Source organism: Petaurus breviceps, unplaced genomic scaffold, assembly GCF_028583685.1.
Source record: "Petaurus breviceps papuanus isolate PSGF00001 unplaced genomic scaffold, PetGlider_PUasm1.0 89262, whole genome shotgun sequence".
Classification (NCBI taxonomy): domain Eukaryota; kingdom Metazoa; phylum Chordata; class Mammalia; order Diprotodontia; family Petauridae; genus Petaurus; species Petaurus breviceps.
Genome location: NW_027187032.1, coordinates 4,393 through 131,510, shown reverse-complemented (window position 1 = coordinate 131,510; position 127,118 = coordinate 4,393). Strand labels below are relative to the sequence as shown.

Here is a 127,118-nt window from a genome sequence, read left to right as displayed (position 1 = left end):
ACACACACACACACACACACACACACACACACACACACACACACACATCTTGTCTCCCTAATTATAATGTAAATTCCTTGAGGGCAGGTACTTCTTTGTATCCCCAGCACTTAACACAGTGCTTATCATATAACAAGCATTTAATGTTTATCAAATGAATGGAGGAATTGAATGAATGAATGACAGTGCCACCAAAGGTAGTATTTATCCTCTATGACTATTGGTTCTAAGGGCACACCTGCAATCCCAAAATCCCATCATTCCTTTAAAAACCACCAGAGATCTACCATCATCATTTATCTATAGCTTTCTAGAATCTGTTCATTCTTCACCCTGAGTTTCCTAGGGGTGACAATTTCTTTATTCTATTGGGTTAAATGACTTTTATTGACTCTAAAGCTCTCCCTTTCAAGTTTCCAGGGATCACCTAATTCTGGCACTCAAGAACCCCAGTTAATCTCCCAGTGTTCTATCCAGAGCTACAATGGGCTGTCAGCCTACTGTGGTAGAAAAGCCACTTGACTAGAAGTTGCAGGTCCTAAGTCTGAGTTGTATTTTAGCCATTGACTCAGTCATTATATTTCTCTGGGTCTTAATTTCCTCTTCTGTAAAATAAACATGATAGCAGACATGCCTCCTTCATGGAACCTGTGAGGGTCATTTGAGAGAATGGATGTGATGGACTGTGGAGGTCCACGGAGGAGTCAAGGCCATCCATTGGCCCAACCTCCGCCCCCAAAAATTATCCCAGGGACTTCAAGTTAAAATACATACAAACAGTAATTTGGAAAGGGAAAAAGTTGTGCCCCAAAAGGCAGAAGATGGTGAAGGAATGGGAGGAAGAGAAAACTTACCCTGGATGTCTTTGAGACGTTTGGCATCAGCTGGGGTGTAGCTGCTTCCTCAGACCTGCTGGATCCCTCCCTCCCTTCCCAGTAGCAGCTCAAGATCTCAAAGTGTTTGTACTCTGACCCTCTGAACCCCAAGGAAATGCTTTGTCTAGGGCTGGGGTTAGCGGAGCTGAAACAGTGGGGACCGTGTGGCTAAACCTATCCCTTCACATAAGCAATCTGTGGCATTTCTGGGATGGATCCAAAGATGACCCACTCCCCTTCGATCCCATGGCCTTCCCCAAGGACTTACATCAAAGTCAGCAGTATAGGAAGAAGCCAGCTGGGCACTGAGCCTGCGGGAATGAAGAGAGATATTGATGGGTTATGGATAAGACAGGGGAGAGCTGGTAAAGCAGAAGGCCCGCCGGCTTCCTCCAAACTCACAAATTTCTCTAAAATGTTATTCTTATAAGAGACATTAGAGATCATCTGGCCCAAACCTTTCATTTTGTAGATTAAAAAACTAAAGCTCAGAGAAGAAAGGAAAGAAGCCTGCAATGTCCCAGGACAGCCCTCTATCATCTCATCTGATCTTCACAACAATGCCGGGAGGCAGGTGGTGTTATTATTCCCACCTTACACTTGAGGGAACTGAGACAGACAGGTGAAATGATTTGACCCAGAGTCGAGCAGCCAGCTGGTCAGTGTCTGAAGCTGTATTTGAACTCGGGGCAGGGATTATCTTTCTTTTCATTGATTGCATCCCTAACATTTAGCACAGTACCTGGCTCAGAGTAGGCACTTCATAAATGTGTATTGGATTGGGTCGGACTCCAAGCCCAGCAGACAATAACTTGCTTGAGATCACATAGCTAGGAAATGATAGAGTATTTCCATTATACTAAGCTGACCTCCACAACCCAGAGAAGTAAGGAAGGACCAGGAGAAAGAAAAGAGAGGAGAGGGCAGTCCTAGACCACTGACCACAATGGCTAGCTTGGATTGCTGTGCTTTTGTTGGGGCCTAGAGAGGGACAAATCCTCTTGTTATGAACAAAGGGAGAAAAAGAAAAGGAAGGACCAGGGAAACTGTGACTGGTTCAGACACAGAGAGGCTACGGATTTAAGTTCTCTTAGAATGTCTCCCCCTATGCCCTTGTCCCTGCCGCTAGAAGAGATAGTTATGCCTTTAATTCACGGAATGTCCTTGGGCAAGTTTCTGGGTCACAGGCTTCTCCTCTGTAAAATGAAGGGAATGTACTACCAGGTTTCTTAAATATGTGTGTATGTGTATATACACACACATATATGCAGTTTACTGAAGCCTATAGATTCACATAATAATACCTTTAAATGCATACAACTAAAATACATAGGACAAGGAAAGAAACCAATTACATAGAAATATAGTTATAAAAAAAACACTTTTTTAAACACATACAAGTTCAAGGACCCCAGGTTAAGAACTTCTAGACTAAATGATCTCTGATTTCAGCTCAAACAGAAAGTAAGTCTCCTACTTGCTAAGGGTTAAGGTATTAAATGCCTCTGGAGGGAAATAGCTGATTATCTGAGAACACATTAGTAGGGATTAGTTTATCATCTAAACCACTACCTTGGGGCACAGGAGATTTGGTAAGGGATAGAAAAAGGGGCGGTGTCAACTAACAATTATAACTTTCTAACAAGGAGTTTAAAGAGAGGAAGCCTGACATCCATACACTTTCGATTAGAGTTGAGGTGTAAACAAGACCCTCACTCAAGAATAGGCCAATTGTTCTTCTCTGCAGCTTAACATTAACCTGCCTCTTTGCACTACCTGGTCAGACAATTTTCTCAGCCAGTGGAAAGGTCAAATGTGACAGGGACAGGCTGTCTGAGGTTAGTCTAAGAGAAGAAATCTGGAGAGAGGGATTTGAGTGTTAGCCAATGAGAGCTGAGAGGGGAAGTGGGGAGAGGGGACCCTCAGTAGTCAGAGGCCGGTGTGAAGAAAGGAGGGAGGGAGGGAAGAAAAGAGGAAGGAAGGAAAGAAGGGATGAAGGGAGGAAGGAAGGAAGCAAGCAAGCATTTATTAAATACCTACCGGGTGCCACATACTCTGCTAAGTAGTTGCAAATATCATCTCATTTGATCCTCACAACAATCTGGCAAATAGATGCTATTATTATCCTCATTTCACAAATCAGGAAATTGAGGCAAACAGAGGTTAAGTGAATTGACCAGGGTCATACAACTAGTAAGTGTCTAAGGCTAGATTTGAATTCCAGGCCCAGGACTCTATCCACTGCCCCCACTTAACTGCCTCAAAGCTGGCAGAGATAGCCAAAGTCCTAGAATAAAAGATACAAGGGGTCTCATCTAGTCAGGTCTAGTCCTGTTCTAACAATCATACCAAACTGCCTTCTTTTATGAAATAAAGGAAACAAGAACTAGAGAGATAAATACTTACCCAGGCTTTGGGGCCTCTTTGCCAGCTTGACTAAGGGGGTCAAGTATATTCCTGGGCATTTAATGTCTTTGTAGCAGACTTAAAGAATAACAGAATCTCCGGGCTTTCTAAGGCATTGAGTCCAACCTGTACTTCCCCAATTCCAGGACCTCCCTTGGCTATTACCATAAGCCTTTCCTCTTTTGAACAATTCTGATTAGAACTGAGGCCAGAGAAGTCTGCCCAAAGCACATCCAGGTTCAGATTCTCAGGGCTAGTCATAGAACCAAGAACCATAGAAGGTAGCATGACCAATGCACATGACCGGCACACTGGACTGAGACTCAAGAGACCCAGCCTCTAGCCTGAACTCTGCCATTAGCTTACTATGAAACTTGGGCAGTCACTTCTCTTCTCGACTTTAATTTCCCTCTCTATAAAATGAGTGAGTTAGACTAGATGGTCTGTAGGGCCCCTCCCATCCCCAACATTGTTGATTATTATGTATTAAAGAACCTTTCAGCTCTAAATTCTGTATTCTTGGGATGTTCTAGCTCTGATATGGTACATTCTAAAATCCCTTTCAGATATTATATTTTCTGTTCTAAGGTCATCTGGCCTTCTATATTCTAAGGTCCCTCTAATTCTGCCAGTCTATGTTTCTCAGTCTTGAGGTTGGATTCTGCTTAGGAAAGAGCAATGAACAAATTGCAGAGTAATAGATCCAACAGTCCCAACCACTTAAATAGCTGAACCATGGCTATGCCTTAACACATAAAAGGTCAATCAGTTCAGTCATTATGGTAAATATATATGTATATATATTATAGAAACTATAATATATTTTATAGACAGACTGATATGTACATTACATATACATATCATATATGCATGTAATATATACAATATAATATCTATACATATAATGTACATATCACTCTATCTGGAGAAGGTACTAAATTTTCAGGCTCAGATGTCATATCTTAAAGACATAAGGAAGGACACTAGATATCCCAGTGGATAGAATACACTTGGCATCAGGAAGACCTGAGTTCTAAAATCTGGCCTCAGATACTTTTTAGCTGTTTGACCCTGGGCAGGTCTGTAATGCCTCAGTTTCCACATCTGTAAAATGCAGATAATAATAGCACCTATCACCCAAGGTTTTTGTGAGAATAAAATGAGCTAATTTTTGGAAAGAAAAAGAGACATAATCAGCAATTGTATTAACTGTGTTCAATCTGACCTGCTGTCTCAGCAACATTTGAGAAATATGTAATAGACTGTAGAAACACCAATATTTTTATACTAGAAAAAAGGATTAAAAGTGGGTACTAAAACTATGTAAAAGAAAAAGTCTACTATCAATACCAACATCGATGGAATATAGGCTGGTGGAACAGAAGAACCAATTGAGTTTAAGTCAGAAGACATGGGTTTAAGTCCTAACACTTCCCAGATATGTGATCATGACCCAGTTACTTCCTTCTTTGGGTCTTAGTTTTCCAATCTGCAAAATGGGGGTAATATTACCTACCTACATGAAGAAGTTATGAACAACAACAGGTAAAAATGAGTGAACATAAAGTATTCTGCAATCATAGCCCCAGAAAAGTATTTCCTGATGATTGTTTCTGAAAAGCTTAATTCAATTACAATAAATAAACACTGTTTAAGCCTTTAGTATGAGGAAGCAGAAAAAGCACTGGTCCCTCTAGCTCTGAAGGACCCACTCCAGCAAGGGTCCTCTCTCTGATCCACCCTCCTTCCAGGTCTTTTGACCTGGTTTTGAATCCTGGCTTTCACTTTCTGTGACTTTAGCCAATTGACTTAACCTCCCTGGGCCTCAGTTTCCTCATCTGTACAATAAAAGGTTTGGAAGAGATGATCTCTAAGTTCCTTTTCACTTCTATTTAAAAGGCACTGTGAGTGGATACTGCAAATCCATCTGTATCCAACAGCACACCAATGAAAAAATAAAGTCTGCCCCATTACCGTTCCAGAGAGAGGGACACGTGGAGTTTAGTTGCTGAGGTAGCTAGCTGAGCACTCAGTGTCAGGACCTGGGTGAAGAAAATATATAACCAACATTAATCTGATCCTCTGTCAAGTTTTCAGTGCACTGAAATTGAATGGAAAAAAGTAGAATAGGCATCCTTCATTTATAGAATATATACATAAAACTTGTTTCTCTCTAAATGATCTTTTAGTCTCTATTTTTGTTGATAAGTTTTGTTTTTATACAAACTTCATTTCTAAATGTCTCCTTCTTTTCCCTATCTAGCAAGCCATTCTTCGTTTTAAAAACAATTATAATTTTCTTAAAGAGAAAAATAGTTGTTCAACAAAAGCAACCAACACATCAACTTTGTGTAATTGAATGTGTGACATCCACACCCATAGTCCTTCACTTCTAACAAAGAAAGGTGGAAAATGCACTTCTTCCTCTCTGGGATCAAGTTTGATTTACACAGCCTTGAGTTTCTTCCTTTCTTCCTTTGTTCTTTTCTTTCTTCCTTCCTTCCTTTTTTTCTTTCCATTTACATTATTTTGGCCATTGAGTAATTGTCTTCTTGATTCTACTTACCTCCCTCTGCATCAGTTCTCTGAACAATCTTAATTAAGCAAATCCTTCCTGCCATCCATCCAGTCCCACAATAATTTCCCAGGTGAAAGAAAAAAAAATCCTCATATGTAAAAAAAATGTTTAGTACAAAGGGGTTTAGATAGTGACCAGGCTATAAATTCCAGTATTGTGATAGAACGGAAAAAGTCCTGAGCTGAAATCAGGAGAACCTAGCTCTGATACTAATTTACTGGGAAGTTATTTAATTTCCTAGTAAGGAAGGCAATTAGGTGGCTTGGTGGATAAAACACCCGTCCTGAAGAAAGGAAGACCTGAGTGCAAATCTGAACTTAGCTACTTCCCAGCTATGTAATTCTGGGCAAATCACATAACCTCTGTCTGTTTCATTTTTCCCCATCTGTAAAATAGGGATAATAATTGCAACTACCTCCAAGTCGTTGTAAGAGTCAAATGAGATAATATTTGTAAAATGCTTGGCAAACCTTAAAGATACATAGGTGCTAGCTGTTATTATGCCTTGGGGTTTTGTTTTGCCCATCCTCAAAATAAAGGGGTTCAATTACATGGTCTCTAAGATTACTTTCAGCTCTAACTTTCTATGTACTAAGGTCTCTTTCAGCTCTGACATTTTAAAATTCTGTTTCTATAGCCCTTTTCTGACCCTCAGTCATCCCTCTGCTCCCTCACGGCACATTTCCCCAGTGGGTTCCAGTGTCCAATACATATTCCTGCCTGAACAGTCCTACAGTGTAAGAGGCTCCATAACTGGGCTTGGAGCCCTGATTCCTGGGCATCCTTAAGTTGACCCTGAAGGCCATTCTCAAAGGAGGAATCCAGACACACTGTGGTGAGCCTTGCCGGCATCAGTGTTTGATCTCTCAAGTGGAATATGCTGCCATTATTATTACTATTAATATTGTTATTGTCATTATTTTTCAGTAACAACAATTATTCGGCAGTAGTAACAATAACACACATATAAGAGAAATTTAAGGTTTGCAATAAGCTTTTATCACAAAAACCTATGATGGAGGATAGTGCAATAAACATTATCCTCATGAGGAAATTAAGGCTCAGAGAGGTTAAATTACTTTCCCAAGGTCACACAGATAATAAATCACAATGATGAAACAAAATTCAAACTGAGATCCTCTGACTCCCAATCCAGCGGTAGTAGGGGCAATGGTAGTGGCAACTATACTAAGAAGGCTAGTCAGGACTTGAACCCAAATCCTCAGACTGTAAATTCTATGACTTTTCCACCTTTGTCATTGTAAGCTCAGCTCATGTTTCCTAGTTGTGATTCCAGAAAAGTAAAAAAGGACAGATGCTCACCGCATTCAGTGAAAACAGGGAATCAGAGGTCCCATGGGAGTGGTAAACTAACACCTCCATAGACGCAGGGAGGGTCACAGAGGCTTTCCCACTCTTCAGCACAAATGTTGGAGTCTCCCTTACTCTCAGTGTGATCATCAAAGCTTGGTCTGGGGGAAGAGCTCCCAGGGTCTGTGAGAGAAATGCAAGATAAGCTTCCATAGCAAAGGCTAAGAAGCAAAATAATAAAAGAACCAGAAGAACTTAAAATCAGAAAAAGTTCTAGAGCTAAAAGCACAGCAGACTCGGAAGATGAAATAGTGAGAGCAGGAGAGCATCCCAACCCTCCAGGACTGCAAGAACAGCTGTAACTAGGCCCAGGCAATCAGGGCTTTTCCCAAGGGCACCAAAATTAGGAGCTGTCACTGTTCACTCCATTGGCTATAATCCTTCTTTACAATTTGACTAAAGTTTAATGTGAAGGTATTTGTAGATCCTATATTTGATTGCATGCCGCCATGGGGTGGGGAGAGAGGGAGGGGGAGAAAATGTGAAATTCAAGGGATTATGGAACTGAATGTAGTAAACTAAAAGTAAATGAATAATTAAAAAAAAAAACAATTAGGAGCTGTACTAACAGTACTTGTATTCCTTTAGCAGCAGGCATAGAAACAATCAAACTTTAGCTCATAATTATCAAGAATAATTAATTAACATAGAAAACCATCAGAGTTCCACCCCCTCCTCCCTTCCCCCCCTTTTCCCCACCTATCAGAGGCTTTAAGGTGATTCAGGCATTTTCTATCTCCCTTTACTGCCTCATTGTCCCAGGGCCTCTCCCACACCTAAGAGTTTTGCCTCAAAGTCCAAGGTCCCCCTCCCCCTACAAAATCCCTGAATGTCTTTTTTTTTTTAAGCAGTTGGGGTTAAGTAGCTTGCTCAAGGTTACACAGCCAGTTATTTCTGGGTGTGGTGCTGAGTATCTGAGCCCAGATTTGATCCCTAGGTCATCCCGACACTGGAGCCGGTGCTCTTACTCGCTGAGACACCTGGCCGCCCCTCTAAATATGTCTTTAAAAGTTGTTTGAGGGTTAGATTTCCTCACCGCAGGTAACCAAATTGCTGGTTGCAACTTTTGGTGGAAGGGCATTTCAGAATTCCCCTGGGTGATGCAGGGTTGCATTGATGCCCTTTAGGAAAGGAAACTGCCTGCCCAAACTTTCAGGAACTTCCTAGCTTAACTCAGACTCTACACTGTTGTATCCTGGCTGACTTCATACCAGGCTACACAGCACATAATAACCTAACCCTTTTCCATCTCTTGCTCTGGAAACCATAATGAAAGCAACAGAACCATACCAAGAAAAGACATGTCAAATAATAGGTGTGCATCCACTCATCATCCCTGTGACCTCCCTGTCCAAAACATTTTTTTCCTGACCACTCTATGTAATGTCTTCTCTTAAGCTCATTGAGGAAAGGGATTAGCTTCACTTTTTGTTTTGTATCCACAGTACTTATCATAGTGTCTGGAATACAGAAAGCGAATCATGAATGCTTTTTACTTCATTCATTCAGGTCCTGAAACATCACTTGGACATCTGGATCTATCCCACTTATCCTTTCTTCTGATCAGAAAGTCCTTCCTATCATCTAACCCAAATCTCTCTAATGTCCACTTTCTCTGATCAGGTGACCCTAAAATCAGTTAGGCCATGGAAACATCCTTTCACTCATATATATAACAGTACTATATAACACATAAGACCATTTTGCCCATCTCTCCCTCTACTACTGGGAAAAATCTAATGTATTTTTTAATTACATCATACTCACTGCCACAGCCCAAGGGAATCCTACCTTGTGACAAAGAAAAATGCTTTATAATTCTAATAGACCTTAAGACCACTCACTGCTAGATAGATAGCCTGCTTTTGGGGAGGGGGATGGATCCTTAATGGTTTCTGTGTTTAACTATTTTTGCCAACTAGGATTATTAGCACAGCTCCCCATTTTGGTGCCCTTGGAGAAAGCCCTGATCGCCTGTTCCTAGTTACAGCTATTCTTCCATCCCAGGGCTAGGATCCTCTCCCCTGCTCCCCTTATTTCATCTTCAGATCTCTGCTGTGCTTTCCAGGGCTAAAGTTAGTAACTAAAAGACATTTTACTCTGTCACTGGGCAGGATTCAATATGGGGGCAGGGAGGAGGGACTATGAGGAAATAAAAAATATATTTTCAAAAAATTTTTTAAAACAAGAAGAAAAGTTGTTATAAACAGCAACATAATTAAATATGCAACTGATAAACCTTCAGAGGCAGTGAGATGGTACAGCAGATAGTATGCCAGGCCTAGAGTCAGGAAGACCTGAGTTTTAATATGGTTTCAGGGATTTCCTAGCTATGTGACCCTGGGAAAGTCACTTAATTTCTGTCTACCTCGGTTCTCTCACCTATAAAATAATAATAATATGCACCACTCAGGGTTGTTGTGAGGTTCAAATATTTGTAAAATACTTGGAACATAGTAGGCACTTGTTTCCTCCTTTATCATCTCTCAAATAAAACATAAATTCCTAACTGCTGCCCTATGCAATTCGGCTTCATACTGTTTCCCTTCAGATATTTTATATTCCAGACAAATTGTACCCTTCTCCATTGTTTTTTACTTGCTTTCTCCTGTCTCTCTGCCTTTGTTCAAACTATCCTCCCTGACGAAAAAAAAAATCCTTCCTTTCACTCAAGGGAGAAGTGACCGCCTTCCTTCATGAAGCCTTCCTTGTTCTCCACTGTCCCCAATCCATTTTACAATCCAGCTAATTCTGTCCCCATAGCACTCCCACACCTATCCTCTTCTCCTCCCTCCCATGGCCACCACACTCGTTAAAGCCCTTACCCCTTGCCACAACTCTCCTGCTTAAAGACTTCCATTGGCTCCCTATTCCTCTAGAATCAAATACAAAAGCCTCATCCTGAGAGTTCAGGCCCCTGTACTTAGCACCTTTCCTGGCCCATAATATTTCCATTACTTTGTAAGCTCCTTAAGTACAAGAGCTATTGCAACCTTTCCTTGTATCCCCAGTGTCTTGGCACAGTGCTGAGAACAAACCAGGTGTTTAATAAATGTTGGCTTGTTGACTTGACATAGTAAACCCCTAATAAATGCTTGATGACTAACTGGAAGACATTCCATCTCCAGCCTACTTGGGCAGCCTTGTTTCACATTACTCACCACCATGACTTCTAATTGCAACCACATTGAACTAGCTTCTGTTCCTTAAAATACAAACTTCCATGTCACCCTCTGCACAGACCATCCCTCAAGCCTACAATATACTCCCTGCACAGTTCCACTTCTCAGAATAATTATCTCCTTCCAAGATTTAGCTCAGGGACTGGGAAGCTGATCCCTCCAGCTGACAGAACTTTCTCTTCTCAGGCCTTCCTATATCATTTTGTCACATCTCCCATTCTCAAACTCTAGTGCCCAGCCAAACTGGCCTTCTCCTACATAATATTCCATTTCCTCTCTCTATACTTTTGTACTAGCTGTGCCCAATGCCTGGCCTGCCCTCCCTTCTTAAATCAGGTCTCTTGGAAACCCTACTTTCCTTTAAAATTTAGCTCAAACACTCCCTTCTATGTGAAACACTTCCTGATTCAACCACCTACGCTCTCCCTCCTAAATATCTTATATTTATTATGTGTGTATTCTGTATATATCTATATATGTAAATAGACTACCAGGTCTATTTCATTATTGTCTTTGTATCTCCAGTTGCTGGCATACAGTTGGGGCAGCCAGAAGAATTACTGGATATAGTACTGGACCTGGAGTCAGGAAGTAATTGATTTTCAGTCATATCTAACTCCTCATGTCCCCATTTGGGATTTTCTTAGCAAGGATACTGGAGTGGTTTGCCATTTCCCTCTCTAGCTCATTTTACAGATGAGGAAACTGAGACAAGCAAGGTTAAGTGACTTGTCCAGGGTCACATAACTAATAAGTGTCTGAGGCCAGATTTTGAACTCCGGAAGATGAGTCTTCCTGACTCCAGGCCCAGTGCTCTATCTACTGCTCCATCTAGATATCCCTAGAGTCAGGAGTACCGAGTTCAAATCCAGCCTCAGATACTTAATAGTTGTATGATCCTAGGCAAATCACTTAGCCCTGTTTGCCTCAGTTTCTTCATCTGTAAAAAGAGCTGGAAAAGGAAATGACTAACCCCTCCAGTACTTTGCCAAGAAAACCCCATGGACAGTATTGGCATGCTGTGGTCTACAGGGTCATAAGGAATTGTACAAGACTGAACAATAATAACAGTAGGCGATTAATAAATGTTTGTTGACTGTATTCCTCCCCAATCATACTCTACCTTGTAGCATATTTGTCTGTGTATGTATCATTACCTGATGAATGTAATCAGCTCCTCGAAGACAGGACTTTCACATGAGATTGCATGAAATTCCCTATTTGAGGAGTTTGCCAACTTTAAAGCTCTGTGTAAATGCTGACCCTTCTTGCTGTTATCCTTGGGCTGATCCCCAGTGGCTACTAGCACTGTTCTCTTCACAGCACTTAACGCTTGGTGGAACTAAATGAATTGAATGTGATGGGCTCGAATATGAAAAATCTCCCAGCCCTTTGCCTGGACTTTCTCTCACTTTCTACTTTGCTCTGAACTCACACTTCCCTGAAGCACAGTTATTTCTATCTCTCACCTTCTTCCTCTCCCACCCACTCTTCAGTTTGTAAGATCCTGAAGAAGGGTCTCTATGTTCCATCTGTCTTTGCATCCCTAGCACCAAGCACAGGGCCCTGTGTAGTAAATATACCACATCAGTTTGCTAAATGATTTAATCAATCTTAGTGCCCTCATTCTTCCCCCAAGCCCCCTTCAAGCCAACTGTGACCTCAGACTTTCCCTCCATTAAAATTTGTTCTCAAGAAAGGATATGATATTGGCCAGATATATTTGAATATGAATTTTGAATAGTATCAATAAAGGAAGTCTTGGAGATGATCTGGTCCAGGTGTGGGGAACCTGCGGCCTCAAGGCCACATGTGACTCTCTATAACCTCTTTTGACTGTCAAAGAGACACACTTGAGGACCTAGAGGGCTGTGTGTGGCCTCCAGGCTGTATGTTCCCCACCCCTGACTAGTCAAACTCCCTCATTGTACAAAAGAAGAAACTGAGGCCTAAAGATAAGAGATGACTTGTCCAAGATCACATAGCTAATTAATGGCAAAAGCGGAATTAGAAATCAGGTCTCTGGCTTTCCTTGGATCCAGGTCAGAACCTTAACTATAAATCCTAGTACCAGGGGCAAATTGAAGTGAGGGAAGGAATTGGACCAGTCAACACCCTCTTAGGATTGGGGAAGGGGAAAGCAGTAGGGCCCTAAGAGAGACAATCCAACCTGTGGTGCAGTTGTGAGGAGAAAAAGGGACACCCACCTTCCCGGCCCCCTCCTCTGACCTGCATCGACCCATGACTGTCTACCCTCACCCTCTTCCAAGTTTGCCTTTCTCTCAACTCCTGCAGGTACAACGGCCAAAGGGAAAATGGGTCTCCTGAATGCAGCATGGAGGAAATATCAATATCAAAGATATTGGCCTCTGGACAAACCCCTCACAGCCTGGCCCTAATTACAGCTCTAACTCCTACAGTCATATCGAGTAGGGTGGGCCTCATTCAACCTCAAGCGAAGTCCAAAACTACTCAACTATCCAATTTTCTCTTATGATCCACTTAATATGCTTTTTCTTTGCATGGAAGGAGGACCCAGAGGGAAGGAGACAGGTTAATAGCAGATGTGACAATTTCACTTACCTTGGGAAGCAGTCCTGCCAAAGCCGTGGTTGTCATGGGGACACTGCTAGGAACCTGTATGCAGACCAGACACAGTCAATTAGAGGAGAAGGGCCATACATGATTGTTAGGCTAGAGACCTTGAAATGATGTTTGGGAGGATGGGTCTAGGAAGAGGGGACAGTGACCTACAAAGCCATTTCCCTGTCTCTCCTTCTACCTGGAGTAATCCTTTATAAACATGTATATGAAAAGTAAATATTATTTTATACATATATAATATATGCATATGTATATGTACAAATATATGAAATTTACAATTTATATGTCATTTATGTAGCAGTTTAAAATTTGCAAATATTTTATAAATATTATCTCATTTGATCCTTACAACAATACTGGGAGATAGGTTCTATGATCATTTCTATTTTGCAGATGAGGAAACAGGCAGAAAAGGTTAAGTGACTTGTCTAGGGTCACATAGCTAGTAAAATATCTGAGGCTGGATTTGAACTCATGTTTTAATATTCCAGGTCAAGTCCACTATTTACTTCATCAAATAGCTGCCTTTGTGGGTTTTTCAAAGTGCTTTTTCATATTTCACCCTCTCATTGGAAACTGAGCTTATTATGTGCCTTTAACATATGAAAAAACTGAATTTCAGAAAGGGAAAATGCTCACATTGCCTACATTTAAAGTGTTTTTAAAAGGCCCATCAAACATTTTCCTTATCACAAGCCTAGAATTTCCGAGAATTGATTATGCTTGTTTTATAGTTGAAGAAGCTGAGATCCAGAAAGGTGAAATTGACTTGCCCAAGGTCACACAGCAAGTTAGTGCAGAGCTGGCACTTGGACCTTGGACTTTTCTGAATCCAAGGCTTTTTCTCCCATACCTCACTGCCTCCCATGTTCCCTTCAAGACAAATCCCAGCCCATACTGAAAGGAGAATATGGAAAGTAGGCCAATCATGGTTTCAGGGTTGGAAGAGACCTTAGAGATTATCTGTTTCAGTACCCTCATTTTACAGATGAAAAAATTGAGGCCAGAGAGGTTAAGATTAAATGACTTGGTCAAGGTCACACAGAATAAATAGCAGAACTGGGATTTGAACCCAGGACCTCTAAACTCAATACCTGTGTTCTTTCCATTCAGCAAAATTGGGAAAATGCTCTAAGCTCTCTGCTAAAATGGTGGTAGGACGGGATATCTGGACCCCACAGAGAAAATCATCCCCAGAGCCAGCATCTCTAGACCTATAGTAAGTTCTTGACCCCTGTCACTCACCAGTCCAGGTGTGATATCAATATCCAGGGCCCCGTTGGTCTGCAGGAGTCCAAACACAGTGTGGAAGAGATACAATGGCACTGTCACCTGGGAGGTATGATCGTCCTTTGGGGGCAACTTGATAGGCTTTGGAGGCTCAGGGAAGTCGATCAGGTTACCAGATACACTCTTAACCACAGACTGAGGGCAAAGGGGTTGGGGAGTGGAATGGAGAAAGTGGGAAAGGATATGAATCTGTCCTCATGTATTGGCTTCCAGCCCATATCCCCCAACTCCCCATGTCAACTCTGCCTGGCCACCTATGTCCAGGCATGACACCAACAGACCCTAAAGAAGTGGGATTAGAGGAGTCCTTACCCTGAAAAAGAGCACCCTAGGAAAGATAAAAAGCTGTTGTCAAACCTCTGAGAAGCTACCAAGGGGAAGAGGGATCAAACATGGTTTGTTGGGTCCCAGAAAGTAGGACTGAGACCAATAGGTGAAAATTACAATTCAATAAAAGGAAGAATTTTCAAAAATTCAGAGCTATTCCACAATAGCATGGCTGCTCAGGAGATAATGAGCTTCCTTTTGGGAAAGAGGAGGAAGACAGAAGGGTTATATAGGCAGAGGTTGAAGGACTACTTCTCAAGGAAACTAGGGACAGGCACCCTGTTCAGGCATGGGTCACTTTGATGATTCTTCAGTTCTCTTTTAGGTCTAAGAGTTGTTCTTTCAGTAAAAGCTGCCATGAGCCCCACCCACCTACCGAGGCACCCACATCCAAGTTTTCTCTAAGAAGCATCTCGATGGCTGGAAAGTGGCCTGCAACAGCCCCAAGGCCTTGACCATTACAGAAAGAAAAAAGTGAGTCATTCACAATTCTCACTTAGAGGATGCTTTTAAGGTAGCTTTAAAGTAGCTTTCAAAGCTTACTCACATTGATGTCCAACTGGATATACTGGTGGGAGATGATGGGCAGAGTAGCAACAGTGAATTCCACAGTGCCCAGGGCACCAAGGGGGATAAGGCCTAAAAGGGAAGAGAATAGAGTGTCATTAAATGAGTCCTGAGTTCAATGATTCTAACCCACTACAGCCCTAGCCTGCGGGTCTTTATTCCACTTAGTCTAATGTCTTCAAGCATTTAATATGTGTTATAGTGGAAATAGCATGAAAAGTGAGGTTTCTCACTGCATGAGAGGCAGGCTGATACAATGGAAAGAGAATCCACATTAAATCCTGCCTCTACACTGACTACCCATGTGACTTTGGACAGGCTACTTGGGGCTCTTTGGACATAAGTTTTCATCATGTCTAAAAGGCAATCAGTCCTGCCTAACTCAGGGGTTGCTGTAAGGATGCACTGATACAGGTAACACTTTAGTAAACTAGAAGTTATTTAGAAATATCAGCTATAATTGTTGATGGAGATAGCACACATCTGTCCACATCTGCCCAATGCCACCCAGAACTTTCATGCATCTTCTCTTGTTAGAGCTGCCTGATGAAAGCCTTGTGAGAGACACAGGACAAGGATTATCATTCCCATTTTCTATAGGAGAAAACTGAGACTCCAAAACCTGGTCAGGGTCACACAGATTTTAAGTCCTTACATGACAGTAGAGAGGGAAACAGAGAAGAAAACACATGGAGGGAGTAGTACTGGCAACTTACTAAGCACAGCACCCAACAGCTCATTCACCACCACCAGGACGCTCTCCACAATGGGACACAGCTGCATGGGAGAGAAGGGAGACACAAGGGTAGGAGTCCTGGGATTGTGGGATTTAGAGAGGATTGGACTAAAGGCCTTAGAACTACTCTTCATTTCTAGGTCTCTGATTCCACGATCCCTCTCTGGGCTTCAACTGCTCTCTCTGTAACATGGATTCTTTAGATAATGATGATGATGATAATTGATGAGTGATGATGATGATAAAAATGTTAACATTTACATAGCATTTTAAGGCTTACAAAATGTTATGCATATATTCTTTGATGCTTACAACAATCCTAAGAAATAGTTGAGGAAACTGAGGCAGATAGAGATCAAGTGACTTGCCCAGGGTCATGCAGCCTATAAATATGAGAGGCAGGATTTAAACTCAGGTCTTCCTGTCCCCAAAGCCAGTGCTCACGTCACAACCCCTCTGCTGCTTAGTTTTCTCAGCCATTAAAATGTGGGCATTAGACAGGATGACTGTGAAGGTTCCTTCACTCCAATTCTATGATCCTGCGACCTGGGTTAGATTTATGCATAAGTCATTTAACCTCCCTTGGTTCATCAATTATAAAACAGTGAGGTCTAACTCAATTACCTCTAAAGTATCTTCCACTTGCAAATCTATGGGCCTTTGCTTCATTTTTAGGGCCCCAATTAGCTCTGGCTGAGTCTCATATGGGGCTGTGGTTGTAAGATATCCCTTGAGACATTTTGGGGCATGATATTGTGCCTAATATTTTCTCATCTTTAAAAGGGAATGATAAAAGCATCTTCTTCCCAGGGCTGTTATGAGGATAAAATGAAATCATATTAAGGGGAAAGGGCAGATAGGTGGCACAATGACTACCAAGAGTAGAGTAAGGAACCTGGAGTCAGGAAGAACTGAGTTCAAAACATGCTTTAAACATTTACTAATTCTGTGACCCTAGGCAAGTCACTTAACCTCTCGGTTTCCAAATCTGTAATAGTGCCTACCATAAAGAGTTGTTGTGAGGATAACACTTTGCAAACCATAAAGTGTTATATAAATTCTAGCTGTTGTTATTGTAATTATTATTAACATTATTAACATCCTTGTTTCCCTGCCTCTGTCCCCTTCTGATGAAACTACCAAGTGTGCTGGGAGCTGATAGGGTCGGATAGAATTACCTAAGAGGGTTTTCATAAGGGAATTTTAGATGCAGGGATTTAAGGGCTTAACTTGGGTGTTATTTGGGGAGTTGCGTAAATTTCCCAGCAGGGTCCAGACTTCAAGGGTTAGCTGGAGGGCAGCAACCTGGCAGGGCCAGCTTGAAGACTCACCAGTCTGGGCAGCACCTTGAAGAGTGTCTGTTCCACCACACCAAAGAGTGGGGTTGGCAGCAGCCTAAGCCAAAGCAACAGAAGGGTTAATCACAGAAAGTGCAGGACTGGGTCTTCCCTAATAGATGTGAGACCCAGGTATGCCTATGGGGTTTCATGGGTCTGGGGCAACCTGAGGGGCTGTGAGAGGTACAAGATATCTCTAGAAGGTAGGGTAGGTGTGGGACATTCCAACCTTGTAACGAATTACTCTACTTCACACAATTCATAGCTCAATCACCAGGACCTTCTTAATGTTCTGAACAGGCTATTCCACATCTGTCTCCATGCCTTAGGACTGGTTGCTCCCCATGCCTAGAACATGTGCCATCCCCCTCCCCCCAACCTCCTCACATCAACTTCTTAGATTCCCTGGTTTTCTTCAAAGTTCAGCTAAAATGCCACCTTTTCCATCAAGGATTCCTTTTTTTTTTTTTGCTTTTTGGAGGGGGGAAGGCAGGGCAATTGGGATTAAGTGACTTGCCCAAGGTCGCACTGCTAATTTTGTGTTAAGTGTCTGAGGCTGAATTTGAACTCAGGTCCTCCTGACTCCAGGGCCAGTGCTCTATTCACTGTGCCACCTAGCCACCGTTCCATCAAGGATTCTTAACTTTCCTGTGCACCAGATCCCCTTGGCAGTCTGGTGAAGCCTGTGGATAGACCCCCTCTCCAAACGTTTTTAAATGCATGAAATAAAATGCCTAGTATACCAAGAGGAAACAATTATATTGATACCATTATCAACATACATACTATATATTTGTGTGTATCTGTATATACATTTTTAAACAAATTCATAGCCCCCAAGTTAAGAATCTCTGTTCTACATGAAACATTTCCTGATTCCCCTAGTTGTCAGTACACGTGCACAATACACAAACACATACTCTTGTGTACTTACTTTATGTATATATATATAGCATAAACTTTAATATGTGCATGTGTGTGTGTATTTATACCTATATCTTCGAGGGCACTCTTATTTTGTATCACCAGTTTTTAATATCCCCAGCATTTACTAGAGTTCCTAGCTTATAATAGGCACTTAATAAATGATCGTAGGGCAGCTAGGTAGCACAATGGATAGAGTGCTGGACCTGAAGTTAGGAAAACGAATCTTCCTGAATTCAGATCTGTCTAATAAATCTAGGCCTGAAGTTAGGAAAATCAATCTTCCTGAATTCAAATCTGCCTAATAAATGTTTGTAGATTGGCTAACTAAAGGATGCAGCAATTGAGGTAAGGGTGCTATTTGCTCCCCTAAACGTTTGTATCCCAGCAAAATCAGGTTATTACAGTAAAAGCCCATGACTACCTTGAAAGGTAAAGACCGTAGAAAGGCAAGTCTGGAGACAGAAGGCTTACAGGCTGACTGGATATAGGACCCTTTCAGCCTCAGCTTCTTTCTCCCCCGTCCCTTGCCTCCTTCAGCTCCTACCCAGAAGCTCCGATCCCTGCCCCAATTCTCACCCAAACTGATAGGTTCTCATTTGACAGATCTTAGCAACAGCTCTGCCCGAGTGCAGCGTCAGAAGCAGTACCAATACTCCTGCTGTCTCCCGTGCTGGGCAGTCTAAGACTTGAGATTTTTCTGCCCAGACACTGAGAGTTCCTGCCTCCCACATACTGGGAAGGTGAAAGGGGGGGGGGGGGGGGGGGGGGGGCGGGGTGTACAGCCCTACTTACTAGCTCAGGGCTTTGATCTGAGAAAATTGTTCCTTACAATCTCACATTCTACCACCATCATCATTCCATAAGAACTTGCCTGATATGTAAATGTAAAGTAAGCAAAGGGGGGGAGGGGAGTGAGAAAGGGGAGAGCTAAACCATTAGTAGTTGACACAGAAGTACAAATTATCCAAAATTATTAACCCACAGACCAGAATCATAGACTACAAACTGCCAGAGCTAGAGGAACTTTAGAACATATAGACTAACAAAGTTGGAAGAAACTCTAAAGTGTATCTAGTCCAGCAGTAGGCTTGTAAACATTTAACAACAAGCTCTTTGAAAAACGAAATGTAAGCACGACACTCTTTTAAATTTAATCTGCATTATTAACATGGAGAAACATCTTCTTCTGACACAGAAGCAATCAACAAAATAATCAATCAAGCCCTGATTTGTATTTTGACAATTTCTAAGGTGTAAATGCTCACACTGAAAATTTAACAACCAGCTCTCATACGCCAGTTTGAGCTGGTTCCAACATATCCCTGATCTAGTCCAACTCCTTCATTTTACAAATGAGGGAATTGAGATCTGGAAAGAGAAAGTGACTTTCTCAAAGTTATATAATCAGTAGCAGAACCAGGACAAGAATCTAGGTCTTCTTACTCCAACCAGGCAATTGTACCCATTTTCACCCAGGAAGATAAAAGTTAAAAAATTAAAAGCAACCAGAGCCATACTTCTAACAAGATGAGTGTCCAGTCAAGAAGGTATCTTGCTCCATAACCTTCCTTCTGGGTCCACTAGAGGGCATTGTCTGATTTACAGTCACTAAGTCAATGGTTCAGTCATCTGGCAAAGGTGAGAATGAGTCCACGTAACATTTTGCAACTTCTGTTCCATTGGCTTTTAGTTTTTATTGTCACACGTTAAGAATGCAGCAGAAAGAATGCTAGAGTTGTTGCCAGAAGTGCTGGGTTCAAATCCTGACACTGCTGTCTATTTCCTGTGCAATCTTAAGCGAGTTTCTCTGGACTCTTATCTCCTCATTTGTAAAATGAATGGGGGTAGCCTGAAATCTCTTCCATTTCTAAATCTATGATCCTACAGTTTTAGTTCTGTTCAGTAGTCCCCCCCTCCCCCACCTCCCTTCTCTACATTCACATTGAAATTTGATTAAAGTTTGAGGTCATTTCCAAGCTCATTCTGCACTTCTCATCTTACACGGGTAGGGAAACTGAGGCCCATGGAGGATAAATGACTTGGTAAAGGTCATACAGCTAACTGGGGAGGAAATGGCAGAACTCTGATTTGAATCCACATTTTTTAACTCCAAATCAGGTGTTCTTGAACTATGCAAACCCACAGATCTTATGGACTGGAAAACCAACCAAACTTACCCACAGAGCAAGTCCTTCCCTCCCCCCCCCCCCCGCCTCTACTATTTAGGCACCTTGACCAGTAGGCACAATTGAGAGCTGCTTATGGCGTAGGACATTAAGGGTGCTGGGAAAGCCCCTCTGTACCCCTCCATGATTTCCTCCCCAGTCTGATCACTGAAACCTCAAATCTATTAGCCTATAAGCTCCTTGAGGGCAGGGATTGTCTTTTGCCTTTTTTGTGTCCCAAGCACTTAACACAGAAACAATAAATGTTTACTGACGGATCCCCCTACTGAGACAGAAGCAGAGAACAGAACCCTTCACATAACCCACTAGAGCCAAGCCCGAGAATGCAAGTCTCCCTGTGAGAGTAAACACCCTGGAAGGAAGAGACTCCCTGTAAGGAATCTCAGACCCTTTGCTGAGAGCAGGCTTGGAACAGAGAACACTGGGGAGGGGGCACCATGAAGGGAGAATGGCAGAGCCAGCAAACACCTGAGAAACCATCAGGTCCCAGTCTCTTCTCTTACATGTGGGGAAACAGGCCCAAGAGTGCAAGGAATTTGCCCAAAGTCACACAATTAGAAGCAGAACTGAACCTAGGTCTCCTAGCCTGGGACTCTTTCCCATTATATCAAGCTGGTAACAACACCACCAATACCACTCCGCTTCTTTGCCCCTACACACACATACAAACACCCCTCCTAAATGGTCTTTCACCACACCTGAAATTCTGCCATTAGAGCACTTTATCTCAGCCTGTTTTTAGGACTTTCAAGAGTTCTCTATGAAGAACTATGGCAGTTAGGTAGCACAGTGGAAAGAGAATTGGGCTTGAACTCAGGAAGACTCATCTTCATGAGTTCAAATCTGGCCTCAGACACTGACTAGCTATGTGACCCCGGGCAAGTCCCTTAACCTGAGCTGAAGAAGGAAATTGCAAACTGCTTCAGTATCTTTGCCAAGAAAACACCAAATGGGGTCACAAAGAGTCAGATACAACTGAAATGACTGGATAACAACTACAAAGAGCCAAGCCTTGTAATTGGTTTCACAGTTCTCACCTTAAGTACGGTAGCAGGGGTGCCTCCCATATCTAACTGAGAATCAGAATGTCTGAATTAGTGAAGTTTTATCCTATGAGTCTAGGCTTCCTCTTCCTGGGCCCTTTTCTGGTCCCAGGGTACCATCTCTCCCTTTGAAGTCTATCATTCCAGTTGTGAAGTACTGTCCAGATGTGAGGTGACATGGTTAGCCTCTGTGTAAAGTTGGATGCTAATATAATAACAATAGCTACATTTATGTGTGTATAATACTTTAAGATTTGTAAGTCACTTTTTATAGGTTATTTTCTTTGAGCCTCCCAACAACACAGTGAAGTGGGAACTACTATTACCGTGTTTCCCCGATAATAAGACCTATCCTGAAAATAAGCCCTCCCCTTACTGTGTAAGATTCCTCTAAAATAAGCCCTCCCCCGAAAATAAGCCCTATTGAGATTGCTACTGTAGTGAAGGTGATCCCCTGTGCTACACGCTACATTACGGTACCCTCTGTATGCACCATCCCCCCCTCCCTCCCGTGAAACACACGCTGCGCTCCGAGCTGCATCCAATCAGAGCTGCAGCAGTGAGCGCATCATCCTGTTCTTCCCCAGTGATTTGCTTATTGAATAAAGGTACATTTTGTGTTCACATTTACCTGTTTATTAAAATTGCTGTCAATGTTCATTAAAATAAGCCCTCCCCTGAAAATAAGCCCTCAGTTGTTTTTCTGTCCAAAAAAATTAATAAGACAGTGTCTTATTATCGGGGAAACACAGTATCCCCATTTTACAGCTGAGGAAACTGAAACTAAGAGAGATTAAGTGACTTAATTGCCCACTATTACACAGCCTTGTAAGTGTCTGAGGAAAGATTAAATAATAGTAGCTAGCATTAATATAGAGCTTAAAGGCTTGCAAAGTGTTTTAGAAATATTATTTCATCTGATTTTCACAATAAACCTTCTGTGATTTATGGTAGGAACCACTATTATCTTCATTTTACATATGAGGAAACTGAGGCAGAAAGAGATTGGTGACCTTACCAGGGCCACATAGCTAATGTATTTAAGACTGGATTTGAACTCAGGTTTTTCTGGCTCTAGGCCCAGTTCTCTACCCATTGTGCTACCCAGCTACCACTGAGGCATTTAAAATATGATTTGATAAATGAGAATTGCCTGGATACCCTATTTTCTATTTCATAAATGGAAGGCAAAATTATGAGACTGTCAGGTTCAAGAGAGGTCCAAATCCCAAGTCCCAGAAAGAGGTGATCAGAGTCAGAAGACCTTGGGTTCTGGGGGTCATGAATGAGAAAGGAGGTATTTTCTTACCTGCCTCACACCAAGCAGTAATCCCAGTACCTACCCCGTAGCTGGCCGGTACCTACCCAGAGAGCAGGCTGATGTGCCCCAAAAGAGTATTGCAACTCTTCACGATCAGGATTGGTGTGCCCTTGGGACTTATCCCCAAAGCCAGCCTGGATGACACGTTCACCTCAGCTGATAATTGCAACAGGCTCCCCAGCGGACTGGGAGAAAATTCAGAGAGGAACTGTTAAGGACCCCCCTCACAAGTAGGCCAAGAGAAAAGCACCATGCCAGTAAAGGGATGGAGATGTGCCCAAGTGGCTACAGTCAGATGTGTACGTGTTTAGTTCTTAATCGATGTGTATAAAGGTGATAGAAAATAGGCTATCAGGACTAGAATGAACCTTAGAATACAGAACACAGAATATTAGAGCTGGGTTAGAACACATGATGTTAAAAGTTAAAATGTAAGAGCTGAAAGGAGTATAGAACACAGACTGTCAAAGCTAGGAGGAACCTTAGAATACAGAATTCAGAATTGTGAGGGACCTCAGAACACAGAATGGCAGAGAGGGGAAGGGCCTCAGAACACAGACTGTCAGAGCTAGGAGGAACCTTAGAATACAGAATTCAGAGTTGTGAGGCACCTCAGAACACAGAATGGCAGAGAAGGGAAGGGCCCCAGAACACAGAATGGCAGAGCTAGGAAGAACTTTAGAACAGAATATTTTTGAAAAGACTCAAGAGACCACCTGGGACAATCTTGACAGATAAGAAATATAAGACCAAAAAAGTGAAGTAACTTGTTAAAGACTACACTATAAATCAGTGGCAAAGTCCATGTCAGCATCCAACTCTCCCAACTTCAAGTTTGGAGCCCTTTCCATGACACTCCACCATATTTGTATATGTGTATTATTTACCTCTTAGCACCCATCCACTTCTCTAAGCCCAATTTTCCCCTTTGCTTATCCTTCATCCTTTCACTGAGTCCCCATCCCTTTAACTAAACCCTACTGCTTTCAATAAACCCCTGCTACCCTGACTCTGAGCCCATGACCACCCACCCAGCCTGAAACATGAAGCTTAGCCTTGCTAGGCAAGGATGAGAGGCCCATGAGTTAATAGAAATGGCCCTTTCTGAGAGTCCCATTTACCCTGATCCATGGAGGCCAACTTTGGTCAGCAAGCTTAACTGTATCCCCACTCCTGGCAGTAGTTTCAGGGATACCTTGGGGAGTGTGAGCTCTTCAATCTTCAACCTGCCAGTTAAGGAGAAAGAAAATGAGTCAGACAAGGTGAGGTCATAGAGAGATCAGGCATCCATCCTATGTGGGGGCACCACAGGTGAGCCTTCTTCTAGAGTGGTCCTGCGATGGAAGAGGATGTCCTGGGTATACTGGGAAGTGGAGGGTAGCAGGTCTTCGCACCTTGGGATTTACAGCTGAAAGAAACCTTCAAAGCCATCTAGGCCAATACCCTTGAGAGATTAAGTGACTTGCCCATGACCACCCAGCAAGTTAGTGGCAAAGGTGAAGCTAGAGCCTAGGTCTGTCCGTTACATGATGCATTTCCGCCAGGTAGAGCCACACTTTTTTTTTTTTAAGATTTGTCTTTGTTGTTGTTCTTGTTCCTTTTTTTTTTCCTGTGAGTTCATATATATGGAACTCTTGGTGTGAAAACCCCCTCTGCTGGTGCAGATTTATATCGGCTTTGCACCTTCTCAATGACATGGCTCCCAGTCTGGAATTTTTCATGTCATATTTAATCTAGTCGTATCATGGACAAATTTGGTATCAGAGAAAATATCTAAAATCAGGACCTTAGACCAAAGAACACAGTGTTAGAAATAGAAAGGATCTTAGAATATAGAATATAGATCTTGGAATATAGAAATAGAAAGGATCTTTGAATATAGTGCTAGAGCTGCAAGGAATATTAGAACATTAAAATGTCAGAGTTGGAAGGGGCCTTAGAATCTAGAATGTTAGAGCCAGAGGGGATCTAGAGCATAGAATTTAGATCTGGAAGGGAACTTAGAACACAGAATGTCAGAGCTAGAAGGGGAGTTAGAACATGGAATTTTAGAATCAGAACGGTTGTTAGAATTATGTAAAATTTTAGCACTGGAATAAACCTTCACAAAATTACAGAATCCTCCCTCCCTACTAGATGAATGACCAAAACTATGAACTGGCAGTTTTCAAAAGAAGGGATGCATCGGGCGGCTAGGTGGAGCATTGAGAAGAGCACCGGCCCTGGAGTCAGAAGGACCTGGGTTCAGATCCTGCCTCAGACATTTGACACATACACACAAAAATTAGCCATGTGACCTTGGGCAAGTCACTTAACCCCAATTGCCCTACCCTCCCCCTCAAAAAAAGGAAAAAAAAGGGATGCATACCAGTAGAGAGATACCTGGGGCACCAAGGGATTGCTTTGCCTTAGGGTCACACAGACAGTTTATGTCCTGGGCCAAACTTGCTGCCTCATCTTTTTTTAACCCATGGAGTGAACCTGTTTGCCAAGCCCCCAAAGAAGTCCCTGGGGAAAAGCTGTCTCACTCTCAATAAATAGAAATCAAATTGAATTGAAAGTAACTCACCCAGAGACCTCTTGCACAACTCCAGTTATCCCACCGAAACCGAGCAGGCCTCCTCCTCCAAGCAGCCCTCCAGACCCAAGTAGACCTTGATTCAAGGATGTGACAGTCCCCAGCACATTCTGTAGAATGGGGCCACCCACTAGGGAATTCTGGATGGCTGGAATGAGCGACAGAAAGTTTGGCCCTTAGGTGCCCATCCAGGCTGAACAAATGCACCATCCCCGTTTCCTGAGAAACCATCAACCTCATTAATTTTATAGGATTTCAAGCCAAAAGGGCTCCTAGAGATCAGACAATACAACTCTCTTATTTTACAGGGAAGAAACAAGTCCCAGAGAGCTTAAAGAACTGCTGAAGGTCACATGACTAGGACAAAGCAAAGTCAGAATTCAAACTCAGGTCTTCTCCCAAATTCGGTAATCTTTCCAGTACACACTGCCCTCTTCAGATCACTGGGCCCAAACAAAAGTCCAAGTCAGTCAGACTCATCATTTGGAATAATGTGAAGTAGAGAAAAAGAAAGTTCAAATTAAATCAGTATTTAACCTGAATGGACCAATGAGTTGAAGTCAGATCCCCAGACTTCTCCTTCATTCCTCTAACTAGGCTTCTCGGTGTGCCTGGAAGCCCTGAGCAAAACTTTCTTCCCAATCCAGGAGCGTCTATTGAATTTAAAGCAGGGGAGGAAACCAGGAAATGGATCCAGGCAAATTCTCTCACAGAATCTCACACAAAAAAAGCCCCTTCTCTCCAGAGACTCAAATTCTGGGGGAGCTCACTTAGGTCTCCCTGTCTCCAGTCTCCCCTTTCCTATTCATCCAATATATGTTGCCATGTTGATCTCCCTAACACATCACTCGGATCTTTTTGTGTCCCCACCCCCTCAAAATCCTTCAGTGACTCTCTATTGCCTTAAGCAGGATAAAGGTAAACTCCTTAGTCTGCAATGCAAAGTCCTCCACAATCTGGTTTCAAGCAGCCTCTCAAACATTTCTTTATATTCCTCTCCCCTTCATGCCCTTCATGCCCTTCATGCCCTCTTCAATCCAGTCCTTCTGTAGTGATTGGAACACGGTTCCCCAAGGCTTCTGGCCTCATCTTTAGGTAGCCTTTGAACATCATTGCCCTTTTAGGAGGAGTAGACAAATATACAAAGGCTTGGCTGGGACTATGGTTGAGATTAGAGGAAAGCTGTAGAGGAGAAATTCCAGAATTGTACACAACCTTAGCATTTGGGTAAGGTACATCTACCGTGTTTCCCCGATAATAAGACACTGTCTAATTAATTTTTTTGGACAGAAAAACACCAGAGGGCTTATTTTCAGGGGAGGGCTTATTTTAATGAACATTGACAGCAATTTTAATAAACAGGTAAATGTGAACAAAAAAATGTACCTTTATTCAATAAGCAAATCACTGGGGAAGAACAGGATGACGCGCTCACTGCTGCAGCTCTGATTGGATGCAGCTCGGAGCGCAGCGTGTGTTTCACGGGGGGTTGGGGGAACGGTGCATACAGAGGGTACTGTAATGTAGTGTGTAGTGCAGGGGATCACCTTCACTACAGTAGCAATCTCAATAGGGCTTATTTTGGGGGGAGGGCTTATTTTAGAGGAATCTTACACAGTAAGGGGAGGGCTTATTTTCGGGATAGGTCTTATTATTGGGGAAACACAGTACACATGTCCTTGAACCTATCAAGTGGGTGAGGGATTCACCAGTGACTGGGAGATTGGAGTCTTCTTTTCTCTTGAGGTGTCTGTACCTACTCTTCAAATTCAACTCCCTTCCCCTGCTCCATATTTCCACATCCTCCTGAGCCCACTTTTTCCACACTGTTCCTCTTAAGAGACTCTGCACTGGTTCAAATGAGGGTTTTAAGTCTGGGGAAAAGCAGTGTCTACGGCTGAAAAGAGCAGAGATAAGAGAGACAGAGAGAATTGCCCTCTGAAGAGAGCTGCCCCATCATGAAACCATGTCCACCTGGATTTTTCCATAGTTCATGTGATCTAGTTGTATGGTAAATAGATATGGAGTCAGAGAACCTAAATAGCTTAGAACCCAAAGGACCTTAGAACAAGGAACACAGAATAATAGATCTGGAAGGAAAATTAGAACATAAAATATTAGAGCTAGAAGAAATGCTAGAACAATGTAGAATGCTAGTACTAGATCAGATCTTCACAAAATTACCAAATCCCCATCTCTTAATAGATAGGTGGTCAAAGGTATGAACAAGTAGTTTTCAAAAGTGATGCAATCTATCACAAATTAAAACAACTCTGAGGTTTTGCCTTACACTCACAAGGTTGGCAAAGATGGTGCAAGTTGGAATTAATAAAATGCTGGAGGTGCTATGGAAAGAAAGGCATTCCCTACTGGGGGAGCTGTGAATTGGCCCAGCTACTCTGTAAACATTTTGGAACTCTGCGAGGAGATCCACTACACTGTATGTAATCTCTGACCCAAAAATACCCTAATGGGTACCTACTGAGAAAAGGTCAAAAATATAGGGAAAGGTCCCATCTGCACAGAAAAAAAATAATTATGGCAATATTTTTTGTGGGAGCAAAAAACTAAAAACCAAGAGGATGCCTATCTATCATCTGGGAATGGACTAAAGAAATTGTGGTTTATGAATAATGAAATATTAGACTATATTATTATTCTATAAGAAATAAATGTGAATTATTCAGAGAAACTTGAGAAGATGGTACAGAATGATGTAAAGAAAAGCAAGACATTGATGGGGGCGGCCAGGTAGCACAGCGAGTAAGAGCACCAGCTCCAGTGTCAGGATGACCTATGGATCGAATCCAGGCTCAGACACTTAGCACCCACCCAGAAACACCTGGCCGTGTAACCTTGAGCAAGTTACTTAACCCCAATTGCTTAGGGGCGGCCAGGTGGCTCAGCAAGTAAGAGCACCGGCTCCAGTGTTGGGATGACCTGGAGATCGAATCCCGGGCTCAGACACTCAGCACCACACCCAGAGATAATAACTGGCCGTGTAACCTTGAGCAAGTTACTTAACCCTGATTGCTTAAAAAAAAAAAAGCAAGACATCAACTTGCACAACCGTTATAGTAATGTAAAAGCAGCAGTCAACTCCATCTGACTGACAGAGAAACAAACCTCCCTCCTATTTGTTTGTTTAAATACACTTCTACGTTAGAAGAGATGCTCTTATGGAAGGGGCTGGATTGGGAAAATGAGAACGTTTTAAAGTAACAGTGAAACTTAAAAAAAAAAAAGAATTATGGAATCACTACATTGGAAGAATTCCTTCAGTCACTTAGTCTAACCTTGGCCTGATCAGAAATCTCCTTTTCAAAATCTCTGACAATAATCATCCAGCATTTTCTTGAAGATACCTACTGATGGGGAATCCACCACTCTCTGAGGTGTTCCATTACACTTTTGGACAGTTCTGATTGTTACAAAGAGTTTTCTTCCATCTGCTTGTTATTGTTCAGTCATGTCTTTGTGACCTCCTATGTGGTTTTCTTGGCAAAAATTCTGATGTGGTTTGCTATTTCCTTCTCCAGTGTATTAAGGCAAACAGAAGTTAAGTGACTTGCCCAGGGTCACACTGCTAGTGAGTGTATAAGGCAGTATTAGAACTCAGGTCTTGCTGACTCCAGGACCATCACTCCCTTGACTGAGTCACCTGGCTGCCTCCTTTCTTCCATTCATCACCCTGCAATTTCCATCCAGTGTTCCCAACTCTGCCCTCTAAGGCCTTTGCTTCATGACAGCCCTTCAGCTATTCGAAAGCAACTATCAGGTCTGCCCAAGTCTTCTCTTCTCCAACCTAAACATCCCAACTACTTTCAGCTAATCATTTTATAACACGATCCCTAGCACTCTCACCATTCTGGTCCCTGGATATCCTCCAGTTTCTCAGTGTCCTTCTTAACATATGATGACCTAATATGGCTGAGCTAGTCCAGGTGGGGTCCAACCAGGGCAGAGGGGCCTCCCACCTCCCTCATTTTCTAAAATCCAATCCCTTAGTTTTACAGAATAGAAAAGTGAGTCTCAGCAAGAGGAGGAGACCTGTGCAAGGTCCCACATCAAGGCAGTAGCAGAGCCATAAACAGAGACCAGATTTTCTGGTGCTTGGTCCCATGCTTCAGATACAGGTTGGACTAAACACCTTCTGTCTCCCTTTTAAAGAGCTATTCTCTATTCTCTGGTTCGAAGATTTCTTTTCTCCTTCATGGTTTTTCTTGATACTCATTTAAAGATGTTGTCTGGCTTGGCTAAGTAGAGCAGTGAATAGACCACTGGCCCTGGAGTCAGGAGGACCTGAGTTAAAATCTACCTAAGACATTTAACACATACTAGCTGTGTGACCTTGGGCAAGTCACTCAACCCCAATTGCCTTGCCCTCCCCCCTCCAAAAAGCAATAATAATAATAATAATAAAGATGTTGTCTGATGGAGTGGAACCAACACCAGAACGAATCAAGAGCTCTGGATTCTAGTAACCACTCCACTCCTCACTAGCTGTGTGATCTTGGGGGAGAACCTTTTCCTCTCTATGCTTCAGTTTCCTCTTTTGTAAATGTACATAATAATATAGATGCTAGTTATCTCACAGGACTACCGTGAGAAAAATACTTCATAATCTACAAAGGACTCTAGAAAAATCCAGTGCCCAGACACCTAACATGAACATGAGGTTCATGAGCAGAACTCACCTGATGCCAGTTCATCTTTATCAATCCTTGCAATCGTGCCAACTGTTTCTAGTAGCCCTTGTGATGGAGTCAACAGCCCAAAGAAAAGGACCACAGAGAGGATGGAGAACATTGTCAGCCTCATACCTGTAAGAGTTGGGAACAGGAATTCTCAGTCTTCTCCACACACACCCAAGCTTGGCCCTGGCTCAGTCCCATCCCTAGAGGAAGACCAGCCCCTCCTCTCTAGAGATCAAAATTTAGAGAAGTGGCAAAGGGACAAATCTGGGCATGGTGTGTCAGGAAAACAGCTAATAGCTAGAGTCATCCAAAAGTGGAGTGGCTTCTGCAAGAGGCAGTGGGGTCTTTCTTACTGGGGATACAACCAAAGTCTGGGCTGCCCCTTTTCAGAAAAGCTGGGGGGCAAATTCTTGTACAGGTTGGACGAGATGACTTCTGGGATTCTTTGTATGATGCTGCGATTCTGTGTTTTTTAGCAAGACACAGGAGTCTTCCCCCTCATCAAAGCCCCACTGCAAATTTACCTCTTCCATGAAACCTTCCCAGCTTAATTCACCACTCCCTCACCTTCCCACCCAATTTAGTTTCTTCCATCACTACAGCAGTGTCATTCCTCCCAAGTCATGGGACCAGAGAGTTTAAAGCTGGAAGTGACCTTAGGCATCACCAAGTCTATCCCCCTTAAATAAGAAAACTAAGGCCCAAAGAGGTGAAGAGATGATAATGATGATGATGATGATGATGATGAAGATAACGAGCATTTATATGACATCTTAAAATTTGCAAGCACTTTATAAATACTATCTCATTTTTCCCTCATAATAACTTGGGAGGTATGTATTATTATTATTCCATTTTAGAGATGGTGAAACTGATACAGACAAAGGTTAAGTGATTTGCCCAGGATCACCCAACTAGTAGGTATCTGAGGCTGGATTTGAATTCAGGTCTTCCTGAAGGCAGGTCCAACACTCTATATTGCAAAAAGTCATACAGGCAGGCTCAATTGAGATTTCAACGTAGGTCCTCTGACTCTAAATCTAAGCCTCTTTTTGGGACATCCCTCTGTTTGTTAGCTCAAAGCAAGTGTTTTTAGCCCCATGCATATCTGTTTATATTGTCTCATACTCACTTCACACATGGGGTGGCCTAATCACCAAGTCCACTTTAGACCTTAAGATCTGTGAAGGCAAACACTGTGTATTCTCTCTCCTCTGTCTGCCTCCATAGAACTTAGTAGGAAGCTGATAACATGAGGCACTGAGTTTTAACTGAGGGACCAATTATCCATCACCACCAGAGAGCAGTCAGATTAGATAGATGAGATAAAGAGACATATCCAAGGAACCTGACCATCCTAATATCAGCACCAAGAAAAAGCCACTATCTCTTCTGCACTTTACACATTCAAGCTCTCTGTAAACTGAGGTCACTGAGTGATTGCTGATGCTTTGCATGGCTCCAAGCATCCTTATTCAATCTGGACAAACAGGGCATCACCGTGGGAAAAACACAAGACTGAGAGCCTGGAGATCTGCGTCTGTTTCCAGATCTGCCACTGACTCTTTATAGGATCTCAAGTGAGTCACTCTCACTGAGCTTCAGTTTCCTCACCTATCAAACAAGAGATTTGGGAACATTTCTGCCTGGAATCTAACAGAATCAGCAGAGGGATTATCCACGAGTGACGAATGTTGAGTTTATCTTGGAAAAATACAAGGAATAGTTGATGGGCCGATGGCAATGCAGGAGTACACACTGTTATAATTCTTTTAGGTTGATAGAAAGATTTCCTCACAATAATCCAAACAAGAAAACCTCATAGCAAACCCACAAGTTCACAAATATTATCATCCCTACTCTACAAGGAGGCTTAGATGGGGTGAGGTGACATGCACAAGGTCACATAATTAGAAAGTGTCAGAACTGGGACTAGAAATCAGGTGTTTTGATACCAAGACCAATATTATTTCCAGTCAATCAATAAGCATTTATTAAGCAACACTGTGTGTTAGATATTTTGCTAGGGACCGGGAATGTAAAGGAAAAGAATAAAACAACCTCTAATCTCACTACTCCCACTGAAATACATTGTAGAGGAGATATTCTATAGCCTAAAGTCCTTTCATGCACTGACATTATAGGTCCTAAAAATCTTCCCAGCTCTGACATTCTAGGCTTTAAGATCTGCTTCAGCTCTGATATTACACGACCTAAGAACCCTTCTAGTTGTGACATCCCATATGTTCTAAGGTCCTTCCTAGCACTAATATTCTAAGATCCAGTCCAACTCTGACATTACACTATATATTCTAAGGCAGGGGTGGGGAACCTGTGACCTCAAGGTCACATGCGGCCCCCTAGCTCCTCGAGTGCAGCCCTTTGACTGAATCCAAACTTCACAGAATAAATCCCTTTACTTGTTCTGTGAAGTTTGGCTTCAATCAAAAGGATGCACTTGAGGACCTAGAGGGCCATATGTGGCCTTGAGGCCACAAGTTCCCACCCCTGTTCTAAGGGCCCATATGACTTTAACCATCCATTACCTGCTCCTTGAATTTCTCCAAGAGAAAGCCAGCATTTAGCACTTTTGGCTAATCTCTATGCTGGGCCCGTTACATTAGATAGTAAGCAGATATGCTCCCATTATACAGATGAGGAAACCAAGGGCACAGGGATGTAACCTCTTGTGAAATCAAAAGAAGAAAAAGTAAGACCTGAAGATCTTAGCACTAGATTTCTTTTTTTCTTTGCTTTTTTTTGGGGGGGAAGGCAATTGGGGTTGACTGACTTGCCCAAAGTCACAGGGCTAGTAAGTGTGTCAAGTGTCTAAGGCTGGATTTGAACTCAGGTCTTGCTGATTCCAGGGCCAGTGCTCTGTTCACTGTGCCACCTAGCCACTCAGCACTAAATTTCTTATCCAGAAATCAGCCTAACCCCACATAGATACAAGATAGATACAAGCTCAGGACAGCAGACTAGATACTAGTCCATAAATGGTGATGAGGGCTACAAGTAGCAGAAGTCAGGGCAATGGGGATAACTTCATTCTGACTCATGGACCACTTCACAGCACAACACAAGGCTTTGTCTGCTGCTGAACCAGAGGGACAGTTAAGTAAAACTAATGACATTTCCATCACTTACTTGTGAAAGTCCCTCCCTCCTCCTGGGCATCATGTCTAAGATGGTAACAATGGCTCCCTTCCATTACCACATAAAATCTACAGGGATATAATAAAGTATTGGCATCTCACTTTTCTCCCATAGTTCTCAAAACACTTAGGGATAACTATTCAGACTAGTATGGTATAAAAATCACTAGGCTTGGAATCAGGAGACCTGGGTTCTAGATGAGACCTCAGTTTCTTCATCTGTAAAATGGGCATAGAGCAGTCTCCAAGGTCCCTTTCTGCCTCTGCACCCTATAATCTATTTTTATCCCTCTTCTACAGAGGAGTAAGAAGGAGCTCAGAAGGATGAAATGTTCAGAAGAGGGTTCTATCCTAAGTTCCCAGTGAGAATAGGAACAAGACAGAGAGAAAACATGGCATAGAGGAAAGAGCACTGGATTTGAAGTTCAAAGAGGTAGGTTCAAATCCTGAATCAGCGGTTTACTGCTTGTGTGACCTTAGGAAAGGTCTGGACCTGTTCAGAGCTCAATTGCTCCCTCTATATAACACGAAAGTGTTGAACTTCCTCTAAATCAGAAATTTGGAGCTGAAAGGGACCCTAGAAGTTGTCTAGTCTGACTCCCTCATTTTACAAATGAGGAAACTGAGGCCAAGATAAGTTAATCGACAACAGACAGGATTTGAATCTAGGTTCCCTGAATTGAAAGTCCATGCTGCTTCCATTGCACCAAGATGCCACTAGTCTCTATAGTCTCTTCCAGCTCAAGAATGTTTATGATCCCCGATTTTCATCTTTGAGGGAAACCCATAGGATTTGCTGTCTTACCCACTACGTGTCCAGAGTGAGTCGAGAGGCCTTCCTGGAAGCCTGCTTACTCAGTTCCTCCTGGGGCACTGGGGTGCCAGACTTTTTATATGGACTAACAGCTCTGGGGATGGGGAAGATACAAAAGGTTAGGAATAGCCAAGAAACCCATCAGGGTGTCAACAGTAAATTGTGGTTTTCCTATCGACCCAGGCTAAGCCTTCCTTCTGGGGGAGAAAGTGTCAGCCAACAATTGAATAATGCAAAGGGGATCGGTTGCCCTGTGGGTCTGAGCCAAATACTATGAGATTCTTGTAAGAGGCAATGGCTCTTGGAGGGGATGCTAGAACAATGAGCCCCTGGCTCCAGGAATCAGCTCTAGAAGAGTTGGTGCTTTGCCACTGGTGGAACATCAATTGCCACCCTATGCCTGGTCACATTTCAGTCCCAAGGCAGTGTGGAAAGATTAGTGGACTGAGATTAGGAGACCTGAATTTGCATCCCAGCTTACATCCCATCCACACTTAATATCTATGTGACCACGGGCAAGTCATTTTTCATCCCTGGGTCTCAGTTTCCTCCTCTATAAAATGGAAATGATAATATTTATACTATTCACCACACAGGATTGACTGTGGTAAGAGAGGTTCTCTGTAAACCTTAAGGCATTTAAGAAAGTTCTTGTCATTATCAGGCAAAGATTTTGTAGAAGTTGGTGGAAAAAAAGGAGTAGGCCTAAGGGAAGGGACTAACAGGGAAGACAAAGAGAAGAGAACCCGATGAGTGGCCATTTGGGAGCCTGGCTGATGAGAAGAGACATGTCATGCAGTGGAATGGAATGACCAGATGGGGAATCCTGAAATCCTAGGTTCTAAGCCCTGCTCTACCACTCACCATACAACTTTAGGTAAATTAATTCCCCCTTTCCAGGCTTTGGTTTCTTTCCCCTACTCAGTAGGGTGTAGTGGAAAGAGAGTGTTAATCTTGGAGTCAGAAGGCCTGTGTTTTAAGTCCTTGCTCTTAGACTAAAGTAGTTATCTGCCTTAGGTAAGGTATTTTCTCTTTCTGGACCTCAACTTTCTCATCTATAAAATGGGAACATTAGTAATTTTATTAGCTGGGTACTTCACAGGACTGTCATAAGGACAGTGTTTTACAGATTAACTACTATAGAAATCTGTTCTTTTTTTTTAAGATCTTCATGTACACCAATATATTTATAACAGTACATTTTGGAGGAGAAAAGAACTGTAACCAATGTAGAGAGATGTCCATCACTTTGAGAATGACCAAACAAATTCTATTAAGCTGAAATATTGAATACAAAATGTTATTGTGCTATAAGAATTTATGAATACTAGGTAACGAGTCAAGCCTAGGAAGATATAGAAACTGATATAAAATAGCATATAGAGGTTCCCAAACTTATTTAGCCTACTGCTCCATTAAAAAAAAAAAATTTACTCATAGCCCCTCTGGAAATCTACTTTAACACTTTGACTTTTTTAAAATTTGCACAATTTCCAAAAAAAAAAAAACCTTCCTCCTCCCCCCCATCATTCTAGTGCCCCCCAGGGGGCAGTATCACCCACTTTCAAAACCTATGAAGGTGATCAATGGATAGAATGTTGGACCTGAAGTCTAGAAGATTTGAGTTCAAATTAGACATGAGACACTTATTAGCTGTGTGATCCTGGACAAATCACTTAAACTCTGCCTCAATTTCTGCAACTGTAAAATGGGAATAATAATAGTGCCTACCTCCCAGGGTTGATGTGAGAATCGAACGAGATGATATTTGTAAAAGCGCCTACCAAAGTGCTTGGCACATAGTAGGCTCTTAATTGTCCAAATGAGAAGAATCAGGAAAAAATAGTGACAATGGAAATGGAAATAGTAACAATAACAAAACAATGAAATAGAATGCCACCAGATTATAATAGCCAAGACTGTCCCCAAAGAAGCTATTTGAGGATGCACTTCCTTCCCTTCTTAGCAGAGCAGAGGACTATGAGTATGTGACACACAAAAAGACAAACATTTTTGATGTACTTGTTTGTTCTGCTGAACTGCATCTCTATTCTTTGTTTATAAGTTTTGTTCTTTATGAGTGGGAGAAGAGGAGGAATAAGCTAGGGAAGGCAGTTGATGGAAAAACAAAATTTATTAATAATAATGTATTTTTAAATGTAATCTATTACTATTAGCCACTTATCAATTACTAAGCACCTATTGTCAAGGGTTAGATCAGGTCTGAATGACATATCGCCCCACCAAAAGATTTCAGGTGCCCCCCCAAAATGAAGGGTGTGTAAAAGAGAGTAAAGATGTAATGAGCACTTTGTCCATGCCCCACTTAACTGGCTTTCCGCTACCGTGTTTCCCCGATAATAAGACCTATCCCGAAAATAAGCCCTCCCCTTACTGTGTAAGATTCCTCTAAAATAAGCCCTCCCCCAAAAATAAGCCCTATTGGGATTGCTACTGTAGTGAAGGTGATCCCCTGCGCTACACGTTACATTATGGTACCCTCTGTATGCACTGTCCCGTCCCCCGCCCCATGAAACGCACGCAGCGCTCTGAGCTGCATCCAATCAGAGCTGCAGCAGTGAGCGCGTCATCCTGTTCTTCCCCAGTGATTTGCTTGTAATCACTGTAATTACAATTTGCTTGTAATCACCAAATTGCTGTCAATGTTCATTAAAATAAGCCCTCCCCTGAAAATAAGCCCTCTGGTGTTTTTCTGTCCAAAAAAAAGTAATAAGACAGTGTCTTATTATCGGGGAAACACGGTAGTCACTATTGTGTCAGGCTCGTGACTTGCCACTGCACACACTCTCCCATTTGTCACGTGACCCATGGCAGCCAATCATCGACAGTCTGTCTCTAGTCTAGGAGGAGTCTTATCTTTTCAATGTGTTTTTTTGGTCGTTACTGGCCTTGAAAAAGGACAAAAGGAGTATGGTCATGCACCAATGTAGCTGATGCCTGCAATGCTTTGTGATAAGTGGCAACTACGCCAGGGCATCTTCCCTTCCCTCACTGCACAGCCACCCTCCAAGTTACATGAGTGTCGGGAGCTCCCTCCAAGGTCAGACACTCAGTTCAGCATGTGAGTGGTGACTGTGGAGATTTTTTGGTTCTAACATTAAAGTTTTAGGGGTGACTTTGTAAAATGAGTGATAAAAAGAAACAGAATATTGACATTTAGTTAATGGGATGTATTACACTTCTTATCAGCAACTGTTTTACCGTACTCCAGAATCATGTTTGAAATAAATTCCTTTAGAAATCTGAAAACTAACTTTAATAGTCACCTCATTTTCTGAGTTTAATTTCTTGAAAAGCCATTCTTCCCCGCAAAGATTTTTCAACCATTTGGATGCTTTAATCCAGAGTGGATAAATACTCATTTATTTACATGAGAGACAAAATACTGTGCCTTGTTTGTCAAGAAGCAATAGTCGTTCTTTGTCATCATTTTTCATCAAAACAGTCTGACTCGAGCAAATTGGACACCAGTGATAAATTAAAGTATCCAAATGGTTGAAAAATCTCAGTGGGTAAGAATGGTTTTTCAAAAGAGTAAACTCAGAAAATGAGGCGACTATTAAGATTAGTTTTCAGATTTCTAAAGGAATTGATTTCAAACAAGCTTCTGGAGTATGGTAAAACAGTTGCTGATAAGAAGTGTAATGCATCCCATTAACTAAATGTCAGACTGTGAGGAGCCTTGAATAGCAAGCTGAAAAGGCACAGAATGCCATGGAATGTGAAAGCACCACTAAATAGCCAAGGGGGAGCTATAGCTATGTAACTCTGGATGTCATTTACCCCCATTTGCCTCAGTTTCCTCATCTGCAAAATGAGGCAAAGAAGGAAATGGCAAACCATTCCAGTGTCTTTTCCAAGAAAACCCCAAATGGGGTCACAAAGAGTCGAACACAAGGGAAACAATTCAACAACAACATAATGAGGGGATAAGAATAAATTTTATGTAAGTCCCTCCAGCCCTAAACAGTAACAAAACCTGAAAAATATATTATAACTTATACCACTTAGCAAAGTAATTTTTTAGGAGGGGCAATTGGGGTTAAGTGACTTGCCCAAGGTCACATGGCTAGTAAGTGTTAAGTGTCTAAGGCTGGATTTTGAACTCAGGTCCTCCTGACTCCAGGGCCGGTGCTCTGCACAACTTAGCTGTCCTGCAAAGTAATTTTTTTAACATTAATGTGATTTCATGATAAATCTAAATGTTAAGTAATAGATGTAATTAATTAATATTAATTGAAATTTCTCTTTTTTAATATGGTTATTTGCAAAATAGTTTAATCATTAATTATACCTTTATTTGGAAAGTGAGCTACTAAAAACTTGTTTATAACCCAAAGAAGTTTAGCCTATTTTAATTTTGGCTCCTACCTACTGCCAAGTTGTGCAGGTCTGGGTTAGATAAACAAAACTCAGTCCCTGTCCTTGAGGAACATGAAGTCTAATTAGGTGATAAGATGGGACACAAACAAATACACTTGGAAACTTTGTTGGACCTTACTGACACAGTCATTCCTTTCACAAGTACACAGCCATCTCTATTTTTTCATCTTGTATGAAGCTTTCCCATATCTTTTCACAAAATCTCCTTAAGCACTTCCAGTATGTTGAAGCAAATACGATGCAAAGTAGATTAATGATGAGTGTATTAGAGGAGTATATAATGCTAGGAAAGAAAGGATTCCAGGATCACTCCTATCTGGGGAAACTGCAGAAGACAGTGGAGAAGGCATCACAAGGGCTGGGATTTGAAGGGTAGTTAGGCTGTCACAAGGGAGAGGGGAGGGAGAACAATCCAGAGGGGAGGGAACATTGATCCAGAGGTGGGTAGGGAGAAACACAAGCTGGCTGTCTATGACAAAGGGAATGGTGAAAGATAATGGTATGAATTGGTAGATTGGTGTCAGAGGAAGTGAAGAGCCTTGAATGGCAAGGTCTTTCACCACTAAGTAGCCAAGGGGGAGCTATAGCTGTGTGACTCTGGACATCATTTAACCCCATTTGCCTCAGTTTCTTAGCTGCAAAATGAGCTAAAGAAGGAAATGACAAACTACTCCAGTACCTTTGCAAAGAAAACACCAAATGGGGTCACAAATAAACCACCACCACCAGCAACAACAACATAATGAGGGGGTTAGAATAAATTTTGTGTAAATCCCTCCCAACCCTGAGAGTCTAGGTGTTCTGTCCTGGTCAGACTCCCACCTGCAGTATTATGCTATGTTCTGCAAACCACATGATTGGCGGCTCCATGTTAAGTGTATTAGGCCACTAGGTGGCACCATGGATAGAGCTCTGCATCTTGAGTCAGGAAGACCTGAGTTCAAATTCAACTTCAGATGCTTATTAGCTCTGTCACCATGGGTCACTTAAACTCTATCTGCCTTGGTTGGCTTATCTGGAAAAAGGATTTAATAAAAATACTTTCTTCCCAGGGCTGTTGCAAAGTGCTTTTCAAACCTTAAAGCTCTGCATAAATGCTAGCTGTTGTTAAATATTTGCCATGGCAAGACAGAGTGATCAGGATAGTGAGGGGACTGAAGATTGAAGATATGAACATAAACTCCTTGAGGGCAGGAATTAATTCATTTCTATCTTTATATCTCTAGCATCTAGTACAGTGCCTGGCCTTTAATAAATGCCTGTTTGACTGATAGACTGAATGATAATGCAGGCCAGTTATCAACTTAACCTGTTGCTTTGTCTCTGTTGCCTAAAATTCCAAACCTGACTGCTGCACCATATAAGAAAATTAATTGACTAATGCATGATTTTTTAAATAATTAATGGAAGAAACTGAAACTTTTTACCCTGGAAAAGAGAAAACTTAGAAAGGCCTTCATAGCTGTCTTTAAGGATTTGAAGAGTTTTCTTGAGGAATCAATCAGTCAACAAGCACTTATTAAGCACCTGCTATATACAGGCACTTCAAGAAGGGCTAGGGACAAAGACAATGAAGAAAACAATTTCTGCTGTCAAGGAGCTCACACTCTATAAGAGGAGATGCATCCATTCATAAGGATATAGAGAATATACAGAGATTAAGACAAGTTAGGCATATAAGAAGTAGTTAGAGAAGGCAGTGGCTTAATGTAGAAGAGAATTAAGAATTGTTCTGCCTTTCCCCAGACAATAGAACTAAGAGCAGCTGGGCAGATGTTGAAGGAAGATCGATTCCACTCAATACAAGGAACGCCCTTCTAACAATTAGAGAGCTGTCCAGAAGTGATATTAGCTACCTCTGAAGTCTTCAAGAAGAGGCTAGGTGACCCCTTGTCAGGGCTATATTAGAATGGGCAAATGACCTCCAAGGTACCTTCCAACTCTTAAGATTCTGTGATTTTCTATTCCCTTTGCCACCCCAAGTTATTTCTCTTGTGTCATGTAAATACCTTGCTGAGCTCCACTTCTTCCTTGCAGCCGTTCCTCACCTGCTGAAAAGGAGAGAGATGGCTGTCCTCAGCTCCTACAACTTCCTACACAACTCGGCATCTTGCATTTATTGTGTGACCATGACTGAGTCACCTACCTCTCTGTGCCTCATCTGTAAAATGAAGGAGTTAGACTCAGTGGCCTCCAAAGTCCCTCCCAATTCTAAGTCCATGATCCTTCCTGATTAAGAAGTTGGAAAGGGCTCTCATTCATAATCAACTGATAGCTCAGCCTTGGTGAGAGAAGTGCAGCAGAAGGCCTCGAATACCAAAATGGCATTCTTAGTGCCAATGACCTCTCATGCTAATGGCAGATGTAAAACCTTGAAGAGAAAGCAAGAATCCAAACAACTCCAGAAACTTCATGCAGCCATAATTACTATAATATTCCTGGAAAAGTTAAAGGGAATCCAGTCCCTTTGAGATTCCTTCCAGATGTCCTATGCCTGGTTCATTGGCCTGTTGTAAATTGTTTCACTGACAATGCTTTCTTTGTTTATGTGGATGCATAAAACTTACTCATTGAGGAGTCAATTCAAAATCTTGGGCTCTCAGTCTCTCTTCCCTGCAATTATTCCTGAGGATAATTAACTGTGGGCAGCTAAGTGGCACAGTGGATAGAGGGCTAGGCCTGGAGTCAGGAAGACCTGAGTTCAAATCCAGCCTCAGATCCTTATTAACTGTGTGACTCTGGGCAAGTCACTTAATCCTGTTTGCCTCAGTTTCCTTATCTGTAAAAGTATCTTTGCCCAGAAAACCCCAAATGGGGTCATAGAGTCAGATGCAACTCAAACCACTGAACAACCATAACAACATAATTAACTGTGTTGTTGAATTAATTTCCTCAATGCCTTTGGCAGTTCAATGGTCTTCTTTCCTCTTCTGACCCCTTGCTCAAAACTCACTCCCTCCAGATTAACCCCACTAGGTTAGCTTTGCCAATAGGACATAGACTCTGGTGGAATGTAATCTTCTTAAAGGAAAGGACTGTATTCAGTTTGTATTCCCAAAACCAAAAACCGTGTCTGGCATATAGTAAGTATGTATATGTGTTTGTCAAATTAGTTCTAAGTGTGACTTTGTTCTAGGTCCTGTGACCCAAAAAGCCATATTTGGTAGGCCACTGTATTGTATCAACAAGCCTATGGCTTCACACTTACTGTCTGTTACCATCTCCCCCTTCTCCCTCACACCCTGCATGCTCTAAGGACTCCTTCATTCAGAGAAGCACGTTTCCTTTTCCTGCACCTCATTCACAAAATGACTAGTTCAGTTCACAGACCACCATCATCTCCCTGTAATACTACCTACTCATTGCTCCTAGTTCTGTCCCAGGGGGATGAACAGAACAAGACCCAACCCTCCTCTTCTACAAGAGGACCTTCCTAATCCCCAAAATGCTGGTTCCCTCCCTCTCTACCTTCTCTTTAAACGCCTTGTATTTATTTTGTATCTGTTCTCTACATAATTATTCTGTCAAGGTTGGCTAAATAAATCAAACACATTCACCTAATTGTTACTGCAAATTCTCAAATATTGAACTCAAAGGGACCATGAAGATCATTTAGATCCTTGGCTTAATTCCCAAAATTTTCAAGTGGCTTGGACATTTGATCATGTGTTCACATGAGGAAATTTATGTCCAGAAATAAGTGACTCATACTTTGCTTCCATTTTCTCTGCTAAAAAGAATTATCTTGGAAGTGCAAGGGATAGAACAAAAATGGCCAATAGGAAGTCGATATCTAAAACAAAGAAGGAAATATTCAGAAAACCCAGCTTCTTTTGGGGAGTACCAGTCACATGGCCTGTATGAACTACAATCTCAGGTACTGAAAAAAACAGAAGTGATTGCTAAGCCATTACCAATAATATGTGAAATAATTGGAGAGGCATCCAAAGACTTAAGAAGGGTAAATGTCTTGATGAATTAGTCCTTTGTTTTCAAAGAGGACCAGTGACGTCACAGGTAATATTTTGACTTGTTTGTCAATTAGATTGAAATGAGACAGAGAAGCACAAAGCCATGGACTTCACTGAGTCTTCAAGAGCCATCAAAGACCAGTGGCAAGAGAAAAGTCAGGTTGACTGGCAAGGATCCAGGATGCAGTGAATGATCTCAGCATCTTCAACGTTTGACCAAGCTCTCAGTACTACACAGCTTCTGCTTCATCTGAACCACTGAACAATGGCCTTCATGGCCATTGGAACAAATTGCTGTCATCCCCCATTCCACTCAGAGAAAATCTTCACCTGCTGTCTCACTGACAAGGTTGAAGTCTGCCTCAACCTCATTTAGCCCATCCGCTGAGACTGTTTACTATGGTGTGGCTGCTGTGCATGCTACATCTTCTGGGAGCTACAGGTGAGAGCTGGGTAAATCAGATGGGCACCAAAGGTAGATAAACAACCTTCAAATGGGTTCAGCAAGCCCTTACACCTGAGGAGCTAGTCCTGCTGAACACCCCACACACCCTGCTATGTGCTAGGTACCATATTAAGTGCTTTTCAGATATTATTTGATCCTTATAGCAACCCTGTGAGGAAGGTGCTATTATTATACCCATTTTTTTTTAAGCAATTGGGGTTGAGTAACTTGCTCAAGGTTACACAGCCAGGTGTTTCTGGGTGTGGTGCTGAGTGTCAGAGCCCAGGATTCAATCCCCAGGTCATCCCAACACTGGAGCCGGTGCTCTTACTAGCTGTGCTACCTGGCCGCCCCATATTATACCCATTTTATGATTGAGGAAACAGAGGAAGACAAAGGCTTAGTAACTTTCTGAAGGTTGTTTAGCTAATAAGTGTCTGGAGCAAGATTTTAACTCAGGTCTTCCTGACTCCAGGCCCAGTGCTCTATCCACAAAGTCACTTTGTAAAAAATAGGTATTTGTTATCTGACTGTTGTTCATCCTTAGTTTTCACAGAGGATCAGTGACATCACAGGGTGACATCCTGACTTGAGTGTGAATTGGATTTAAGCGAGGCAGAGTTGCAAAGTTATCAGCCTTATTCTCTCTTCCAAAGTCATCAAAGTCCAGCAGTAAGACAGAAGTCAAGACAACTAGTGATGGCCCAAGATGCAGTGGGTGACCTTAACATCTTCAGTATCTGCCCAGCTCTAAGCATTCCACAGCACCTGCTTCAGCCGCTTCATGGCCACTGAACAAACTGTTCTCATCCCCCAATTCTGCCAGGGGAAGTCTTCATATGCTTGGGGTAGACACCCCCCGAACTCAGGCCTGTTTATTACTCTCAGCCTGATTTAGTCCATCTGCTGAGAAGGTTTACCAGGCTTTGGCACTCCAAGTGCTACAGCTTCTTGGAGCCACAGGTGAGAGCCGAGTGCCACCAAAGGTGGATGAGCAGCCCTGAAAGGGCCTTGGCAAACTCTCACACCAGAATTTCTAATCTTCCCTGAATAGCCCATATTCCCCAAATATCCTGATACTCAAAAAGAGGAAAGATAATTTAGTCCAAAGCCTATAGTCCAATGAGCTTGACTTCAATACCTGAGAAATTCTGAAACATATTATGAGTAGTGATTATCTAGAAAAGGAAGCAGGGCCTTTATAGATGTGGGGGTTCATAGTTGTGGAGCATGCAAAGAACAAAAGATTTTTTCCATGTATTGATTGATTTTGCTGTTTCATCTTCCCCTCCCCCCCTTTTTTTATTCTTTGTTATAAGAGATAGCTCTTTGAGATAGAAGGGAGGAGAGGGATACAGAGAAAAATCTAGGCAATGTGTAAAAACAAAAGATACCAAAAAAAATATTTTAAGGAAGCAGAAATAACAATGAGCCAGCCTGGTTACATCAAGAACAAGTCAATCCAGATTAACCTCATTTCCTTTTTGGGCAGGTTTACTTGATTAGATTAGGTTAATGAGGTAGGTATAGCTTACTCAGATCTGAGCAAAGTATTGGACAAATCTCACATTATTCTTATGGGGAAAGAGTAGAGAGTCAGGCTGGATGATAATAGAGTCACATGAATTTGGAGCTGCTTAAACCTTTGGATCCAAAGAGTAATCATTAATGGTTCAATGTTGTCTTAGAAGGAGATCTCCATTAGAGGACCCTAGAGACTGGTTCTTAACCAAGTGCTATTTAACACCTTCGTCAATCACTGGGATAAAATCTTAGATGTCATGCTTATAAAATGTGCAGACACAAAACTGGGAAGGACAGCAACACGTTGAATGACAGATTCAGGCTCCAAAAATGTCTTGGCATTCTAGAACATTGGACTAAATCAAATAAAATGAACTTTGATGGGGAGTACTTCTAGTCTGACACTAGTAACCAAAAAAATTCCCTTCCCAAGTGCAAGAAGGGAGAGGTGTGGCTAGAGAGCAGTCCTGGGAATTTTAATAACTTTCCAGATTTAAGCTTGTGTTGTCATTGTTGTTGTTATATGAGAGAAAATATTGTTGTTATTATTTTAGTATAATATTACATATTATCATCATATTTAATATATTACTATATGGAAGTATATATATTACTAATATATGGGAGAAAATATCATTGTCATTTTTATTCTAATATTACACATTATTATTATTATATGGAAGGGGTAAGCTAATATAAGCATAGGCTTCATTAAGAGAGTCATTATGCCAAAGCAAAGGATATGACTATCATAGGATCCTAGTATTTTGAGCTAAAAAGGATCTTAGAAACTATTTAGTCCAACCCACTCTTTTTTTTTTGGAGGGGGAAAGCAGGGCAATTGGAGTTAAGTGACTTGCCCAAGTTCACCTGGCTAGTAAGTGTTAAGTGTCTGAGGTCAGATTTGAACTCGGGTCATCCTGACTCCAGGGCCAGTGCTCTATTCACTGTGCCACCTAGTCACCCCCAACACACTCATTTTATAGATGAGGAAACTGAGGCCCAGAAAAGTTTAGTGACTTAGCCAAGGTCCTATAAGCAATGAGCTATGGAGTCATTTTATAAATAAGAAAACTGAGGCTTAGAGACGTTGAGTGACTTAAGTGACTTGGTCATAATCACACACCTAGGAAATGTTGGAGCTGGGATCAAATCTTCTCAGTCTCCTGGCTCCAAGTACAAAGATGTATATCCATGTCTGTGCATAGGTATAGAGATTTCCTTCCTTCCTCCGGACATTTATATGTGTGTATAGATATATGAGTACCTGAAGACGGGTACATACATATGGATGCTTATTTGTACAGATGTGTGAATGGATATACAAATGGATGGCTATGTCTACACAGATAGGTATGTATATATGAATGTGTTTTTATGCTTGCATTTGGATCTCTTCATGTGTGTGCCTGAGGACAAAGACCTGTGTCTATATGTATATTGTGTTACACCTATGTATATATTCCTGTTGATGTACATGTTGATGTATGTATAGATATGCATTTGCCTATGTGTGTGTTTTGTGTGTTGTCTGCGAATGTCCTTATGCCAATGGTAGTGGGGGCAGGGATGTATGTGCATGTGTGTATATGTGTGTATATGTAATGGGCCTGGGGTCAGGGAGTAGGGGTGAGCAGATGACCAGACCCAGTGAATGACTGGCCAAAGTAGATGACACTTTTGTGTTTGAGATGAGCACTCTGGCCCTCAGACATGGGTCCCTTGCCCACAGACGCAGCTGCATTCCCCTTCTTTTCCTGACTGCCCTGGAGTAGCCACCAGAGGAAGATTAGGGTCTCTTGATCAGAGTTTGGGGCCAAGAGCCATGGTAGTGAAAGCAATAGGGAGCAAGGGGGAAGTGGATTCAACACTCATTAGGACCACCGCTTCTATCATCCCCATTTGGAGGGAGGAGACTAGGATCACTCACACCCTGAGTTTAATCTTATCTCCTGCAATCCCACTCTGGTGTCTTCCACAGGGAAAACCAGGCTCTAAGAAGGGACAATGGTACCATTATGAAAGGCTTGGCATTTGGCCTGGCAGAGAACAAATCTCCTTGATAAAGCTGGAGCCAGCATTAGGGAAATGCACCACAGTTAATCCCAAGGAAGCAACTGGATGAATGAAGCCCTACAGTCAGGAAAGCAGAGCCAAAATAAACCCAGGCCTGCCAGAGCAGATGATCTCTCACTCGAATGGCGTAGCCTGAGCACACTTGAGTTCTGGGCTCAGAATGTGAATGTGATGGCCCCACAGAGAGCAGCAGCAACAGCACAGGGCTGTAAAGAGAGCCCTGAGCCTGGGCTTTGAATTCTGATTCATACACTAACTCTGTGATCTTGGGCAAGTTCATTATTGTCTTCCACAAAATAGGAATAATAATCTTTGCACTACCTACCTCACATAGCTATTGGAAAGAGAACACTGAAATCTTCAAAGTGCTGTAGTAACTTGCTGTTGCTGCTGCTGATATTATTATTATTACTTGGAAAGAGCATTGACGTGGGAGTCAAGTACTGGCTCTGCCACTTATTCTACATGACCTTGGACAAATTTCTCTTCCCCTCTCTGGGTCTCAGTTTCCCCCATTTATAGTGAGAGTTTACTAGATGGTCTCTAAAATGCCTTTTAGCTCTAATATTCTATGGCCTCCAGTCCCTCTAGCTTTGATAGCACATGTTCTAAGTCCTTTCCAGCTCAGAGAGCCTATACCCATTCAAGCAGGAGCATATACAAAGGTATAGAGAAAGGAAAATAGGAGCATGTTAGAAGCAAGATCAGGAGTCCATTCTACTCGGAGGAGAAAAGAACCCAGACTCTGCTCTATTGTCTCTCTGGCCTAAAGCAGGATTTTCCCTGAGCTAACAGAAGAGTAAAACCAAGACAAAACAGCCATTGTTCTCTCCTTACCATCATGCCAGCTCTACAGAGCCTCAGGGTCCTCATCTATGGGCCCTGTCTAATAAATCTAAGTAATAGATAAGACTAAAATAAGTCTAATAAATCCTGCAGGCCCTACCTCTGTAGACTCATAGGTCCTTAGTGATCATCAATTGGACAGAGTTCTTAACTTTTTGTACATCGTGAACAATTTGGTGAGGCCTACAGACCCTTATAATAATGTGAGTTTCTTTTTAATTCATAACTGAAGGAAATGCTAGATTTCAGTTAAATATTAGTGTAAAGATGCATTTTTTTCATATCTAAGTTCATGGATCCATGGAAATCTAGCCATAGGTGGGGGAGAGGGATCCATGGACCCCAATTTAATCTAGTCCAACATCCTCGTTTCATAGAGAAGGAAAAGGAAATTGTTCAATGTCCAAGGTCAGAAAGCAAATGCAGGTTTTCTAATTCCCAACCCAGTGTTTTTTTCCATTATAGCTCATATATGATTTTTATGAGGATGAAATGAAATTATGGGTGTAAAACAGCACAATATAACTCCTGGTGCTGACATTCAAAGCCTTCCATGATTCACCTCCAAGATACCTTCCCAGACTTATCTCATACTTCTCCCCTTCAGTTGTTCTGTATTCTAATCTAAATGGACTCTCCATCTTCATCCTCTTCCTGCCCACTGCTGTCTCCCTAGGGGAGTAGATCCTCCCACCATCACTACCAATGGAAGGCCCTACCCCCCTCCCTTCCTTCAGGCCCAGATCACAAGTCAGAACCCCACCCTGATCCATTCCACCCTTCTCAACCTTGGCTGAAGTGAAAGTGATCTCTCCCTCTTTAACTATCCCAGGTGTCTCTGCCTGGATCTTTTCTTTGCATTTATCTCTCGGTCTACTTTGTATCATGGACATCCATGGTGTGAATTTGCCCTTCCCCCATTAGACTGTAAGCCCCCCCCCCATAGAATCTCTATAATTCATTGATATCACTGGGGTCAGTCTCAGGGTCATACACCCAGCAGGTCCTTAGTCAATGCTGAATGAATGAATGAACAAATGAATGGATGAACACTGATGTCAGCTATTTTCATTGTTATTATTATTGCTAATAATGATTGAGAATGGACAACTGTACAGGAAAAAAAATGAGTGATCAGTGAGGGACCATTGTAGAAAATTCTCTCTCATGGTGATTGAAGGGCAAAGGGGTTGGATGAGACACCCTCCAAAGTTTCTTCCAACTGAGAGTCACTATGGGTCTGCCTGCTTTTGACCACATCCAGCTGCAGGCTAGAGGAGAAGTGGGGCATGTTGTTGACTTTTACTTTCTACCATCTCTATCCCTCTTCTTACCCTGCTTCACTTCCCACCTACCATCACCTCCAACACAAACACTGCCAATCATCCACTGCCAACCCCTATTGCCCAGTGTCTCTTCTCTCAGTGCCACTTGCTACATCCCCAGGGTAGGGCAGTGTATTGACCTTGGAGCTTAGATTTCAGGTCACATGGGCAGTGTGACTTGGCAAGCGTCAAGCAGAGGGGGAGAGACAGAACTGGACCTAGAACCCAGGTCTCTGAAGTGATCATGTAGAGAGGGGGAGAGAAGTTCATGAGGGTAGATTTGCTGCAAGCAAAGATGTCAGTCAGATTGCGGAGAAGCCATTTATCTGGTTACTGAGACAGGCCACAGGTAAAGCCCTTTCCCTCTCCTTAACTGAGGAAAAACATTCATAGGCAAAATGGAGAAGGCTGAAGTCTGGAAGAGGGGTGGACTCGGCTCTCTTGACATGAGGCAGGTACCCTGAGCAATAAGGCAGCTCCTCCTCTCCCCTAGGATGTCCGCAGGTCCACCACCAGGGTGTTCTGACAGAAAAGAAAAGAAATAGAACCTCATGTAAGAAGGACCTCTTTGCCTAAATTCCTGTGGAGATGGGTGCTTGGCATGGGGTTCATTCCATCTGCCACCTGCTATGGGACCTGTACTCAAGAAAACAGTGGGACCTTGTCTTAGGGGTCCTGGGGACAGGGAGGAAAGAGGAAATAAGAAGGGTCTGGACTCCCACAATGTGCCCCAGGGCATCACACACACACACACACACACACACACACACACCCTCTGCCCCAGCCTCTGGGAATGGCCTGGTTAGCCTGATGAAAGGTGTCTAAATTGGAACCATAATCCACTAGGAAGAAAGGAAAGGTGTGCAAAGAGGAAGATTTCTGTTAAATTAAGCAGTCTGTTTCTATACCAACTCACAATCTTTCCCGGCCCTCTTAGGATTTCCTTCAGACCTATTCCCTACAGAACACAAAGAGCAAGAGCCTAGGGGCTCAGAGTCCCATGCTAAAGCAACCCGCAGATGTATCTGCTGTATATGTCTGTGGGTCTCCTCTAAATGCTGCTCTCAGATTTCTGCTCCCGGCAATCTCTAATCTACTGTGTAACCTTAGGCAAGTCATTTCCTTTCTATAAAGCTTCAATATCTTCTCTGAAAAAAAAAGGAATAATAAAGCCTGACCTGGCCCCCTTGCACAAAATAATGTGTGAACTGGAAGCACGGAAAGGGGGACCCCCTGGTATTTCTGGGACCCGGCTTGCTCATGATGTTTTGAATCAGTGCCTTGGCCAGTCATAGATACCACCTCTGGTTCACTCTGGTTCAGGGACATGGTATGGAGTTATGAAAAGACTTTCCATTAGAGGAAAAGCCAGAGAGAGGCAGCAAGAAGGAAGGTGACTTCCCCAAAGTCAAGCAACCAGAGTTAGGACTTCAAGCCAGGCCTGAGTGTGTATGTGGGGAGGGGGAAATCATTCCCTAGGTAGAAAGCTGCTCTTTATTCATGGCAGAAGTTATAGTGGCCTGGGGAGGGGAAGGGAATTTGAAACCCCAACCCCCCTTGATGTCAGTCCAGGCCTCTCTACTCCCTCCCAACATTAGAGATAAGGAAGCCAGGAAGCAGCTAGAGCCCTGACTCATACCTCCACAATGGCCAGCTCTGATTGGCCATACTTCGTGCCCAGGAAGTCTGGAAGGGGGAACCCAACTTCCAGTGCACCTAAAAAAGATAAGAGGACACTATCAGCTGAAGACAAAGAGAGTCAACATTTCTGTAGTATTCAAAGTTTATAAAATTATAGAATTTTGAACTGGAAGGAAACTCAGAGGTCATCCAATCCTTCATTTTGCAGATAAGGAAACTGAGGCCCAGACAGTTTAAGTGATTTGACCAGGATCATGGCACTAGTTTAAGGATCTGAGACAGGATTTGAGCCTGTCTTCTTGACTTCAGCTCCAATATTCTGACCAGCATACCCACAATGCCTTTCAAAGCATTATTCTCACTGTGATGTAGGTGGTATCAGGATTATTATCCTGGTTTTGCAGATGGGGAAGCTGAGGTTTTAAGAGATTTAGGTCACATCAAGGTCATACGGCTTTATGTGTGCCAGGGACAAATCCAGGGTCATGAATTCCAGTGCAGAATTTTTCCTGCTACTGTCATTCTCTCTGGGTGTGATATTCAGGATGTCAAGACCAAGACTGGTTTCCCCAGGAGCTTGCCATTACTCCTACCCCTACTTATCTAGTCACATTCAAAGACAATGAATAACCAAGATATTTGACCAGGGTCACATCTCCACTGCCCAGGATGCCTCCCTGCCCTTTCCCCACCAGCAGTAATCAGTTGCCCCATGGCAAAAGTAAAATGCCTTTTGATCCTCACCATTGATGAGTGGTACATAAGCCTCTTGAAGTAAACTAGTTAAAAATTCTTTCAGCTTTTTTTCCTGCAAGAAACAGACATAGGGTATCAGAAAACTATGGCTTTGAAAATAAAGTATCAGAGGGACAAGTTATCTTAGAAATCACTTAGTCAGACTTCCTAATTTTATAGATAGGGAAGCTGGGACCCTTCCCCATTTTCCATTGACCATCCCCCATGAAAAGGATGGAGGTACAGTCTGGCCTTCACTGTAGATACCCAATTCCAGAAGGTAACAGAACAGAGACCTTGATTGGCTTGAGCCCTGGGAGGAGGAAAGTGAAGGTTCTCTGAATATTACAGGGCCCTGAGACTTTTTGGAGAACTGGGACTTTGCAAGAAGGTGGTCCCCTCCCCAGGAAGCCCCACTCTCACCAACTAGGGCTTACCTGTGTTTGCCTGAGCTGCCATGAGGTTCATAAAAACAAAATATCACACATTCAGCACAGAAAGCGTTCCTTAGAGGCCATTTTGTCCAATCCCCTTGTTTTACAGATGAGGAAACTGAAGCCCAAAGATTAGCAGTGACATGCCCAAGGTCACAATAGATAACATATGGCAGAGGAAGCATTCAAACCCAGATTTGCTGACTGTATCCCCAGTGTTTTGTTCATTGCACCAGGAGCAGTCACCCCCTTGGGTACTGCCATGGTATATATGCTAATGTAAGAGGAATGCCCCTCACTCCTCAACCCCAATTAATGTAACTAACAAGATACTCTACACCAGATGTCTTTAACCTGGGGTCTGATAATTTGGGGTTTTTCTTAATATTTCAATGACTATAGTTCAAAATAATTCGTTTCCTTATAATCCTATGTATTAAAAAATCCTATGTATGTTATTTTATGCATATAAAACTGTTGTTCTGAAAAGGTTTTATTAGATTACCAAAGGAGTCCACAAAATAAGAAATTTTAAGAATCTCTGATTCACACCCACTCCTTTATTATGGAGAATGACTCTTTGCCTAAACATTTTGTTAGTTCCATTCATTGGGGTTGAGGAGTCAGGAATATCTCCCTTACACTAGCAAGCACGAACTTGGTTCATCCACCCCTGGATACCATCTGTGCCAAGGGCAGCATCACTCATGAGCCAGTAGGTAGATATCTCTTCCAAAAAGTCAGCAAGGAGTAAGAGGATCATATCTACTGCTGGTTGTTACCCACTGTCTCAGTATGTTAACCTTCTCAAAAGATGGAGGGGAAGGACCCTCTTGTCTGATTAAGTAAGAGTTTCGCAAGATCCTACCATCTTAGGGAATAAATCGACATTTGTATGGTGACCTGAAGTTGCTATGGCTGAGGGAGAGAGGGTGGTTGGGAGACCCTGTTCCTTCTTCCCTGGTGAATTAAGTACTTAGCCTCTGGTTTCGGATAGGGTCATCCTGTCTTCAGTGTGTCCTGGAGAGTGGGGTCCTGTTTGCATGCCCAGAATGTTCTCCCTTCTCTACTACTGACCACCTGGCTTTCTTTAAGTCCCAACTAAAATCCCATCTTTTACTGCAAGCCTTCCCCAATCCATCTTAATTCCAGTGCCTTCCTTCTGTTAATTATTTCCTATTTATCTTGTAATAGCTTACTTTGTATATATATTTGCATATTGTCACCCTTGTTAGACTATAAGGTCCTTGAGGGCAGGGACTGTCTTTTGATTCTTTTTGTACACTTAGCTCTTAGGACAGTGCCTGGCACATAGTAAGTGCTTAATAAATGTTTATTAATTGATTGATTAGGAGTTAGAAGTCCCTACAAATAGTTCTAGATGGATAAAACTACCAGTAGGTCACTGTCTTGAGACAAGAATAGACAATGGATTTCTGCCTTGCCCACAAACAGAGAGCGTTAGCCATGGTAACAAGAGTTGGTCACTAAAATGTCATTAGTTCATGAAGCCCAGGTACTCAGGGCTAAAGAAATCAAGGTTTTGTGCCAACTGATTCACAGCTACTTCATCTTATCCCCTTCTTCCTCTCCACCAAAGGAAAAAAAAAAAAGAAAAATAGCCTCAAGGATGTTTAACACAGAGAAAAATGGGAAGTACTGTTGTCATGCAGCTGATTCACAGCCCAACCCTTCCCCTCCTCATGACAGCAGGGAGTCAGTAGAGTTCACCAGCACCTGGCCAGACCTGGTCTGGTGTCTAGTCTGACCACTGCTTTGGCACAGCAGGTTAGTGTTCTATCAAGCATCTTAGGAGAAACCAATGGAAAATTAAATGAACCAAGGCAGGAAAAAAAATAGGTGCAATGACTACAACAATGTAAATGGAGAGAAAAACACTGAAACCATATGCTATGTAATTATAATGACCAAATTTGACCCTGAAAAAGAGATATAAGAATGTAATTCTTTCTCCTCTTTGTAAAGGTGAGCAACTATGAGTGTAAAATGCTTCACATAGGGTCAAATCAAGTCAATAAGTGCTGACTGAGCACCTACTATATGCCAAGAACTATGCTAGGCACTGTCAAACTCAGTTGATGTACTAATTAGCTTTGATGAATTTATTTCTCTTCTGTTTCTTTTTTTTCTAGTCTTGTGTTATAAGGAATAACTGTAAGAAGAAGAGGAAAATGGGGCAGCTAGGTGGCGCACTGAATAGAGCACTGGCTCTGGAGTCAGGAGGACCTGAGTTCAAATCCAGCCTCAGACACTTAACACTTGCTAGCTGAGTGACCTTGGGAAAGTCAAATAACCCCAATTGCCTTGCCTTCTACCTCCGCAAAAGAAAAAAAATACAAGAAGAAGAGGGAAAGGAAGAGGAAACATATATTAAGGAAAGAAAATTAAGGCAATAGGAAAACAAGAGATAATGCAAAATTTTAAAATAAAAACATGTCAGATTTGTTCCATGATTTGGATATTCCCAGGACTAGGAACATTGGAAATTCAGCACTGGTATACTACATACTAATGAACATTTGAACAAAGCCTTCTGTCTCCTCAGAACCAGCCTGTTTGAGTCTGGGTCTAGGGAACTAAGTCTCATCTATATGCACTATTGGGAAAAGGGGGAACATCTCCTAAGGAGACCCATGAGTCTATGAAGAGAAGGGAACCAGAGAACTGTTCTAAAGTACTCCAATTAATTAAAGGAGTTTAACACTGCTGAAATCCATCTCTACACTATGCTAGATTGGCTCTTGTCGAACAGCCTCCCTGTTGCCTATTTTTTTTTACCACCTACAGTTAATAACCCAGGAACAATTAAGGTCCCCCACAGATTTTATTCCCAGGCAGCTCCTAAAAATGTACCATTATTTATAAGAGACTAGGCATGTGTACAGGAAAGCATGGGGGGACAGAAGCAAGAGTGAAGATAGTTTCATGAAAACCTATCCCCCACTACTACTCAGTTACTGTTTCTACTGTCAGGACACTTCTTTTCATTAACCAGGTTTAGAACAAAATCACCTGTATGAGTTACTTATGGCTATATGGTGTCCAATAATGAAAGCTAAAGTTGTGAAAGCACTTTAACATTTGCAAATTGCTTTAAATATAGTATATCACTGGGGCCTCACAACACCACAAATTAGTTACTACTGTCAGGATTATCCTCATTATACAGATAAATTAAATGATTTGTTCATAGTCATCTAAGCTGGTATCATAAGCAGTATTTGAACACAGGTCTTTCTGACTCCAAGTCCAGTATGTTCTCCATCACTTACCCAAATAAAGTAAGATAAAATAGAAGCTCTATACATTTACCTTAAAGGATCCAATGGAGGAAGATGCCACAGAAAGATCAAGCAACCTGCCGAGAAGAAAGAGAAGCCAGTCAGAGGTAGGAAAGAGATATTTGGGCAGCCTGGGAGGCAGGGACATCTTTTTCAGGAAAAAAAGGTTAAAACCTAACAGGAGGTGGTGGGGAGCAATTCCAGGACCCCGAGGAGGGACTAGGTTCAGGCTGGGATAGCTCCTGCTAACAAACTTGAACTGGAGAGATACCAAGGCTGATAGCTTCTGTTCCAGATCCTTCTACAACCACACACTCTACAGCCATGACCACGAGGCCATTTGCTCTTTAGGGGAAAGGAATTGTGTCTTCTCTTCTTCCTGAGTGTGTCTCCCCATCTCCCACCAGGAAAAACTAGGGTAGGATAGGTTTAACCTACCCAGGGTGTTCAGTGCCAATTCTTTTAATTAAGATCTCATTTTCTTTCCCCCTTGAAACAACACATCTGCATTGTGTACGTATATCTCAGTGTGGTATATGTGATCACTAAGCTATATATTATGTACTTCATGTATATCATGAGTATGTATTACATAGACTGCCTACAGCACATCATGTAAGTGTGTTCATTTCACATGTGTGTCATATAACATGTGAGGTGGCATATCCATAAGTCTAGTATGTCAGATAATAGCATATTCTTTGAGTGAGTGCATATTATACATTTCACAGACAAATGTGTTCTGTGGGTATGTCATGGGTGAGTGTAATGTAGCTATTTGTTACATTTGTCCATGTGTGTATTTGCCAAAGAGAATGCTCCTGCACCAGAGTGAGTGATCGCCACTTACTTGTCCATGGATGTGACCATGTGCACCTTGTCTTCACTCAATGAGTACTGAATGTCCAGGCTGAAGTGCTACCGGGGGCAAAGAACAGAAAGTCAGTCCAAGAGCATGGCACTTTTCAAGCATGTAAGCCTTTTAGATATGTAGTCAGACATGCCTTCCTCCAGACTCTCAACTCCAATAGATAGAACCAGCCCTCAGGTAAGGACATGTCTCCACCAGGAGCGAAGGTATGGGAAGGCAGCAAGTGGGAAAGAAGGAGATGACTCTTCAGCTAGAGCTAACAAAGACCCAAGGTTCACATGCACACAATTTGTTGATCTTCTCACACTTTTCTTATATAGTATTATATAGTCCAAGGACCTTCCTTCCCATTTCTACTGAGCCACTTTTTCTCTGACAGCTCAGCCCCTACAAGATAGTCCAGAATGTTTATTTTAATCAATGAAACAAGGATAAAAATGTTTGGGAGAGGGATGGGAAACATACAGTGTCATTCGCTTTGGTCCTGTCAGTAAAGATGAATTCAAACCATAGATTTATAGAACATCAGAGCTATAAGGGATTTTAGAAACCATTCAACCCAACCACTTCCTACTTTGTTCAAGTCCAAGATCAAATAAGATCATCATCCATTTTCCCAGTCCCCATACCCTCAGCCCCATGATCCCACCAGTCAAGAATTTCATCTCTATAGTTCCTTGTGCCCTGCAAAGCAACTAGCACAACTCTGGGTAGTTCCTAAATATTTTTCAGATGATAGAATGATCTTGAGATCTCCTAAACCTGTGTCTATATCATGGCCAACTCAGTTTGGTTATCCACTCATCAAATCTCCAGCCCCATGGACAAGGGCCTCTGAGGACATCTCATCTAATATCTATATCCCTTTTCTGTCTCCTTTATAATTTCCCCTACAAGGGGTTGTCCAGACTCTCCATTAAAACCTCCAGTAACAGAGAACTGATCACTACTTCCCAAGGCAGACCATTCCATTGTTGAGTTTTTAGGGAGTTCTTCCTAAAATCAAGTTAAAATCTGCCTCCCTATAACTTCCACCTTCTTCCTACTTCTGCCTTCTAGAACCAAGTGGACCGAGTCTAATCCCTCTTCCTTAAGAGACTCTTTTAGAGATCTGAAGGTGCCAATCATGTTGCCTCCCATGGAACCAGTAAGACAATTAGATCAGATCATATGATCAATTGCCCAATAATTAGCCTCTAGTAAGCTGACATCACAAGGACAGGATAGGCAGGGCCTGTTAGTGAAAGAGAAATGGTTTGAATACTCACAGTTTCTAGAACAAACATGGAGGAAGGGCCTGACTTGGGATGGACAGCAAACATCTCTATTGTGCCATGGAGGTGCAGCTGGCTCTTGCCTGCTTTCATGATGACTTTGGGGGGCTTACTGATTCTGATTTGAGTCATCAAAGGCACTGGTTTGCGATAGGCCTTACGAACCTGCAGGAATCCAAGACACTCTCTTCAGGACAAATCCTGTAGCTGTTTACTCAGCAGAAATGGAGGAAAATCCTCATCATTGTTTGTACATTGATCAAAGGAAATGTACCGTTCACATATTTCTGCTTCTCCTTGTACACAGGCACAAGAAAGTGGAGAAAATGTTTCCCTTACTTTTCCACACTCACATTCTGTATGACCATCTTCAGCCATCTTTTCCAAATAAGACATAGATATTAAATTGATAATGTGATAGTCTGTTCACTTCTGATGCCCTCAGCACCATTGCCTTCTCTTGGACCAAAAGGACAGTAGAGAATGCCATTTATCTGTTGGTCCAACAGTACCAATAGACTGGTGGTAGAACAACTGTGATAAATGAATTTGAGAAAAATTCAATGTGCTGAGGCAATATTTCTCCTAAAAAATTTTCAGCTTGCTAATTAAAAAAAAAAACACCCTTCCTCACATCTCCCAGAAATAAAAAAAATACACATATTAACAATATATTATCAAAAATTATTTTCATCCCATTTTATTTGATTCTGTATTGTGGCAACTCTCTTGGCAGCTTGGCCCTGGGAAGATGCTTATAGCATTTCAAGTCTCATCTCAGGAATAAAATGTCCTCAACAGCCCCCTTACCATTTCCTCCACAAGGTGGGAGAAAGAGGCACAAAGGAGGTGGTATGGCATGATAGAAGGATGGTTTTTAAGCCAGAAAAGTCAAGTTCAAATCTTAGTGTTAATATTTATTATGTTTGTCATTTGACCTGAGTCTCAATTTCCTCATCTTTAAAATGAGAGGACTGGGGGGGGGGGGCAGCTAGGTGTCACAGTGAATAGAGCACCAGCCCTGAAGTCAGAAGGACCTGAGTTCAAATCAGGCTTCAGACACTTGACACACTAGCCAGGTCAAGTCACTTAACCCAATTACCCTTGAAAAAAAAGGCAAAAAAAAATAAAATGAGAGGACTGGGTAAACTGTTTCACTAAGGTTCCTTCGAGTTCTCAATCTATAGTTTGCTAACATCTCTACATCTCTCTTTCCCCATCTATAGAACTGGAATGTTAATAATGCCTGTACTACTTAGCTCATAGAGTTGTGATCAAGAAAGTGCTTTAGAAAACCTAGAGAAAAGTAAACTATGAAGGCCTCCCTCAGCCAGTTTTGTGGGAAGGGGAGCACTGTTTTTTTTTTCCCCTGTGGTCCAATCTAAGAGGTCAAAGCCGGGTGAAATGACTCACCCGAGGCACGAGGCGTGCTAGCGTTTTGGTCGTATGTGGTGGGAGCTTGCCAATCTGTAAAACAAAAACAGAATCTCAATCTGACAAATATTTATGACATACCATCAGTGAAAACTGTCCTCAGCACTGAGGGATAAAGAAGATGAAGAAGCTAGGATCCCAGGCTTGAGGAAGCTTCAGTCAAACAGGAGAAGGAATGACCATCACTCAAGGTGGAGGGAACCCCAATAAGTACTGAGCGCAAGGCCCTAGACCCTTCAGACTAGAAGGAAAGCAACCTCCTCCTGCGTGTGACCAGGAGTAGGGTCAAGATCAGGGCCAGGGAGTGGAAAGTGACTCACAGTTTTGCCTTTGATGTCCACATCAAAAGATTTCCGCAGGAGGGTTAACTCGGCAGTGAATAATGCTGCAGAGAGCACCAGTTGGGATGAGCCATCCGGATAGTCTCCCAGCACTGTGACAGCAGCTCCATCTTCAGGCAGATCGATGGTATCACCCTCTTCTCTCTGGACCACAGGCTATATGGTTGGGCACAGGAGAGATGGACATTCTCTCAGCCTCAAGGATAAATTCCTTTCTCAGTTATACACACTGATGCTAAGGCAGTTAGATGGCGCCATAGTGCACAGAGTACCAGGCCTAGAGTGAGGAAAACTCCTCTTCCTGAGTTCAAATCTGGCCTCAGATAAACCATTTAACCCCATTTACCTCGGAGAAAATGGCAAACCACTCCAGTATCTTTGCCAAGAAAACCCCAAAATGGGTTCATAAAGAGATGGACACAAGTGAAACAACTGAACTGAGGCTAAATAGCAAATCATTAAGAAGTCTGTGAATACTGAAATGGTGACATTGAAGAGATCTTAGCTTTGGAGACGGAAGATGGACCTTTGAGGTCATCTTGTCCAGCCCCCTCAAGGAAACCTAGACCCAATCAAGCTAAGCGACCTATGGAAGAGCAACGCAGGTACTACTTATAGACTGTAAGAAGCAGAGCCAGGCTTTGAACCCAAGCCCTGGGACTCCATGGCCTCACTGCCTCTGTATCACCTCATCCATCCACTCAACTTTGCTGTTTCATTGTCACAAGAGTCAGTGTGACACAGTGGAAAGAGTGTTAGGTTGGGAGTCAAGAGACACGGGTTCTAGCCCTGGCTGTGCCCCTCACTTAATGTGTGACCCTGGGCAAGCCACTTCCCTTCCCAAGCATCGGTTTCTCCATTTATGAAATGAAGACGGTCCCTTTGATGATCTGTAAGGTCCCTCTCAGTCCGGCATTATATGTTCTAGGAGTCCTTCCAGATCTAATGTCCTCATTACATGAATATTCCCCAAATCACATGTGTGATGGCTAGGAGAAATATAGCATTAATATTAATAGACTGTTGATGTCTTTTTCTTTTTTTCTTTCTTTTTTTTTAGATTGAATTTGTGATTTCATTGGTATGAAGAACTTCCATAAGGAGACACTCTCTGCAAACACAGATCAGTAGCTGCTCTGTAACTTATAGGATTCTCAGTTGCCTGGAACTCTGAAAAGTTAGGTGACTTGCCCATAGTCACACAGCCAGTATGTACCAAAAGTAGCACTTGAAATTTGGTCTTCCTGACTTTACAGGATCAAAGAATTATAGATCATAGGAAAGTAGATCTAGGGCTGGAAAAAGTCATCAGGTTTAGCCCCATCATTTTGTAGATGAGGAAACTGAGACCTAAAAAGTATCTGGCTCTGATTGGCCCGGAGTCACACAGGTAAGGTGAGATTCTGACACTGGTCTTATTTCCAAGTTTAGCTATTTACTTATTATAGAATGCTGCCTCCTCTTAATTTGCATCATATTTTACATACATCAGTGCTTCAGCAACACATGATTCCATCCACATGGACATTTCCTTCACTGACACTGATCCCTTCTTTCTCAAGTCCCCTCTATGACCTGATAGTAAATCCTCAAGAACTGCTGTGGCCAAATCATTCATTGCCCCATAGCCTGATTCTGCTGGGCTAGTCCTGAGATGGCAAGTCATCTGAGGCCCTCTACTTGAGGCCTTTCTAGATGGCTGGTAGATCTTGTGTTCCAGTGTCATGTGGCCTTTGCGGGTTCATGTCATGAAGAAGCATTGGAGGAGGGGAGGAAACCCATAGTCTACCACATCATTATCATATTCATGATTTCTGACATATATAGCTCTGTACAGCTATCAACTATTTTTTATTCCACCAATCTATTTGGTCCTTACAACAGCCCGTGAGATAGAGAGTGAGCTATTTTCCACATTTCATAGATGAAGCAAAGACCTTGATTCAATAATTCCAGGGGCCCAAGGCCTCAATCCTTTCTTATTCAGCCCCAGGGTAGAACTGCCATGACAGTTATTGTTATAAAACAAGGGGTTTTAGCCTGGGGTCCATAAACTTTTTTTAAAAAATATTTTGAGGGGCAGCTAGGTGGCACAGTGAATAGAGCACCTTCCCTGGAGTCAGGAGGACCTAAGTTCAAATCCAGCCTCAGACACTTAACTTGGGCAAGTCATTTAACCCCAATTGCCCTCCCTTCCCCCTTTCAAAAAAGCAAAAAAAAAATATCTTGAGAACCACAATTTCAATATAATTGGTTTCCTTTTGTGATTCTATTTTATTTTATGCATTTAAAAACATCATTCTGAGAAGGGGTCTCTAGGCCTTACCAAGCCATGACCCCCCCAAAAAAGATTAAGAACCCCAGTTCTAAAAAGAACCCTGATCATCTCTTTCCTTCCCTCCAGAATCCTATCATTTCTGAGTCTCATTGAGGTTTATACATGACAGGTAGATGATGTGATCTTGTAAAGTCAAAAGGTACCAAAGAGGACTGTTGGACATTCAGCACAGGATGGGGGATACTCCATTAATTTATCCTGCACCAAAAATCTTTTATTCTCCTCCTCCATTTCTACCAGTGCCCAGCTATGGTTCTGAACACAGAGTCCTATCCATCCAGCTTAGAAAGGTCCCAGACCCACTTGGGGACTTACACTGAAATCGACTTCTATGTAACTTGCTGTGGTGGTCGGGCCACCTGTGAGGATGTACTTGATGCTTCCAGCCTCACCCAAAGGCATAGGTTCTGTGCGGGAGAGACACAGAACATACAATCAGAGACCCCTGCATAAGGGATGTAGGGAACGGACAAGGTTTGTGGGAGATGGCCCTGAGGATGCCCAAATTTCACCAGCTGGTTCAGGGCTGGGGCCATCATGAGGGAAAGGATTCCCCAGCCCTCAAAGGTGGAAACACTTCCTTCAGAAACCAGGCCTGTATAGGGTAAAAAGACATCCATAAAGCCTAGCTTCTTGTCCCAACTCTTGCTATGTGCCCAAGCAAGTCACTTTCATTCTTTAGACCTCATCATCTTCCTCTACAAAACTGGAACTGGAATCAATGACCCCCACAGTCGTTTCCACCTCTAACATCCTATGACTCCATTTCCCAGCTAGAGAAATAGATATTAACAATAACTATTATTATTGAAATTATGATAGTTATAATTGTAACAACATACCTGTGAGGTTGGTCCACTTGTGATTCACATATTCAAGCACAGTATCAATTGCAGGGCACATCTGGGAAAGAAAAAAGAACTCAAGAGAATAGCCAGAACCCCTGTCATGGGTCAAAAGTGGTAGGCAGATGTTCACAAGTAACCCAGAGCCCTGCTCCAGAAGCCCTGGGACCTGGTGCTCTGTCTGGTTCTAACACTAACATCCTCCAGGATTTGGAATGTATTTTCCATATTTTGGCCTTCAGTTTTCTCCTCTATATATAATTGTAATAGGTCAATGCTAAGATCCCATCCAGCTCTACCCCTGCTTTCGACCTCTAGGAATAATAATCAAATTAATATTAGCTTTGCTCCACTCATAATCTCAGTGTATCCCTAAACCAAAATTCCCTTCCCTGGCCAACATTCTCCTATATGTGTTTTATCATACTATTAGAATGCAATCTTCTTGAGTGCTGAGAGTGTTTCACTTTTACACCCAGAATACAATAGTGGTTGGCACATAGTAGGTACTTCATAAATGCTGAGCAATTGATTGATCAGGTCCAGGAAAACCCAGTGCAATGAGAACTCAAACTTACCATGCCAGGGAGAATCTTCTGGAGTGTGCTGTCCAGGAATTTGTTGACCACTTTAGGAAGCATACTGCACAGAGGCACAAAGACACCGATGGTGAGGGAAGAAAGGAATGGACAGAAGACAAGGAAGATGGAAGAGGAGGGCAGGAACAAGTAAAAGAATGAGTGAATAAGTAAGCATGAGCAAAAAGAATGAATGAATAAGAGAAAGATGAATGAATGGAGTAAGTAAATCGAGAAAGGGAGTAAGTGAATAAATGAGTAAATGAATGTAGTGAGTAAGTGGCTGAAATTGTGAATGGGTGGGTAAGTGATCCACTGTTTTGACTGAATAAAAAAATGAACAGAAAAATAAAAAGAGAGGGAGAGTGTTCATGTACCATCTCCACAGAGGAGGGAGGAGGTAACATAATAATGGGAATTTTGTTTATGTCTGTTGAGTATGAAATATACCCTTTTCTGTGGGAAGAAGAAGAATGATTTGATGCTAAACTTGGGCCTCTAGGCCAAGGCAGAACATGAGAAGGATGGTTGCAGGTCCTTCTTCAAGACCCTCACTCCAAGCCCTGAAGACAACCGACACCCAGGCTTAGGGCCAATGCAATAGACCTTGCTGGACCAGAAAGAGCTCAGGGCTCCTGCCAATGCCTCTTCCTTGACCACAAAGTCATCAAACCAAGGGTACTGGGCTCCAAATCTCCAGAACAAGCCCCTGTTGACTACTTGCTTCACACTCACTTGCTGGGCAGGTTGGTTTTGACGCTGACCAAAATGATCTGACATCCTTCACTATGGAATACAGGCAGCCCTGTCGCCTCATCCTGCTGCAGCCGGTTAGAGGCCGTGATGTTCACGACCACAGTGATTTCCATTGTCCCACCTATAAAACTAAGGAGGGAAAGGATAGATTTCCTGGAATTATCTGCAAAGACACTGAATCTGTATCAAGCAACCAAAATACCAGAATGTTAGATGTATAAGGGGCCTCTGTCTAGTACAACCTCTTCATGTTATAGAGGAGAAAACTGAGGCCCAGGTTGGTTAAAGCATTTGCCCAAAGTAATACAATATGTCATGACAAAGCCTTGATTAAAACCTGGGTGTGACTCCCAGTTCAGAGTTGTTGTTTTGTTGTTGTTCAGTCATTTTCAGTCATGTCTGACTCTTTGTGACCCTAATTGGGTTTTTCTTGGCAAAGATGCTGAAGTGGTTTGCCATTTTCTTCTCCAGCTCATTTTACAGATGAGGAAACTGAGGCAAACAGGGTTAAGTGCCTTGCTTAGGGCCACACAGCTAGGAAGTGTCTGAGGCCAGATTTGAACTCAGGAAGATGACTCCAGGCCCAACACTCTCTCCACTGTGCCACCTAGACACCCCTCCAATTCAGAGTAGTATTTATTATACATGGGAACATTTTTGGTTGACTTTTTTCTTTCTACAGTATTCTTAAAAGTCAATCTGAATAATCCAGACATATCTGGAAGAACATAAAGTTTAGGTAGGTAAATTTGAATTCATTTCTAATGCCCATAATTGTGATGGAAAGTACAGTTTTGAGGGAAGGTGATGGGATGTATTAAAGACGGGGTGTATCTAGAATGTAGCTCTAAGATCTTGGCTCAGCTCACCACCCACTTCTTGCATGGTTGAGGGCAAATCATGGAACTTCTGGGTGTTGATATAAAGTGGAGATATAAATTTAGAGTCCCTTTTGGAGGCCCCCTAGAAAACATCTATTTCAACCCCTTCATTTGACAAGTGGGGTTCATAGAGGGAAAGTGAATTGCCCAGAGGTTACACATTCAACTGCCACTTGGCAAAGCCAAGATGCAAACCCAGGTCTTTGGACCCCAACTCCGGGAGGCAGCACAGTGTAATGGATAGGGCACTGAATGTGGAGCCCAGAAGACATGGGTTCAAATCCTACCCCCAACATTCACTTAGTTTTGTGACTCTGCACACATTATTTAACTTTTATGTGTCTCAGTCTCCTCATCTGTAAAATGCAATTGCTGGAATCCCAAGGTCACTTCTAGCTCAAAATCTATGAGCCTGTGATTATTTCTATAATGTTATATAGCCATTATGCATGCACAATTTATATATGCACACAAAGAGAGTTTCCTAGTTTAATTCCTTCCCTAAGACTGATCCTCTGTCCTATCTTATGCCTGTGCTCCACCCTGTAGGTCATCCAGGCCTGTCTAGTGCTTCCACTTCTGCTCTCAGGGTTTCAATCCCACCTCTAAGTGACAGGTTCCATAAGGTCTACGCAGTGTGAAGAACTTCAGGCCCCTGAAGGAAAGGACAACCTGTCAGGGAATGTTCCCGGCTCCCAGCATTCACCTCTTCCCTGTGATGGTGATCCTGGTAGACACACACTGGAAAATTCCCACCCCTGGCAGAAATTCCAGTGTGATGATAGGAGGTGTGACCTCTTTCACCTTCATCCTAGGAAGATGAGTGAGACAGTGAGATAAGTGTCAACATACAAACACACACACACACACAAAAAAAAAAAACAACCAAGACTTGGACTTAGGAGACCTGGATTCTAATTGAAGCTCTGAATCTGACTTACCGTGTTTCCCTGATAATAAGACCTATCCCGAAAATAAGCCCTCCCCTTGCTGTGTAAGATTCCTCTAAAATAAGCCCTCCCCCGAAAATAAGCCCTATTGAGATTGCTACTGTAGTGAAGGTGATCCACTGTGCTACACGCTACATTACGGTACCCTCTGTATGCACCGCCCCCCCCCCGTGAAACGCACGCCGCGCTCCGAGCTGCATCCAATCAGAGCTGCAGCAGTGAGCGCGTCATCCTGTTCTTCCCCAGTGATTTGCTTATTGAATAAAGGTACATTTTTTGGTTCACATTTACCTGTTTATTAAAATTGCTGTCAATGTTCATTAAAATAAGCCCTCCCCTGAAAATAAGCCCTCTGGTGTTTTTCTGTCCAAAAATTTAATAAGACAGTGTCTTATTATCGGGGAAACACGGTACTGTGTGACCTTGGACAAGTCACTGTTCCTCTCTGAGTCTATGTTTCTAGGTCGGTGTAAATGAAGGGAATATATGACCTCTAAGGTCCTCTTCAGCTCTGACATTCTATGTTCAATGTTCTAAGGTTCTATCGAGCTTTAAATTTTTATCTTCTATCTCTTAAGGTCCTTACCAGCTCTGACTTTACATGTTCTATACTCCCCTTGAGCCCTGCTGCCTCTCTCAGGACACTGGGAGATGACCACAGATCATTCTGATAGACCTCATCCTGCCCCAGAGTTCCCTCCCACTTCCCAAGACATCTCCACCCAAGTCCCATCCTCCTCCTCCTCATAGCTCTTCCTTTATTCCAACACTCACCCTGTCATGCCCTTAATCGGCTTGACCCCAGCCTGCTTCTGGCTAGCCATGGCTGCCATTTTTTCCAATATCTGGCTCTCATCCATGGCATCCTTCACAGCTAGAAGAGGCCCCAGAGAGACAGCATTACGTAGAATCATCCTCTCTCTGATCCTGTACCCCCAGTCACTCTGGAAGGCCCTCCCCTGTCCTTTGTTCATATCCAGTCCAACCCATGCTTTAAATTTCCACTCAAATTCCTCTTTCTCCAAGGAAGCAAAGGTCAATTTCCACATAAGCCCCACGTCATTCTTATTCACCATGTAGAAGGCCTGAGGGAATGTCTGCCCCAATCACTAAGGGACTTTGCTATTGACAATTTTTTATGGGTATGAGTCTTTCTCCATCAGACTGTGAGCTATCCCAAGGTAGGACACCAGGCAACAGTGTGGTGGAGTAGATAGCATGTGTTGGACTGACCTGGGTTCAAATCCTGCTTTAGACAGTTGTTAGTTGTATAAACATGGGCAAATTAATCAGCTTCTTTAAGTTTCCAATGGCTTGTTGCAAGGATCAAAGGAGATCATTTTTATATGAAGCATTTTGCAAAATTGGTATAAATACTGGCTATTCTCATTCTCCTGAATATCACCGCAGGGCAACCACATTATTCAGCCTCCCTCAATGTAAACCCATAGCTTCATTAAGTGATTGATGCATAAAAGAAGGGAAGTGACTACTCTGGGGATCATCAAGGAACAAACCACACCCCTCCACCATTTCCTATGCCAGAACTTGCTCTGTTCTCTTTCACATTCTTCCCATTTGCCTTCCTTATTCTTCCCTATCTGTGAGAATACTGGAATGAGGTCAAGGTCAACAGAAGAAAGTCCTCTGGCTACTGATACCTGATCTCTGCCAAGATGGACCCCTACCTGGTCACAAGCCTTGCCTCATAACCCCAGCCTTAGAACTAAGTTTAACCCCTTTCCTAGAGGCAGCCCAAAATTTAGCTACCTACTGAGTCCTGATGCCAAACTAATGTTGAGCCAAGACTGAGCCCCTAACCCTATAACGAGTCCCAGACAGAGTTCAGCCCCAATCTTAGTCCCAGCCTAAGCCCTGACCCCAACTCTAACCCCAAGTCAGCTGCAGACTGAGCCCTGACTCCAGACCCAAACTAACTGCTAACCCTGGTGACAGGCTGAGAATGAAGGACCAAGAATAAAACAAGCATCTAGTGATTTAAAGTTAACAGCCAAGGCCATCATAATAAGCTTTCTGTATAAATAGAGTGTGTTTGGGAGAATGTGAGGGACACCAGGAAGGCTCCCCCTCACCCTCACCTCATATACCTCATCTTGATACCTGCCGAAGGTACAAGGGAAAACTATGTTACAGAATTTGAGGCTAATTCCCCCTAGAAGGAGGCCCATCCTGAGCATTTATCAGTCATTTATACATCAGTATAAATTAGTTTGAAAGAACCTTTTTTTGTCTACAAGCTGTGCCTTGGAAGGGAGGGGAATAAAAAGATGAAATTGTGCAACCCAGGACACTTCAGAAGAATGAGCTGGGTTATACCACTATGGAGATCCCTACAAAATGAAGAATAATTCTTCCCAGTCCAGATGTTCACTCACCTTTGTTCATGAAATCCATTCCTAGCTTCAACAGGGCCCCGGGATCAGCCCTCGAGGGCATTAGCAGTACACAGGAGACCAGGCAAAGAATCCTCAGCATGGTCGGACACCTACAAATAAGAAGGCTGCTGAGGCTAGATGTAGGGTCCTGGAGCAGGGCCCAGGCTGACCCAGGAAACAGGGAGCTACCCACCCTCAACCCAAGGTTCTCTCTATGGAATCCTCAGAACTTTGCCAGCAATTCACCTCTAAATCTTGCGATTCTGTGTAGTAACAGAGCACCCAGTGTGGATGCTTTTTGACTAAGAGAAGGACAGGGCCATTGACAGGAACAGGGAGGTTGAAAGAGATCACCTTTGGGAGGAGAGGATTAGTAGCACTGGGTTGCTCACAGTCTTGTTCTGGGACCAACAGGTAAGAGGAGATTGAAAGTAGTCTTCTCATCTAAGTAACATCAAGTAAGTGACTCCACCTATAACTACCTCACCCCAATTCTCACCCATCACATGGGACTCCTTCTTATAGACCATCACCTTGTGTACTTTGAGATCAACTCTGGGTACATATCAATTGTCATCACTGGAACATTTGACTCTAGCCCACATCTCAAACCCCATCTCCTAAAGCTATTGTTCCCCTATGGGACTTTCCATTCCAGTCAGGTTGTGCTATACAATAACTCCCCAGTGAATTCTCACTTCCAGGTCTTTGTTTATGCTGTTTCCCTCTGGGGAGTGCCTTCCTCACCTCTATCCCATCCTCTATCCCATCCTGCTTATTTAGTTGCTATCCATCCCTCAAGACCTTCTTCATCTCCTTTATAAAACTTCTCCTTGCAGCCCCAACCTTCAAGGATCATTCCTTGAGTGGATTTACTCTTAGAAACTCCAATGACTCCTATCTGGACACTTAGCATAAACTACTGACTATTATTAGAAAGCATCTATCACTGTATGACTTTGGAAAAATCATTCCTCCTCCCTCCCATCTCACTCCTCCAGACTTCAATGTCCTCAGATAGAAAGTGAGGTGAATTGAACTGGATGGTCTCTGAGGTCCCTTCTGGTTCTAACATGCTACAGTTTGAACTGACTTCCCCTCAACCTGATTGAAAGCCCCTCGAGGGCAAGGACTGCTGTTTTATCTCCCACACTGCCAATCACCAACTAAGTAAACATTTCCACTAATACAGACTTTATGATTGGAGAATTTAGGGGAAGCTTGGGGGGACTGGGATTGTGGGAGATTGGACCTGTGATTTCCATGCTGTGGGGAAATACTGATGTGAAAATCCCTCCACTGGATGGCTAGGTGGTGCAGTGAGTAAAGCGCCTACCCTGGAGTCAGGAGGACCTCAGACACTTAACACCCACAAAAAAAAAAAAAAAACCAACTAGCCATGTAACCTTGGGCAAGTTACTTAACCCCAATTGCCCTCCAAAAGGCAAAAAAAAAAAAATCCCTTCACTAAGGCAGATTAGCAGGTTATCTGTATCTTAATAGTTTCAGAGATAACTGGGAATTGAATGACTTGCCCAGAGTCCAAAACATGTATGCATCAGAGACAGGATTTGAACCTTGATCTTCTGGATTTCTAGGCCAGTCACCCACCATGTCGTGCTGCTTCTTATTGAGCCGTTAGTTCTAGAAAATGTTTACGATGCCTTGTTTCCAGGTCTATTTCTCACCATTCAGGGAACATCTAGAGAGTGAGGCCTTCAGTAACTGGAACCACTCTTACCTTGACATGTCCTTGGAGTATGGAAGTCCTGCACGCAGCCAGCCTGAAGCTTCTTGCTCTTTCTCTCTGTGATGCTGAGGGAAAGGAAGGCTATTTATACTTGAACATGATTAGCTGTGGGGATAATGAGAGGGTTGATAAGAATGAAGATAATTATCAAAGAAAAAACAACAGACTCAGTTCTGTAGTGGTTTTTTACCCTTTCCAATGTAAATAGAATTCTAAGCTCTCAGAGCTAGAGGAGACCCCTGAGATCCCTCAACAAACTTCTTCCCAATACATGAATCCCTTGGCCAACATGCCTGAAGAGTGGTCATCCAGTGTCTATTTGAGGCACTCCAGTGACAGGGTGTTCACTGCCTCCTGAGGCAGCCCATTCTGCTTTCAGGCAGCTCTGGTTATCAAAGAAGTGTTTCATTATATTAAGACAAAATCAGCCTCCTTGTAACTTCCACCCAATGGTCCTAGTTCGGTCCTTTAGGGTCAGGCAGAACAAATCAATATGTCTTCATCATAATGGTCTTTCAGATACTTGAAGACAGTAATAAGCAAGGAAAATGGGGGACCAAGCTAGGACAAAGATGGTGCTGGGGCCATTTGGGAGGGCCCAGAATGACTCAGCAGTAAAACTAGAGAACAGGAAATGGAAATTCTAAAAGCATCATGTAGGATAGAGCAGGGGATGATGGGACAACAAAACTGGAACCCAAACAGTAGCTCAGCAGGCCAGCCAAACATGGGCTGAGCATGCTTCGTCCCAACATTCAGCCACTTGGGGGCGTTTCAAGAAGCCAGTCTCAAACATAACAGCAGAAAGAGAACTGCATGGGGAGTCCTGGGACCTGAGATCTGCCACTAAACTCACTGTGTCCCCTTGGACAAGTCATATCGCTTCTCAGCTTCCCTATCAGTAAGTGAAGTGGTTTGATTAATCCCAAAGGCCCCTTTCAGCTCTTATATTCTGGGCTCTGTCCTAAGGTCTCTTCCAGATCGAATACTTTATCTTCTACATTCCAAGATCTTTCCAGACTGAAGATTCCATGACTCTCTGTAAATGTTGCAGATTAGGGAGATAATCTACCTAACCCTGGATAAGTAGGAGGAGATATCAGATCTGAGAGAAAAAGTCTCTGTGTCTTCCTTTCTTCTCCCTAAAATGATCTGCTAATGCTGGATGCCTCTTACTGTCTAAAGGACAGCAATAAAATTGCCTCCAGGAGAAATGAATGGACATAGATATTCTGCACTGATGGAAAGGAGGTAGCCAGAAGAATTCAAAAGAATGTTTCTGTTAATAGCTTACTTTTTTGTATCACCTTTAGGCTTATAAAGTGCTTTTCTAACCACCAAGCTCCTTGAGAGCAGAGATTTTTTAACTACATAGTAGATGAATTATTATCCCCATTTTACTGCAGAGAAACTGAGGTACAGACAAGTTTAGTGATTCCTCTGTGGTCACAGAGATAGTATCTGTCAGAACCAAGTCTCAAACTCAAGCCTTGTGCCCCCAAATCTAGTGCTATATCTGCAGCTACTCTCTGCCTTCTCAAAGAAACAAAGTTTTGTGGAGTTTGTTCACTCAGAAAAAAAGATAAGCCTTACAAAGAGAAATGTATCATGGTATCCTGGAAGAGGCTGAAACTAACTGAGAGAAGTTTCAGCCAGGACTTAGTGAAAGAACCATAAAAAAAAACCATCCCAGTCACTGGAGTCTGAATCTGCCTTGTGTCTATGGACCTGACTATAGGAAGTCTGTCCCTACAAAGGCAGTGTCTGAAGCACAACAGCCACTGTTCCCCCAAAAGATATCTAGGGCAGAGGGTCCTGTACTCCTTTGACAATATGGAGATGCCTTCTTTTCCATTTTTTCAATTAAATTTTAAAAAATTAAATTTCAATTATTTTTTCAATTAAAAAACTTTTTTTTAAGTATTTTCAAGAGAGAACAATGGGTAGGAATCAGGAATGGCCTAGTGTTAGAGGGAGCATCTGACGCATACTTCAAAGGTAGCTAAGGATTCAAACAGGTAAAATGAGAAAAGTGAGAAAAGAGAGCATTCTAGATGTGGGATGTGTGAAGAGATGGATCCCCATAGGTAAGAGAATGGTAAGAGAAAGTGAGAGGAGGTTGAAGGGTCATTAAAGTACTATGCATGAAGGTGGGATGATTGTTGGATCCTCCCCAGTTCTACAAGTGTTTGTTAAATGCTTTCTTTGAGAAAAGGTACCAAGCTAGAAATGCAAACACACCAGTATATACATGACAATTGAAGGAGGAGGAAGAGGCAGAGGGAAGAAGGAGATAGGAAGGAGGGAGAGGACAATGAAAGGGGAGGGGAGGAGAAAAAGGAGAAGAGAAAGAGGAAACAAGAGAAAAAAGAGGAGAGAAGAGAAAGAGAAAAGAGAAAGGGGAGACAGAAGACAGAAGTGAGAGAGGAGAGAGAGAATAATTGAACCCTAATGACTATAAAAATCTGAAAGGCTTCACAAAAAGAGACAGCACATGATCTGAATCTTAAAAGAAGAAACTAGGGTACTCCAAGAGACAAAAGTGGGAAGGGAAGGCAACCCAGGTATGGAAGATGGTTTGTGTAGAGATAAAGAAGTAGTAGACAGAATAAGCACGTGTGTCTTGAACATAAAATGCATGAAGGAGAGTCATATGCAATAAGCCTGGAAACCAGTTGGGAGCCAAATCGAGGACTTTCAATATCTAGCTCAACAGTTTATATTTTGCTCAGGAGGCAAGGGCCCTGCAGTTTCTTGGACAGGGAAGAGACCTTGTGAGATTTCTTCTTTAGTGAGATTATTCTGGCGACTGAGTGAAGTATGGATTGAAGAGGGCAGATCCTGGAAGCTGTGAGCGCAGGCAAGAGGTGCTGAGGGTCTGAACTAAGGTGGTGATGGTGGGACAAGGAGAGGAGGGCTGAGGTGGGAGATTTGTTGTAGAGACTTGACAAGAGAATTGACAAGACTTGGCAAGTGATTGGGTATGGGATGTGAGAGGAAAGAGTTGTTTCAAAAAGTCTGGATGTGCTTCAAACCAGGCTTATTGCATATGCCTGGAAGGACTTAAGTTATACCTCTTGCACATACATACATACATATATAGATACATGTATACATGCTCTTGTTGTTCAGTTATTTCCATTGTATCCAACTCTTCGTGACCCTGTTTGGAGTTTTCTTGGCAGAGATACTGGAGTGGTTTGCCATTTCCTTCTTCAGCTCATTTTGCAGATGAGGAAACTGAGGCAAACAGTATTAAGTGACTTGCCCAGGATCACACAGCTAGTAAGTGTCTGAGGTAAGATTTGAACTCAAGGGGGATGAATCTTCCTGACTTCAGACCCAGCACTCTATCCACTGTGTCACCTACCTACCCTTCACATGTATGTATATGTGTATGTGTATGTGTGTATATATGTATACACATATTACATAAAAATTTTCTATGAATCTACTTGTCCACATGTCAGAACTGGCTTAGGACATAAAAAGTTAAACCTGTAAAGGACCTTATTACAATAGAAAGTCAGAACTACAAAGGACCTTTAGAACATGGAATGGCAGAGCCGGAAGGAACTTTAGAACATAGAAAGTCAGACCTGGAAGGGATCTGATTACATGAAGCAATAGAGAAGCATCCTCAGAAATGATCTAGTCCAACCCCCTCATTTTTACAGAATGGATTAGCAGCAGACCTCAGGTCCCTGACTCCCAGGTCAGAGCTCTTCCCCCACACCTAATTATCTAGCATAACAAGAACATATTGACTTTAGGCAAACCAGGGCTTTGAAAATGCTGGAAACACACATACATATGTGCAGAGGTTCCTCCCCTATGTGCTTTCTCTGAGGACAAGCCTGTCCTTTTCCTCTGAGACATGGACCTGAGATAGAGGTACTGAGAAGGTGGAGCAGTAAACATCCCAGAGAGACCCTGTCCAGGTGAAGGCAAGCTCATAGCTCTGAGACTCAACCTTCTCCAGTCCAAACCCAGTTTGTCTAGCCCCAGCTCTGAACCTCTGATGCCAGTCAGCAAGAGATAGTATCGTTGGCTTATCCACTTGGCTTCTCTGCCCCGCCATGGTTTACTACTAAACCTCAAAAGCCTCAGAAGTCCTCAAAACCACAACCTGCCAGCAGGCAGCTTCCTAAGTCCCAGACACACTGAGCCAGCCCAGCACAGGCAACCCTATGCCTTCCCTTTTAGCATATGTTATGGGAGCAGGATAGGAAGTGGAACCTGGAGACCTGGATTCTGGTCTAGACTTTGACAATAATCATGTGTGAGCTCAAGCAAATTACTTCCCCTACTCAGCTGTAGTTTTCCCATCTATAAAATAAAGGATATTGCCCTGCTATCTCTAAAAGTCCCTTCCAGACTTGAAACTGTTTTCCATTTTTTCCATCTGTAACACTGATTGATGCTCAACGTACAGACTGCTTCCTTTGTTGGAATGGAAGGTCAGGAAATGTTTTGCTTTTGTCTTTGAACCTTAGCACCTAAAACACTGCCAAGCACATGATAGACTATAGTTTGATGGCTCTTAGTGAAGGTATCGCCTGCAGCGGAGTGGAGTCGGCAGCGCCTGCCTCTCCTCCTGACTCACCGCCATTCGCTCTCACCGAGGACTAAGTCGGTCAGGAAGCCGCTCTGCGCTTCGCTGCCATGGCATTCAAAGACCCGGGCAAGACACTTGTGGAGCCCAAAGCGGCCATTCACCGGACACGGATCACCCTCACCAGCCGCAAGGTGAAATCACTTGAGAAAGTGTGTGCTGACCTAATTAGAGGAGCCAAAGAAAAGAACTTGAACCTGTTCGCATGCCCACCAAGATGCTTCGAATCACAACTAGAAAAACTCCTTTCGTGAAGGTCCAAAGACTTGGGATGGGTTCCAGATGAGAATCCATAAATGCCTTATTGATTTGCACAGTCCTTCTGAAATTGATAAACAGATCACTTCTATCAGCATTGAACCAGGTGTAGACGCTGAAGTCACCATTGCAGATGCCTGACCAATCATCTCTCTCTCTCTTTTTTTTTTTGGCTTTATGGAGGGCAATTGGGGCTGTGACTTGCCCAAGGTCACACGGCTGGTTTTTGTGTTAAGTGTCTGAGGCCAGATTTGAACTCAAGTCCTCCTGACTCCAAGGCTGGTGCTCTATTCACTGCACCACCTAGCAGCCCCAATCATCTCTTTTAATAAATTGATTGCAACAACAGGAAAAAAAAAGAGCTTGATGGAGTGACTGAAAATCCTTCCATGCTCAGTAAGTCCTTCCACATAATAAAAAATAGTCAAGCATTTATTCAGTGCTTGCTGTACTCCAGGCACCCTGATAAGTGCTGGAGATACAAAAGGCCAAAAAAGGATACCTGATCTCAAGGAGCATACATCCTAATGGGGAGAATGACATGCAAAGTGTTGTAGATATAATATGCATGCAGTGTATGTGGAAGGTAATCTCAGAGGGCAGTGACTAGCAGAGGAAGGCAGGAGGGTTGAGAAAGAGGAACAGGAAAGGTCTCTGCAGAAGGTGAACCAAGTTTTGAAAGAAGCCGGGAGTAAGGAATGAGGAGGGAGAACATTCCAGACAAGGAGGAAAGTCAATAAAAAGTATGTAGTTGGGAAGAGCATCACAAAGCAACACATTCAAGAACATTCAAGAAACAGCAAGGGGGCCTGTTTCACTTCGTTGTAGAGAATGCAGAGGAGAGTAAAGCGTAGGAAGAATGGAAAGGTAGAAAGGTGTCAAATTGTAAAGGGCTTTAAAAGCCAAACAGAGCACTTTATATTTGTTCCTGGGGTTAATAGGGAACCACTGGAGTTTATTGAGTAGGGGAGTAACATGATCACTTTAGGAAAAATCATTCTGGCAGCTGAGCAGAGGATGTATTAGAGTGGGAAGAGACTCAAGGGAGGGAGACTAACCAAAAGGCTATTACAATAATCCAGAAGAGATTATAAGGGCCTATGCCCCAGTAGTGGCTGTGTGAATGGAGAGAAGGGAATGTATGTGAAACATGGCATCAAGGTGGAAACAAGACTTGGCCACAGGCTGGACACATAGAGTCACTGTGAGAGAATAGTAGAGGTAACAATGAGGTTATGAGCCTTAGAATAGCAAAGTCCTCAACTGTATTGGGAAGAGGGAGTTTGGGTTGGGGTGGGGAAGATAATGATGCTGTTTTAGACATGTTGAGTTTGAGGTGTCCCAAAGGCAGTTGGTGATGCAAGATGGGTAGCTTGGGAAAGAGGCTAGGGCTATATTGATCTGGTAATTATCTGTGTAGAGTTAATTGGACCCAAGGGAGCTTATGAGGTTGTCAACCACAGCCCTTATTTGTTGTTCCCAAATGTAGGAGGAAATACCTCCAAGCAGTGAAGTGGACACTAAAGAAAAAGGTTTTAATTCTATAGGAAAGTGTCCAAAAAGCATTCCATAATGGGATATGTGGCATACCCCTGCCCCTTGGTCTATTTCTAAAATAGAAGAGAGTCAAAGGGAGGACATCAGACATTTTCAAATGGGTTTCAGACTGCAACTTACCAATGAGGGATTTTAACTCCTTATTCATGCACTCCACCTGACCAGAACTCTGGGGATGATACAGAATATGGAATTTGGGGGAGATTTTAGTGTTAGGATACACTTGGGAAAGGTCAGAGTCAGTTAAGTGAGATCCTCTATCAGAGTTGACGAGGAAGGTGGACCACATCTGGGCACAATTTCTGTAATCATCATCTTACCTACAAAGACAGCAATGGTTTTTGAAGAAGGACAATGTTTAAGAGGTCCTGCCTTGGGCATATATATGAAGTCTATCTGCAAGTGTCCAAAATGAATGAAAGTAAGGGGGCAGCCATCAAAAGTTGCAGTCTTACAGGCACATTGATTAAAGGTTAAACAGGTGTGACAATTTGAAGTTATAAGTGCAGCAATCAGTTATACCAGGAGCAACCCACCCATGTCTAATTGAATGTGTATCATAATATCTTGAATGAATTGAAAGACATGCCTGATAAAAGGGGTGGAGTGGTTTACCTTCAGGAATGACCCAGATCCCCAGAGATCTGCTTTGCATTGTACTACTGCTTCCATTTTTTTTACCTCCACATCAGAGTAGGGAAAAGGATGCCAGTAAGAATCATCAGGGTCGTCAGAAGGCTTGTCTGAGATGACAAAGAATACCAAAGGCAGAGAACAAGAGTAGGTCCTTCCAAAGCTACAGACTTGGCAACTGCATCTGCATGGGCATTCCCAAGGGAAATAGGATCAGCCCTATTAGTATGAGGAAAGCAATGCACAATAACCAATGCTTTGGACAACTTTATGGTAGAAAGATCTTTAATTGTCAGAATTGGCAATAACTTTACCAGAGGGGGGTAAATCCTCTCTGTGACCACAACATCCCAAATGCATGGCATGCTCCAAAAGCAGAACAAGAGTCAGTATATCTGACATCTTCACCAGTGCCAAAGTGACAGGCCTGAGCAAGAGCAATCAGTTCAGCAGCATGATTACTGAGGTAAGAAGGGAGGGAGGATTGCAAACTACACTGTAATCAGACTTCAGAGGCTCCCGTAAAGTACTATCCATCCCTCATAAAACAGGAGCCATCAGGATAGAAGATCAAATCTGGATTGTCTATAGGGATATCAGTAAGGTCACTATGAGGCTTCTCAGCTAAGTCAACCACAGAGGCACAGTCATGCCGAGATACGGGATCAGGGAGCAATGTCACATGATTAAGGACAGAGCCTCCTAATGGTGACATTTTCCCTTCTAAGTAGAGTCACTTCATATCTAGCAGGTCTTTGATCAGAGAAGACTTGAGCTCAGTGACATAACAGTTAAGCCTTAACTTTATGAGGGCATTGAATGGTTAATGGATTTCCCAGCACCAGGTCTGCTAAGAGAGCAGCGGCTGCAATAGTCCACAGGAAGGATGGTGCATCCGCAGCTACGTTATCTGTTTGAGCTGAATAATAAGCTGCAGGGCACATTATCGGTCCCAATGGTTGTGAGAAGATACCCAAAGTCTGCCTGCTTTGTTCATGCAGAAAAAGAGTTAAGGGCCTACTGTGGTCTGAGAGACCTAGAGATGAAGCAGACATAGGTGCTTTCTTAAGAAATGAGAGCAGCAAGATGCTCAGGGTTTAAGATGTGGAGGTTCAGGAATTTGTTCTTTAGTCAAATCAATAAGAGGTTTATTAATAATATATAATTACATAGTATATATTATATAATTATATATCACATATATAATTCTATTGTATATGGGATTATATTATAATTATATATGTATATAATATGTAATTATATAATATATAACAATATTATAATTATCCACCAAATGATAGAATCCACTGACAGCAATACCCTGCACTACTAAAATGGCATGTATCTGTCTTAGGAAGTGACAGATGTTGAATTGCTTGTATGTATTTCTGAGAAAGAGAAAGCAACCCAACAGATGATACAAAGCCAAGACACTCTACCTGAGGCTTGAATTGCTGTACCTTTGATCTGGAGAAATTGTGTCCACAGTGGTAGAGCTAGAGGGGAAGATGATGACTATTCTTCTGGCAGAAGACAGTAGTAGGTGAGGTCAGCAGAAGATCATCAATATATTGGACTAAAATTGAGTCTGTAGAGACATTAGAGGCCAAATCTTGCTGTAAAGCTTGAGAGAATAGGATAGGAGATTCAACAAAGCTGATTATTCCAACAGGTATCTGGATTCGGGATTTATAGGAATACTAAAAAATGCAGCACACACATCTATACCTGCAAAATAGGTGGCATTGGGGGTGGCTAGGTGGCGCAGTGAATACAGCACCGGCCCTGGAGTCAGGAGAACTTGATTTCAAATCCAGCTTCAGACACTTAGCACGTATTAGCCGTGTGATCTTGGGCAAGTCACTTAACCCCAATTACCCTGTCTTCCCCCCTCCAAAAAGAAAAAACAATAGGTGGCATCATGAGGAATAGAAGAAACAATTGTGGCAGGATTGGATAGCATCAGATGCCTTGGTATAACATATGCATCAATAGCACATACATCTTGAACAAACCAGTAGACAGATTTATTATCAGGTCCTGGTTTAAGCTTCTTAACAAGTAGTATAGGAGTATTGCAGAAACACTTGCAGGGAACCATAATGCCTTGCTTTATTAAAGAATCAATGATGGGTGGGGGTGGCTAGGTGGCACAGTGAGTAAAGCGCTGGCCCCAGAGTCAGGAGGACCCGAGTTCGGTTCCAGCCTCAGACACTTAACACCCACACAAAAAAAAAAAACTAGCTGTGTAGCCTTGGCCAAGTTACTTAACCCCAATTGCCCTCCAAAAGGCAAAAAAAAAAAGAATCAATGATGGGTGTAATTCCTTCAATGGCTTTCCTAGGCAGGGGATACTAAGGCACTGATGGTGGTGGCCTCCCTTTCATAATAATGATGAGTGGGACTATTGACTTTAAAAGGCCCACATCAGTGGAAGACTTGGCCCATGAAGAACTCAGGATATCACAGAGAATACTAGGGCCACTGTTACAATCACCTTGAGTTGGTGCCACAGGAAAAAGTGAAAGAAGCTCATCATTAGAAAAATCATTGAAAAAAAATCAGTCAATAATGAAAATAAGGAGGTCAGATTGTCTGGCAACTGTAGGATTAAAGTATTATCTGGAAGGCATATAATAGTGGTATTAAATTTATGCAGAAGATCTCTTCCCAACAAATTGGTAGGTGGATTAGATACCCATAAGAAGAAATGCAAAATGGTCAGGGAGCCCACCACCACTCTTGTGGGATTACCTCCCATGGGGTTCCCTCTATTCCCACTATTTTTATAGATTTAATAATGGTACAATCAGAGCTTGGTTTTTTATTAGAAGTGAGAGAGTACCTCCAGTATCAATAAAGCAAACATATGAGACACCTGCAACTTTTTAGAGCAATGCTATGTTCTCCAGTTAGGGGAGAGGCAGAGGGAGAGCTAACAGGGGAAAGGATATTGGAAATAACACTATTCCCTGCCTCTCCCCTGAAGACCTTCATGCACGGAGGTTTCCCTGTTATTCAAACTATTTGTCATATTGTACCTGGACCCTTCCATGCCCACTGTTCCCTTCTATTTAATTCAAGGGATATCTAATTGGTTCTCCCTTTGTGGGGCATAATTTTGCCTCTGAAGTCAATTTAGGTCTTGTCCTTGGGTTTTAGTAAACTGAGGGTCCCTTTGGTCTCACATTTTCATCATGCAGCCCCTAGTGAAGTGCCCTCTTTTTACCCAACAAAAACAATCCTTGTGACCTTTATTGGGATGCTGAATTAATGAAGGCTGAAATGGGGTGTTGGTTGACCAGAAGTCTGAACAGTTGCAAGGAGAGGCTTAGGCTGACCTTTTGTTTGGACTTACCGCCTGTGTCAGCACTAGCCATAACAAGCTCTTTTTCTCATAAACATGCAAACTTTGAGTTTCCCTGTGACTTTTTCCTGCCAGCCTGGAGAGTGCTTGAGAAAGTAATCCTTGATCTTAGTCAATACTTGATTGTCAAAAGGCTACATTAATAATCTTTGCTTCCCATTGGTTATGGGGATCTAATCTAGTATGATGCTTTCCACTTTTAAATAATCTCATAAAATCTCATGGGGTTTTCTCCTATTTCCTGAGTGGTCTGAAATTTACTAAAATTATCTGATCTCTTTGATACCCCTAAGTAAGGCATCCCTAGTCTGTTGCAACTGGACAAACTCTGGAGGTTGGTTAGGATCCCTGTGGGGGTGCTCATACTGGCCAGGTTCCCTGATCTTCTGGACCCACAATCAATCTGTTTATAACTTTAAAACACCTGCTCTTTCTCCAGGAGATAATAGGGTCTCCACAATATCAGTCACATCTTGCTATGTTGGGTTATAGCCATGAAAGATAACTTTAATTTGATTAATAACTGTAACAGGATCTTCACCAAATCTAGGTATTTCTTATATGTAAAAACTCCCCCTGATGTTTGGTGCACTTTATCTACAAGAGGAAAAATAGCAGCAGTCTGCTCTGTTCCTTGAATTTTTATTAAGGAAGGAAGTATACCAGAAGAAGGAACATAAACAGGAGGGGCAGAGGAAGAAGGAGGAATGCAAAGGTCTGGTGAAGCTTGATGGAGATGAGGGCTGACTGTCTTTACACAGCACCTTCCAGCAATACCAATAATTCATCTGTTCTAAAATAGCTTTTGGAGATTGCTCAATAAAATTCTGTAACTCTTTAAGAGTAGAATAGTCAGAATTTCTATATTTTGACCAAAACCATTCCTTTAAGCCTTTTGTAGTCTTATACCAGATCTTATAGCTTAATAGCTCTTTCCCTAGTCTTCTCCTGCAGGAGATGGAGTCCACCCTTATTCCAGGCTGTTAAAAACTTGCTTAATGGGGATCCTGTAGGAATGCTTGTGCTCAACCCCATCTCTCCTGTGGGCATCCCCAAACAGGACTGGCACTCCTCATAGGAACTTCTCTTGAGAGAATTGGACTCAATTCCCAAAATGTCTGCCTTTTAGTTGATTCCTCCTGTGAAGTTCCCCACTAAAGACACTGGAGACAGCCCCCTGACTACTTATGGATCATATCAGGCAGTCCCCCTAACCATCTGAGTTCTGCCTTTATGGGTGTTTTTTCCTACAAGCTAACACTCAAAATATTTTAGGGATTTGTTCTGGCAAATTTCTCAGATACTTCAAATTCTTAATTTCAGGGCTCAACCTCTAAGGTTTTTAAGATTTGTCAACTAGAATATATTAAAAATCAGGCAGTTGATCTCGGGAAACTCTTGTGTATAGCTAAACTGGGCAAACAGGGTTAAGTAACTTGCCCAGGGTCCCACAGCTAATAAGTGTCTGAGACCAGATTTGAATTCAGGAAGATGAGTCTTCCAGACTCCAGGCCCTACACTCTATCCACTATACCTCCTAACTGCTTTTAGTAATGAGTTGCATAGTTTCTACAATTTCCTTGAATCATCTACATTGATCACAAAATTCAGACTTCCTTAATTACTGATGGTAATTACCTGGTCCTGAATTACCTCCACATAAAGCCCTCTATTTCTACAAATAAATCCATAATGCTTTTTTTTGACATTTCCTTGAAAAGTTTCTGTAGCTATCACCCATGGAAAGCCTTTGGATTCCATTCATAGATCATAACTGTTTCAGTGAAGTGGTGTCTACTTGTTCCAAAAGGATTTCTGCAAATGTTTTTACTCTTCACATTCTCTAAGAATGTTTATCAATGCAATTTCTACATTTTCACAAGGAAGTATTCATCTTCCTATAGCTGGAGAGTGAAGATCCCTCTCTTTAATTAATATTGTAGGAATTTTTGTTAAAATACATCCCAAACATGTTAGATTTCATTTTATAGTTCCAAATGTATATATTGAAAATGGAATTGCATAGATAGTAATTGCTTTTAACATGTTGTTCCCACTCAACTTTGATTTCAGGATGCCAATAAGTCACTTATATTCAGCCACAGACTTTTCCTTGATAGCTTTTTGCTCAATGAGTCTTTTCTGCAAGAACCCAAGATATTTGTAAGTATTACCTTCATTGAATCCATGGATTCAATGTCTCCTACAGATTTAAGGTCATAAGCTTCAGTCTCTTTCTTGCCTTTGTGTAAATCAAGAATTTTACATGTATTGAGTCCAAACACTTTATTATTGTGAGTAGATTTTTTATGAATTTTATTGTGATTTTATTATGAATAGATTAATGAGTTTTTTAATGTATGAATGAGCAACATGATATGAAATCAATTCAACGGCCCATACCCTGGTATACATGCAGCTTCACTTGCTTACTACTACCCCGCCCTCTATCACAGAATATCAGAGATAAAAGGAACCCCAGAGGTTAACCTACACTTGGCAGAAATCTCCTCTGCAGCTTCCCTGGTGAGTAGTCACCCAGCCTCTACTTAAAGACTTCCCAAGACTGCCCATCCGTCTTTTGGATAGACCTAATCATGAGGAAGTTTCTCTTCACATTGAGTCAAATATCTCCCTTTCTGCCAATTCTATCCATCACTCCTAGGTCTGCCTCCTGGGGACAAACAGAACAAGGCTTTCATATGACAGCTCTTCCAAACCTTGACAGGTCTTATAAACCCCCTGAACCTTCCCTTTTACAGACTAAATGATCCCAGTTCCTTCAGCTTGTCATTCAAGGTCATTTCTCACCCTGGTTACCCCCCCTCTGAAAACTCTCTAATTTATCAATGTCCTTCCTAAAATGTGGCATCCAGAATGGATCATAAGACTTGAGGTCAGACTTTATCTGACCAATACAGAGATCAACCATACTCACGCCTCTAGCATTGCAGCCCCTCAGAGAACATTAGCTTTTTTGGCTTCCATCTCTCACTGTTGACAGCCATCTATTACTTGAAGACATTAGTTATGCCACTCACCCTTCTTCTATAATCCCCTTCCCTAGATTAAGTTCTTTCTTTAAGTCCCTAACACAATTTCCTCCCAGACAGAAGAATCTTAATGACAATCATCACCTATTTCCTCATTTTTGCCAAAGGGCTATCCCAGCTAGACAGCTCTTAAGGAATGGGTCTTTGATTTTCTGTTTCTTTCATATTATCAATGTGTCTAGGATGGTTATACGTGTACCAAGGTTGCTTAAAAGACATTGCTTATATTTTATGATTCAACCAAAGAATCAAAGATGCTTTGTGCAATGTGATCTTAGAAAGAGAAATGTCCACAGCAATTGATCCCAATGCATAAAGATCTCAGCAGACCTCGTCTGGAAATTGGCACACTAGAAGAATTTTTTAGTATGAAATGGGGAAGAATTAGGAGTGTCCTTATAGTTCATCTACCTTGTATGTTTCTCCTCCAGAGGAGATCAGGAAAAAAAGAAGAGAGAAGGAAGGAAAAATTCCAGACAGGTACAACAGTATTAATTCTACAAGCACATAATCAACAAATATAGGATTCAAACAAAAAAAATTTGGATTAGATAGTCATCCAAAGTATAGAATGACCAAACAAGAGAGGTCCAGTTAAGCACAGCTTGCCCTGCCCAGCAGCCTCTCATAGTTCCATGTTCTTCTCCTTGCTCAATTCTGGATATGAAGTCCACAGGACACCACAATAGAACCCTGGCAGACATAGAAAACAAATTTACATTATGGGAAACCAGGAGAAAGTTTGAAGTTACCCTAGTATTGTGCCCCAAAGGCTCACAGAAACAAAGAAACTCAACACCTAGTCCTAGACCTCTCACTAACTTGCTATATGAAGTTAGACTCAACTTCTCTGGGCCTAGAACCATAGAGCCACAGATTAGAGGCTGAACATGGCCTTAGGGGTTCATTTCATTTTTCACAGGAGGTAACTGAGGCCCAGAGAAGAAAATTTGGGGGGTTTGTTGAGACTGGGTGTCCTTATCTTGACCAGTGATCACTAATGGACCCATCCTTCTTCCAATAAATACAAAAGTTTTGACCTGCTCTGTTTTCAACACAGGCTTGATTCCCCTCATTAGGCAGACTAATAGCCCTCCTACTCCCCCACTCTGAGGGCTTACCATATTGGTTCCATATGTAATGTGGGCACCTGATTGCCTTTAGTCCTGCTGCAACTCAGAACTCCCAAACTTAAGAGATCCACCAGTCTCAGTTTCCCTAACAGCAGAGACCACAGGTATGTATTGCCATGCCCCACCCAAAGAGGAAATTCTTTTGCTCCAAAGTACTAAACTCATAATGTGGGAAATAGTACTGGATTTGGCATCAGAAGACCTTTGTTGAAATCCCAACTCTGTTATTCATTACCTGAGTCACTTAGGGCAAGTCAGCTAACTACTCCTGGCCTCTGTTTTCATAACTGAAAAATGAGGCAGGGAGAGGATTCTGGGAAGATGGTGGAGAGGTAAGAAAATTCCCAAGTTCTCAAGATTTTCCCCACAAAAGAAATAAAATAGCTCCTCGGGGCAAAAAAAAATGTGGGTAAAAATAAATAAGAATACGGGCACAACAGGGTTCCTCCTCTGACAATCCCAGAAGATCTAAAACTAAATCCCAGGACAGAGTTTGGTCCCTGTGAAGAGTAAACACCTCTAGGCAAGGATCTGCTTAACCCAGCCAAAGGTACTTTTACCCCAGGACAGTGAGAGGAGTTGGGCATCTCACATGGGGAAGATCTACAGAACATCTGCTGACAAGGAATGCCAGAACCAGCTGTGCTGCAAAAAATGGTGGGGGAAGAAGGAACCAGCACACACCCAGTGAGTGCAGAAGCTGTGGACACTTACAGGAGGGTGGAGGTTTGATGAGCACTCCAGGCTAGAGTGGAGAACTGAAGAGCACCATTCCCATACCCCAGGACTAGAGGTGATTACAAAAATTAAATTATTACTAAAAAAAATGCACAGGCAAAGGAGAAAGAATCCAACCATAGAAAGTTATTATGGGAATAGACAAGACCAGGGTTCATCTTCAGAGGAGGATATTGAAGCAAAGAAACCCTCTTCTACCCCCAAAGAGTAATGTCAAATGGTCACCTGCCCATAAAGAATGTATAGAAGAACTTTAAAAGACTAAAAATCAAATGGAAGAGGGACAGCTAGGTAGCATAGTGAATGGAGCACTGGCCCTGGAGTCAGGAGGATCTAAGTTCAAATCCGATCTCAGACACTTAATACTTATTAGCCATGTGACCTTGGGCAAGTCACTTAACTCCAATTGCCCCTATGAAAAGCAAAAAAAAGAAAAAATCAAAGGGGAGAGATTGAGGAAAAGTTTAAAAAATAAATAAGAACAATCCAAGAAATACAAGATTATGAAAAGAAAGTCAACCAATCATAAAAGGAGATCCAGAATCTTAAGAAAGAAAATGACATCTTGAAAATTAGAACTGGGCAAGGGGAAGTCAGGGAAGTTATAAGAGATCAAGAAATAATCTAACAAGACATAAAGACTGAAAAAATCGAAAAGAAAGTGAAGCATCTTATAAGAAAAACAACTGATCTGGATAACAGATCAAGAAGAGAAAACATAAGACAAATTGGACTATCTGGAAGCTATGATCAAAAAAAATCTTGATACAATATTACAAGAAATAATTAAAGAAAATTGTCTTGAAGCATTAGAGCAAGGAGGGAAAGTAGAAATAGAAAAAATCCATCGATCATCACATGAAATTCTATGAGGAAAACTCATAGGAATATTATATTCAAATTCTGAAACCCCCCAGTTCCAGGATAAAATATTAAGAGCAACAAGGGAAAAAAACCAACTGAAATATGATGGTGCCACAATCAGAATCACACAAGACCTCGCAGAGACACCAAAAGATCACAGGTCTTGGAACACTGTATTGAAGAACAAAAGAACTGGGCCTCTGTCTGAAAATATCATCCCCAGCAAAGTTAAGCACAATCCTGAATGGAAAAAAGTGGACATTTGATCAACTGTCAGACTTTCAGGACTTTGTTTAAAAAAAAAACCCTGAACTTAATAGAAGATTTGACATATCAGAGCCAAGAGAAACATAAGGTATATGCCAAAAACTGATTACAAGGGATTTAATATGGACAAACCATCTATCTTTTACATATGTAAAATGTATGTCTAAGACTGTCATTAGTAATTGAATAGTTCATAAGAAATATTGGGGTAGACCTGAGTATGATATGACTTTAAAAAGTAAAACCATGTAGGGACAGCTAAAAAGAATAATTATTTAATACAAATGAGGTGCAAGAGGAAGAATCGACATATAGGAATTAGATGGGGGAGGTGGGCTGGTAGTTCTGGAGGGCTGGTAATTCAGGAATGGGTTTAAGAGGAAAGAATTCATATATATCTAGAAGAGTAGAAAAGTCTTCTAAATTCAGAAGAAATAAAATGGAAAGGGTATAGGGAGTGGGGAGAGGATAAGGGAGGAATCTCTAGAGGGGAGGGTGAGGGAATAGGTTATAGGGAGCTATAGAAGGCTATTTAGATACATGGGAATGGTAGGTTAGGGGAGAGATCCTTGGTGGTGGGTTTAGGCTAAGTAATAAAAGGAGAAAGTAAGTAACACGTACAAGTAAAGTAGAAGAGTCAGGAGGGATAGGAAATAAGAGAGATGCACAAACATAAAAACAAAGACCAGGAATGGAATTTATTAGGGAAAGTATATGTATATATATGTATGTATATGTGTGTGTATTTATATATAAATAAATTCACACTTAATTGTAGCCTGGGGAGGGAAGAAGGGGGAAAAAAGAACAAAGTAAAAAGTGCACAGCAAAGAATAAAAGAAAACTTACAAGGAAGCAAAGAAAAGTAGGACAGTTCTCAACACAACATGTAGTATTGATCATACAGGCTTTCGTGAAATGAAAACGTATTGCTATATATTTTGAATCCTCTCATGTTCTGTGCCCACGATATGCTTTTTTTTCTTTTCTTATTTTGTATTTAAGTTTATGATATGTTACTTTTTCTTTTCTCTAGTCTATATTTGAGTCCAAATGTTTTTTTTTTTTAATGAGGGAATTGGATTAAAATATCTCTAAGGCCCCATTTAGGATAAATACTATGTCCCTAGCGAAACGCAGATGAACGGCTGTAATTCAGGTCTTCTGATTCCAATTCCAGTGCTTATTGTACATCAATATGTGGTCTCAGTTTTTAAATCAGTCACATGGACATGACTGTTTTTCCTACATCCTAGAAGTAATGGATACAGGAAAGTCTTGAAAAGCCCTATATGTAACCTGGCAGGAGGGGTATGTCGAAAATAGAGCAAAGGATAGCATGATGTCATGGAAAGAACAAAGAACTGGGGGTTGAGAGATGAGTTTGAGTTCAAGCTCTGACTTTTACAAGTTGTCACTTCTCCTCTCTGATTTTCAATTTTCCACCCCACCGCATAAAATGAGGAGGCAGGACTAGCAGCAACAGTTCTCAAGATTTTTGGTATCAGGAGCCCTTTACCCTCTTCAAAATTATTGAAGACCCTCCCAAAGAACTTTTGTTTAGTTTGCATCAGTTTTAACTATTAATATTTACCATATTATAAATTAAACATCATAATATTATTATGAAAATAGTTTTGACCTTTCTTACCCTTAAAAACGGTCCCAAGGACCTCCCCTATGGATCCCCATCTTACTTTGAAAACTGCTGTACTGGATGATTTTAAAGGTCCCTTCTAGATTCTTATATTAAATCCTATGTCAAACATATGAAAACTTATATACTATTGTCTTCATTGTTACAGGTGAGGAAACAGCTAATTAGTAGCATTATCAAGGACTAAATCTCAGACATCTTAACTTCAGTCCCAACTCTTCTTCTGGTAAACCAGGTTAGAATTGTTTTTAATCTCAAGGGGAAAAAGCATTGGCTATAGAGTTGGAGTACTTTGATTTGGGGAGCGGGGTATTTTTTTTTCTTTTTTTTCTTTTTTTTTTTACTTTTTTTTTTAGTACTTTGATTTAAATCTCAGTTCAGTTGACTTATTACCTAGAAAAGTCAGTTTCCTCATCTATAAAGTGTGGGAATAGGTCCACATGACCATTTTCCAAGCTCTAAATCTATGGTCCTGTGAACATCTGGATCTACCCATTATTAATTTGTTACCTTCCTCCCCAGAATCTGGGTCTGCTTTCCCTATTCATCCTGGCTCCCCTAAGCTGGGACCACTCTTTCCAAGCTGTCTGCACAGGTAAGCAGCTGAGACTGGACTCTGCAGGAACCAATGTGGTAAGACAGAAAAAGCACTAAATCTGGGTTTAACTCTACCTGTGTAACCTCCTCATTTTTTCCAGGCCCTAGCTTCCTCATCAGCAAAACGAAAGGACTGGGCCGTATGAATTCTAGTTCTTTCTAGTTCTAAATCCTGTCATTCCATAATATTTCTTATCTCTGCATCTCCATCCTACCCATGTTACCCTCAACCAGCAACCCCCAACCAAGAGTCATGAGGACACAGAGTTAGGCCTTGACGGAAGATGCCAAAACCTGATTTTGTCGTTCTTACCTCATACATAAAGACCTCAGGGGTGATGTAGCTCACTTTACTGATGGTAGGAAGAGCAGCTCCCAAGCCAAAGAGTGCTATGAAAGAGGGAGAAAAACCACAGTCAGTTGCATCCCTCCCCTGTTCACTGAAACAAAAGGACCTCCTCCCACACCAAAAACAATCATTTGAGCCTCCTTATGCAATGCACAGACCACATGTGCTGCTCCAAACATGGCCATTGCCTTCCTTCCCAAAATTGGAATTCAAATGTCACCAGAAAAGGAGGTAAGATTCCAGGAGTCATCCTATAGTTTCCATTTTAATTCAGAGTGCAATGTTGCCAACTCAGCCATGTTCCCAAGAAACCAAGTCCAATGGAAAGAGGGTAGGGCCTGTTTCATATGCTGGCCCTGTTACTAGTTACATGAGTGACCTTAGGCAAGTCACTTATGCTCTCTGTACCTCAGTTTCATTATCTGCAAAATAAGAGGACAGAACCAGTAGGTCCCTTTGTAGCTCTAAATCTATTATCCATGAATGTAGAAACTAGAATATGCCTAGAGAAGAGAAACTAGAGAGGAGACTTGAAATTATGCCACAAAAGGATTAATTGCATGAACTGGGGGTATTTCCCCTGGAAGAAGAAAATACTTCAATTGGGAATGTGATCTTCAAACACCTGAAAAGGTATCACAGGGAAAAGGAACCACACTTGTTTCGCTTTTCCCTCAAAAGGAAGAACTAGAATCAGTAGCTAAAGTTTTAGTGAGACAGAATTTAGCCCCATATAATGAAGAACTTAACCCATCAACTGTCCAACTGAAAGACTCAGTGGATAGAATACTCTTGAGCCAGAAGACCTGAGTTCAAATTCAACCTCAGACACCTATGACCTACGAGACTCTGGGCAATTCACAACCTCTGGACTGCCTCAGTTTCTTCAACTGTAAAATGGAGATAACAATAGCACCTATCTCATAGGGTTGTTGTAAGGATCAAATGAGATTTTTGTAAAGCACTTAGCACAGTACCTAGCTTATAGTAGGTGCTTAATGAATGTTCCTTTCCCCTTCCTAGAACAGAATGAGCTACCTTCAGAGCTAGTGAGTTTCCTATCATTGTATTGTTTTTTTGCTTTTTGTAGGGGCAGTTGGGGTTAAGTGATTTGCCCAAGGTCACACAGCTAGTAAGGCTAGTAAGTGTTAAATGTCCGAGGCTGGATTTGAACTCCAGGGCCGGTGTTTTATTCACTGTGCCACCTAGCCACCCCATTTTCCATCATTGTAGATACATAAACATGAACTTGGTAACTTTTGAAGGATCATAGATTTACCCCACCTCCAGTCAAAGAGACCATAAATGGATTCCCGAATAGACCTAGATAATCTCTAAAGTTGCCATCTTTGAGATTCTGGAATTTAGGGGGATAGAGGAGGAATAAACCCATAACCCATAATAAACCCATAATTCCCATAAGGAATAAACCTAATCACACCCTTTGGGATTTTAAAGCTATCAATCACCTCCCCCTCAGTCTCCATATATTAAATAAATAAGTGAAATCTTTTCAGTCCACCACCATTCAAACCTGTATATAGGATCAGAAGGTAATAGACCTTACAGCTAGAAGAACTCTTAGTGGGACATCTGGCCTAGCCCCCTCATTTTACAGATGAAGACACTGAGGTCCAGAGGTTAAGGGACAGAGCCAAGATTTTTACCCAGGTCCTCTGACTCCCAATTCAGCCTCTTTTCACTACACCACATTTCTCTCAGAAATGACTCTACAGTATTTTGCAAGCTTCTCCATTTTGTTTCATAAACTAACAGAGGTATGCTCTGAGATGCACCACGCAAAGGCACCTTGTCTCTCAGAGGTATACATGGTTTTTATCATGGCTGAGGTTATTACCATTCAGGTGATCTTTCAGGGGCTTCTTGACCACGGATACTAGTAAAGGCTTCACTGTCGACAGCTGATACCAGATACCAGAAAGATGTGTTCCCAGTGTCAGACAAATCAGGGTGTGCCATGAACCAGTGAGATGAGGGCAGACAAAGGAGAGAAACAATGGGACAGACTGAGAAGACTCTACTCCTGAAACAAAGTCAAGTATGTCTCTCCCCTCCTCATATACCTTCCATGGCTCTCCTTGACCCATATCATGCAATCTAAACTCTCTAGACTGACATCCAGGGTTCACATCCTGGCTCTACTATTTGTTTGCTATCTATATGACCTTGTATAAGTCCCTTCCCCTTTCTGGGAGGTCAGTTTCTTCATCTATACCGTCCTAGAATCATTGATTTCAAGCTGGGAGAGACATCTTAGGCCGTCTAGTACAGCCTTCTAATTTTACAGGTGGAGAAATTGAGGTTCAACAAGTTTAAATGACTTGCCCATAATGGTCATAAATAAATAAAGGTCATAAGTGGCAAAGCCAAGATCCCAACCAAAGTTCTCTAACGATGGAGCCTATGGATTAAACTGCATCACTTCTAAAGGCTTTTCCAGTTCTAGGTCCTATGATTCTATGATCCGCATTCAAGCCCCAGTTGACCTCTCCAACCCCATCTCTCTCTAATCCCAAATACAGCCAGATGGTGCAGTGGTTAGAGTACTGGGTTTGAATTCAGGAAGACCTGAGTTCAAATTCAGCCACAGACCCCTATTAGATTGTGACCCTAAGCAAGTCACTTAATCTCTTCCTGCCTTGGTTTCCACAACTATAAAATGTGGATAATAACAATGCCTACCTCCCAGGGTTGTTGTGATGATAAAATGAGTTGTTTGTAAAGAGCTTTGTAAACCTTAAAGTGCAATATTAATGCTAGTTATTATACACATAGCAACAACACTGGATAATAATAATTAGCATTTGTATAATGCTTTATAAAACTGTCACAAGTATTATCACACAACATCCCTGGGAAGTAGCCTTTATTATTAATCTCATTTAACAGATTGGAAGCTGAGGCAGATGATATGTTACTTACCCAGGATCCCACAGCTAGTAAATGTCTGAGGCTGAATTTGAACTCAGGTTTTCCTGACTCCAGACCTGATACTCTATCAACCCCATTGCCTAACTGCCATTCCTTGAGTTTGTCTTCCCTCTTTCCTTCATGCCTCTTCTTATTCTTTTTTTATTCTCTGCATGAAATCAACTTCTGCTAAAATTCTGTCCTTCAGAGTTCAGCACACATTTACCGCTATGCTGAAGTGTTGGGGGCTTTTTTAAGACTTACATCAAAAGTACCCACATTGGAGTAATTCACTTCAAGGTCGATGTCCCTAGAAAACAATCACACACAAAAAAAAAACAGATGAGGCAGGTAACCCTCCTTATTAAGTCATCATCAGTCAGTCAACAAGCTTTTATTAAGTACCCACTATATGTCAAACAGTGTTCTAAACACTGATCTTAGCATCAGAGCTTCAGTCCTTTCTTCATACTCTTCCCCACCTCACACTCCATAGACATAACTCCTTCCAATCCACAAATGACCCAATTTGGTAAAGAAGTTTTAAAAATTAGAAAAGTAATCATGCTATGAGGGAAAGTATTCCTGGTCCAGGAATCTGGAGACCTGGATTCTGGTCCTAACTTTGCCACTAAATTCCTATGTGATCTTTGACAGGCCTCTCTTCTCCTTGTCGGGCCTCAGTTTCCTCCTTTGGAAAATGAGGAGGTTGAACTATATCTCTCATGTCCTAAGTTAAGAGATTCCTAAATATAGACTAGAAATGGGTTTGTCTTCCCTCTGAGGGCTCACTAAGAGCTGTCAAAGAAGTGTGGAATGTGTTCAAGCAGGGATTCTTGACTTGAGGTCCACATACCTTTCTTTAAAAAAAAAAATTCACATAACTGAGTTTCTTTATAATTGTTTTCCTTTGTAGTCCTATTATTTTAGGAATTTTAAAACATCATTCTGATAGGGCTCCAATAAGCTTCATCAGGCTGCCAAAGGTGTCCCTCACATACATGCGCGCGCACGCGCACACACACAAATCTCTGACTTAAAACAGATGGAAGACTCAGCCACTCACTGTTTACCCATTTGGCTCTTCCTAAGCCTTTAGGAGCTCTATGTTCCTGAATCTCCTGCTTTGGGGGAAAGTGGGAGGAGCTAAATGCATGGCTTACCTATCAGTACCATGATTCCTTTTTGCTCAGTGTAACAAAATCACTGGGGAAAAGGAAGGAAGATATATTGATAGAGATCTACATGGCATTTGTACTGAAAATAAGCCAAAAGGACACCTCTACCTCTTTCTTTTGGTGCTACAAAAGCCTATGCACGATTTTTATTCAATTGTCTTCTCTAATAATGGTGATGATGACACACCCTCACAATCCCTATGGTGCTTCACAGCTTACAAAAGGTTTTCAGTCTTGGGCGTTCATGCAGTCCTCGCTATAGCCTTGGAGGAGAGCAGAACAGAGATCATTAAGGCCATTTTATAAATAGAGAGGTGAGGTTCATAGAAGCATAAGAAAACAGTCATCTAAGAAGACTGGCTATCAGCAGTAAAAAAAGGTGTGAATAGTACCTAACTCTTCTATTTGCTTTGAGCCACACAATTTCATTAAATATGGAACACATCTTTTGACTATTCACTATACTATATTATATAATTTCAGAGCTGGGAGGAGCCTCGAAGATTATCTAACATAACCCTCTCATTTTGCAAACAAGAAAAATAAAGTCAAAATTTGACTTTCCCAAGAACACACAAGACAACAATATAGCTGAGATTTGAACCCAAGAGTCTGGATTCCTAGTCTAGCACTCCTTTCAATGATATGGATGATGAAATGTAGAAGTGGAGAGGACTTTAGAGATCATAGAATCCAGTGCCCCTCTTTTTTACAAGTGAGGAAACTGAGGGCCCAAGAGTTTGAATGATTTGCCCAGAGTTACCCTGGTAGTAGGTAACATAGACAAGATTTGAAGCCAGTTTCTTTCATTCCAAATCCTGTATTTTTTCCATGAACACATTAGACTCTTGGGCATTCCTGGCTCCTCTTTGCCTTCTACCCCTCAGGTTATGGGAGCTGCTGCTTACTTCAGGAACGATACAGTAGCCTTCAGCTTCTCTCCAGACATAGTGATGTTAAGATTCAGTTCCACAGCCTATAATGAAAAGGGAAAGGAGAGTCAAGGAAGGAGGAATAGCTTACTCTAGACTACATAAGCATACTAGTCTTCAAAGACATACTCAGAGTATTGTGACTGTCAGGATGAGGAAGTAGGGAAAATAATGGGAGAAAAGGGGAAAAAACTAGCTGTCATCTTGGTAGCTATAGTTCTGAATTGTTTGGACTTTGTACCCTCACTCAACCAATCAACAAATATTTCTTGAGTGGTTACTGTGTGCCAGGATCTCTGCTAAACCCTGGGAACACAAAGAAAAAAATGAAATAGTTCTTACCCTCAAGAGCCTTGCATTCTATCTAGTATATTCAAAGCACTTGCCCTTTCTCTGACATGAGCCACTAGATGAAAGCAATGAGTCTGGGGGATCACAAGCAAGGCACTGGAGGGAAGGATTAAGTATTTTAAGAAAAAAACAAAGATGAAAAAGGATATGATGAGGCAGAGGGGAATTCTAACCATTGTCAGAAAGTTGGAGGGTAGAAGAATGTGATGTGAAAAGGGAACAAAGAAATGACCACTGAACATTAAATATTAAGTATAGTTTACTCATCTTTAAAAGGAAGGAGTTGGACTCACTGATATCTAAGCATGGTACAGTGGAAATATAGCTGGTCTTGTATTCAGTCCTGCCTCTGCCACTTACTATTTGTGAGACCTCAAGCAGGTCACTTCACTTTCCTGTGCCTTAGTTTACTCATCTATAAAATGGGGGGGGGCTGGTGGACTAGATGCCCTCCAAAGTCCCTCCAAATATCCCAGCTTAAATCTCTAATATTATAATTATTCAAGGGATATCATCAGAGCTGGAGGGCACTTACCTAGTTCTATGTGTGAGGGATCATCACATTTTACCAAAGAGGAAGCTGAGGTCTAGAGATGATAATGACATGCCTGGGATCCCCAACTGTACCTTGACCCCAGCATAGTGGTATCATTTTGGTACTCTTCAAGCATGAGGAATAACAACCAGCCAAGAAAGTCACTGGGAAAAGCAGTCAAGGCACTGGGAATTTTCTTACAGAAGAAAAATGCTTAAAAGGAAATTGAATCTACAAACACTAACTGCTCTCAGTGAGTTCAAGTCACTAAACTTGGAAAAGCCTCTATCCCAATGTACTGAAGCAACCAAGGAGCATAATTACCGTGCTACCATCAGTGATTTTTGAAAGATAATGCATAGTAGGAAAGCTACTGAAGAATTGGAGATGAGTAGATGTTGGACTCAGAGGATAACTAGAAATAGAAGTTGCAAGGGGACAAATTTGGGTTTAATATTAGGGGGAAACTTCCTAACAACTAGAAGTATCCTCCAATGGAATAACTTGCCTTGAGAAGCAACAGTTTCCTCCTCATTAACGATCTTCAAACAGAGGCTAGATGAATACTTGCCAGATGTTACAGAGGGAACTCGTTGCTACATGTGGATGAGATTACATTAGATGGTCTCTGAGTTCCCTTCCAACTCTGAAATTCTGGGGTTGCACTAAAATCTGGAAGCGAGTGTGCAAACTATAAACTAGTGAGTTTAGTTTAAATTCCTGGCAGAACTCTAGAACAGATTATTGAAGGGGACAATGTGTGATGAAAATGATGGTCACTAAGGACAAGCATTGTGTCATCAAGAATAAGTCATTCGCTGTCTGAATTGGTATAGAGTAAAATAAGTAGAACCAAAAGGAAAATATATGCAATTATTACAAAGTAAGAGACTTCTTTTTCTAAATGACTAAAAGGGAGCTGAGTTAGGAGCAAATGAAAAATAATCAATAAACTAAATAAATAAATTATAATGAAGCAAAGCTCTGTCCTTGAAGCAGAAACAAGAGACTACTAAGGCAGAATGTCTGATACATTGCAAAAATGAGGGAAGAGTTTGCTTTTGAAAGTAGAGTGAGAATGGGGAGCTATTTTCAAAAATAATTGTGATATAAGAACAAAAGGAATCAATAAAACTTTTTTTCTCCAAAACAGCATAATGGGAAAATTATTGGTTTTACCATTTTAAGAAAAAAAAATTAGAATAATGTGAAGATTCATTCAACTGTTCATACTCTTTGATCCAGAAATATCACTACTGGAAATTTAATTTTTTTCTATATTTTGCTACATTTCTTTTTCTTCTGTGGGGTATTTTTGAAGAGTGTTTAACTTTAAGTGTTTAACAAACAGCTCTCTTGGGGGAAAGGAAATGTACACACAACAAACTTTTAAGTTTAATCTGCATCATTAATATTTCCCTATCTCTTTATTAAGTTTAGGCAATCAAAACAATAAATTGAATCCTTATTTTTAACATTTGCCAATTTCTTTTTTTTTTTTGGAAGGGGGAAGGTAGAGCAATTGGGGTTAAGTGACTTGCCCAAGGTCACGTGGCTAGTAAGTGTTAAGTGTCTAAGGCCAGATTTCATTGAATTCAAGTCCTCCTGATTCCAGGGACTGCACCACTTAGCCACCCTGACAATTTCTGAGATGTGAATTTTAGTACTGAAAATTTAACAATTGGCTCTCTTGAGATCATTCAATCTTGCTCCGGCACATCCCTGTATTACCCAAGGAAGTAAAAGTCACAAAGACACAGGATGCCAGAACTGAGAAACATAGAATGTCATAAGGGGATATGACTTAAGTACACAGCAGTTCAGAGATAGGCAGGATGAAATTTAGAGATGAAAAGGGTCTTGAAGCATAAACTTTCAGAAGTAATTGACCTTAGAACAGAGAATGTCCAAGTTGGAAAGGAAAGGACCTTAGGACGTGGGATGTCAGAATTGGAAGTGATCTTATAAAATAGAATGTCAGAGATGTGTGTTTTTTTTCCCTTTTGTTCTGATTCTTCTTTCATGACATGACTAATGTGGAAATGTTTAATATTATTGTACATGTGTAGCCCATATCAGATTGCACACTGCCTTGGGGAGGGGGAAAGGGAAGGAGGGGAAAAATTTTTAGAACTGAAATTGGAAGACTGCCTCAGCCTGGCCATGGGAACTCTTACCCTCAGGACAATGAGGGAAGTTGGGTGTCTAACCTGAGGAAGATCTATAGAACCTCTGCTGACAAGAGACAGAGCCAGCTGTGCTGAGGAAAGTGGCAGCACCAAGAAAGAACCAGCACATCCCCAGGGAATGCAGAAATAGTGGGGCAGGGCGCCACAGCCTGTGGGCACTTACAAGAGGCTGGAGGTCTTGGTTTGAGTTCAAGGACAGAGGGGAGAACTGAAGAGGATCAGAGGCCAGAGGCACCATTCCCCATAGCCCAGGACTAGAGGTGATTATAAAAACTAAGTTATTACCAAAAAATGCACAGGCAAAGGAGAAATACTCCAACTATAGAGAGTTACTATGGCAATCAAGAAGACCAGGTTCATCTTCAGAGGAGGATGCTGAAGCAAAGAAACCCTCTTCTACCCCATAGAGCAACATCAAGTGGTCACCTGCTCAAAAAGAATTCATTGAAGAACTTTAAAAATCAAATGAGAGAAATTGAGGAAAAATTAAAAAGAAAAATAAGAATAATACAAGAAAAACAAGATTATGACAAAAAAAGTCAACCAATTAGAAAAGGAGATCCAGAATCTTAAGAAAGAAAATAACTCCTTGGAAATCAGAATTGGGCGAGAGGAAGCCAGTAAAGTTATAAGAGATGAAGAAATAAAAGATATATATAAAGAATGAAAAAAATAGAACAGCATGTGAGACATCTCATAAGAAAAACAACATATTCAGAGAACAGACCAAGAAGAGAAAACATAAGAATAATTGGACTACCTGAAAGTTCTGACCAAAAAAAGAATCTTGATATGATAATATAAGAAATAATTAAAGAAAATTGTCCTGAAACATTATAACAAGAGGGGAAAGTAGAAATAGAAAAAATCCACTGATTGCCACCTGAAAGAGTTCCTGCAAGGAAAATTCACAGGAATAATATAGTTAAATTCCAAAACACCCAGATCAAGGACAAAATATTATAAGCAACAAAAAAAAGCAATTTACATATGATGGTACCACAATTAGAATAACACAAGACCAAGAAGAGACACTAAAAGATTGCAGGTATTGGAACACCATATATCAAAGAGCGAAAGAACTGGGCCTCTGGCTGAAAATATCATAGCCAGCAAAGCTAAATATAATTTTGAATGGAAAAAATGGACATTTAATCAACTGTCAGACTTTCAGGACTCTTAAAAAAAACCCTGAACTTAATAGATTTGACATACCAGAGCCAAGAGAAATATAGGGTACATACCAATGACCAACTACAAGGGACTAAATAAGGATAGAATGTTTACCTTTTATGTATGGAAAATGTAAAACCTATGTCTATGATGGTTACTAATAATTAGGTTGCTTATAAGAAAGACTGGGTATTATATGAGTGTTATATGACTTTAAAAAGTAAAAAAAAAAAGTAAAACTATTCAAGAACAGCTAAAAGAGTAATTATCCTATACAAATGAGGTACAAGAGGAAGAACCAATACAAAGGAGTTGGAATGGGGGGGGGGGAGGGAAACTGTTAGTTCTGGAAACCTACTTTCATCTGGAATGGGTTTAAGAGGGAAAATGTATATACATCTAAAAGAGTATAAAAGTCTTCTAAATTTAAAAAAGAAATAAATCTCTAAGGGGATAGAGAGGGGGGAAAGGCTAAAAAAGGATCTTTAGAGGGGAGGGTGAAAGAATAGGTCAAAGGGGTATACAAAAGGGAGTTTAGATTTAGGGGAATGGGAAGATAAGGGAGGGTTGGCTGGAGTGGGGGTAGGTTAGGTAATAGGAGTGCAAGGTAGCAAATAGAAGCAAAGTAGAGGAATTAGGAGAGATAGGAAAAAAGAGATATGCACAAATATTAAAAACAAAAATTAATTAAAAATAAATAAAAATTTAGAACCCAATAATCTTATAAAAGTAAATGTTGAAAACTAAAAATAACTAAGTAAATAAATTTAATTTTAAAAAAGAATGTCAGAGCTGGAAAGAATCCCAGCAATGCAGTTTCTTACAGCTACAATGCCCTCCTGTCCTAAAGTCTTCAGCCTTTCCACCCAAACCCTTGCCTGTTAAAATTCAGTGTGTTCTTTCATGTGTGCTATATGAGTATTTAACCAATTAATTTAATTTATCACTGAATCTCAGGACAGTGATCTGCAGAATAGAAATGATGATGGCGTCTGTCCCTACCTCACATGCCCCTGGAAAAGCTCAGTGAATCACTGAGCTCAGTACCCAGCCTGCTTTAGAGGACTGGCTGGGTTGAAGAGGGACCAGGCAGAACCTAGAGTTAGCTACTCCATCCTGATCCTTACCATATCCAGAGAGAAGAGGAACTTGAAGTCTGAGTTAGAGGAGATAGCCAAGGCCTCTACAAGGTAATGGAGAAATAATGATGTTTGGTTGCTGTGGATCAAAGAGATGGGTGAAGTATTGATCCGGGCCTTCATTGATACGGGCATGGAGTTAGGGAACTGGCTGTGGATCTGTGGAAGACAATGACAAAAAGGACCCTTCAGGCTTGCTGGATCCTAGGAGCAGAGTCATACCTCCTATGATACAGGATACCCCAAGGACCATCATCTTCCTACCTTTGAGAAAGATAAAAGTGGAGTTCTAATCATGGACTTGAATTACTAAGAGCAAGCAATAAGTCTGGGTTTAAGCCCAGGGTGGCACAGTGGATAGGTCACTGGGCTTGGCATCAGGAAGACTTATCCTCATGAGTTTAAATCTGGTCCCAGACACTTACTAGCTGTGTGACCCTGGGCAAGTCACTTAACCCTGTTTGCCTCAGTTTCCTCATCTGTAAAATGAGGAGGAAAAGGAAATTGCAAACCACTAGAGTATCTTTGCCAAGGAAACCCCAGATGGGGTCACAAAGAGTCTGAAATGACTCAACAACAATAAAGATATGACCCATCAGCCCAGGGCCACACACATATTCCTTTGCCCAGCAAATAAGGATCATACTATTCCTAGATTCTTGTCACCATCAACCAGATGCAGAGACAGACATCCCAGAAACAGACCTCAGGAATCAGGTTCCCCAGCACTGATGTGATCAGCTGATTGTTTTTAGAGTTCTGAAAGTGACAAAAAAAAATAATAATAATAATAACAACAACAACAACAAATTCATTAGTGAAAAGCCACATAGCATACTGGAAAGAGCACTGAATAAGAAATCAGGAAACCTAGGTTCTGGTCCAAACTTTGCCCCTGACTCAGTAGATATCTTTGGACACAGTCAGCCCCCTTCTCCCAACCTCAGTGTATTCTTCACAAAAATGCCAATTCAAGGCAACAAGCACTTCTTAAACAGAGGTCAATAATATTTGCATTGTCCCCTTTAGAGGTATAAACTGAGGACCAAATGAAAGAGTAGAAGTAAAATGCCTTTGTATAAGGAGTCCCCAGTAGACGACTATGGAAAAGACTGTGAACAGGCAGTTTTCAAAGGAAGAAATGCATGCTGTCAGCAGTCTCATGAACCAAATCACTAAAAACACAACAAATGCAAATTAAGCAACCCTTAAGTTTTGCCACATACCCATGTGATTCGAAAGGTGACCAAAGACCAAAAATGGCAAATGCTGAGGGGGAAGAGGTGGGGATGTTGAGCATACCAAAACACAAATACACTGTTGATGGATAAATTAATCAGTTCGACCATTCTGGAAATCACTTTGGAACTCTTTCTCTTTTCAATCTTCTTGTACAAAATGACGAATGTGCGAATATTTTACATGATGGCATATGTATAGCCTATAGCTTATTGCTTACTGCCTCACGGAGGGGAGAGAGGAAAAAAGAAAATATAGAATTTGGAACTCAAAATTTTTTTTAAATGTTAAAAAAATTGTTTTAACATGTAGTTGGAGGAAATATGCATCTGCCTATGTGTGAATGCGTGTGTATCTGAGTCTTTGTGTGTGTATGTATATATATATATATATGTATATATAATATTTAAAATAAAAATAAGTGGAAAAAAGTAATTTTACTGCACATATCCTTTAACCAGTGATACCAATTACTAGGCTCATGCTACAAGGAGACCAGATATTGAAGGTAACGGAAGGTCCCTATACAAATATATGTGTGTATGTGTGTGTGTGTATGTATAATATTTATAGCAGCATTTTTGTAGTAGCAAAAAACTGGAAGGAAAGTGAGTGCCTATGAGGTGGAAAAGGTCTGAACAAATTGAGTCATATGAATAAAAGGGGAAATTATGGCACCACGGGAAATAACAAACACAAAGAAATCAGATAAGCTTGGGCAAGACTTATATGAACTGATACAGAGCAAAATAAGCAAAACAAGGAGAAAAATGTATACAGTGCCCACAATCATTTAAAAGAAAATAGCACTGAAAGACTTAGACATTCTTATTAAGGCAGTGACTATTTTAGCTTCAGGTGACTGACCTTAAAATCTGCCTTCTTCCTCTCAGGAAATCAGGACTGAGGCACACATTTTCAAAAATGGACAATGTATTGATTTGTTTAGCTTGCCTATACTTGTTATAAGAGAGCTGGTAATGGTGGCAGTGCTGTTCTTGTTTGTGGACAGGGTAGGAGAGGTACTCAGGAAGTGGTAATAATATAAAAAGAGCTTCATTTAAAGCTTTAAAAAAAACATTTAAAACATTTAAAAAGAGGAAAACATAAATTATCTGGTAATTTAGAAATGGCAGCTAACATTATCATTATTGTTTTTGTTAAAAATATCTTTTATTATCCAACAAAGCTGAATCCTATAACTAATCAAGTCGTGGTGTGGAGGTCTCCTTGGGTTCTTGAAGGCCCCTCTGAAGGAGGAGAAGAAGGAACACAAACTCAGGAAGGTCTTACTAAATTGAAATGGCTTTACATCCCTGGTCCTTTGCTAGTCCACCATCCAAAAACTAACCTATCTAAATTTAGGGAGGCTCTCACTAAGAATTAACCACAAAGGAATGAATTTTATGATCAAAGCAATTCACAAAACTACCTACTACAAGCACAGAGAGGGGATTACCTGAGTGGATAAAGGAAGTATCCATATGGATGAAATCAAGGACCCACACAATAAATCTTTCTGTGGGCTTTACTTCCAGGGAGAAGAAAATGTGTCTGCACAGGTAAAACCATTTTCCAGGAAACACAGAGTAGAATTACCTTCCCTGATTCTATAATTGGATCTATTCAAGTATTTGAAAGCATCTATTCCCTCTACTTCCTTCCAAAGGAATCTGTTCTGTTTTACCCTTAAATGTCCCATTCCATGTTTTACTCCACAAATTTTCTCAAGTCTCTTAAGAGTTTCATGTACAATCATCTTTTTTATTGTACTATGTTATAGAAACGTTTGTTTTATTCCATAAATTAAAAATAAGATTTTCTTAAAAATTTAAAAATTGTTAGAGCAAAACTGCTAAATACATTTTAACATAATAACAATCCCAACCGTGTACAGTACTTAATGATTTTTTGAAGTGTCTTTACATGCAACATCATATACAAGATCAGGTATTAGTTATTGTTTTTATTTTGCAGATAGGGAACCCCATAAAGAATACCAAAGAGGAAAGATAAGAAGAATATGAAAAGAAACTTATGAGGAAAGAATTCTAAGGGAGGAGATAGAACAGCCATCTTTCTGTAGGGAATCATAGTAACCCACAGGAAATCTGCCTCTACTTACCAACTGGCCCGTGAAGTCTAGATTAATGGACCCAGACTTCTGCATGAGGAAGTAGATTGAGTCTAACACCTCTGTTGTAAACACAAAGTTAACCATGGCATCCCTGGAGCCCACTTGTTGAGGCAGGGAGGAGGAGTTTGCAAGCTGAGGGAGAACAATCTTCTTGCCCAGAAGATAGAATGCCATCTAGTCAGAGAGTTTGAAGGAGAAAAACAGGATTTAATGTAGACCTCTATAACATAAGTATTATTCTCAAAGGCCAGGGGACTTTACTGGATATGGCAAGGACCCAGAGCGAGATCAGACTACCAGCATCAGGGCATTCCTGCAGGGCATGAGCAGCAAGATCGACTCATTTCATGGAGGGGGTACCAGCTCATAAAGACTCACCCCAGGTGCATGCTTGGAACAGTGAACCTTCTAGTGAACGCTTTGAATCCCGAGCCCCAAAGTCTTGGGCAACTGCCATCTTTGACCCACTTCTAACCACACCCAATGCCGGGATTCTTCTTAGTATTTATACCTGCTCCCTGTCTAATCACTCTTGTCACCTGCTTTTGCCTCCTTGCTGTTCCTATGGTTTTCACTATATTTGAAGAGATTTCCTTTATACCTAATAGAGCCTATCTCATGATAAACATCCATGTCTTTTACAGCCTTTCATATGAACTACAGAAGCAGACACCATCTCTGCTGGCCTTCAGCATGGGTTTGGGGCCACAAACCAAATAAGTGATCCAATTCCTGATTATTTCATGTTGTTTTAGGACTTTCTAAAGAACCTCTATACTCCAGCCCCATCAATTCATTCAATTTCTATATCTATAAAATGATGGGAATATGTGATTTCTAAGTTCCCTCCTTTCTAGTTCTATGGATTCAGCAAGTATTTATTAGGTGCCTATTGTATGCAGAAGCTAGTATTAAGTGTAAGGGAGAAGGGGTGGGTAGGTGGAGCAGTGAATAGAGCACTGGCCATAGAGTCAGGAGGACATGAGTTCAAAAAACTAGCTGTGTGAACTTGGGCAAGTCACCTAACTCCAATTACCCTACCTTCCCCTCCTCCAAAAAAAAGCAGAAAAAAAAGTGTAAGAGAGAAGATGGAATTTAGTCAAGACATGATAACTGACTACATGACCCTCAGGGGGAATATGAATATACTCATGTATTGTAATATTCTTTATTCTTATCTCTCCTTCTTCCCAACATATTCCCTCTACTCCAACTAAGTCCATTTCCTCCCTGTTTTGCAGCACATAATATTCACACCCAGTTTCTGTGACTTTGCTTAAACTGCTCTCTCCTCACCTGAAGTGCACACCATCCTTTCTTCTTTAAATCCTGCCATCTTTTGAGGTCCAATTCATATCCCACTCCCTCCAGGAAACTTGTCCCTATTACCCTCACCTATTCACACTATCTTCAGGTTCCTACAGTACCTAGATTCTAGCAATGTATTATTATATTAAATTATATTAAAGTCTAGTACCTAGAATTTATCCCTTGATCAAATCCCATGATGCATTCTTTGTTAATTGTGACATGTTCTATTTTCCCCCTGAATGGGCTTTGAGACCTCAAGTCAGGTCAGGGCCTGGGTCTTTTTCTCCTATCTATATAACAGCTTAGCCCAGGCAGATACTCAAGGACTCCTAAGCTGTTTGGGCTTTTCAGGAAGTAAGTCCTTTGTCATAACCTGAAGGTTCCCAGACTAAAAGGTAGAAGATGGGTGGCTAGGTGGCACAGTGAATAGAGCACCGGCCCTGGAATCAGGAGGACCTGAGTTCGGATCTGGACTCAGACACTTAACACAAAAACTAGCCGTGTGACCCTGGGCAAGTCACTTAATCCCAATTGCCCTCCAAAAAGCTAAATAAATAAATAAAAAATAAAAGGTAGAAGATGTGGCAGATGGTTGGAGACTAGTCAGTAATAGGTAAGCTCAGCACTTACCTTGAATTTCAAAGATATATATTCTTTAGTGACGGTAGGTTTTTGGGCCAAAGAGTAGCTGATTTGGGATTCAGGACCAAGAGGTTGGATACCTAGAATTATAAAAGAACAGAATCTCCAGTCTAGAACCACCATTAGAGATTACTTAGTGTGATAAAAAAAAAAAAACACTAGGTACACTGGATAGAGCACTGGATCTGGAATCAGGAAGATCTGAGTTCAGTTCTAGCCCCAGATACTTCCTAGCTGTGTGAGGTTGGGAAAATTAACTAACTTCTACCTGCCTCAGTTTCCCCATCTATGAAAGGAAATAATAATAGCACCAACCTCCCAGGGTTGTTGTGAGCATAAAATAAGGTAATATTTGTAAAGTCCCTGGCACGTAGTAGGTACTCTAAAAAATCAAATTTCCTTCCTTCCAATGCACTCATTTTATAAAGGAAGAAAATAAAACCAAGAAAGAGGAAGTGCTGCCTGCCTAAAGTCATAAAAAGTGTTAGTATCAGAACTAGTCTAATAGTTTATGTTCTAACAACCCTCCCAATCTGCAATTCTGTGTTCTATGGTCCAAGGGCCTTTCTAACTCTAATGTTCTATGGTTCTTGTCATAGGCATCAGATATGGTGGGAAGATCATTAGATTTGGAGTCAGAAACCAGGGTTTGACCATCTTCAATACTGATTAGGTAGATGATTCATTTAACCACTCTGAGCCTCAGTTTCCTCATCTATAAAACAGGAGTGATACAGTGGTAACATGGTATATTGGAGAGAACATTCAATTTGCAATGGGAGGACTAGAATTCACATCCTTGACCTGCTAATCAATGGACTTGTGAGACCTTAGGCAAGTCAGTCCCTTTGGGCTTAAGTTTCCTCATGAGTATAATCAGGAGAGTTGAAGCAAAGGATCTCAAAGTCACTCAAAAGTTCCCTATCCTATAGTTCATGAACATACTTTTAACTATCTAAATCACAGGGCTGCTGAATGGAGAGTGCTTTGTAAGCTGGAAGGTGGCATATAAAAGTGTTGGTTTCTTCACATAGCCCGACAAAAGCCTCTGAACACAGAGCAGGTTCCCATCTTGGAGATTCATTGATGACTAATTGTTTCTAGTGATCTATACTCCCAGATACTGGCTTGGATTGATGATTCTTGAACAATGCCCCATGAATCTGGGCCCAGTCAGAGGGTGAGCAGCCAAACCAAGTCAGTTCACAACACTTACCAGTCATTGTACCCAGAAAAACATTCAGTCCTTCAGTCAGGTAAGTGAGCTTTGAACATAGCTGTATCAAACAGAAAGAGGACAAACATTTCATTAATTAAGTAGATGGTCAAGGCTAAAAAAGGCAGAGCCAGTGGTTATCTACACTAATCAATTCATTAACAAGCATTTCATTAAGTGCTTATGGATGTGCAAACAAAAAGAAAATGCAGTTGGAGCTTACATTCTAATGGAGGAGAAGGCATAAATAGATAAACACAAGAGAGTGGATGGAAGGTAACCTCAGAGGGAAAGACATTAGCAACAGGAGGGAACAGAGAGATCTCCTGCAAGGTCCATCCTTCAATATCCCTCCTTTCCCAATGAGCCTGAAATGGCTTCAGTGGGGATAAAGACCTCCATCCTCAAACAGAAGATAAGACTGAAAAGGTCAATTAGGCTGAGAGAAGAAACCCAGGAACAGACAGACATTCACGGGGATGGAAGGTGGAAGGGCAACGTGAGTCAGTCTCTCTCAAGGTCAAGAGATCTTGAAAAAGGGGGTAGGGGGTTTAGGGAGAGCAAAAATAGTGCACAAAACCAAAGCTGGGGACACCAAAGACAAACCTGACCCACTACAAAGTTTTGCTACCCCTAGGCTAGCCCTGAGAACAGTTATTCCCTCCCTTTAGGACTTTTCTATAGGTACAAAAGTAATTTGAGACCATAAGGGGCTATAGAAGCATTAATTAATGTGAAAGAGTTGATATCAAGTTATATCCTTTATATATGAACCCACAATGGATTCTTATTTGAGTGGGAATTTCATTCTAGGAAATACTATTTATCTTCTGATAAATTCTTCTTTTTCTGTACTCAGAAAAATGTGAACTATGTCATCTAGAACAATTCCCTTTTTGCTGTAGGTTCCAGGAAATTTAGAGCCACATCTCTTGACTCAGAGCTTTAAGCAACTCATACAGGTTCCTAGATAGTACCAGTGCCCAGTGCTTCCTGCCAAAGTTATTTCCTCTGTTTCACTCTACTCAGATATAAGCAGGGTAAGGATTATCAGCAACTTTTTTTTTTGCTTTTTGGAGGGCAATTGGGGTTAAGTAACTTGCCCAAAGTCATACAGTTAGTTTTTGTGTTGTGTCTGAGGCCATATTTGAACTCAGGTCCTCCTGACTCCAAGGCCGGTGCTCTATTCACTATGCCACCTAGCCACCCCTGATCAGCACCTTTTAAAACAGCAATAACAATCCTTCACAATTTACATACAGCGCTTTGGGGTTTTTCAAACTTTTTCTACATCCACCATCTCTTTGGAACCTCAGGATTCCCTCTGCAAAGTCGATAGGGAATGGACATTTACAGATGGCAAAACAGTTCAAGGAAATCCTAAGAAGGATGTGAGGAGAATGTTAAGTAGGATGTGAATAGATAATGGTAGGAAGATGCAGGGGGGGGATATAAGGAGAATTCTGCAGAGTCATAGGTCTGTCCAGCCACCTCCATAATAGGGTACCACAAGAAAAGAGTCCCTCTTTCAGCCTGCCAAGGACTACTGCTCCTCCAAACCTCAAGCCTAGAAAGGGACCCTTCTAGCTGGAAACAGGCCTGCTCCTCAACTCATTTGTCAAAATAGATAATACAACATGGTGCATTTCACAGATGAGAGAAAAGGCCTTGTTTCGAAATGCCCTCCCACTAATGCTTAAAATTCTATTTTTATAGGAATTGCTCATTTCACTAGCCTAAGGGTTAAACATTCTAAAAAGCTGAAGCCAAAAGGTTCTTTACCTTATCAGGTAAGAGAATCCTAATGTATTCATCAATGGGAGCAAATACTTCTTTTAACCTAGAAATGACAAGTAAAACATGCCTATCAGATAGAGTGAATGCACATCCCTCCAGCTCCATAAATTTAGCCCAAATGTCCAGAGTGTAAGCTACTCCTTCCCTTCACCTGGGTCCCCTTTCCTACAGTTTCCTTCAGCACTCCCTATCAGGATATCCCTGTGGTCCATCCCCTATGGGGAAATGTGAGGCAGGGGTTTGTATGATGCTCACAGTCTTTCCAAGAAGGAAATTACCCCCCAAAACCATCTTGTCTAACCTATACCTAGATCCTAGAGGCAGTTAGGTGGTACAGTAGATAGAGAACCTGGCCTGGAGTCAGGAAGGCCTGAGTTCAAATTCAGCCTCAGACACTCACTAGCTGTGTGACCCTGGGTAAGTCGCTTAACCCTGTTTGCCTCTCAGTTCTTTATCTGTAAAATGAGCTGGAGAAGGAAATGGCAAACCACTGTAGTATCTTTGCCAAAGAGGGTCACAAAGAGTCAGATACGACTGAAATGACTGAACAACAAAAAATCTGGATCCTAATCCCCTCTATAAAATCCACACTATGTGGTCTGCTAGAAAACCTTCAGCAAACAGACTCAGTTACTCCCTGGGCAGCTATAATTGTCAGGACAGGTTTCTCTATGTTGAGATAGAATCTGCCTCCCTTCCCTTCCTCCCACTGCTCCAAGTTCAGCACTCTGGGGCCAAGCAGAAAAAGTCTAAACTTTCTTCTACGTAACAGCCTTTAGAATACTATTTGCATTTGACATCATGGGCTAGACTTGGTATTCTCAACCCCTGAGTAATTAAGACTCTATCCAAATAATTGGGTAGAAAGGCGGCTGCAATGTAGTGGAAAGATTAGTGCATTTCAAGTCAGAGGATCTGGATACCAGCTCTGCTGCATGTGTGACTGTGAACAAACCATTTGACCTTCCTGAGCATCTGTTTTTTCAGCATGTGTAAAAAATGAAGGGGATAAATTAGACCTCTAAGTGCCTTTCCAACTTTAAATGCCACAATTTCCCGTGACCTTGAGACTAGAAGTCAGGAGGTCTGGATTCTTGTTCCAGTCCACCAGCGAGCGATCTGAAGTATTGACAAGGTCATCAGTATCCTAGACCATAAATTATCAGAGCAGGAAGGGATTTTTGGCCCAAATTCTTTTGTTTTTCAGAGGAGACTCGGATTTACGGGAAATGACTTGCCCAAGGTCAGATAGTCAATGAGAATCACAGCCAGCACCTGAGACCCTGCTTACTTCCTTTGTCCAGAGCTTTTTTCAACATATCATGCTGAAAGAAGTCTCAATTTGTTCTTTGGTTAATAAATAGGAAGTAGAGAATTAATGCAGAGGATCATTGCTCAGGAGTATGTTAACAGGTATCTGAGGTATTTGGGATGTCTGAGACCTCAGGTGCCACTAAAAATAAGGCATCTCCTACTTTATCTTTGTTTTTACTGTTCTCCCTGTCTAGAATTCCTCTCTTGTTCACCCATGGAATTTCTACCCATTCTCAAATGCCAATTCATTCAGAAAGGTTTCTTTGATACCCACCAGGTAAATTTTTAAAATTCCCTTCAGACTTCAAGTAGCACTTTCAATTTCTCTAATGTAATATTGTGCATTATAGTTGTTTATATATCGTCCTATTCCTTTACTAGACTGTAAGCTCAGTGCAGGCAGGGATGCTAACATATACATTTGAATTTCCTATATTTCAGAGGCTCTGCATGTAGCACTTAAACTCAATGTATGTTTAGTAAATTAGTGAACAAATGAATTAATAAATGAAAGTCTAGAATCCCTGGTATAACTAAAGACTCCCAGAAGCCCTGTCACTTAACCCTCTTCTATCACTTGGCCTATAAAGTACCCTATCCAGGCCCCTGATGATGTGACACATGTGAGAGAAAGAGATACTCAGGAAACATACTTATCTTCTCCGTAGATATGGGTGAAAGCCCCAATTCTGCTTTTGCAGAGAGAGATGCCCACAAGTGGTGATCCTGTGGTGCTTTGAGTGATGATGACATCTGCTGTGATATTAATACCCACTCCTAGTTTCTGGAGCTCCTGGGCTCTGTACAAAAAGAACCCAGAATTTATTTTTTCACTCTTTAGACTTTATTTTATTATATCTTGTCTTCTTTTTGAGTTACTGGCTTCTATTTGATCCAATCTAATTGTCAGAGAGTTCGTTAATTTCCTTCCCAATTCTGTCTTCCACAGTTCCCATTTCTTTTCCAGTTCTTTTTCTCTATCATTTTCATTTTATTAACAAAAATATTTTAATTCTTTTTTTAATTCTTGCTTTGTCTCATCCAAAAATTCTAGTTGAATTTGTGCCTATACTGTGTTATTCTTTGAGATTTTACCTGTGGATATTTTAGATTCATTCTCTTTTTCTGGATTTTTCATCCCTGTCACCATAATGGGCATTTATGGTGAGATTTTTTTTTTTTATTTGTTTGCTTGTTTGCTCATTCTTACAGTCTACTTCCTGCTTTGGACTTGATGTTAGAGCCAGGCTCTGTGTACTTCTGAAGGGAAGATCTGGGCTAGTCTTAATTTATCTCTTGGGGTGTTGAGTGTCAAATTGTTCCAGAATCCTAGGGACAGCTCAGACTGGGCGACTTGCCAGTTTTCAGAGCTCCCAAAGTGGTCTGATCCAGGTTAAAGCCTGATTACTGTCTCCTTGGTCTCAATGCTACAAATTCCTGTCCTAGGTTTGGGTCTGGACAACAGCAAAACACTGCTGGATTCAGCCCCTATCAGCCAACTGGGAAGCTCTGTTGGATCAGAGAGACAGAAATGCAGGCTCCCCTTTGGTCTGGAATTCCTGCTCCTGCCCTGGTCATGCTTCTGCAGGTTTCAGGCTGGATCACAGCTATAATTGAGGTCCTGCTCTGTCCCTGGCTTCAGTTATCAGAGTCACAACACTGCTGCTTACTTCTGAACCAGGTCTTCTCTTGATACACAGCCAGGGGACCTGGGGATACTGGAGGTGCTAGGGGTGATGAAGGGGTAGTCACAGTACAGCTACCTTCCTCAGTCCGCCCCAGATGTGTGACCCAGGAGCTGAATAAATTGGTGGCAAAACTGCCAGTTGGCACATGTCACCATCAAGGTGCCCCAGTATAGGTCTGGGGGCGCCCCAGTATGAGCCTGAGATTATTACTAGTCCTTGGGCACAGTCTCTTCCTGTGCTGGAGTGCTCATACTCCTGGTCAGAAGTCCTCCATACTCAGTATCCACAGACCTGTCTGCCTGTCTCCTTATGCTGATATGGACTAGAAAAATGACAGTGATTTTTTCTTGGATTTCTCCATCAGGATTTGGTCTAGTCCATTTTCCAGATCTGTCCGGAGGAGTTTGGGGGTGGGGGGAGCAGAGCTCACCATAGCACCTCTTGTTCCTCCATCCTTACTTTCCTCAGTCCTCATCCTTGACCTCTCTTCAGCCTCTGACACTATCGATCATTCCTTCTCCTTGGTCCTCACTTCTCTCTAGGTTTCTCTGACACTGCTCTCTCCTGGTTCTCTCCTTACCTATCTGTTTCTTCTCAGTCTCCTTTGTTAGACCATTCATGCCCACTAAAAACAGGCATCCCCCAAAGTTCTGTCCTAGGCCCTCTTCTCTTCTCATCTATACTAACTCGCTTGGTGATCCCATCAGTTCCTATGAATTCAGTAAACCCATCCAGATTGATCATTCCTAAGCTAGCCTTAACCTCTTTCCTGACCACCAGTCTCATATCTCCAACTGCCAGACATCTCAAACTGAATGTTCTTTAAATACCTTTAACTCATATCTAAGATTTAACTCACTTTCCCTTTCCAAAGCTTCCTCTCTTCCTAACTTCCTTATTACTGTTGAGGGAACCACTATTCTTCTACTCACCCAGTCTCACAACCTAGATGCCATCCTCAACTGAGTCTTCAACTATTGAACAGGGATAATGACCCCATCCCTGACTACTGATCCAAAAGAGATAAAAGTTTGGGAGTAGTGCTTTAAGGAAGAGAAAGTACTGTGATGTGAGGTATAGAAAGGATTCCTGGGCAGCAGTCCCTGGTCAAAGTAGGGCCCAGAAAAGGAGGAGCGGTTTGGATACCTTATTGAGCCATTTTTGCCGCCTGGGGGGTTAATAGAAGTCAGAATTTAAACACATTCCCCCCAATTCCCAGCTCAACTCTTCTCATAGGAATCCCCTACACCCATCCCATCCCCCTTCCCTGACCCAAGAGTACATACTCACATTATAAAGGTCATATTGACCTGGCCAGCAGCAGACAGGTTAATTCCATAATTAGGGATAAATTTCAGATCAAAGTGGGAAATATAGCTGTCAAGAATAAAGACCCTGAGGGAGGAGAAGTGAGCATTAGAGGATGGCTTCCAGGATGAGAGTCTGTGTTCTAGCTTGGACCCTGAGGCCAGAGGCAGCAAGAAAGCAATCAGTTAGAGCTGTGTCCCAGAACAGGAGAACCAAAGCACAGGTGACTATGTCTCATAGCCAGCTCAAACCCAACATTTCAAAACAGAACTCACGATCTTTCCACCCAAGTACCACCATCCTCAATGTCTCCCAGGTACTCAACCTCAGTGTTATCCATGACCCCTAACTCTCCCTTGCCCCACAAATACAAACAATTGCCAAATCTTATCATTTCTACCTCTACAACATCTCTCAAATCCATTCACAAGTCACTTGCCCTGGTCCAGGCCTTCATCACCTTTGGCCTAGACCATTGCAATAGACTCTTCATTAATCTCCTCGCCAGAGGTCTCACCCCATTCCAATTCACCCTCCATTTCACACAGCAGCCAGACTTAAACATGTCACTCCTCTCCCCTCTCACCTACTCCCACTCAATAAATTCCAGTAGTCATTTATAACCTTTAGGACCAAATATAAATGCTGTTGTTTGGCATTTGAATATCTCCACAACCTGGCCCCTTTCTAGTCTTCCAGTCTTATTACACATTATTCTCCTTGCCCTCTATGACCCGGCCAAACTTATGGAACACACCGTCTTCCGTCTTTGGGGTGACTTTTTCAAAGATGCCTTTGACCTGGCAGGCCCCCACACCTGTGATGTACTCCCCCCATGCCTCCCCCTCTTAGAATACTTTAAAACTCAGCTGAAGTACCACCTGCTTGAAGCTTTTCCTCACCTACTCCCTTTACCTTCCTCCCATAGCTCCTAGAACCCTCCTTGCCAAAGAGACTTTATACAATACTTAATATATGCATATGTGTATATGTGTACATATAGATACATACACATAGGTAGATATGTATGCATAAAATATATATTCAGTGTATATTTACCTATGTTCATTGTGTCCTGCCCAATTAAATATCAGGACCTTGAAAACCAGGACTATTTCATTTTTTTCTTTGTAACCTAACATTTAGCAGAGTGTCAGGCACAAAGAAGGTGCTTAATAAATTCATGCTGATCAATTCATTAATTGGCAACCAGCAGGGAGGGGCACGCTGAGAAGGTGTGGCTGTGGATAGGTTATTCCCTTCTCTGGTCCTCAGTTTACTCATTTTTTTTAAAATGGGTAGCTTTGACCTTCTGATTCAAAAGTGAATGACCTTAAGACCCTTCCCTTCTCTTTCAGAGTGGCAAAATGTCAAGGGCCATGCCAGAGAGATTTGGGTTCAAAGCACCAAAAGTAAAAGTTAGGTTCCCCATTGGAACCATCCCACGTAGGTAAGACAACTACCTGGGTCTAGTACGTAGATATAGCTGGCACATTCCATGTGACATGAGTTCCCATTTTTCTCTCCCAGAAAGTTTTCCATGAGTGAATGAATGAATGAAAAAGCATTTATTAAGCACACTTTATTAAGCACTTACTATGTGCCAAGAACTGTGTTAAACTCTGGAGGAAACACATAGAAAAGCAAAGATAGTCCCTCTTCTTAAGAAAATCGCATTCTGATGGGAGACACAACCCACATGGAAGGTTTCAGCTCTAAGTGAGAGGGGTGATGACTACCAAGCCAGGGTCTGTGAGGAGTCTGTCAGTGAAGCCCATATGCACCGCCTGCTGGTGGAGGTTGCCCAAAGATGTCCCCAATGAACAATGCTCTCTCAGCACACAACCTCTGTGGCAACATGGAGTCCTGCAGAGAGGCCTCTTATGGGAAGGGAGCCCTAACTTGGGCACTGAGAGAAGACATCACAGATCTAAAGCTGAAAAGCAGCTAGGTGGGGCTGTGGGTAGGGCTCTGTACCTAGAGTCAGGAAGACCCGAGTTTGAATCCAACCTCAGACACTTACTAGTCATATGACCTTGGGCAACTTACTTATCCTATACTTGCCTCGATTTTCTCAACTGTAAAATGGGGACAATTAGAAGAACCTATCTGCCAGGGTTATTGTAAGGATCAAATGAAATAATATTTGTAAAACAATTAGCATAGTGCCCAGACAGAGTAGGCACTCTATAAATGCTCACTATTTTTATTATAGGATAATAATAGGAGTAATCGAGTCCAACCTCCCTTTTTGTAGAGAAGCCAATAGAAATCTAGAAAGGTTTTGCCTTAAAATCTTAGAATCAAAGCACCCCAGAGCTTAAAATGAACTACAAAGAGCACCTAGGAATTCTCTCTATACTATGCCCTCAAGATGTCATAGATTCTTTGTACACCTCCAATGATGAGGACCTCGCCACCTCCCAAGCTCTTGCCATTGTACTATACTAAAGAAAAGGAAGAGGGACACAGTTTGAATCCTTTGACTTGCCCAAGGTCACACAGCTAGTGACACTCCAGACCCACAATATAATACCACACTACCTCCTATAGGAAGGCCTTAATGAATAAATGCTTGTGCCCGGATGTGGAGGATAGGATTTGGGATAAGATCAGGGACACCACTATGTTTGACTTAGATAGAATGAACACTGTCTGAAAAGGAACAGCAATGGCTTCTGAAACCCCAGGGGGCACTGGTCCAACAGTGAACTTACGGGATACGGTTTAAGGTATTTCCTTTGGGGTCAAATAGATCAGGGAGTTGAATCTTCAGGGCATTCTGGTAAGAGGTGCGCGCCAACTCTGTCACTGAGTAAAAGAAGCAGAACGTCAGGGTGCTGTAGAACAGAGCTATAATGGACCTTAGAGCCCACCTAATCCAGCCCCCTCGATGTATAAGAGGGAAAGAAATGAAGTACAAAGTACTACAGCAAAGCAGAATCAGAACCCACATCTCCTGGTATCCAGTTTTCCCCTATAGGACCCCATTCTCCAGATTTCCCCAGACTTGGGACCAGAGAGGAAGTCCCTTGCCAGACTTTGAGGGAAGAAGAGGAAATAATTGCTAACATTTATAAGCACTTTATACTTCCAAAGCACTTTATATCCATTATCTCAGTTGACCCTCACAACTACCTGTGGGATAGGTACAGAAAATTATCATCCAGCATTTGGTACGCAGCTAGCATTTAACAAATATTTATTGATTGACAGACTATTTGACAAGGGAGTAAATGGCTTCATGGAAAGAAAGTAAACTACAATTAATAAGTGGTTAAACCAGAACAAGAACCCAAATTTTCAGATTCAAAGTTCAGAGTTAATTAGAATCAAAGCACCCCAGAGCTTAAATTAACTACAAAGGGCATCCAATCATAGAAGAGTGGGAAGACCCTCTATAATATTCCCACAATCTTTGTACACCTCCAGTGATGGAGAGTTCACTACCTCCTGAGCTCTTTCCACTTGTACTCTACTAGAGAGAAGGAAGAGGGATGCAGTTAGAAGGAGACTCCATCTTTTGACTCTTTATTGGGAGGCTGGAGGGAAAGTTACAGGATCCTAGGCCTCCAGGGTCCAGCATTCTAGAGAGATGACCACCCCTGAGGAAAGGTGTGCCCTCTGAATTCCTGGGCCAGCCACACAATTTCCTCTTGAAATCAACAAAGGCAGATGCAGCCCTTATAGGACAAAAGAAAGTCAGAGTCTGGTGACAGAACCAGGAAAAGAGCTGGAGCCTCTCAGACCTAGTTATTCAAAGGCAATCAGCCATTTCACTTATGTATCCATCACACCAACCCACCACGGATCACTGACATCCTTTATCCTCTGCCAGCAGGAGGAATCCAATAACCCTTGTGGCCTAGATATGACTCAGGACCAGAAGATTCCAGCAAAGGCCACTGCAAATTTCTAGGTGACTCTGCTGGGCACATTTTAGAAAGGATATTGACAAACCAAAGCACATATCCAGAGGAGAGTGGCTAGGAGAGTGAGAGGACTAAAGACTAAGCCAGGATCAGTTGAAGGAACTGCGGGTGTTTAACTTAGAGATTTTGATAACTCTTCAATTATCAGAAAAGTTGTTTATGCAGAAAAAAGGTTAATCTCAAAGGTAAGATCAAAACAATGGGGAGAAGCTTTCAGTTCGAGAGTGGATGGAATCTCTGAACAGGTAGACTTGAAAAAAAGTAGAGTGGGTGTCTCAAGAGTAGGTGAGTGTCCCAATAAGAACAGCTTCAAATGGAGAATCATAAAAGACTCTACTTACATCCCACCTCTACAAGAAGCCTTTGGAGGGAAGGTCCATCAATTGGGGAATGACTGAACAAGTTGTGGTATATGATTGTGATGGAATACTATGTGCTAGAAGAAATGACAAGCAGGATGGTTTCAGAAAAACCTAGGAAGACTTATATGAACTGATGCAAAGAGAAGGGAGTAGGACCAAGAGAACATTGTACAGAACATATTGTAACAGAAATATTGTAATGGTGATCAAATGTGAAAGACTTAGCTACTCTGATCAATACAATGATCCAAAACAACTTCAAAGGACAGAAAATGAAAAACGCTATCCACCTCCAGAAAGAAATCTGATGAACTCTAAGGGCAGACAGAAACATATTTTTTTCATTTTTTATGTTGCTTGCTTTTTGTTGCTTTTTCTTTTCTTTTTTTGTATAATAACTAGTATGAAAATATGTTTTGTATGACTTTACATGTATAATGAATATCATTTTGCTTACCTTCTTAATGGGTAGCAGAAGGGCAGGAGGGAGGGAGAGAATTGGGAAATCAACATTTTTTAAATGAATGTTAAAAAGAAATTAATAAAGTTATAAAATATAATATAAGCCCTTTGAGTACAGGGGAGTGTATTATGTTTGTTTTTGTTTTATCCCAGCACTTAGCAAAGTGCTTGGCACATAGTAAATGTTTGATTCGTGTTTATTGACTGACAGGCTAAGAAACTATAAGAATACAGAGGAGCTCTCTCTGAGGAGACTAGGCAACCAGACACATGGTAGGGAACCCTAAGTCTAAGACCAAACATCAGCTAGAACCAGCATAGTACTCTGTCTGACCCAAGAGGCATGTTCCTACAGCTCATATCACTCTAATGGTTCACAGATAAAAATTTTTACCAATCCTAGGAAGAAAAGGACCTTAGTACACAGAACTTTAGAGTTAGGAGAGTCCTTAGAGCAGAGAGTGTCAGAGCTGGGGAGATAGAAGGTGAGTGATGGGAAGAACCTGAGAACACAGAATTTCAGGCCTGAGAGGCAATAGAAAGTGTCAGAGCTACATGGGGCCTTAGAGACCATCTAGTACAACTCCTTTGTTTCAGAGGGAAGGAAACAGAGGATCAAATGAGATAATATTTATGAAGTACTCAGCACAATGCCCGGTGCATCATAAGAGCTTTATGTCAGCTGCTGTTACTGCTGTCATTATTATGTGAAATATTTTGTACAGCAGAAAGTTCAATGAAAATGGGCATTACAGAAAAGGGAAGCATCTAGCACAAGGTAACATAGTGAATTAGTGATGGAGCTGGTTGGACTAGAAGTCAGGCCTCATGACTCCAAGTTTAAAGCTCGCTTCACCACAGAGTACAATTTCAGAGCACATGCAAAACCAATGTGCATGACCTTCCACCAAACTTCCCAAATCTAACCTAGCACACCTCAAACTCTGAAGGCTTATCATCAACACCTCCCACTTGCATCCAATCTGAAAGTCCTGACTCCTCACTGGCCTTTTACTCAGGCTCCCAGCCCCTGCCATGCAATCATTCTGCTCTGATAAAGCACAAAGATTAGTCTAATGTACCATAAATTCTTTTTTTTTATAGGAAGGAAGGAAAAGTAGTTGGGGTTAAATGACTTGCCCAAGGTCACACAGCTAGTAAGTGTGTCAAGTGTCTGAGGTCTCATTTGAACTCAGGTCCTCCTGACTCCAGGGACAGTGTGCTCTATTCACTGTACCACCTAACTGTCCCATTTTTTTGCATCATGAATTCTACCACCAACATTCATCCCAAAGCCAGGAAGTTTGAATCTTGCCTCAGATACTTACTGGCAGTGTGACCCTGAGCAAGTCTCTTAACTTCTTGGCCTCAGTTTCCCCATCTGCAAAATGGGAATATTGCCTACCTCACAGACTTGTTGTGAGAACCAAATGAGATAACATATGTCAAGTGCTTTGCAAACCTTAAAATTCTATATAAATGCTAACTATTATTATTATTACATTATTGCCTATTCGCGTGACAGGTGGCACCTATGGGTGATTACAAATTTATAAATAGGGCAAGGCTATTAGGGCAAAATTTAGAGGGTATAAAAATTTAGCACATGCACTCACATCAATAGAAACCATGAGCCTGCTGACCAGTTGTTAACATGACCAATTCGTTTTTTAAAAGAAGCTATCAAAAGGTGCTGTTAATAGCATTTATTTATAAGCCACTGTAGTAACCAACTCCCCCTCTCCCTTAACTGAAATCTCTCTTAATTACTTCTCCCTGTATTCTTTTCATATCATAAATTACAAAGTTAACTTGAGGGTACCTGTCCTGCTGCTTGACCCGGATTTGCTGCTTGTTCCAGCAATGAAACAGCTCCCAACTATTCTGATTAAGGAGAGCAGTCAGCTCCTCACTTACCATAGTCCAGGGCTGCCTTGTTAATCCTGGCCTCAAGCCATGGTGAGTAGGCTTCACAGAATGGGACAGATATCCCAAGGAGGAATCCCAAGGTCCAGAATGAAAACATGGCTGATCCTGGAAATGAGTTATGGATCAAGGAACCTGGTGAGAACAGGATAGCTGGTATCTCATCAGAATGGTTTTGGGATTAAAATGGAGCTGGTTCTGTCATAACTGATCAACAAAACAAGCTACACAATGTCTTTACTTAATCAACTCCCTCTTCTTCTTTCAAGAAATATGGCAAAAGGGAAAATATAATCAAATTGAGAGTTGGGGACCTAGGTTCTAATATCACATCTACCACTGACATAATGTGTGACCATGGATATTTCCCTTTCCAGTCTACATTTCATCCTTTATTAAATAGATGTGATGACCCCTGCCTCACACCCCTCAAAGTATGGTTACAAATAGTCAATGGATGGAAAAGTGAGGAAAGTGCTTACTATTCAAGTTCCTGCTAGAGCTACCCCATTTTGGGGGGTAGACTTGACCTGCATTTTCAGATTTAAGAGAGCTACAGAAAGAAAGAGAAGAAATGCTTTATGAATGTTCCCAGAGAAACACACACCAATCATGCCAGCTTGGTCCCCACCCTGGACCCAATCACTTGTTTCAGTAGACAAGCTTGGAGGCTGGGAGGCCCAGTTCTATGCCCATAGCTGCCTTAGCCCTACTGATATTCAGAGAACATGCAGAGACCTTTTCTCAGGGACTTTGAAGAATCAATTACTACTGTCACACAAGGACTAGTATTATCGGATGTATTTGTTTCCCAGATTCAAGTCCGGCTCTAGACTTCCTATGTTAGGACTCAAATACAACAAAGAACCTGCCAAAGGTTTAGTTAGTTAATCCTCTGCATACAAGGATTGATTGAAAGAACTAGGGATATTTTGTCTGTAGCAGACACGACTTCCATGAAGGGCTGTTCTGTAGGCAAAGGATTAAACTCATCTTTCCTTAGAAAGTTCCTTGGAGGAGCTATGGGTAAAAACTAGAGAGACAGATTTCTGCTCACTCTTGACTCGGTTCCTTTTCACATCATCAGTCACCTTTCCAGCTGTTGAAACCTCCCAGTTTCCTGACTGGTGACTCTAGTGCTGAGCACCATTTCTTCACAGACCAGCATAATACTTCACTCCTGATTCAACTCCCTCTCCTGACTTTTCCATCTCCCTGACAGCTGCCTTGCCGCCACCCCCCCAGGTACCTTTCCCCCTCCCACTTTCTAGTTCTCCTTTATGTAGTGTCTTCCCCTACTGGACAAAAATTATATTATTTAATTGTATTTGTATCTCTGGGGCTTTGCACATTGCCTCATACAGTAAGTGCTTAATAAATGCTCTATGTTTACCTACCTCTAAATGCAGGCAGCTAGGTTGCACAGAAGATGGAGCACTGTGCTTAGAACAATATTCAGCTTCATAAATTCAAATCCAGCCTCAGACACTTGCTAGCTGTGTGATCCTGTGGAAGTTACTTAACCCAGTTTCCTCATCTGAAAAATTAACTGGATGAGGAAATGGAAAACCATTCCAGCATCTCTGCCAAGAAAACCGTTAGGGTTACCATTTAGTGGGGTCGTGTAGAGTCAGACAAAACTGAAACGACTAAACAACATCTCTCAATATAAGGAAAACCTTCCTAACCCTTGGGTGTCCCAAAGTGGAACAGGTTGCCTCAAGAGTTAGTAGGTTCTATATTGGATTGCATGCTGCCATGGGTGAGGGGAGGAAGGAGGAGAGAAAGGGGGAGAAAATGTGGAACTCAAGGGATTGTGGAACTCAATGTTGCCAACTAAGAGTAATTTTTTAAAAAAAAAAAGAGTCAGTAGGTTCCCCATCATCGGAGCTTTTCAGTCAAAAGTTGGTTGACCCCCTGTCAATGATGTAATAGAGGAGATTCCTATGCAGGGCTGGGTTGAACTAGAGGTAACTTCCAACCCTAAAATTCAGGGGAGTCAGCACTTCTTGCTTTTTCTAGGTCCTTCCCTTTCCCAAGCTCTTCAGATCAGTCCCTTAGTTGGAGTAGGGCAGGGATTATCAGTTCTCCTAGGCAGAGAAAGAAACTGAGGCCGAGAAAATGCCCAAGGTAACCCAGAGAATTAGTGAAAGTGCTAGCATCTACATCTTGTAACCATCAAGCTGTTGTTATTTTCCACTATACTGAGGTCCAAGTCACCAGAGTACTTGGACAAATTTAATAACTTGCAAAAACATACAGGATCCTGTAAGAGTCTTTAAGAATAGGCCTCCAAGATCATCACTAATCCTATGAAAAAAATTAAATGTAGGCACCACAGGTATTAAAGTTTAACATTTATAATGTTAGAGCCAAAAGAAGCCTGAAAACATAGAACACAGAACACTAGGAGTGAAAAGGACTTTCCAAAATAACTGCTTAGAACATGGAATGTCAGAACATTGGATGCTGAATGTTAGAGCTCAAAAAGACCATAGAAAATCAAATGTAAACACTGAAATGGAGCTTAGAAACTAGAACATGGAATGGGAGAGCTGGAATGGACATTAAAGATAATCTAGTCTAGGGGTTCTTACTTTTTTGTGGCATTGACCCACTCCCAATTCTGGAAGTCTGTTCAAGTCTGTGTACTCCCTTCTCAGAGTAATGGGGTTTTTTAAATAAAATACACAATAATACAAAGGAAATCAATTGTACTAAAATACAGTTATCAAAAAAAATTTTAATCGGTTCATGAATTCCAGGTTAAGATCTCCTTATCTAGTCTAAAACATTTCTTTTGTAGATGAGGGGAACAGGTCCAAATATGGGAAGTGATTTGTCCAATGTCCCACAGCTAGTAAATGGTAGTGTTAGCACAAGAACCCAGGTGTCCTTATGATATCTTTGCATTGAACCCCATTGCCTCCTTATGATCCTTTCATTCCCCCATAAAAAAAAAAACCAGCTTTCCCATTCATACCTCAATCTATTACCTGTAGAAGATGAATCATCCAGTGGCTAGGCCTTGGGTCCTCCCTCTCCCTGGGCCAGGGACTGCTTTATAAGCCTCCCAAAGAAGATGACACTTTGGGAAAAGGGAACAGCAACCATTAGTATCTTGTGCCCAGGGAGGGGCCTGTTTGCTTTTGATGGGCACTGTTTTCTCTGCAAATAAGGACCGTTGCCAAGTGGATTCATCCTTGATGAGGTGATAGGAATATGCCACGTTGCTGGACATAGGTGCCAAAGGGCTCATCAATGAGTTGACATCTTTATCTCCTCCCAATGGTAGCCAGAGGATTCCCAGAAAAAGAGGACTCCTTGAAGTCACAGCAATCTAGGGAGAAGAAAAGGCGGGACATAAATTACCAAAAGAGAGGGGGGTCTGAACCATACTCAAATCCAGGTCAGAAATTCCCAGAAGCAGGGATGTGGCTGAGATGATCTTCATCCCAGGGCTGTTGTAAAGGAAGCAATTTGTAAGCCTTGAAGAGGTTTAAACTAGACACATAATTAATATGTCCTCTCAAAGTGACCCAACAGCATTCAGAAAGGCACCAACTATTGAAGACAAAAATCAATGGCTGACAAGCATTTATTAAACACTTACTGCATACCAGGAAAAGAGAATTGGATTTAGAGTCAGTTCCAATTCTGGTTCTGTTACTAATTATCTAAGTGATCTTGGGTGAGTGACTTCATCTTCCTAGCCTTCAGCTTTACTTAGTATAAAAATATGCAGGTTGGACTAGATTTTTCTCTAAAGGCCCTTCTTACTTGAAATGTTATGATCCCATGATCAACACAATGGTGGCTTTGAAACCAGTTGATCCCATCCTAAGGATTTTTGGTCCCACAGCCACAGACAGTCCTTGCTCCAGTTCCACCCTGACACCTGATATCAGGCCTAGGTTGAGCCCTAATGCTGGGCCAAGACCCTTCCCTGGCCCCAGGGGGAGCTCCAACCTCAGCCTCGCACTAAGCCAACACTAGCTGGCTGGCTCTCTTTCTGGGAATTCTTTAGCTACTACTGGCAGAAGATGAAGATGCCAACTCTGGATGGCTGAGATATGCATTCTAGCTCCTAAGGGGTCCAAATAAGAGAGTGGGGTTGGGTCAATATAAAATGTCCCCAGTGAAAATTAAAACATTAATGTAGTGTTGGTATACCGATTCAACCACTCTGTAGAGAGCAACTTGGAACTATGCCCAAAGGGCTATAAAACCATGCAGACCCTTTGACCAAGCAATACCACTACTAGGTCTGTATCCCAAAGAGAGAGAGAGAGAAAACAAAAAGGAAAAGGACCCATATGTACAAAAATATTTATAAAAATTTTATAGGCGAAGAATAGGAAATTGAGGGGATGCCCATCAATTGGGGAATGGCTGAATAATTTGTAGTATATAATGTAATGGAATACTATTGTCCTATAAGAAATGATGAGCAAGAGGCTCTCACAAAAACCTAAAAAGACTTACATGAACTGATGAAAGTTAAATGAGCAGAACCAGGAAAACATTGTATACAGTAATAGCAATATTGTATGATGATCGACTGTGAATGACTTGCTATTCTTAACAATGCAATGATTCAAGACAATTCTGAAGGACTTTTGATAAAAATGCCATCCATTTCCAGAGTAAGAACTGATGGCATCTGAATGTCTATTGAAGCATACTTTTTCTTTATTTTTCTTAGGGTTTTTTTTGTTTGTGTTTTCTTTCATAACATGGCTTACATGGAAATATGTTTTGCATGACTGCACATGTATAATCTATATCAAGTTGCTTGTCTTCTCAATGTGGGGGGAGGGAGGGAGGAAGGGAGAGAATTTGGAACTCAAAAATTTTTAAAAACAAATGTTAAAAATTATTTTTACATGTAATTGGCAAAAATATTAAATATTAAAATGTTTTAGGTAGAAGAAAAGTAGAGGAATTAGGAGAGATAGGAGAAAAGAGATATACACAAACAGAGAGTAGAATCTCTTAGGAAAGTATATGTTTATATATGTATGTATATATATGTGTGTGTATATATATATGTATATATATATAGCAAAAAAAAAGGGGGGGCGGCTAGGTGGTGCAGTGAATAGAGCACCGGCCCTGGAGTCAGGAGGACCTGAGTTCAAATCTGGCCTCAGACACTTAACACTTACTAGCCGTGTGACCTTGGGCAAGTTGCTTAACCCCAATTGCCCTCCAAAAAGCAAAAAAAAAAAAAAAAAGAATTGTGAGAGTAATTTGAAAAAAATGTATATACTTATATCCATATAGAAATATATCCACACTTAATTGTAGCCTGGGTCAGGGAGGGAGGAAGGGGAAAAAAAGAACAAAGTAAAAAGTATACAGCAGAGGACAAAAGAAAACCTACAAGGAAACAAAGATGGATAGCTTTCAACATAATGTTCAGTATTTACTACATAAGCTTTCTTGAAATGGAAAGGTATTGCTATACATTCTGAATTCCCTCCTATGTTCTGCTGTGCATTTGACATGGTTTTTTTCTTATTTTATATTTGTTTAATATTTAAGTATATAATGTTTCTTTTTTACTTATTATTATGTGTTTAAGTTTTAGTATTTGTCTAAAATTTAAAAGGTAATAAAAATTAAAAAGAAGACCAAAACATTTATTAAAGAAAAAAACACTGAATATTTCCACTTCTATGGGGGGGTAGGGGAGAATGGGAGACAGGACCACATAAAATGTAAGTTGTCATGACAAAGGATTGAAAGCTCTATTTTCCTGTATGAATAGTTTAACTGCCTCTGGGCCCAGCTCTGTCTGCCGCAGGGGAAGCCATCCTACAGCCTGATTTGGTGGAAAGAAGGCTGAAATAAGAGTGAGAAAATATGAGTTCAAATATTCAGCACTCAGTCACTAACTTAGACCAAGTTACTTCCTCCCTCTGTTCCCTCCTCTATAAAATGGAGATAACTCTTCCTCTACCTAACTGGTGTAATAATCCTAAAACAGAATAGATGAGAAAGCAAATCCACCTGTAACATGATATGTATATACAAGTTGTTGTATAGTCATTTCAGTCATGTCCAAATCTCCATGACCTATCTGGGGTTTTCTTGGCAAAAGTATACTAGAATCGTTTGCTATCTCATTTTACAGATGAGGAAACTGAGAGAAATAGGGTTTAAGTGATTTGCCTAGGGTCACACAGCTAGTAAATATCTGAGGCTAGATTTGGACTCATGAATATGATCCTTTTTGACTTCAGACTGGGTGTTCTATCCACTGCACCACCTTAGCTATCTGTAGTTACTAACAGTATTATTGATTCTATACATACATAGGATAATAAGAGTGAGACTAAATAACAACTTAGAGCTCCTCTATTCCTACCCTTATTTTTTACAAAAGCAGAAACTAAGGTACAGAGAAGGGACAGGACATGCCCAAGATCACAAGTGGCAAGGCTGGCATCCAAACCCAAATACCCAGACTCTAAATCCAGGAATCTATCTACAACACGGTGTTGCTTATCTCTCCATTTGGATGATGAAATTCTTAGAACAGAGATATCATCTCTCTTCCACATAGTAAAACTGGATACAGGGTCAGGCAAACCTAGAAGAAAATTTTATATTTATTTATTTATATAAACACAAATATATACATATGTGTATGTATGTATATATAATTATTATATCTTAATTCAGAACTGGAAGGGACCTTAGCAACATCTAGTTCAAGGACTAGAAAACTATAGCCTGAGTGTCAAATCCAGTTTACCCCTTGTTCTTTTTTTCTTTAAGCAATTGGGGTTAAGTAACTTGCTCAAGGTTACACGGCCAGTTATTTCTGGGTGTACCCCTTGTTCTTTTATACAGCCTGTGAGCTAAAGTGCTACCATTCTTGGCTCATGGACCACTGGGATACCATCTCACTCCTGCCAATGCTTTCATGGTCTTTTAGGGGCTTCAAACCATTTCAGAGTTTCATATGGCATTTTTGATGGAGTGCTTTCTCTTTAATTTCAGAAAATAATCCCCTTGGAGGCAGTAGTTGTGGTGGTAGAAAGTGCTGAAAGTTCTAAAGACCTGGGTCTGTCATTGGCTTGATGTGGAGCCCTTCCCATCTCTGGTCTCAGTTTCCTCTTCTAGAAAATTGGGGCTAGACCCAATAGTCCCAAAGGTCCCTTCTAGCACAAGTGTTCTATGAGACTATGAAAATGAAAGGAAGAGATAATGAGATGTAAATGGCTTCTGAGTTCTCTGACTAACCCTATTCTGGGCACAGTGGTAACACAAATAAAGGGGGACAGGAAGCACTTCTTAGCTTGAAGACACTGTGTAAGTCCCCTAACCTCATTATGCCTCCTGCCCATCAGGAACTATCACATATGGTTGCAAAGGCAAGACTCACGCACCAAAAAATAAAACAAAACAATTAGAAACAATACAAGATAGTCTATAATAGAATGTATGGAGGGAACAGTACCTTGATGAGTAAATTTTCTTATACCCATTACCTCACAGCCCATATGGAATAGGCATCAGAGCAAAGTTGAACCCCCTTATCCAACATTGCCCAGTAAGTTAGTTGGGATATAGTCAAGTGATGCAGAATGATGAAATAGGAAAAATAATAAAATAGAAAAAAAAACAATAGACTAGAAGTCCAGTTACCTGGGTTTCTGCCAACTCATTCTATGACCTTAAACAAGTCACTTCTCTACACTGTGCCTCAGTTTCCTTCTCTGCAAAGTGGCTTCTGAGTTGACTTCTGGATCCAAAGTTCTATGAGTTTCACCAAGAAAAGAAGCCAGAATGGCATAATGGAAAGAACACTGGACTGGGGAGTTAGAAGGCATAGGTTCAGCCCTATCTCTGCCATTTACTAGGTCTACCACCCTCAATTTCCTCATTCCTAAAATGAAGAGAATGGACTCGATGGCCTCTAAGGTCCCTTTCCACTTAAATCTATGATTCTATGACTAGCACCCCTGGCTCTTTCCAACAGACCATATAGCCAAAGAAGGGAATGATCAGCATGAGCAAAGGGCCTAAAAACAGTCTGGTATGAAGGAGCTCTTCAGAGTCTGGAAATAGTCCCTTGGTAAAGATAAATCCTCCTTCAGAGAAAATACATAGAGGATTTTCATCTCCCAACATGCTATCGCTTTAACACTGTCTCAATTTACCAGTCCATGAAATGGGTGGAACAGGTTACTGCAGAGTTACTTTCCCATCATTGTGATACAAATCAAGCTCATTGGAAGGAGATGCAAATATTTACTGAAATGAAGTCATTTCCACTGTTAACTCTGGGACAGGAAGCTTTTCTCTTTCTTAGCATTTCCACCACATGGCTCACTGGAAATCCTGGGCATTTTGATGGCAACTGACAAGCTGGGCATTTGAATGGCATCAGCAGCAGTGTGGTACAGTGGAAAGAGCATTGCCTCAGAGTAAAAAGACCTGGGTTTGAATTCCATTTCTGACGTTAACTATTTGTGTGACTTTGGGCAAGTCACCAACTCCTTGGACCTCCGTTGATTCATCTATGAAGTGCAGGGTTGGACAAATTGGTCCAGCATCCAGATGATGGGGCAGTATTCTGACTCTCCTGCTCAAACACTCAGATGTCGCTACAAGCTAAGGTCAACAATAGCCAATACCTTTGCATTTATTTGGTGTGATAGTAATGGCAATTAAAGATTCCCCTGTATTGGCTTGGTTTTCAAATTGATTGTATTAAAACCCAGAGTTTGTTAATCCCACCTGTGGGATGGGCTTGTTGATGTGAAAAGAAAGTCCTGAACTGGGAGGAGCTGGTGACGTAGATTTGGAGAGACACTGGGGAGAGGCGCAAGATCTTTTTTGGAAGCAGCACCTCGTGGAGAGAGAGAGAGACTAAGAGGATTGCTGGTGGCCGCTTTGAATTGCCCTGGACTTTTGAGACCTGCCCCCTGAGCTGCCAAGGACTGAGGAGACATGGCTGTTTTGCTGGTACTTTGTCTGTCTGTTTTGATGTTATTTTGCCAGATTTGTCCACTGGTGAAAGACTGTCCTGTTGAAGAAGTCCTGGAACCTGGCATTTGGTTAAGAAGGCCTGAGACTGTCCTGCAGACAGAGAGTGAATACTGTCCACTGGTGAGGGACAGTACTGTTGTTGCAGGGGTCT

The 127,118-nt window shown here is 41.6% G+C and overlaps 3 protein-coding genes and 1 pseudogene across 3 annotated transcripts in view; 1 reads left to right on the top strand and 3 right to left on the bottom strand.

The window, feature by feature from the left end:
* The window catches only part of BPIFB3 (BPI fold containing family B member 3), a 35,172-nt gene extending 5,023 nt beyond the window's left edge, over window positions 1-30,149 (bottom strand). Inside the window, exons 1-12 of the mRNA XM_069107231.1 lie at window positions 30,026-30,149; window positions 25,320-25,476; window positions 23,872-23,976; window positions 22,795-22,935; window positions 17,268-17,331; window positions 15,917-15,977; window positions 15,181-15,272; window positions 14,262-14,441; window positions 12,996-13,049; window positions 7,183-7,353; window positions 5,256-5,323; window positions 1,144-1,186 (exon numbers count right to left, since the gene is read on the bottom strand). Of these exons, the coding sequence (XP_068963332.1) occupies window positions 1,144-1,186; window positions 5,256-5,323; window positions 7,183-7,353; window positions 12,996-13,049; window positions 14,262-14,441; window positions 15,181-15,272; window positions 15,917-15,977; window positions 17,268-17,331; window positions 22,795-22,935; window positions 23,872-23,976; window positions 25,320-25,476; window positions 30,026-30,149 (1,260 nt within the window). The remainder of the gene's footprint in view (window positions 1-1,143; window positions 1,187-5,255; window positions 5,324-7,182; window positions 7,354-12,995; window positions 13,050-14,261; window positions 14,442-15,180; window positions 15,273-15,916; window positions 15,978-17,267; window positions 17,332-22,794; window positions 22,936-23,871; window positions 23,977-25,319; window positions 25,477-30,025) is intronic.
* An 18,925-nt stretch (window positions 30,150-49,074) lies between these two features.
* Window positions 49,075-67,461, bottom strand: BPIFB6 (BPI fold containing family B member 6). The gene is made up of 15 exons (XM_069107233.1): window positions 67,362-67,461; window positions 65,740-65,839; window positions 64,722-64,826; window positions 63,114-63,263; window positions 62,379-62,442; window positions 61,798-61,858; window positions 61,271-61,362; window positions 58,597-58,773; window positions 58,256-58,309; window positions 56,837-57,007; window positions 55,548-55,615; window positions 54,729-54,774; window positions 50,971-51,034; window positions 50,225-50,301; window positions 49,075-49,107 (listed from the first exon to the last, which is right to left on the bottom strand). The coding sequence occupies exons 1-15, from the start codon at window positions 67,459-67,461 to the stop codon at window positions 49,075-49,077; spliced, it is 1,362 nt and encodes a 453-aa protein (XP_068963334.1).
* A 6,315-nt stretch (window positions 67,462-73,776) lies between these two features.
* Window positions 73,777-74,125, top strand: LOC138176439 (small ribosomal subunit protein uS10-like; annotated as a pseudogene).
* Window positions 74,126-83,245: 9,120 nt separating this feature from the next.
* BPIFB2 (BPI fold containing family B member 2) lies at window positions 83,246-118,282 on the bottom strand. The gene is made up of 15 exons (XM_069107230.1): window positions 117,953-118,282; window positions 113,997-114,090; window positions 111,262-111,366; window positions 108,937-109,083; window positions 106,955-107,012; window positions 105,173-105,233; window positions 103,945-104,036; window positions 101,992-102,177; window positions 99,333-99,386; window positions 98,616-98,786; window positions 93,217-93,284; window positions 91,395-91,440; window positions 90,058-90,121; window positions 88,164-88,240; window positions 83,246-83,287 (listed from the first exon to the last, which is right to left on the bottom strand). Exons 1-15 carry the CDS (start codon window positions 118,059-118,061, stop codon window positions 83,246-83,248), a joined length of 1,374 nt encoding a protein of 457 aa, XP_068963331.1. The 5' UTR covers window positions 118,062-118,282.
* Window positions 118,283-127,118: the final 8,836 nt, after the last annotated feature.

Excerpts from the sequence above, each read along its gene's own strand:
- BPIFB6 (XM_069107233.1), bottom strand. The coding sequence starts at position 67,461 with ATGCTGAGGATTCTTTGCCTGGTCTCCTGTGTACTGCTAATGCCCTCG. Across the intron at positions 65,840-67,361 it reads AATGGATTTCATGAACAAAG|CTGTGAAGGATGCCATGGAT; the intron begins GTGAGTGAACAT and ends GGCCTCTTCTAG. Across the intron at positions 63,264-64,721 it reads ATCACCATCACAGGGAAGAG|TTTTATAGGTGGGACAATGG; the intron begins GTGAATGCTGGG and ends TTCCCTCCTTAG.
- BPIFB2 (XM_069107230.1), bottom strand. The coding sequence starts at position 118,061 with ATGTTTTCATTCTGGACCTTGGGATTCCTCCTTGGGATATCTGTCCCA. Across the intron at positions 111,367-113,996 it reads AATACCTTAAACCGTATCCC|GGTCTTTATTCTTGACAGCT; the intron begins GTAAGTTCACTG and ends CTCCTCCCTCAG. Across the intron at positions 109,084-111,261 it reads GTCAATATGACCTTTATAAT|AGCCCAGGAGCTCCAGAAAC; the intron begins GTGAGTATGTAC and ends CTTTTTGTACAG.